We start from the raw sequence: 109,484 nt of genomic DNA on the forward strand, positions 1-109,484 counted from the left end.
TCTGGGTGGTGGCAATGACAGAAAAAGTTTGAGAACCACTGAGCTATGTAAATACTTTAATGTCTGCACATTAAATATAAGGCTACAACCAGCAGTCGATTAGCTTAGCTTATATTAGCACAAAGACTTTAAACAAGTGGAAACAGCCTGCTATTTACAGATTAAACAAACACACTTTGGATAAATTATATTTTTGAATATAAGTGCTGGAATTGAAAATATATTTAAATTATTATGAATTAAAATGTCATAATGTAATCATGTCTATTTCTTTCATTTTGAACACTTTGGGTATCCATTGAAAGGTATATAAATAGACTTATCCTGCCATTGATTATACTACTATATGACTATTTTTGTCTTTCTTTAAATAGGCCTATTTTCTTTACTAATGAGACTGTGCAGCTTTACTCTCCAAAGCCATGTCATTTAAAAATCACTGATTGCATTGATCATTGTTGCATGACCTTGTGATCCTGATGCCCATGGTGTTCACCCCAAGCGCCTCAAACTTTTATTTTGAAATCATACTCCACGTATTTCCGGTGTCATGCTGTCTAACTTTGGGTAGCTTGAGGCAGCTCTCCTCAGTCCAGACGCGCCGTTGCTCTCACCACTCTCCCTTTCCCACTTTTAGTAACTCGGCACTCCCTCTAGAGGTAAAGCCGTGTCTGTGGAGAGCCCGGGCCGGTCAAACACCACCAGCTGTGATCTCCAGAATGAGTCCCAGAAGGAAAACACAGCGATGTGGAGGAACTATTATTAATTCATCATTTTCTATTTCAGAGCTTTTTATACTATTCATATTGTCATTTTGTATATTGTATATACTGTATACCAAATCCACGTACCGCATGTACATAACACCTGTACATAATACTTATTTATTCCAGCATCCTTTGCACTATGCTCCTTCACACTGTGCACAGGCCTACATGTATGCATGTAAGGCAGACTGCTGTCCCAGCCCAGCTCCACCAAACAGATTTAAAAACTCTTTCGTCCCCCTGGCCATCAGACTGTACAACAGCTCCTAGTCATGGCAGGGAGGACTTTAGACTTTGGAGGACTCTATTTGCACTGTTTACTGTTTTGCACTGTTTACTGTGGCTACTGTGTTATAACTTAATTTTATTTTAATTTATTATTTTATTTTAATATAGGTTTAATGTATGTTTAATGTATGTATGTTTCATATGCCACTGGATACTTGAATTTCTACATTTATTTTGTTTATAGTGTGTATGTGTGTTCTCTATACTGTAGCCTGTGTGTGATTTTATTGTTGTATTATTATTATTATTGTATTGTAAGTAAGTACATCGTCAGCATTGTACAATTCTGAGTCAAATTCCTCGGGCATCTGTATATACTATACGTTCATATTTGTTTTCTTCTCCATTGCATTGATCAAAGCAAGTGCAAGGTAGCAGAGCAACAATGAGGAATATCACAAATTGGGGTGTCAACCTGTGAGACAGGTCAGGTGTGAAAACCTGTCTGCTTGGTAGGGCAGCCATGGGACTGACAGGACAGGCCGGACTGCTCAGGAAAGCAGTTTGGGCAATGGAGGCTGGACCAGCAGTGGTCTGCCCAGATGCTGCAGCAACAGGTGGTGTTACAGACACAAGCCACAGAGCCACAACAATCTTGAGGAACATCATCAGTGACATCATACATCAGCAAATGTGTTGATAATGTGGTGATCACTAAACATAAAACCACAACCATAAAGGTGAATGGAGAAGTTAGGACTCTAGCCAGGTCAGGTGATAAGAAAGCATAAAGCACCGCCAGAGCGAGACTGAAAGCTGGTATCAAGGATGCAAATCGGAGACATCAGCAGAGGCTGGAGAGAGGCCTCAACACCAACAACACCAAAGATAGGCAGCAGGCAATCAAAAACCTCACAGGCTGTAAAAGCAGGAGCGCCCTCCCATCATGTGCAAGGCCATGTTACCAGATGAGCTAAATACATTTTATGCTCAGTTTGATCTCCTCAACAAAGAGTCAGCTGCAAAGTCTACTCCACCTCCAGAATGACGGTCACTGTCAGTATCCACAGCAGATGTGAGAAGAGAACTGAATAAATATGAGTAAAGCTGCTGGGCTCGATAACATTCCTGGCCATGTAGTAAAAACATTTCAACATATCACTGTCACAAGAGAGTGTTCCTTCTTGACAGACAGCCAGCATCATCCCTGTGTGCCACACACTGGTAAAGAAAACTCATTAAAAGCTGTATTTCTTAAGGAAATTTTAGAAGGATAAATTCCCATTCAAAGTTCCAACTTGTTACCTTTTACAAAGGAGCAATAAAGCATCCTGACATCACAAATTGGGGATGTTCATGCCACAAGACCAGAAGGCTCTTCAGCAGGTGATAAAAACCACTCAGGAGATCATTGGTACCCATCTACTGAGCATCAGTGATTGAGTTAAGGTGTCTGAACAGAGCCCAAAGGATACTAAAAGTAGGTACCCACCACAGCCACAGCCTGTTCTCTGGAGCCTCTCGAGTCAGTTGTGAAAAATGTTGCACAAACTGCTGAAAAATTATGGACACCTCACATCCTTTGCACAAACTACTGGTCGGACAACAACTCTAACTCTTCAGTCAGAGACTCCTTCAGCTCCGCAGTAATAAGGGGCGCTACAGGAAATCATTCCCGCCCACTGCAATTAAAATACATAATGCCTTCCCTCAGGGCAGGGAGAGGAGACTTATTTCTTCCAAATGACAATTCACAGTGCACATTATACACTCATTTGCACTTTTACTCCATTTATGAGGAACATACAAGCATCAATAAATTAAGAGATCTACATGTGATAATAGATACTAGTAAGAGCAGCAAGAAATACTAGTAAGATTAGCGCATACGGCATCAATGGGATAAATACCTAGGGGAAGAAGTAAGAGTTAACAAATAGTGCAATCAAAAAGTCCCTGCTCTGATGGCATGTGGTAGCTTGTTCCAACATTGTGATGTGACAGATTAGAACAGCCGGGGCTGAGATTGTTTCGTGTGTAGGGATGGCAGAGCCAGGCGGTGTTCGTTGGAGAAGCACAGTGGCCGAGAAGAAATGTAAGCTTGTATTATGGAGTTTAGGAAGATGGGTGCAGGCCCAGTAGTCACTCTGTATGCAAGCATTATTGACTTGAATTTGATTCGGGAGGCCACTGGTAGCCAGTGGAGGTCGCTGAGTAATGGGGTGACATGAGTCCTTCTGGGGTATTTGAAAACTCGACGTCCTGGTGCGTTCTGAACCATTTGAAGGGGTGCTTGGAGGGCACTGCAATAGTCGAGGAGACAGGAGAGATAACCATGGTCTGTAGCAGAAGCTGGGGGGTGTACTGAGTAAGGTAGAGCCTGATTTTTCTTATTTTGTATAGAGCAAAGTGGCACGGCAGAGAGACAGCGGTGACATGGTCATCAATTATGACACCCAAGTTTCTCACCACCCTGGTTGGAGTGATGATCTATATTCATCCTGCTGCTGTCTCGCATGAGATACAGAAGTTTTTACTGTTGTACTACCAGACTTCAGAGATGGTTCCTCCCCCAGGCTGTTGAGACTACTAATTTATCCCCAGCACCTTACCATGAAAATGTTTTATTTCTGTCTTATTTGTTCACCCTTCTACTATACACAATTTTTGTACATAACATGTTTTTGTGAGTAGGATAAAGGGAACTACAACTTAATCTTGTTACAAAACAAGGTACAATACCTTGTACCTTGAAATGGTATAAATGCTGTGGAGGCAAGGCAACATGAATAATCTATCTGGAAATGGATGTTAAGAATTTCTGTATACATATATAGTGGAACGATGTTTTTACATTCATCTACATGAGTGTGGACATGAGTTAGGTCAGGGAGCCTCTCCATTAAAATGGTAAATGAGGACAGTCACAGGAGGAACGTCAGCAAGATTTGTGGCTAAATGTTTATGTATCCATGTCACGTGCCTCTGTCTTATTAAAAACAAAAATCTATAAAAAAAAATATTATGGAACACAATATGATAGTTAGAATTTCAGGTTTAACAAAAGACTGTATAGGCTACAATCTATGGTATTTAAAGAAATGTACAAAATTATGTACAGTGGGTGTCAAGGAATGGTAAATATCATAACAGCACATCCTACACCATGTAACAATTATTAATTACTGTAAAAAGAAATAAAATAGCTGTAAATAAACTAAATTTCTATTTAATGAGGTATCTGTAACTGTATTGGAAGACAAACATTTTTGAATAACGTTAAATGCTGTCTTACCCGCAGTTAAATGACAGTTACAAAACAAATAGTATTAATTTCCTTTATGAAATTGATACTATATAGGTCTGGGACGGGTTTAGCCTAGCTAAATAGTTAGCTAGCATAAATGAATGGCTAGCATATTCAGAATTAGGCTATTTACTACACATTCAAATAACAACAACAACTGTACTTTACACTTGTGCATTTTATAGTTGTTGAAATGAAAAACAAGACATAGTTTGAAGAGCAATTGGTTGCTTACCAGTTGGAGCAATTTCCAGAACACTTACAGCTAGCATAGAATTAAGTTAGGATTAAGTTGCCTAACGTTAGCTAGTAAAAAAAGTGCATAAGATGATTTTGGAGTTGCTGGAAGATGTATTTTTTTAAACTTAGAAAGCCTAACACTATGTAGTCTTACTGTTAAAATAGGCTGAAGGTGAATTAATACATGTTTGGCTGCTATGGGCAGCAGAACTCCATTACGAGCTGACAGACACAGTTCTGACATGTAGCCTTAAAAGTTCTTATGCTAACGTCTTAGCACATAATTGCCTAACTTTACATCCAACAGACACGGAGCAACATTGCAATCATGTTTGTCATGCTCTTGCAGATAATGTTAGGATTACAGTCACTTCTTTGTTAAAAACAGCTGCCTGTGAATGGGGTTGAAAAGAATGAGACCCAACCAACCATATGGTAATCCTGGGCCGTAAAACAAGAACTATAATGACTTTATTCAGTGATACAGAGAGGGACCTTTCACAGAACAGAAATAAACTTTTTAGTGCTCTCTGGTGTACAAACTAGCTATGTTTCTAAACTATCTCAAACACATCTTTGTAATTTTTCTGCGTCAGTTTCTTGTTAACATGTATAGAGGTAATTTTACCCAAAATTAAAATTAAAATGGAAAATGTACTCACACTTGGATATTGAAATGACAGATTGCTAAATCACAATATCAGTTTGTCATTTAAAGATACAATTTTCCAATTCGTTTTTCTTTTTGACATTTAGTTATGACCTGAATAGTTTATTTGCAATTTTCTTTTTTAATTTTAAATTTTCACTTTTAATTTAAATCCTGGGCAAGATTATCCTTCACAGGACATGCCTGCCAATACAATATAATAAATGATAAGTTCATAGGCTACTGGTCAAAATATAATTTGGCCTCCAATTAAAATGCAGATAGTTGCAGGACAAACAGGTTCCTTTAAAGCCCCAAACACCCATAGTCCACTCAGACAGGTATTTTCACTTGTGTTTCCCGATTAGACTTTTCTCAAGACTGTGGGGGTGTATAGACAATTGTACAGAGGCCTCTAAATATGTTTACACAAGAATACATAGCTATTTTTCCAATATTTTAATCTTTGTTTTGGACATGTACAATTATTTATTTAAAAGGGACAGCTTTTCAGCATAGCTTTTCAGCAATGTAGGAGCGCTTGTAGAAGCAGCAGCCGGTAGCTCCTTCAAACTTCACTACACTTTTGTTTTGTCTTGTGTTACCTCTGACATAAGTACAGTCACTGGAAGATGAAGACGGGTTTTTGGATTAAAGAGCAGCAGACCACGATCCACCTGGCCCAAACAACCAGACCAGGCTCCACGGCGGGTGCAGTGAGGAATGACAGCCAGGAGAGGAGCCATGCTGGCCCAGCTTTAATTCTGCTCCTAAAGAGCCAGTTTGGACAAAATGGGACTCATATTGACCAAGCAACGGAAGTCAGAGACTGCTGTGCCCACATCGTTACAGAGACCTGCCCTATCAACATTGGTATGCGTTCCATGTTCCGAGCTGCCAGCCCAAGACTCTGGCAAGATAAGAGGAGGTAGACTCTGTGTTTTACATCGCTGATGCTTGGTGCACAAACACAGTCAAGATGGATTCTGATTCCCAAATGTCAGACTGTTTATTGTGAAGATGAAACTTTCATACTATCATCTGGTTGCTGCTGTTTACATTCACCCCATGCAAATTCAAAAAATGCACTGTGGAATATTCAGGGTGTGTATACAGAAAACATTGTTTAAATTTATTTTATATGTTACCATATTTTAACATAGGCCTACACTTAATTATATGTTGAGTGTGTAGCACGAAGGAACTACAAATTTTGTTTCGTTATGCAGCCTTGTGCTGTATAACGAAATTATACATGTATACAATTATGTATTGGGTTAAATGTATACGATTAACCCAAGGCTATTTTCCATCTGTATTCCCCGGCAGGTCGTCACAAGGTACAAAGTAACGCAGTTAAACATTAAATTATATATATAATACAACACAATTTAAAAGACACCACAGTTTTGTAGACAGGGAGGTGTTGTTTATGCGGTAAAGTGGCATTCTATGAAATTAAGTACAAATTATTTATATTAAAGTGCTATTTAATGCAGTAAAGTGCTGCATCTATTACAATTTACAAACCCATAGGCTACACATACAATACAATGGCTAAAGCTGGGGTAAGTCAGACATTCCCTAACCGCAGGCAATAACTTGTTCCAGATCTATGTTCCCTTAACTGACAATACAAATTGTCCAAATGTTGTACATCTGTCTTCTTAGTGGGGGGTGGAGCAAGTCCTTGTAGGATCTTATTTAAACTTCAAAAAATGTTATGTTTCTGCAGGATTAAGCAGTAATGAAAAGAAAATGGTTTCAGGCTTGTTTGAAAAGTGACTCTATTGGTTTGTGTGCTGTAGCATTTGTAAGTGACCAATAGTATAATAATAACTACATTAAACTTGTTAGGGAACTACATCTACATCTACACAGCCATCCAAACAAAAGCACTCGAGCTGCACTGTAGAGCGTGACAAATGAAACTGAGTGCATTTATTCAAGTACTCTACTTAAGTACAATTAGGAATTATGTGCTTGTACTTGAGTACTTTACATGGCACTGCTTTTGAGACCATTGATCACAACATCATGTTAGACAGACTGAGGCACTGGGTGGAGGTGTCTGGTACTGCCTTACAATGGTTTTCATCCTAATTGTCAAATAGGAAGTTTTGCGTGTCTGTAAATAACTATGTCTCTTTGTTCTGTCCAGTTAAATATGGTGTGCCTCAGGGGTCGGTCTTAGGACCCATTTTGTTTTCCTTGTATCTTCTTCCCCTTGGACATATTATCCATAAACATGGTATTTCTTTTCATATGTATGCTGATGACACACAAATGTACTTGCCCGTCAGATCCACAGACCCTGGAATGCTGAGTTCACTTAACAACTGCCTTTAAGAAGTTAAAAATGGATGTCAAATAATTTCCTCCAGCTGAACTCAGACAAAACAGAAATCCTGGTCATTGGGTCCCAGCACATGACAAAACAAATACTGCCATCGTCTGGTTCCCTAGTAAATCACATTAAGCCTGTTGCATGTCCTTGGTGTTTGGTTTGATAGTAATTTAAATTTTGAGCTGCACACCACAAAGCTTGTTCAATCATGTTTTTATCAACTTAGAAATATAGCAAAAATTCGATCTATGTTAACTTTTAAGGACACCGAGACCATTTTACACACCTTCATCTCATCACGCCTGGATTATTGCAACAGCCTTTTCACCTGTTTAACCCCTGCCTGAGGAAATCAGGTCGGCTGAGTCAGTGACTCAGTCAATGGCATCAATGCTTTCATCATCCAGGAGGAACCCAGGGATCACTGCACCAGCAGGTCTGACAAGGACTCTGAGGATTTCATCCTGGTACCTAACACCCGGTACCGTTGCCAAGCATGTGGAGGTCTGTGCAACCTTTCAAGGATATGCCTCCTCAGACTATCATTGACCCAGCACCAAACCGGTCATGCTTGATAATATTGCATGCAGCATAACGTTCACCACAGCATCTCCAGACTCTTTCACATCTGTCACATGTGCTCAGTTTGAACCTGCTCTCATCTGTGAGGAGAATGGCGCACCATTGACAGACTTGCCAGTTCTGGTGTTCTGTGGTAGTAAATGTCAATTGAGCTGCACAGTGCTGGGCTGTGAGCACAGATCCCACTAGAGGACGTCTGGCCCTCATGCCACCCTCATGGAGTCTGTTTGGTCAGAAACATGCACCAGTAGCCTGCTGGACGTCATTTTGGAGAGCTGTGGCAGTGCCCCTACTGTTCCTCCTCGCTCAAAGGAGCAGATACCAATCTTGCAGCTGGGTTGATACCCTTTTCGGCCCTGTCCAGCTGTTCACTTATAATGGCCTGTCTCCTCTTCTCAATGCTCTTGAGACTGCGCTGGGAGACACAGCAAACCTTCTTGCAACTATACGTATGGATTGACTACCTTTTCAACTTGAATGGGCTGCAAGTGTAACCGTCTGCTCCAGAGAACACTGCACGGTCCTGTCTCAAACCGGTGACCTCAGGTACAGGAGGCTGGACACGCTGACGAGGAGGCAAAAACCCATGGGACCTTTTGGGGGTTGGCTTGCTATTGCCTCTCCAGTGCACCTGTTGTCACTTTCATTTCCGCCAACACAAGTGACACTGATTCACAATCACTTATGCTTAAGTGGACAGATTTATATCCCTAAAGCTTAATTGACATAATGTTATACTGTGATGATTAAGTGTTCCCTTATTTTTTTTAGCATAACATAGACATAGGCAACTCAAGTAAAGTACCTAAAATTAGTCTAATCTACTTAAACCACCCACCACTGATTGACACTGTCACTATCATTATGTGTTACAAATCATTTGATAACTCAACTCATGTAAACTCAACTCAAAATTTCTTCTCAAATATATTAAAAACATACAGAGGTGAGAAATATTGTTCCTCCTTGGCCCATGGTGCTACATGACACAGACAATAACTATTTCTTTAACAAGCGCAAGAGAGAATATATATAGATCCACAGGAAAGTAAATTATATATATATAACTTTTTGTAGTGCAAATGTGATTATGGCAAATGTTCCGTTTCAGATAGTTTGAAGGTCGGTACTGGTGTAAACAAGTGTTTGTACAGGTTTTTGAGTCTTTGTGCCTGTGTGCTTGTATATTAAATTTTTGAAGAAAAGTGTTTTTAATTTTTTCATGATTTATTTTTTTGCATGTCTGTATATGTGTGTCTGTAATCAGTTACCAAATAAAAATCAAAAACAATATGTGCTTTCAAGTGCAGACTAACGTTTCACCTCGATCTCCCCTGTATTGTGAATTCACAGATCCACTCTTTGAACATTCCACATATATTTGACTGTGTTTGAATCCTCATTTCACTTACAAATATTAATTCTTATGCGCATACGGGAAGGAACATAGTGTTTGTATGAAGCAACACACCTCTAAAAAAAACCAAAGATTAAAATTGTATTCCTGTATCCACATATAAATTGATTTTTATGCCAGTTAAGCCACCCTTGACACCCCCGGCAGAGACACACAGTTAGTATGGGCCTTAACGGTTGCTCGAGCGATGACGCTTCATTCTCAATGGTTTATTTTAGCTCCTGTATTTTTCCTGCTCCGCGTTACATTTCCCCCCTCCGTGGCGTTACACACATTTTATTTCACCCCGGGAGCAAACGCTAGCTTTCCTATCAGCTCTGCTTGGATATTAATCGCCTTTTCCGTCATATTATCGCTCCTGCATGCCGCTTCCCCGCTGTTTTTAGTGCATATAGATGTATTTTGTGTCCCTTGTTTCCTCCAGTAACCCATGTCTGTGTGCATCCCGCCTCCCTGCGCTCTCAATAGATGGTGCAAGTCAAAATGTCCAAATCGCCCGTAGACCCACTGTCCGCTGTGGAAACAGCCTCTCAGTCGCACTATTTTCAGGTAAATCCACACACTTTGCTCTGTCGTTCACACACCTTTAACTATTATCACTGCCGAGTTAAAGTGCGGTGGAGGTAACGTTATAACGGTTAGCTAACGTCTTGCTACTTGTTGTTGAAATTGAGGCGTCGCGTTTTGGCAGCGAGCTACTTTTTCTTTCTGTCTTTCTTTAACCTCCGCCACTGAAACTGCAGATTGATGCTTGCGAAATGCCAGTGGATGCGATAATAAAGAAGGCTCAAATATGCTCATTATGCCGCTCATACACAAACAGGATTAAAAAAATAAGATACATTTGCTGTTTGAGATCGGGCCTTTTATGGATTCTGTATTAATGATGTATTATTTATTTCAATCGCATTTCCTGCTGCGCTTTATTTACACCAGTGTAGGAAAAACAGTAACATGATTGGGCTTGTATGCTGAATTTTTCTGGTAAAAAGATACAGACAGACCATGACTCTGACTCACCTGTAGCATGAATCTACAGGGCCTGCCACCTCACACACCCCGCAACATCCATGCTTTCTTATTAATGGACTCAGAGGCCTGAGGAAATCTGTTTCCTGCATTGGACAGACCAGCATGTGCAGCTAGATGAATTCAGTCCTGAAATATTTGCAAAGCTACAGCTGATTGTAGTGGCCACTCTCCTCCACAGCAGCTCTTTTACACCAGTTCTCCCAAATTGGGGCTTATATTTAGTCAAAATTACAGAAAATCCTTAAACCTGTGTATGTGTCTCCCTCTCTCATAACAGCTGCCCAGGAAGTTGCCTAAACGCAAGAGCCGCTTCAAACGCTCAGATGGCAGCACGTCCTCTGACACAACATCCAGCTTCATCAAACGGCAGGTAAAAGCCCTCCAAACATTTGTTGGCTTCTCTTTGCATGTTTATGCATGAATTGTAGTCTACATCATGCCCTGGTACATCACTGTCACAGGTACATTATTACTCTTGGAGGGAAGAACTGTAGACTGCTTCTATGGGAACTGTGGGAAAGTTGTGCTCTTGAGTCTGAATAAAGCTAAATAGATTTAAATTTGCTTTTTAATCAGAACAGATGTTTCTGCATTGTTTTGATGGCATTGGTGAGATGCGTATATTATTTTTCAGTTGGTAGGGAATCAAGGTTCTTCTTCTTTTGGACTCACAGTTGTCACAAAAAGACATTTGTAGTTTTGCATTTATTATCCTTCCATCCAGCATATGACTATTTCTGCTCTTCATCTTCACCCAGAGAGCTCCTCTCCTCAGTTACAGTTGCTGTTTTGCCCAGTAGAGAGCAGCAAAATGCTGAAAAAAGGGGCAGTGTGTTACATCAAAATCCCAACACAGCCCAGTTATTTTAATTAATGTTTTCAGGTCAAGCACGTGCGGTAGACTGATGGAGATTTGGTGTTATTTAAGATGATCTCTAACTGGTAGGGGAGGGGGTGCAAAGGAGGTTTCTAAGCTTTTCTGAGATTCTCCTCATGCTGAATAACCTTGATCAGCGGATTTGAGTGTGTATAATCAAAACAGTTTTGTGTTTTTTCTGACGATGGATTTGATTTGATGTGGGTGTTGGTGTAAAGCAGAGCGGCTTGTAGTTTCACAGAGAGCCCAGCAGAGGGGAGAACTTAATCCTTGCACAAATCAGGTTGTGAGGAGTCAAGAGGTTTCACAGGGCTACAGATGGAAACTGTGAATGCAGAGCTCATCCCAAAACTGCCAGATCCCTGAGGTTCATGAGCCTCATCGAAGAGGGAACGTCAGGAGTTGGGAAGGATTCAAATATTCTTTCTCAAAAGGAGCCCAGTTTACCAATGACAGAAACTACATGGCTCGCTCTGTAGTCCTGCAGGCTTTTACACCATCTGTAGAATATGTTCCAAGTAGCCATTTAGTCCTGATTTATTAACCTCTAGTTGAAACATTGGAGAAGAGGATAGAGTGGATTAGAATCGAATAAAACTATATTGTTCACCAAGGTGGAAAATTGTCTTTGGCTTGTCTAGCAGTTCATTAAAACATACACACACATCACATAACAACACACAGCATGGAGTAGTTGATTAATTGATTGATTGATGGACAGAATATGAATCTACAACTCTTTTGGTAATTGATCAATAATTTAAAGTAATTTTTCAAGTAAAAATACCATTTCTCATGTAGTAAACTGATCGGATTTTGGGTTTTGGACAAGCAATTTAAAGACGTCAGTTCTGACTTAAGTTCTTTACTTAGGTAAAATGCGATTAATATTTTTCCCTGTTGTGTGACTTTTTGTAGACCAACCAATTGAATCGAGAAAATAATCAGCAGATAAATCAATGATGTTAGTGGAACCACTCAAGTGTTTGAACCAGCTTTTGTGTGGATTTGATCAACAAAATCCTAAAATTAAAATTTGAAAGTGTAGATTGATAGGAAAAAAGTTGCAATGCCTCTTCAATAGAATAAAGTAGTGCTGAAGCGATTAGTCGATAGACTGTGTAATGTTTGACAGACTAAATAATAGAAATGAAAAGGTAAACTAATATAGTCAATAAAGCGCCCCCATACTTATTTCAGCACACTCAGATGTTTTACTGCTCCAGCTTTACTTGGTCTGGTATCACCAGTAGCCTATTGTGGCTAATACTAGCTAATGTTAACAAACATAAGAAACACTGTGTAACTGACATTAGTAAGGCTGTTCCATGATGTTTTAGCACTTTACATTGTTCCTTAATTGTGTATAAAATGTCAGAAAATAGTGAAAACGGATAGATTTGCTGTCTAACAAATAGTGCTACACTTCAAATATCAATATCAGAGCTGAAACTTTAAGTTGAATAATCACTGAGTTGATCAAAAGAAAAAGGAATCTGCAACTATTTTAATCATTGATTAATCACTTAAGTAATTTTTCAAGCAAAATAAAAGCCAATCCTTGTTCAAACTTTGCCACTGTGAGGATGTGCTGATTGTTATTTTTTTTTACATATTAAATCATAGTAAACTGAAAATCTCTACATTTTGCAGCAATTTTAGGACGCCTTAAGACTTGGGCTCTGGGAACAAGTGATAGTTGTCTTTCACAATTATCTGCTGATTAGTTGATAATAAAAATAAATGGTCGCAGCCCTATATCAACTGTTGTATTTTTGTATATTTGATATGTTCAATATTCAATTCAATAAAACAATTTTCTACAATTTTCTTGAAACAAATTTCTTTGGTAAATAAACAAGTTTTCAAAAATGCAGCGTTTGTCCACTACAACTAACAATTATTTTCCTAATTATTATTTTCATACATTAATCTGCTGATTACTTTATTGATTACTTGTTTAGTCTATGAAACATCAAACAGAAGTGCTGGAAAAACACTCATCACAACTTCCCAGAGCCAAAATTGATGTCCTTAAATTGCTTGTTTTATCTGACCAACAGTCCCAAACCAAAAAAGAATTCATTTACTATCAGCTATGACACAAACAAGGTGCAAATCCTCATATTTTTGAAGCTGGAACCAGCAAATATTGGACATTCTTGCTTGAAGGGAAAAAAAGACTCAAACAATGAATCATTAATAGTTGAACAGAAAGTAGAAAGTTTAAAAGAAAATCTGGGATTCAAACATGATGAAAAATGCCTGTATTTCATGCAGCGCACCATTACCGTGAGGGTGTATGGAGCAATGTAACAGAGGGATGTTAGTGAGGAGAAGCAGGAAAATGGGGCTGAGCAGACATCTTCTTCAGGAGGGCGACATTAGTTATCCTGATCGGGGGGCTTAATGAAAATCTCCAGATTCCCTGAGAATATTGCACTGCATAAAATATTCATGATTCTCATTTTGAAGGCCTCAGGCGATTTGATGTGTGGGTTCATTGTTCACATGAGCACCTTTTAGTTTCTTTATGATCATTATCTTCTCTCTGCACGCACAACAGGCGCACCCCCCAGCCCCAAATAGGTGATATGACAAAGTGTTTTCTGCAGAAGGAGTAAAATTTACAAACAGAGCAGATAGTTTCTTGTCTGTGATAGGGGTGGGGTGTCTATGGAGGAGCAGTGGAGTATGACTCATTTCTGCAGCAGGATACAATAAGCAGTATGTGTGGATGTATGTGTTATATGTAGGACATGTAAGCTTTGAAACGGGAAGGGAAATCTTGAGCCGTGTGTGTGATTATAACAGCAGTTTCTTCTTTGTTTCCTCTCCACTCTGTGGATGTTGGATTGGACTTTAATGGAAATAAATAAGATTGGGATGTAAATTTAGAGAAGTGGTTTGAAGTGACGCAAAAGCTGCGTTGGTTGTTGTTGTGGGGTGGGTGGGTGTGTGTGTGTGTGTGACAGCTGGGATGGGATGAGGTGGGGTAAGAATAGAAAAGAAGGTGTTGCCGGCTCCAGTGCAGGTCGTCCCCATGTTAGGGGATGGGACGCAGTACAGTCTGTCTGCATTTCATTTTACAGCATGTAGTGTATAGAGGGAGGGAGGGACCGGCAGCAGCAGCAGCAGCATCACCACATTAACTGAGTAAGTACAAATGACTCTCGACACAGTCTTCTTCTGCCTGTCTGAAACTCCTCCTGTCTCCCCCACATTTCTTTGTAGCATTTCCATGGTGTTGTCGCTGCTCCTCTCTGTTTTCCTTTGTCTTCCTCCTTCCCCTTGCCTCCCCTCTTCAACAAATGCTTTTGTTTCTCTCATTCTGTCACCTGCTTTACTTTTTGATTACCCATGTGCGTCTTGTGATTGATCAATTTAACATACAGTGCCTGATCTTGACTTTGATATTGATGCAACCACAGAGTGATTTATTGCATTGTGTATCAGCGAGCTCTGTGCATGTGTAACTTGCTGACATTGAATTACAATTGCATTGTTAATCGAACACTTTTTGAAATTGGATATTTGGCAACTGGATTTCCAAATCGCTGGTGTGCAGCTTCTTTTTTTTTTTGCTTTGAGGGAAATGTGTTTCAGCCTCCTGAATAATATATTCTGTTGTTGTGCAGAATCTCCTTTCTGCAAATAAAGCCCGATACATTTTAGTGTTAGCATTAACCTGCATTCCCTGCATTTTATTTTACATATTTTCAAAGGAGCATACATTGTTTTGGGTTTTTAATCCATTTATTACAAATCGGTATGCAGTTGATTTTTGAGTTGGGTATCTCCTGCTATGCAGGTAGCCTACCCATTGTTTTTTAACCATGCTAGGGTTGTGGCTCTAGGGCTGACATTATCGTTCTGTTAGTCAGTTAAGCACTTTGGTTTAGACTTAAATATCTCAACTGTTTGATGGATTGCCATGAAATTGTGTGCAAACATTCATGGTCCTGAGAGGATGAATTGTGATAACTCTAGTGATCCTATAATTGTTCATTCAGTGACATCATCAGGTCAAACATTCAGTTTCTTCAATACTAAAGTTTATGCCCAAATATCTGTAAAAGACAATGACACTCCCATCAGCCTCAGCTCCAACATGCTGAACTAAGATGATGAACATGATAAACAGTACACCTGCTAAACATCAGCATGTTAGCGTTGTCATTATAAGAAAAAAATTGTTTCCATGGCATGCATGCATTTAGCTCAAAGCACCAGTGTGCCTAAAGGGGCCAGTATGTTTCAACATAAGTGCTCTGTTAGATGGTCGAACGTCTTTGGAACCCAACAACCTTCTGACGTCAGAATTTGGGGGTGCTGCGTCCAACAATGTCCATAGCTTTCTAAAACCGACAATGCGACATTCAAACCTATTTCATGCTGCGATTGGCCAGCTGTGAAGAGGTAGCTCTCTGTTTTCAACTTTCCATGTCAACAAAGAGTGCAAAACTATGAGTGCCTCTTGTATAACGTACCACAAGGATCTGTGTGTAGCTGTATTTTCCTTTCTTTGTACATGTAATCCTAAGCCATATTATGGAAAAGCAGTGTTGTATGACTTTTATGCTGATGACACACAGTTGTACCATTGTTTGAGACCTGGCGGCCCTGATAAGCTGAAATGCTTAAAGAACATCAAGCATTTAAATGGCTATTAACTTACTAAAAGTACACAAGACAAATTGTAATTTTTAGATCCCCAGATATTGAAATAATAGGCTATGTAAAATGTTGTAGCTAGCAACCTAGGACCACTCTGTGGATAAAACAAACCCTATGCTAAGAATCTTCACATTTTATTTGACCCACAATATTGAATTTGATAAACAGATAAATGCTGTTGTTAAATCTTCTTTTAAGGTCAAGCATATGTTTTCTTTTAGACATTTGAGGCTTTTATTACTTCTCACTGGATTATTGCAGCATACTAACCCACAGAGTCAGGCAGACTACTCACACTACTGTCACGCCCTCAGCAGGTGCAAAATGCGACCGAACGTCTGCTAACAAAATAAAAGAAATTGTGCCATATTACTCCAATTTTAACATCATTGCACTGGTTGCCAGTGTAATTTAGAGTTGCCTCCCCCTAGTGTGGATATCGGGCATCGCATATTGGACATTTTTGGTAAGGGCCATGAGGCAGCAGCATTTTATTCCGTGTTACTTCGTAACTCTCAAGACGATCTGCCAGCCCTTAGATCAACATGGGAAGCCGACCTTAATATTGGCCTCTCAGAAGAGAACTGGGGGTCAATTCTTAAAAATTCAAAGAAGGTGTCGAGAGAACTAAAAACAAGGCTCATTCAATTCAAGATATTACATAGAGTTTACTGGACCCTACTCTTTACCTTCGCCTTCTCTTTGGTACCTCCATTTGGGAAAGCTGGCTGCACTGGAATGTCTGTCATTCAGATTAATTGATAGGGTGGGATTTTACCATCAGAAGTGGGGTCGCTACCACTAGCTACCACTATTTGGACGGGAATTGATTAGTTTGTCATAAGGGTTGTGCAGTTGGGCTGGGCTGACACTGTAGAATGTTTCCTCTTCATGTGCTGCGGCTAACTATATACGTTTGACACTCTTTTGTTATGATGTGAAATGTTTTTTTATTTATTTATATATATATATATTTGTTTTTTGTTGTTGTGCGCACAAAGTGTATTTTAGTGCGTTTTAAGGATTATCATTTTACTTTTTTCTCTTCAACAACCAGTTTGTAGTTGCACTGACAGGTTATTCCCTTTTGCTTTTTATCCTAATTAGTTATGTATATTTTTGTTGCCCACCGCTATGACCAGGTTATATGTCAGTTGTTTTGTGTATGTGTGTATTGCAAAGTTCTGGAAAAGTCTAATAAAGTGTGAATCAAAAAAAAACCAAACACATTAGGTTTTTGCTTATGAAACAACAAGTTTCCTACTTTCACATTAGAAGTTGTCTAGAAAGACGTGCCGCTGGTCCTACAAAGTAGAGGATTTAAAAACATGAATCTCTATGTAAAGCTGAAAGTCTACCTGAGGTTTCACAGTGACATTAAATTTAAGTGAGCATAAAGCGAGTGAATGACAAGTCCACCTAGACCTGTCCCTGAGGGAGAGGAAAAACAGTAAACATCAGCCCTTTTTGGTTCAGTAGCACTAATGTTTTCTTTGAATTTCGAATTCAAGTCATTTTTTGACTATAGAGGAGGTATATACATAAATAAATAAAGAGTTAGAAATTAAAAGGTTTACAAACATTATTGATATAAACCAACTTTACTTTAAGTGGCTGTAATCAATACATTTATATTAACAATGGATCCAATTACTACTCTCACTGTGGTGATGAACAGAATCGTCACCTGACTTTGCAGGTTTATGGAGCATTTCAGCCTCTTTCAGCTTATTGTTGTGGTCTCTGATAGACCCACTTCACGCTATCTGCTCAGCACCAAACAGCAAGAGACACAAAGTTAGCAACTAGCTGGGGAACACAGTGGAGCATTTAGAGACAGATATTTCCCTCATGAGTTGGTTGAGACCAAAAACAGAGCTAAAAGGAGAGTGAGTATCTTGACTTGGATTCATCAGGTGGACACAAGCACGGCTCCAAATGAATGCTAACGATGCTCTGTGTCTACTGGCTGTGTAAAAAAAGCAACACTTTGCTAAAACCTTAACCTTATCAACTTTATAAGGTGATAATACTGTTTTGTGTTGTACTCACACAATCATTTAATGCAGGTTTAATAACATCAGAAAACGTTATTAACAGATGTGTTGTCTAGAATTATTCCTTGTCTTAAAAGACCCATTCTAGTGTTGCATTTTGATTTTCATTTGTGGGGTTTTGTTTACATTTTGGTCAATGGTTGTAGCTTTAAAGTTGCTGTTTTGCATACTCCACCATGGCTGACCAGTTAATTAACCTTATTTTATGAACAAAGCCAATGTTGAAAACATCTCTACATGTCTTGCCAAAAGACAATTACAATACATTTGAATATAAATTGCAAAACCACTGAACAATGTCTCAGTAAAATCATGATACAATTAGAATTTTTTTTAAAAAGCTGTAGAAATTCCCTGCTGTTCTGTCCCTAGACTGTAGGATGACTTGAGGCCCTCTTGAGGACTCAACTAGCTGGATGACACTCCCTTCCTGTGGAGTTGAGGCCATCAGTGTTAATAAAGAATAATCACAAAAGCAGAATAGGAATGAACAGAGTTAAATTTAGCCCCCAGATGGGGACATTAGCAGTAAAAAAACAAACAAGACATCCTCTCACCAGACAATAAGATGTACTGACATTGTTATGCTCTGCATTGCAGCTTAGCTTCATCTGCAAAATACACTGATTTCTAGTCAGTTTCATTGGTGGTAAGTTTTTTGGGGTGGCAGGTTTGACCGGTAGCCAGCACACAGAGTGTGCAGCAGAGGTCCACAGCCTCATGTCCAAACATTAATAATGAATAGCAATCACAGCACAGGCAGCTGATTGTGTTCTAACATCATTAAACAGCTCTCTGACATAACACCTTTCCCATGCGCCCACCACCATATTCATTCCACTTTTATGTCTGTGTGTTTGAGTGCGTTCCCAGTGAAGACAGGGAAGCCTTTACAGTGAGAAATATTCAGATTCATGTCTTTATCAGGCTCTAGCGCTGTCCTCCTAATCAGCCAGGTATGCAACTCTCTCTGACCGTCTCTGTCTGTGTGTCTCTGTCTCTCGTGGTCACGGTCATTTTTTCCTTCTTTCCCCCTACTGTGTTTCCCTTCTTCTATCTGCGATGAGGATAGATATCTAGGTCTCACTCCACTCCTTCATGGCATTTTATTATGTTCTAATCTCATCTTCCCCTTGAGATAGCCTCGCTTTATCTTGTCTTATAAATCGTTTATACCTCTCTCGTCTCTCCAACCATCCTTCAGTCACTCTCTGTCCTCGTAAACATCCTTCTGTTTTCAGTATATCTTGTCAACAATATTCAACCCACCCACCTCCCCTCCTTCTGGGTCTCTCTTTCTATCGAGTTCTTCCTCACCCTCCTTTTCTCTCTCGGTGCTGCTCTGGCGCTGGTGCAGTGTTGCCTTGCAGAGCTTGTGAGTGCTAGAAATCAGATCTAGTTATCTAACATAGACACAGACCCCCCCAAAAAAAACTAGGAGAGGTGTTCACTGGCCATTTCTCTGGGGCTTGAAGCGGTACTGTAGAACAAAATCCATTTTGGATTATATGTATGCATTCTGAGATCGCAACGGTGGTGGTTGTTTTTCGTGTCAGGGCACTTTTCTTTGGTGGATTTGGAGCCTGAATTTCCTTTTGTTGTGCTGTTGCTAATTGGTCCTCCAGAGGATTCGTTTGTATATGTTGGCAAGATGGATGACCAGGACTAAGTCACTGCACTCTGGAGGAGACGAAAACCAAAGTGAAAACTGTATTATGTGCTGTTTTCTTAGTTCTTTACATCTTGCTTCATTTGCAAGAGCATGCTTGATTGTGATATGTAATTATGAGCACTGGAGTTACCTGTGGGAGGTTTATCTTGGTGGTTTCTTGTCCGTCTCTTGTCCGTCTCACTCATTACTTCTTTTAGTCTTTTTATTTCTTGCTTGTCTCCTGTCTCGCCTCTCTCTCGCTTGCCTTACTTGGACTTGTTTTTGCTGCAGCGGTTCTCTTTACTGACAGATTCAGGACTGAGTTCCTTCATAGAAGCCAAATAGAGACCAAATATGGGAGCACGCGCACACACACACACACACACACACACAGTACCCAAACTGCATCTAGAGCACCATTTGTCTCCTTTTCAATGTTTTTCTTTTTGGAAATCGGCATCATGGTTACTGTCTGAATTTCATTAAGCAGTAACCTGTTAATTATTTTCCTGGTTCATTGATTATTTGTTTTGGCTATAAAATGTCAAAATAAATTGTGGAAAATGTCATTGTATCGTTGTCAAATGTCTTGGGGGGGTTTTCCCGCGAAAAGTCCAAAACCTAAAGATATTCAGGCTATCATTAAATGTGGAAAAACTTCACTTTTCAGAAGCTGGAACAAGTTAAATTTGGCCATTTTTGCTATAGAAAATATTTAAATGACTGTCAAACTAGTTCCTGATTCAGTTGATCATTTAAACAACTAAACACATGAACCACCTTGAAAATTTTGAGTAAAGCAGCACCTATTAAGTAATTTTTGTAATGTAAAATGCCTCTTTGTGTGCTTTATCTGTGGTTTTCAACATAACGTGCTAATCATCCCTGGGATATGTCCTTAAACCGCTTACAATGAAAAATGCTACCCAGCATATATTGTGCTAATGAGGAGGTGTCCTTGGAGAATAAACAGGGGGATGAAGGATGTATATGTGCTGCACTGTGGGGGATGATGGAATGGATTGGGGCCAAGCAGGAGAGAAGAGGATGCAGTTGCCTCCTTTGTGCTATATTTGGTCCACCAGAAGATGGCTGGTGTGGGAGAGCAAAGCATTGTGTTGGAGGCTCACGCATGAATGTGTTTATGAACACAGACCTGTATTTGCATAATGCACACCTGCGCATAAAGACTACAGAACAGAAAGCCAGATGAAAGTATAGACAGAAACAGTAGCAGTAACATGTCTTGGTAATCTTGGCTTAGCATGACTAGAAGATCTTAATGTAAGTCATGAAGGTATTAATTACAATACCTCAAAGTGAATCCTTATAATGTCTGCCTCTGACTCTCTCCTGACAGGGGTCGGCTGATTCGTACACCAGTAGACCGTCGGATTCAGACCTGTCAGCAGAGGAGGACCGCGAGGCGTATCGGCGTGAAGCCGAGCGCCAGGCACAACTGCAGCTCGACAGAGCTAAGGTACGCCATACCGTGATTTATACTACCACATACTGTATTTTTTTAAATAGTAGTTCAAGTGTGCAATAGATGAAATGTGGAAAATAGTTCCCCCAAATATTGGCTACCGACCACACACATTGTCAGATCCCACAAAAGCTGAAAGAAAACTCCTTCTCTGGACTGTTAAACTGACTCCAAAACGGTCTTGATGCACACTGAAATGTTTCCTGTTGGTGTTCATGTCAACCAGCAAACAGCAGTTGCACTTGCAAATGTTGTTCTGGATCCTCCGCACACCATACGCAAATGATCAGCCAGACGTGCCGATCAGTCGCATGTTTACACAAGTAAAACAGTGTTGCATTCGTTTAAATTCGTCAGTGTAACAGACTGGATGATGATCGAGTTTCACTTGCCTTTTGAAAACTGGTTGTGTAGTTGATTTGTCAATAACTGCATCTGTGTGAACTCTACTCTAAACCTTCTGTCTGTAAAGAATTATAAGCTTTGCCTTTAGTGCAAAGTGGGACAAATTGTTTTTGAGTCAAGCTCCAAGTCTAGACAAACAGGTCCCAAATCATGTCCAAGTCCTAAATTTTGTATTTTTAATCCTAAACAAGTCACCATGAAATTAGGAACAGCAGCAACAGGAGCTTAACTTTACTGTTAGCCACCTATCATTAGCTAACTTTGTTTATTGGTTTTAAAAGGTAACATTTAGGCACCAAATCTTGGATGCAAAGCTAAATACTGAACTCTTACTAGCTTTTACCTAACGTTAGCTTAAGCCATAGCTGGCCAAGGAACATTAACGCTAACCTTAATTTAACCTACCCGTGTAGCCTAAAATAACAAAGAAAGTTGGGTTGAGCGTTTCAGTTTTCAGCCTCATGGTTGGTTAGTTGGTGCCCACAGAAATATGCGTGTATCCGAATGTGATAATCGGACTCATCTGTTTGCTAGTCTGCACTGCCAAACACATCTTTCCCTCCTGCTCGTGCTACACAGTTGGCTGCTGTCAGATTGAATATATGAATCAAGTCATTCAAAGTCCAAGTGAAGGTGTTAAATTCAAATTTGAGTCTAAAGTCAGCAGATTTATGACTTGAGTTTTATGCTGTACCATGGCACTGCAGTTTCCCTCACAAGTGTTTTTTTGTCCTTATTTATTGTTGCTATAGTCCAAACCTGTAGCGTTTGCAGTAAAGACGAATGTGAGTTACTGTGGAGCTCTGGATGAGGACTGTCCCGTCCAAGGAGCTGCAGTCAATTTCGATGCCAAAGACTTCCTGCACATCAAAGAAGTGAGTGATTATCTGTCGCTAATGAAGATGACCCCCTCCATTACATTAAAACAAGACAGACATACATGACAGTTCTATTGTCGTATTGAACTTAACAGAAGTATAATAATGACTGGTGGATCGGTCGGCTAGTAAAAGAGGGAGCGGACATCACCTTCATCCCCAGCCCCCTACGCCTGGAGGCAATGAGACTCAAACAGGAGCAGAAACAAAGGTCAGTTATTAGTATCAAGCTTTTCAGAGGACTCATTTCCACAATATAAGTTTGATAATTTAGTGTCTCGCTTTGCAGGAAAACAGGGGGTAATTCCTCTAGTTTAGGCGACATGGTGACTGGGAGTTGGAGGACCACACCGCCATCTGCAGGGGAATGTAAGTATTACAAATATTTCTCTTAGGCTGGGAAAAAAGAAAACCTCCCTGATATCTTTTTTCTTTCATTAATTGTTATTTTCTTGTTTTCACAAGCCAAACAGAAGCAAAAACAGGTAGGTTTTAGCACTTTGTGATGTCACAGCATGTGCTCATAATATATCATTTTTGTTTTAAGGGACTTTATCAAACAATGCGCAGGTCCTTAAGTCTTTTAAAAGCTTTCAATTCAGTTCCTTCAAAAAATGACCTTGTAAGTTATTAAATTTTATTTTTATATTTTAAACACGCTATATGTATAACAAGATATTATACCTTTTATATTACTTATAAACTACAGTTGAGAACAGTGCGCCAGTGGATTGTGCGTATAGCAATTTTAGTAAAAACTTAAATATTAAATAAATGCATTATTTTTAATTGGTTAATCCAGCCATCAAATTTCTGCCACTCTGTTGGTTTTACATCATTCTTTGACTGTTATGCAACGTGAAATGGGTATTTTAAAAAAGGTCTTGAATTACATTTTACGAGGTATTAAAAAGTCCTCAATTTAATTCAATGAAACCCTCCACAGAAACCCTGATTGTGTGTTGTGTGTTGTGTTTTAGCCTTTCACAACATAACAAACTCAGCTTCCAACATCTCTTACCACTGCTCTCTCTGTTCTTCATCCCTCTCCCCTCGTTGTCCCCTATTTCTGCCAGGAACACATCCCTCCCTACGACGTGGTGCCCTCTATGAGGCCGGTGGTCCTCGTGGGACCATCGCTGAAGGGCTATGAGGTCAGCTTCTCCCTGTTTCACCTCCAGCAAACAGAGAACGACGCACTGCATTCATTTTCTCTGTTAAAACTCCTCCTGCACTACTGCATTTATTGTTTGAATCAGATTCAACTTCATGGGACGATAATATATTATCATAAAAGGTTTTTGTAGACGCTGCTTAAGGCCGAGAGGTTACACAATAACTTCATGGAATGCATACTATTTTCAGCATAAAATGGTAAAGGGTCTCTAATGAGTCTAAGTGAATGTACCATTTTAACATTTTAGGTGGACATCCAAAGTAAAGCAGATATTTTACTTCTGACACCTGCTCAACACATTGTCCTCAAATGTAACTTATGAACTTCTGATGAGGGCCAAGATCTGGAATAAAACAAAAAAAAAAGTTACCAGAAAGTGTGAAGCTACTTTTTCTTAATTTTGAATATTAAATGTAAGTTAAGTAACTCTTTTGAGTTAATTGAACTTGTTGGAGTAGTTGTAATAGTAGTCAAATATATTTTGGAGGACAAACCAATACTTCTACTACGTTACAATTGCATACATCTGATTTGTCACACTACATTTATTAATTTTTTTATACTCATGTAGTCTAAAATGAATGTGGAGATTTTATGATCACAATTATGATTTAAAATTTCATTACAGATTGACATATGTTCACTTCTTCACCTTGTTTTTTTACTAATGAATTTACTTACTACTCATATTTTTTTTAACAGATACTCTTACTTAAGTAACTTCTACTTGAGTACACTTTTTATCTACTTTACCCTCTTCTGTATACATGTTTATATTCAGTAATACAGTCTGCTTAGATTGACCTTTGACAGTAATGGATATTTCACTGTTAATGGGTGATGGTGATAGAATGTGGAAAGAAGCTGTTCTTATTCTGATTGATATGGTATCCTAACATTAAACCAAAGGAGGAGTTTTGTGTCTGTTTCTTTCCTCTTATCGTCCACCTAGGTGACGGATATGATGCAGAAAGCTCTTTTTGACTTCCTGAAACACAGATTTGAGGGAAGGTCAGTAAAACATTACAGAAACATCTTCTTTTAGTTGTGGGAAAGTCAGCACTTTTAATAAATCTGACCAAAAGTTTTCACTGCAATTGTTTTGTTTTTTTCCTAACTGCATTTGCGACTGTCCACAGAATCTCAATCACCCGTGTAACTGCCGACCTGTCTCTAGCCAAGAGATCTGTCCTCAACAAAAGACCCATAATGGAGAGATCCAACACTCGCTCCAGCTTAGGTGCTAATTTCAGCATGAATAGAGTCTTTTGGTATGAAGAAGCGAAGAGTTTAAAAGTATATAATCCAATGTGTCTTGTCTGTGCAGCGGAGGTTCAGAGTGAGATTGAGAGGATATTTGAGCTCGCCAAAACTCTGCAGTTAGTGATTCTGGACGCAGACACCATCAACCATCCCGCACAGCTAGCCAAAACCTCCCTCGCGCCCATTATTGTCTATGTGAAGGTTTCCTCGCCAAAGGTACTTAAGGTTACCTTACTCACGAACGTTTGATTCAGGCTGCGTCATCTACCTTGACCTTTATCTTTACCTTTCTCTCAGGTGCTCCAGAGGCTGGTCAAATCCAGGGGGAAGTCTCAGAGCAAGCACCTGAATGTGCAGATGATGGCTGCAGACAAACTCTCTCAGTGCCCCCCTGTGAGTAGAGGAGGAAGCGGTTGATATAATGTTAAGTTTGGTTGTTCCTAATCAATCTGTACAATATGCATATCTTTTATGAACAGGTCGCATTTATAAGGTGAAGAAGAGTGTGTATATATGTATGTGTATATGTGTATATGTGTGTGTGTGTGTGTGTGTGTATGTATGTATGTATGTATATATGATAGATAGATATAGATGACTTAGCTGGTCAGATGTATAACATTATGATCCTTTACAGACATGACAAGAAAATATTGCTTCTGTAGATACATATATTTAAAATTAACATGGTGTTTGCCAGTTGTACACCTATATAATGAAATTCAACTTTTTTTGGCACTTGTTTTTACAGTTCTGTCAGCTGCTGGAGGAAAAATTATGCCTTTCCACAGGAGCCAATATCTTTGATTTACTTCTGTTCACATGTAGGAGATGTTTGATGTCATTTTGGATGAGAACCAGCTGGAAGATGCTTGCGAGCATTTGGCTGAATACATGGAGGTCTACTGGCGTGCCACTCACCTCCCAGGCAACACTCCTCTCAACCCCTTATTGGAGCAGAGTCTGATGACCCCGCCTTCTGCCATTTCCAGCCTACAGGTAAGCTTGACCTGTAAAAGAATAGGAGAGCATGAAAATACTTTAAATACTGTTTTAAAGACTTGGAAGTAGGAAACCTGTTTTGAACATGTTGTATGTTGTCAATGTCTTTACCAGCTCTTCCCATCTCAGATACTCACTCCTTTGTTTTTATTTGATTGTCTCCAGTTGTCTTGTCTGTCCTCTCATCCATGCTTAACATTTTTGCAGTTTTCTGAAACACAGGAATTAATTGAATGATCGCTTACAAAATGGGGTGAGTAGTAGGGTTTATATATATATATACATACATATACTGTGTATATATATTTATATTTGCACTCTCGACCCCAACAATCCCTCCTTATGCACTTCCCGACTCTTGAACACGACACAGCGGCTGAGACGGTGAATGAACAGCATTTTATTCATTCAGATCTCGCCACAGATAAGATGACGTGTTTTTCTTCATTGCATCCTGCCTCCTTTCCTTTAGTTGATGCTCTCAGGTGAATCGCCTCTCCACAAGCTTTCTGGGAGAAAATTCACAAAGCAGTTTCAATTGAACACCACAACTGAGTACAGTAGTGTTTGAAAATGATAAAACGCTTGCATGAAATGTCAAAATCTGACCAATTGTTCTCTATTTTAAATCTGCGTTAATCCTTTTCCAAGCATGCTGTGTGGCACACAAAATGCTATCTTGCTAATAATGCTAATAAACAGCATATGATTGATGCTTAAATAATGTGTTCACCTGAACTAAATACATCATTTACACAACAAAGACCATAACATCAGTGCAGTAACATTGTATGTCCAAGAGTAACCTCCTAACCATCCATTCAGCTGTTTCACTGTCATTTCTTTTGATCACCGTCTGTTGTTTAATCAGAAAAAAAAAGTACTTTGAAGACACTTTACCAACACTGCTGCATGCCATTTATTAACATCCTCAAACCCCCTTTATATATTGTACAGTTTTGTCGTATTTCTGTTACTTTTGATTGTGATGGCTGCCCCTTACTCTACCTGCAGGTTGTGTTTAGAATAAACCGTTATGATTTCCCACAATGTTCCTTGTGACATTTTAGAAACTTTCTAAAACACAAGTTTAAAGGAACATTTCTTTGAGCTGTGCATTTGTGCTCAGATGATTTAACTTCTTTGTGACTTGTAGCTTTAAACACTGGAAATAGTGACTCAGCACTCATAAAAAGTTGAATATTAACTACCTCTGCAGATATGGACCAAATGTGTTTTCAATCAGCATGCCACCTATGGCTGAAATGATTAGCCGATTGATTATCAGAAAAATTATCAGTCCTTTTTTTAGCCATGCTGCTACTACAGATTGGTACAATCTTTCATACAAACATTCAAGGTCCCAAGAAGATCCTACTGACTTTGGTGCTCTTTAACTAGAGCACCACCATGATGTTGACATTTTTGTTTTTTAGTGAAACGCCTAAAACAACACCCACATGTTTATTTATTTAGTATATATAAAATGGGTCAAATATCCCAATAACCTATCATTAACTAGAACATGTAGTCATCATATTCATTTTTAAATTGCCTTCAAGTCGTGCCTTTTTTCCTTTTTTATTCAACAAAACCTCCGTGGGATAGCAGCTTTATACCAAGCTGTCCCCGCATGCTGAATCATAGCTCCCTTTAATTTTATTAGTGATATTGTTTTGAAACATTTATCAAGTGCTGATTTAAAGCTGAAAAATGCTGCTAACTGGCATCACAATTCTGTTTCAGTGTTTGTAATTAAAGAGTAAAGGATAGATTTTTATCCCACCCCCCCCCACACACGTCTCTCTTAAAACAATACTGACACGCCCACATTTACAGTTATTAACAGTAGTAGTTATTAACAGTTATTGGTCGCTGTGATTGTTCTTCCTGGTTGTGTACTGGCTGTAAAGAGATTCCAGTTTAGGAGACACAGTGATAATTATTTGTGTAAATATCCTACGGCAAGGAAGCACAGTCTATGGAAACCCCAAAAAGAGAAATTCTTACATAAAAGACTATAAGATACCCACTTTATTTTACTCATTAAGTTAGCTTCAGCACTGGTTTTATTCCTGTATCTCTAACATTGCAAACCCTTTAGCAAGGAATCTGTTTGTAGCCAGTGTGGACAGGGGGGGGAAATTGCAGCAACCAGTAACTTCTTTTCAAACTACATATGGGCAGGTGAGTGTTGTTTTGAGATAGATTTGAAACTTTTCCTTCAAATTCCCTCTTGGAATGGAGTGTTCACATTATTCTGTCCATCCTCTGTGTGTTTGCTGTCTGTGAAAACTTGCTGTGGCAGAAAAACTGTCTGTGTTTGTGTCGTTACTAGTGTGAAGTTACTTTTAGATGCTGTCCTGTTTTCAGCGCTGTCTTTTGAATCCTCCAGAACCAGAATAAGAACCAGCCGCAGCCTCGTGAGGAGGGGGGCTTGGAGGGCGACGAGGAGGAGGCAGGCGAGGAGGCCCACTCCCCTTTGGAGCAGGACAGTCTTATGCCGTCTGACGAGGCCAGCGACTCCCTGTCTCGCGGCCGGAGGGGGAGCCCGTGCCACAGGGGGGGTGAGGAGGACGAAGAGGAGGAGGAGGAAGAAGAAGATGAGGGGGAGGAGGATGATGAGTATGCCTCTCCCTGCCATGCTCGCACATACCGGGACATGTACCCCCCTCACCGTGGGCACACAGGCAGTGCCCACAGTGCCAACGGGCACGAGTCACAGGACAGGCTGCTCCAACGCGAAGCTCAGCAAGGTCACAACCAGAGGAACAACCGCCAGCGCAGCCGCCCCTGGCCCCGAGACACCTACTGAGGAACAAGGGCCCCTCCCCAGACATCAGCACCAAGATCACCCCAAGCCCTCCGACTGTCACACGTTCCCAAACAAACGATTTAGAGATGGAAAAAATTTCCCCCATAATCAGCTCCAAACTTAAATCACAAACAGACGCAAAGTTTATTAAGTAGAAAACTATAGGTCTATTTTTAAAGTATTTCCAGTTGCTCTCTTCCAGACTCCCAGTTTATCTAAACCGCGGGGGATGTAATGACCTCTCCAGATTCAGATAAAAGTCAACAGGGCTACTCACCTCTGCAATGGAAAGGTTTCAGGCTACCAGCTCTACGCAAACTCAAACTTTAGCTGCTTTGCCTAAGGTTTCTCTATTGTAGGATGTCTCATATACTGGCCTTAAAATTCCTAAGACTTTTAAACTCTCTTTACTATTGCATGTATGAGTATAATTATTTTAAGACTATTTGCACATCAACGTCAGAACAGGAAATGAATGATCTATACGGATAAACTAATGTAGGAATGTCTACTGTTGAATCCATTTATGGGAAATCGTAATGCATTTGATTCCAATGTATATACTGAATGGGCACCTGGTTTGTTTCATTGCTACTATATTTGTTTGATTCTGTTAATATGGACTTGTTTGTTGTTTCAGAGAAATGTTGCCACCCATGTGTTCAGTCAGTTTGTACTCTGAAGAAGGTGAACGGCACGTGGGAGACACACAGTAAAATAAGCTGGTACAAAGCTGCAGTACAGCGTCAGTGTCACCTACAGTTCAGTACAGTACAGTACGTTCTGGGCATCGCTTCTCTTTGCTGTTGCACAATCACTCTTAACACTTCTAAAAAAAAAAAATCTAAAAATGGGCACAGAGAATGTAAACACAACTAAGAAAGGTAATGTTGTCTTTTTAAAAGGGTAAATTATTTGCCAAACTGCTTGTTTACATTGAATCATTCACATATATCAAGCACATGCTGCAGAGCCGCAGCTCCTCCTCGAATCCAGGCTTCAGAGAATGTAAGCTTGCATGCCTTTTGCACCTCCAAAACACCACCCGGTGTCTCCACAACAACCGATCACCCTGTAATTCGATTGTAGCACGTTATTGATTGTAGCATCCAACTTATCTCCCCCCCCCCCCCCCTCCACTTTGTACGTCTTTGCCAAACATTGTTTGTGTACTGCAGGTTTAACAGTTGACTAGGTTTTTACCAAGGCAGATCCTCAGGTGTATGTCCTACACGCTCATCACGCTCGACTCCATGTAACGAATGTGTCGTGCTCCCGATGGACTCGTAGCACCCGTGACACGACGTCATTCTGTTCCTGCACCGTTACTAGTCCACGAGCAGATGAGTTTTGGACATGATTGCTGATGAGCAGCTGCCAGCTTTAGGTTTACTGCTTCCATGTGTCACAGGTATCTCTCTATCCAGTGTTCTGTATATTTTGAAAAGAGAAAAAAAATTAGCATGATTGAAGGAAAAAAAAAAAAAATCTATGCAAGTGTTGCATGAAAATCTGATTTTCTTTTTACAGTTAAGTATTTTAGTAATGCGTTAATTCTGATTCTCCTCGTTGTCTTGTAGTGATAGTCTTGTCTTTGGGGCTACTCACTCCTCACACCACTAACATCACTAAAATCAGTTTATTTATCCACAAAGCTTAATATTGGGGACATTTTTTCCCCACACACACAATTTATTGGCTGGACCCTGGTTGACACACTTTTAAAAGTCACTCACTAAAAAACTGTCCCAGCCCCAGATCAAGTCTTTTTTTGTGATAAATAAAAAAATGAATGAGTGAATTATTTCAGCCCTGCATGTCTTAGTTCACCAATTAGCTATGTTCATTATATTTTGGAGTATCTTTTTCAAAGCGGACCAATTTAGCAACTGATAAGCAGTTGAGGTTTTTCAATTTATTAAGCACAATTTTTACAAGGGTTATAATTTAGTTTCCTCTGTCTTATTCTGTATGCAATACTAAGCCTAACATTGAAAAACGTTAAAACGCCTTAGACCATCTGGACTTCCTCTTTTTGTGTGAGTAGAAAAAAAAAATAATAATTTGCACTACTTTTTTTTGGGATGGTTGCTTTGTAATGCAATAACTGCACTAAATATAACCATGTATCCACCAGATTACCACAGCGTGCTAGCGTGACCCAACACGCCTCTTCCCTCTATTTATCAAAAGAGACAGCAAATGTGTAAAAAGTGAGACATTTCCTGCCTGATGCTGTATAGAATGCTTTCTATTTGAAAAAAGATTTACAATACTAAATAAAAGATGACCTAAACAAAATAAACATGACATTTTATGTACTTTTAATTGTTCGTGTCCTTTTCTTGTGTTCTACTACAATACACTCAAACTTGCCATGAACTTTGGTACAGACATTCAGCGTCCCCAGAGCCTATAATGCTGACTTTTCCTGTAGCACCACGATGAGGTTGACATTTGTGGGTTTTTTTAATATCTCAACAGCTACTGCATGGGTTGACACAAAATTTGGTACAGATATGTACAGTATGTTCAACCTTCATGATTAATTTTAAGAACTTTCGTGATATTCAAGTTTAAAATTTAAATTTGAACAATACTTTGTTTAGTGACTAAACATTATACCTACTAACCATCAGCATGTTACTGTTATGTGAGAATGTTACCCTCAAAGCCACAAGCTTAGTGGTCGACCCTTAAAGTATTAAAATAGTTAATGTTATCTGTTCAAAATTGTACTCATCATTTTGGGTATCTCCTTCTCCACGTGTGAAAGCGCACTGCATTCACGTCCCCACACATAAGGGTTTCTGGGTTTTCCACTCAAAAACTCATCTAAAGTCATCTAACTAAAGGACTGTGCAAGTGTGGTTTGATTGACAATACTGTCAATGCAAAATACACAACTGTCATGACATTTGGATTTCTATGTGCAAGTGCCTGAATTTTGCTCTTTTGTACATATCTGAAGATCTTTTTCTCCATCCCAACATCTACTCATTGAAGACACCACTATCATTTCAGACTAAAAAGAAAAATGCTTCATGTTACAGATAAATTTGACAAATTTACTGTATTCACTTCATACAAATGTTTATATTTAAAATGATGAATTGCAATTTAGCCAGAGGATGCATCTGAAGCGAAAGAAACAGCCATCGTCTCTTTAACAGTCAGAAAACTATGATAACAGACAAATAATAAAATGCACTTACTACTCATCTATACTCATCCTGGCTGGTATTTATCACATTTGATATGAAGAGTAGCAATCAAACAGTGTATATCAGTTACATCATCTGGGTCCTGCTCACTGATCCTGGCTCTTGTTCACAGAAGCAAAACAAACTTCTACCACTGAGTCCTCATTTACACATTTTCAACTGAGTAAAAATATTCTAATTCACACACATCAATATGTCTTAGCCACATTTGAGCCAGACAATCCCCAAACCAGTGCTTGATGGTTCTGCACCAGTAAACAATGTGTTCTTTTCTACGAACAGACTGGCTGAAAAGACAAGCATGGGGAGGCAAGGTTGAAAAAGAACATAAGAAATTATCTGCAGACCAAATCCAACAGAAATGCATATTGTGTAGAGATACAACATGATACAACAGTTTAAAACACAGTTGTGTGTGTATGTGTGTTCAAATGGATAGAGTTCAGGGTAAATCAGGCAAAGATGGTCTCCTCTCGTCTCTTTTTGGTCAGGATGGTTCCAGGTTTGTGCTGAGCGTCCGGGTGGTTGGTCAGCTCTGGAGGGCAGGTGGACACCGGGCTCTCGAGGATGGCCTGCTTCAGGTCGTAGAACACCGCAGAGTCCTCTTTAGTGAGGAAAGTCATGGCCACACCACTCTTACCAGCACGACCCGTACGACCGATACGATGGATGTAGTCTGCATGGAGAGGAGGAAGAGGAGAAAACAAGACACTTCATTCGAGTGAAACAACACCAGGAGTCTAATTTTCACAAAATAAATATGTTGAAAGCGAAGAAAAACACACGTAATGAGGTTTCTTACCTTCAATGTTCTTAGCCATGTCGTAGTTAAGCACCATAGAGACGTCGTGGATATCGATACCTCGACCAGCAACATCTGTAGCCACCAAGATGTCTTTGGCTCCTGCCTTGAGATTGGACAGCGCAAACTCTCTCTGCTCCTGGCCTTTGCCACCGTGCAGCGTGCAAGCATTGTACTGTGTGAAGAAGAGACAACTGAGGTTAAATTTTGTTTTTATACTTAATATATTAAAAAAATCCAGTTCATTGACAGGCATTTAAAAGATTGTTCCCGAAGTGGCTGAGCTGCAACGATTAAGTCGATACCATTAGTTGTCAACTATTAAATATTTGGCCAACTACTTTGAGAATTGATTAATTGTTTTGAGTCAAGACAAAATGTCCTAATTCTCTGATTTCAGCTTCTCAAATGTGAATATTTTCTTTGGTCCTATATGACCCCATTTACATATAATGCATCTTGTATCCTGATAGTATCTTGATTTTAACCTGATTATACTTACACCTGGTAATAAGACGAGTCTCTCTTCTGTTATTTTAGTAGTTTATATTGAGTCTAACTAAAAAGGCAACGATACATTCAGTTCACCAAAACAAGCATGTTCAATGAACGGCACTCTCTCAGTGCTGTTAGGCACAACACTGCCTGTACGCACACTCAATTTCATTTTATTTGTGGAAGAGTGCGACGAGTTTGTATTTCCGCCCATGTGGTTGTCTGTGGATTGACAACGCAATTGCATTTACACTTGTGTTCAATGCAATCTCAAGCGTGGTTTGGCTGATCACAATTCGTCATTCTTAATGCATCTTACATTTACACCTCTACTTTCACGTGGTCAAGCACTATCCGATGCACTCAGATCACCAAAATCGCATTTTAATGCCAGGTGTAAAGGGGGCCTATGACAGTAAACTGAGTGTCTTTGTTTGGGCTTGTTGGGAAACAGTGATCAACATTTTTTACAATTTTCTGACAATTTATGGACCAAACAACAAATTGACTAATCGAGAAAAAAAGGTCGACAGATTAATAAATTAAAAATAAAATATAATAATATAAGATGATGAAAATAATATTTAGTTGCAGCCCTTGCCGCAAGATTCATTTCCATTTTTGATCAAATTTCACTATACAGGAGTCTACAGCCACACTGAGGGTTAACAAAGATGCAGCGGAGCTTTGAACTTCTAATGTGATTAGTTTGATATTTCAGTAAAGCCAGCCTGGCTAAAAACGTAGCAACATTTACATTAACTACACTTTATTACATTTCCATACTCATGAGAAACTGAAGAAATAAGCAATAAACCGTTATAAAAACACACACAGTTGAATATGCAGTTATCTCACAGCTAAGCTTCCTGACAATATCTCAAGGTGGTCGTGATTAGCTAATTTTTTTAATGATATATTTTTCATGAATAATAAACAAACTTAAACTTTGAGTGTTGCTTATTAAGTCATGAACATTTAATGTTCTAAAGAAAAATTTAAAGTTTTTAGTCGCTTTAAGAAGTTTTGAAACCACTGTTCTCATCTACAGTGACTTACCCCCATCTTCTCCAGAGACTTGGCCAGCACGTCACAACCCTTCTTCTGGTTGACAAAGATGATGATGGGAGGCTCAAAGCCATGCGACAACACCTCCAGCAGCTTCTTCCTGCACCACACATAATCCAAAGCTTCTCAGTGAGACACTCTGGCGGAAATAAACAGGATGTGTCTATGTTTACAGTTATATGTTGGTGTCTGTCTCACCTCTTCTCTCCCTCGGACATAAGCAAGACTTTCTGTTCCACTCTCTCATGAGGTTTGCCAGCAGACCCGATGTACACCACAGCAGGACGCCTCAAGTAGCTCCGGGCCAGTCTCTCCACAGCAGGAGGCATAGTAGCTGTGAACATGACCGTCTGAAAAGGCGCAAACAAAAATAAATAAACACAGTTTGAAACGCAAACAGTGAGAGCATCTGGCACCTACACAACAGTCTTGTTTATAAAATGTCTGCAGACATCTGACAGATAAACATACTTGTCTGTATTTATGTTTTCCAGATTCAAAGTTCATCATCATCTTCTCAGGGTCCTCTGCTTCCTCAGTGTCTGGCTTCTGATTGGTCACTGGGATGTACTCCAGAATCTTTTGGACGTCGGGCTCGAAGCCCATGTCAATCATACGATCGGCCTCATCCAGTACCACGTAGGTACAGCGGCCCAGGACCAGGTACCGGTTCTCCAACACGTCGATCAGACGACCAGGGGTGGCGATCACAATCTGTTAAGACAGGGAAAACGTACAGTCGGTGAATGTGTGTGTTTCGTGCACATAGCATCGTCACCTTATGAATGTACAGGCAGAGTGGGCTTCCTGCCAAGAGAGTACAGTGTTTGAAATAGAGGTGCTCCGATTAGGATTTTTTGGGCCGATCACCGATCGCTGAAAGCAGTATCGGCCGATCACTTGGTCTATTTGGAGCCTTTTATTTATCATGTAGCATTATACAGTATACTGTATATTTATTTAATTGGTCCTAAAAACAATGTATTAAGTGTTAAAGTTAACAGATGATAAAGTATCATGAAATGACAACTGTTTATTTTATTGCCAGGAAACATGGGCAACAAATTCCACTCAATCTGTGTAAGAGACTTAAACGATAGCAGCCTTTGCCTGGTTACTGTGAACATCTTATAGCTTAATAAATATAGCTTTACTGTGGAATAACTACAAAAACAGAAAAAAACAGCATCTTTATAAATTTACTACAACCATAAAAACTGCAACAAAAAAGGCTGTAGCCAAAATATTTAGGAGATGAAGGAGCACAGGCATCATGAGTCGATGATAAACTCTGAAGTAGCTGCTTTTTGTTCTGGAAAGCTCAGGCAGGTTCTGTGGGCTTTAGAGAGGGGAGAGACCTGCAGAGACAGGGAGAAGGGCTACAGAGAGGAGTCATAACTGCCTTCAGTGAGATTTGAAAATAAGGAAAATTTAAATAAATAAAAATAGGCTACAATGTAAATTCCATATTATACAGTCAGTTGTTATTACACAGGCAACTATATTAATTATAATTTCATATGGTTTGCCATTAGTAGGCTATAGGCTTTATATCATTTCAGTGGATTGTTTTCATTTTTAATCCTTGTGCAGGAAGCTCAGTCTACATATCTTACATGCTGCCACCGACTTTACCAGAGGGAGAGTAGCAAACAAGGTTTTTATTTGATTTCATAAAGGTTAAAAATACGGGATATTTACAGGGAAACATTTAACGGATGGATACCGGGTGAGAACGGAAAAATACGGGAGAATCTCGGGGAAAACGGGAGGGTTGACATGAGAGGACTAGAGAGAGGAGTGGGGTAATGTGAGGTTACATCCACACTGCTACATTTTTAAAACAGTTTCATAACAAAACCAATCTTCTCCGTCCAGAGCAGCGTTTTAGCTTCGTATCAGAGTTGATCTCTGTCTATATTAGAACGACTGAAAACACACATCCAGTGGCCGTTCAGGTAGCTACACTGGGCATGCGCGTGCCAGTGTAAACATGAAGCAGATGGTCTACTCCGCAGTAGCAGACGATTTAGTGAAAGAAGAAATTAATACAGACCAAGAACCACACCAGGCTTTTTTCTTCTTTTCTTTTTTGCATTGACCGACAGTGAAGTGGAACTGTTACTGAAAGTAACACGGGAGTACAAGAGACTGCGCCGGAAAACAGACTGGGAGTTGTCGCATAGTAAATACAGCGACATGCACAGTAGGCTAGGCTAACTGTTAAGTGTTATTTACACAGTACTTATATTTTAATAAAAATACCAAAACTAGAACTCTGTAAGTAGCATCGTGTTTTTGCTTTGCATGACTGATAAGACCGACCCACAAAGCCAAATGTGAGTGTGTGTCATCATTTTATAAAGTCCTCTGTTTTGTCCATCGGGTCAGCAGCGTTTTCAAACAAACATCTTCTGATTCACAGTTTTGATCTGGACGATGCACCATTAAAAATATGGTAAAATTAGCTATTAGCAGTAAATGTCTACACTATAAACATGTTCTGATAAACTAGATTATTCTATTACTGAAGAAAACGTCACTATGTGATGATTATTAGGCAACATCTGAGGTTATAAGGAGAGTCTTTTCTCTATAAATTTCTAGGCAGATTTAATTTAATGTTTATCCATGACAATAAACATATTTATGAGTAGACGTCATGCTAAAACTAACTATGTGTATCATGTCTGTGTATTCATATTTAGAGGTTATTGTAATGAGAATTTAAAGAAGAATAACTTATTTACTCAACATATTGTGACTCAACATTATGTTCACAAAGAATAAGAGAAGTCAGTGTAACCAAGTCATTTGAATGTTACTGTGTCAAAATGAGACCGTTACCAATTACACATGAGAAACAGATTTGTGTGGTCATTTGGCATTAGCAGGATGATAACTTTAGACACTTAGATTGATTATCTAGATACTGTTGCAGTTGTTTTTCTACTTGTCCAAGAAACACTCATATAAATGCTGCATGTTTCACCTCACAGCCCATCCTGAGACGGAAGCCCTGGTCCTCTCTGGAGATTCCTCCAATCACGGCCACTGTGCGGATGCCAAGCGGTTTACCGAACTTGATGGTCTCCTCTTCAATCTGCTGCGCCAACTCACGAGTCGGGGCCAGGATCACAGCATACGGACCCTGGTCTGAATCTTCAATCCTGCACAGAGAGCAGATGAATGTAACAGACGCATATCCAAGTAAAGAAATAAATAAAAATGTGCACAGGCAAACATAAAATCTTGGAAAATTTAAGTGGCAAGAGATTATTTAAGTGTTACCTGTCAATCTTTGGCAGGGTAGTAATCCAGACCAGCAGTGGAATAAGGAAAGCAGCTGTTTTACCGCTACCTGTCTCAGCCACACCAATGATGTCACGGTTCTGTAAACCAATGGGAATGGCCTGCCTCTGAATAGGTGTCGGATCCTGGATTTAAAAGAAACACGTCATTATTAGTGATTACACTGACTTAAACAAAGAGAAGATATAGTCTGTGCACATCAAACTAAAACATATCTGATCTTATCCGTTTGTCATAGTTACAAAAATCTAATTCTCCACCACTCTGTATTGCTCTCATGGAAACTTCCACGTCGAGGCTCGAGCGAGCTGACCTTGTAGCCACATTTGTCGATGACCTCCAGGATGTGTGCGGGCAGCGAATACTCCTTCCAGTTCCTGATGGGGTTCGGGATCTTTCCTCCCTTGGTAGTGATGCTATAGTCCTCTCTGAAGATTCGCCAGTCTCTGTCCGTCATCTCGTCCAGCTTCTTCTGAGACCAATGTCTGTCGTCCCAGCGCTGCTTGGCTTCCTTCTTACGCATCTTCTTCAGTCTTACCCTGAGAGGAGCAGAGAATAAACACTGGATGGTGCCTTCCTTCACCTACAACCACCTTCCTGTCTGTTTTAATTTATATATACACTCTGAAGTAGCTTTTGAAAACCACTGGTATGCTCCTTAAAGCCACAAACTAAGCTGACCATTTCTCTGTTTCACTCACTCTTCCTGCTCCTTCTCTTCCAGTGTGCGTCTTTTCTCCATCAGGTCACCATAAAAACGTGACTGGTCTCTTTTCTGCTGCTTCAAGTCGATGCCGGCGATGAAGCCTCGCCCGTACAGCTGTACCTGATGCTTTTCTTTGTAACTAGGAGACAGATTGGGAACATTCACATTGTTGCAGACTGGTACACGTTCTGACAAAACAAAAGACCTGCTTCCATTCGAAAGGTGAAATGTGTTTATGTTCACTCACATTGGGTTGTAGTCAACTGAAGTGTCTTCAGAAGCATCCCACTCAAACACAAACTTCCTGTCATTCAGGTGACGGGTTCTACGGCGTTTCTTGAGCCCACCCAAGTAACGCTCCTGTAAAGATCAGATATTTATATTGTTTTATTGAGACAGGATAGGACATTTAAGGGAAAGAGTTGCTCACTCGACATTTAGATAGGGAGCGGAGGCACTACTGAGAAATTTTGCCATTAAGTCTTACTTTTATGATCATCATGAGAGACGCTTGCCCTGGCTTTTCTTTATAGTAAATACAACTAGTAGGTATTTTCAGATTATTAATGGGGTGGGGATGAAAAAAAATGCGTCAAAGGACTTAAAATAAAACTACGAAGAGTCATAGGGTTACACATCAGGTTAGATACGTTTGTGCGTGGAACACTGCTAATGGCGCGTTCCATTTACCTTGGAAGTCGGAAACGGAGCTGGGAATGATCTCACACCCGAGTTGACCATGTTCCAGCGCACAACAAATTTTAAGTCGGAAAATGAAGATGAAGCCTTTTAGCCATTGTATTTTGCACATACAAGCAACATGTCTACGGATATAAGATATTGGACTGTACAGTGTGTACGACTGACTTAATGAGACACAAGTAAAGAGAGAAGTGTAATAAACATTATATTACTACAGCTTGAGCAGCCATCTTGGATTTTGGGGTTGGTGATGTTCTCTCCTGACTTTCTGGTGTCGGAAATCGGTCTTATGGGGGGGGTTCCAGTCGAAATTTCCAACTGGCGGGTTGGAACTTCTGACTTCCCAGTACAACTGGAACGCGCCATAAGTTACCAACCATAACAACCATGCAATCAACGTTAGATAGTGTAAGAGTTAGAAGTTAAATCAATTCATATATTTAAGGTAATGTACTAAAAATATATTGACAGTGTTTACTCTGTTAACTACTTACATTTTTGTATTACACAGTTGGTATTTAAATATTTACATGTTTAAATCGTTGCATTTGAATCTGTAAATCAGCTACTATATTAAGCTGAATCTACCTGTTTGTTTTCCTTGCATTTACTTCAGTCTAACTTCTGCTAGCTGCTGATTGCTTGATCTGCAGAGAAGGTGATTGCAGCCAATCTTCCATCACTTCAGGACCTGCACGCCTGCTGGACTCTGAGGCGAGCAGGAAAGATTGCCGCTGACGCCTCCCATCCCAGCCACAAACTGTTTCAGACTCTCCCCTCTGGCAAGAGGCTGCGGTCCATCGGGACCAAAACCTCTCTCCACAAACAGCTTCTACCCGTCTGCAGCTAGCCTCATCAACAAGGCCCGGGCCCCCCCACTGACACTCCAACCCCCCCTCAAATAATACAATCGTCTCTGCACATGTAAATCACTTCATGTCAAGTCATGCACGAACCTGGCACATTGCACACATCTGTTGTGAATTTGTTAATTGTTGTTCCATTGTTATTTTTATTTTCTTATATTGTCAGTTGTATTATTTTTCTATAACTTGCATTTGTTTATTACATATTTATATATTTCTACATCTATTTATGTCAGCTGTATGTCTGTCTGCGTGTAGCACCTTAACACCAAACCAAATTCCTTGTATGTGTAAAAAACTACTTGGCAATAAAGCTCCTTCTGAATCTGATTGTTGCTGAGTGTTAGTTCAGTCACGTGAGAGGCTGAACAAGGAAGTGCTGTTGTTGTTATGAAGCTGATGAAGTGTGGAGAAGAGTAAAGTTATCCGTCTCCATCCTGTTGTTTCTTCTCATAAAACCACCACACATCGAACTCCCACGTTACACTAGCATTACAGCGTTAATGACGAATATTGTGCGAGATGAAAGATGTTGTTCGTTGTGCAGTTTCACAAACTTTACAGAACTAAAACAGTAAATGTTACTTTACTGTTTTACTGCAAACTTCTTTACTTAGAAAATGATCTTTAAAAATTGCCAAACATAGTCTCACGCTAATGCCATTTCTCTTGAGACTTACCTTGATGGCGACGAGTTCTTTGCTCTTATCTTTCTCCTCTCTGAGCTTTTGTCGCCCGTCATCTTCTTCATTCCCGTTGTTCTCTCGATCCATTCGCTCTCTTCGCTCTCGTCTCTCCCTCTCCTGTGGGTCCTCTGTAACACACATTCTCAATTACGACCCTGATGCTTCTATAACAGCAAGCAGGTCATTTCACACTGAATGAACCAGAGGCTGATGCGCACCCATCATTTTTCTCCCCATGTCCTGGAACATCCTTCTCTTCTTCCTCTCCTCTTCCAATAACCTCCTCCTTTCCTCTGTCTGTTGCTCCCTCCGTTTCAAAGCCTCAGCTTCTCGCTCCGCCTTGGAGAGGAACTTGGGCTGAAAAGGACAAAGGAAAAAGAAGTAGTAAGGAAAACAAGATCTTGGGTTTAAAAAAAGGAAAAGAAAATGTGAAGCTCAGGAAAATTATCACCTTTGCTTCAGCTTCCTCTTCTGCCTTCTTCTTGGCGAGAAGCTCTTCCAAAGACAAAGGTTGGACCTGAACAGTGGTAACACACGTCAAACACTGAAAATAACAACCTGAGAAACAATGTAACACCATAAAAAGATTTTTACCTTCTCTTTCTTCTTTTTTTTCATCTTCCTCTTCTTCTGTTTTTTATTTCCCTGTCTCTCTTTAATTTGGCATCCTTTGACTTCGGTGAAACACTTCTATACAGGAAAGTGACAGAACAAAATTAAATTTTAATTAATTAATAGTGTGAACAACCTCTTAAAATAACAAGCATTCATTCGTTGTTTTACTGATTTCAGTGTATATAAAAATGTTCATTATAAGCAATCCTATTTATACACATCCAATGACCTAAAAATGAGCAGTAAAGAAGAAGCATCTTATATTAACTGACACTAAGTAACTGTAACTGACACTAAATGCAGATAGTTTCCCAGTTTTTAAGCACATCACAGAAAAAAATGCAGATAATTTAATAAGAGCGTACCGAAGTGCAGAATTACAACACCCAACAGACTTTCCCAGTTATATTAACAACTTACTTCGAGGTTGGCACGAATGTTGTTTACAAGTTGGAAACTGGTAGTTACAGTAACTCTGATATGACATGAACGCAGCATGAATTTGAATGATACATTTATATACAGTTGTCTGAGAGTCTTCAGAGTTCTGAAAAAAAACACCACAACTTGAAGTTGTTGTATAAATCTTGTGTGTTGTGTATTTCTGCATTCACATACCTGGACCTCTTGCTGCGATCTTTATCACGCCGATGGCCATCTCTGTCCTTACGGCCCCGCTCTCTGTCCTTATCTCTGTCACGTTCCTTGTCTCTATCCTTGTCCTTCATGCGTCGTTCTCTGTCATTATGATACAAATCAGACACGATTCATTATTTTTTTCAATTTCAAAATGAGACAAACTGAAACTTAGTTATGTAAAAAAAAAAAAAAAAATCTCTGTCTGTAATCATACAGAAATTATAACATCGTTAAAACTAAAACTAAAAATCTAGTTAAAGAAGAGTTTGTGCCCATCCATTTTAGTTACCTTTCTGCAGATTTAGAGCGATTTCGTTCACGAGAACGATGGCGTTTGTTGCGTGTAGGTGAGGCTTTACGCTCCCGCGAGCGGCTGCGTTTCCTCTCTCTGTCTTTGGATCCTGAGGCCTCAGCATCCTTCTTGTCTGTGGAGTCGGCTGCCATCTGCAAACATAAAGATCGTGTGTAAGTGTATTTATCACAAACTTAATACTTTTAGTGCATTTTTAACACCAGTTTTTAGATAAGGTACTGTACTCTATAAATGAACAGCTATGGCACAGTTAACAGTTAAGTTTTTGGATCTCTCAAGTTCATACAACAAAAGAGGCAGAGCAGAACTGATGGCTAAAAACAATATAAGCAGTACAATAAAAACAAAACTAACAGAATATAAAACATAAATAAATGAAAAATAACAAAGTAGCACAGTTGGTGCATACGTTTCACGTTTCAATAAAACTAAACTTAAAGATGAAACTATTTGAATACGGTCCTGTGCTGTTTTTAGAAACACTACAGTCTTTCAAATAAGGAAAAATCACTTATAGTGAGTGACTGCACGATTTCGGGCACATGTATGTCAGGTTTTATCCATAAGGTCTGTCTTTTAACCATATTATTTGTCTCCGCTTTTATTTGTGCATTAATGACAAAAACTCCTGTGAGTCCCTGAAGGTAATGTGCATTATTTGTCTTACGGTAAAAGATTTCACGCTTTGGTTTCAAGTAAAAGATTCATAAATAAAACATCAATGCTGTAAAAATCTTGTAAGTAACATGCCATATACGACATAAAATTCAGTAACTCACCCTATGTAGAATAAATGCAGTGGATAGTGTGAACAAGCTAACTGACCTAGCTCCTTACGTTAGCTAACAAGTTAGCAAAAGGGCTAATTATCGTCCAGAAACTGCCCATGCATGCAACACTGAAACCTCATTCAAATCAGCCGTTTACACTTTATAAAGAGCGGTGTGCGTGCTTTACAACATTTAAAAACTCACCTTAATCTCTCATCAACAAAACACTTGCGATTTATGTTCGCTTCAAGAAGACGCCATATCGTCCGACACGAGCTAACGTCAGCAAGGCTTTGTGGGAGTCGTAGTACTGAGCGTTTCAAACAGAGTGGAGACAACGGCTTCTTACACTACATTTCCCAGAAAAGTGGATGCATTTTCTCAGGGCCTCACATTGTTTTGCACATGAAGGCCTAAGTGCCTGACTAAAAATAACTTTATCAACTGGACTGTCTGTAAATTATCCCATTTTAGGCACAAGGTGGCAACAGCGTTACACGTTAGCGTGACACAGAATCTGATACCACGACAACGGTAGAATAACCGTCAATTTACACTTCAGGGCCAGATAGTTTAATCTCATTTCAGACAGTTAATTATTGGCTATTGGCCATACATAAATCACTATGATCACTATTATTAATATTAATTAATAATATTACTATTATGTTTTAAACTTGGATGAAGTAACATTATCATATCTATCTACCTACCTACCATAAAACAAGAGGAAGAAAATAATTGATATTACTAATTTAATTGTGAGATGCATTCATAATTAAAAAAAAGACTAAAATATCTGCCCTAGGAGCCAGACTTATCAGTCTATAGTCGATCAACAGACTACAGTGCAGCCATGATGAAATAGGTCTGTCTGCTCAGTACCACTTAAAACACTGCAGCAGATTATTATTCAAGAAGTGTTGTAAGTGCAGAGACCAGACTATGTTTTCCCTGTAATCTAAACTATCCTCTGGTGTGTATGTGTGCATACATGCTCCTGCAGACAGATTTTATTTTATTTTTTTAGATGCTGCTATGTTTGACTACAGGGTGGATTGGCTTGATGCTGATTCATATTCTGGACCTGGCTTTTCATCCATGGGGAGATCAAGAAGGATTTATGAAGCTCTTCTGAAGGTGAAACAGTTTCAGTAGGAACAGATCAAAGTTGATGGGGGGAAAAAAACAACACAAAGGGGAAAGATACAAGGAAGAAACCCATAGACTGGTTAAACAGTAAGAGAACTGAATTGAAGTCTTAGCAATTCTTTGTTTTCTCTGATTATCTTTCATTAAATAATTCTAAACAAGTTTGTATAAGAGTCTGAAATAAATTATGAATTCCCTCTCTCTCTCATGGAGGAACTACTAATGTGCAACGGGCTATTATGTCCTTTAATGGTGGGAATCTGTTTCAGGGTTACTCTTATAGACCCTTGTCATGGCAGGGAAAGCACAGGTGTAACTAACATTAACAATGCCAGGTCATTGAGTCAGCACGCACAATGTCATGCTGCCATGATTAATGTTATTAATTACACCTGTCTGTCTGCCATGAAAATGGTCTATTCTGTGAATCCTTTGTTAATCTTTCTTTCTTAATTTCACTGGATACACTGGGATACACTGACATACACTGACCACCTAACAAATAGATGAAGGTGTGTGCTGCTGTCTCTTACCAGGGTGTGGGCAAAAAAAGGACTAGACTATGATCGGACTGACGGTGTAGAAGAAGCATGGGTGTTAAGTAATAACGTTAATGATGGCTAGCATGCACAATACAAAGAGCCTGAAACAAGCGGCTAAGTGGAATTTATTAATTCATGTGATAATGAGGAGCAGGTGTGCAGGCTGGTAATTAGTCAACTGATGAGTAGATGGGAGAACTCTGTGTGGACAACTGGTGGACAGGTGCAGAATGGCAGGTCTGCAATAACCGGAGAAGTTCCTAAACATTGTAATGCCATGTTTAGATGTAGTTTTTATAATGTGTAAGCTCTTTCCTTGAATATCTGATTTGACCAGTGTTGTCATGTTAAATGAGTGAACCCAAATGCAGTTGTTAGATGATCAGTACAGAACTTTATTGCAAAATGAGGAATGGAGGATGAGGGGGGTACTGGCTGGCGATGGTGAAGGGTAAGGGGGAAATGAAGGCTGGCTGAGCCGAGCTGGGAGTGAAGGCACAGTGGCAGGTGCACAATACAGAAACATTGTCCATTAATAAAGTGTAGACAGTCAATTTAACACATTTCTATTACCATAACTATGCATTATATTTCATCACAACAAAAGAGTGAATCATGAAAGTGTATGATTTATATAATTTCCCCAGCATTGTTAGGTAAAATTGCACTTCATGCACCAGAAATACCAAGTTGGTGTGTTATTTCTATTCAATGCCCGTGACATTTTGTGTCTCTGCAGAGTGCTGACATAAGTCACTCACACACACAAACACGCTGTCTTGATACTTTGGTGCTTCACTGCTGCCATGACTACGCTACGGTTTCACCATTAGCAGGTTGTCTTACATAATACAGTAGCAAGTTCTGCAAAGAATGATGATTTAGTAAACCAGGTGGATCTGAAAAACATGTGGATTATCATTACTCTGTTTTGTTTTGGGTATATTTCTACAGTGAAGATACAGCAGAAGTACAGTGAAGCATGAAGATGAGCAGAGAATGGAATGACAGAGAAAACACATGCAGGCACAATTAATTAAAGATTTTCCATTACAGAAGACCATTATACTACTTTTTGATACATCTTTTAATTAATTAGGTAATTTAATTAATTAGACATTTATTGCTAGAAGTTGGGGAAAATATCTTATAAGGGTAGAAATTTCTGTAAACAGACAAAAGAAAATTTCATGCCAATGCAAATTCTTAATGCATTTTTGTGTTTGTTTTGTTTGCATCATGGCCAGTTAATCATCCCTCAGGTCCAGAAGCTGACCTGTTTTCAACCAGTTGTTGTGTAATAATGAGGATTACCTAATTCTGGTACCTAACAGCTGACTATTGAGAACAGTTAAAGATAGGCTTTGGCTTATTGGAGGACTGGCAAATTGTGTTGTTTAGGGTCAATTGTTGTGCTCAATACACTTTTGATTGAAAGATATTGCCGTGGCCAGCTTTCCCTTGTGTTTCCCTGTGTCTCCTCCTGCTCCACTGTGTGTGTGTGTGTGTGTGTGTGTTTGTACGTGATGTGGCTGCAGCCTGTCCTGGCACCTGGCTCATCTCCACAGCTTCCGTCAGCTCATCAACTCAACTGTTCAAGTACCCCAGCCCTCCTGCCATTATTGACCTTTGATATTTGATGTGACTCTTGGCCGATATAACATTGAAGATTTTTCTAGTGTGGTATGGTTTTTTGTGTGGCCTTGACTAACTTTGTTTTTCTCCTGTGCCTCTCTGCATCTCTGTCCAGCCACCTACCACCACCCGCCTCAGCTCAATCTCCATCCATTCTCCACACTCATCAGCCTACCTACATCAGTTTCTGCTTACCCCCTTCTTCCATCCATTATTATTCATTCAACCTTTTACCAAACATCTCCCTCTGGGTCTGACTGCGCTGATCAGCAAATATTTACCATTTTTGGAGCCCTAGAAACTGACTTTTGCTGTAGTCTTGTGATTGGATGGCCCAAATATGACTGTGTTTAGCTGTTATCCAGATGTGCACATCTCCAACAGTAACCCTCTCCCCCAACCCAGGCACCTCATGTGCCCACCCATCCCCCCATATTCCCCGATGCCAGGCGTGGATGCCTTATTAAACCACTGAAAGAGCACTAGCTCTTGACATACCCTCAGGGTATGCCAAACAGGGCATGTGGGGGAGGGGGGGGGGGTGTATATATGGTCAAGGTGAAGAGTGTGTGTAAATGGGGGTTTCTGGGGGTCTCACAGTATGGAGAATGAGGTGAGTGGGAATGGGATAGTTGTACAGGGGGGAGTCTATTTACCTCTGGCAGGGACACAAGGGGTCTTATCATACCAACAGACCTGCACTCCAGCGTGTGTGTGTGTGTGTGTGTGTGTGTGTGTGTGTGTGTGTGTGTCAACAAGAAGATATGCAGTGCAGACAAGATAAAGTGCTTAGCATACACAGCACGCGCTGACACACATTCATACATCAATTCACATGTACATCGTCACACACCGATGCCCTTAACTGCATATACAATACTCCCAGACACACATGAACAGATAATGGGACGGCACGGGCAGAACTGACAGAGTAAGACATAAATGGGACAAATAAAATTGTCTGAATTGCAGAATTTACAGCAGTGATGAATAGATATGTTGTTTTTTTAATCACTGATGATTTTTAGGACATTACAAATTGCATGCTAATGCTCATACAGCTTAATATGGTTAATATTAATGCACATCAGACCTCAGGGTTCGTGCCAATAGAAAGGCTGTGGTGTATGATGTCTTGTGATGTCTGTGTGCCTCATTAAGTAGCCTAAAGCACACAGACATACACAAGCTGACAGCTGCCCTGCTGCATGAACCTGTCACATCAGAACAGCTTTGGACTGAGCAATCAGACAGGGATGGACAGCTTGATTGAAAGAAACTTCCCTGCAATAAAATAAAATAAAAATTCTGCTTTGATTTGTCTTATTTTTGTGCCATTTGTGGCTGCTGCAAAGTCTTGTCTTTTGTGTAGAAGAGAGATGACAAAGAAATTCAGACACATGCACAAACTTTTTTAGAAATAAACATAATGGTAATATGAATATGAAATAACAAAGCTAAATAGGCCGTTTGAAGTAATAGTTGGGAAATATGCATATTTGTTATCTTCACTCAATATAAGGCTACAGCCAGCAGCAACTTTGGACAGAGGCATCTGTTTCCCTCTCTTTCCACTCTTTAAACTAAGCTAAGTGGCTACTAGCTGCATTAGAGTGGTGTCCATCTTCTCATCTAACACTGCAAGAAAGCAAATAAACATATTCTCCAATATGCAGACATACAGTGGGTGAGAAAATGATACAAAAACAATATGTGGAAAGACATGACAGTGGCCATGTCTGTTGGGCTGAGCCACAGAGAGGCAGATGCCTATATGGGACACTGGAGAATGTCACTCTTCAGCCAGCTGAGCCTTTGACATACAACCCCATTTTCCATCCAGTCACAGGAGTTATGATACTGTCAGAGAGCTGTGGCGCAGCTTACTGTTACAGTGGATTTGTATGTGTGTGTGTGTGTGTGTGTGTGTGTGTGTGTGCACGCTGGCACAAGGGAATGTAACCTATATGTCAGTCTGCAGATAGCTCATCAGTAACCAGGCAGCATAGATTTGCAAACCCCCATCCACTCATCAGCCCGTTGCTTCCTTCTCTGCCGCTGCCATGCTGGAGAGGTTTGATAGGTTGATTGTTTGAATGTGTGTGAGGCTGCATCGTGTGTGTTTTTATGTGTGTCTGCGCTGCCATGTCTGATAGATGATGTGCTTATGTGGTAATGAGCCATGCTGCACCGCAACCATTTTGTCTGACTCCCCTGAGAGGGTTTCAGATGGCAGCACTCTTCCCCTAAATCATCCTCCCTGTGGTTCCTGATCCTCGTCCTCAACAGTCTCACCATCTCTGCTGCAGGCACCTATCCATCCAGGAAGGAAGGGACAAATGTCTAGATTGTACAGATGACTTGCTGCAGACCTGCTCATTAGTTTACATCGTATATGTCAGTGCCATACATGTGGCATTGTTGGCTAGTACAGATCTATTTTTAAGCAAATTTGTCCTGGACAGGAATGTAATTTCATCAATAAATCAGCCTCCTGTTTCTTTTAAATTTGCCTCATGTGAGTAAAAACTATACATTAACAACTAAATAACAATCTAATCACAAAATTATCGAAAATAAAAACAATATATCTATCATCCCTGGTAATGGAAGAAGCAGCTTCCCATTTCTAAGTCTGAGACAATGTAAAGAGGGCTGTGCTAGGTAGGAAATACAAATGAGAAGATTGATTATCTCATATATTTTACAGCGTAATTAAATAAGATAACGCTTGTTAATTTGTGAACTTGATAGGCGCTGGTAGGTGGATTTTGTTACGTTTAGACAAAGCTAGGGTAGTTGTTTTCTCCTGTTTCCAGTCTTTATGCTAAGTTAAGCTAACCAGCTTCTGGGTCTAGCGTCACAGTTACTATACAAACATGAGAGTGGTATTCTTATCTAACACAACATGTCCCAAACATATTGATATGCCAAAAAAGCTTTAAGGGACATGTTCAATATTTTGGGATATACGTATTCACTTTTTCGCAGAAAGCTAGATGAGAAGATAGATTGTCTACTACTCTCATTTCTGTATGGTAACGGTAATACAGCCAGCAGCTGGTTAGCTTAGCTTAAGACTTTAAACGGGAAAATAGCTAGCCTGGCTCTGCTTCCCACCAAGAATGTTTCTTTAAGCTAAATAGCTTCATCCAAAAAGGTGCAGTCTTTGTCAAAGGACCAGAGTCCCACATCCACTCTGTGGTCATGCAGTATAATCATGCCTTGGAGCAACCTGCCATAGATGACAGGCTCAATATGCCTTTGCCAGAGGTTTATCTGATTTACAGAGACATGTAATGTACATGGGCCAATTTTTTGATAAATGTGTGTATGTATCTGTTTGGGAGAGACCGGGAGACAGAGAAACTGTGGGAAAGATAAGAGAGAGCAGCATCGTAGACAGACAGGCTGGCAGCCCTGTTTATCCACAAGATGATCAAATCACTAGTCCAATTCCAGCTGTAGAAAATCAATGCTGGAGCAGACAAGAGATAACGCTAGTCTGAGACTGGTGATGCAGAGTATATTCTCACAATTCCCTTGTCGTCTACTGTACAAAGGTAATGGATAAGGAGGTCATGAGTGACTGGTGTGTCCTGTGTGTGATAGTTCAGGAATGGCAAACATTCAGCTACTTCATCGGTGTCGTATCATTAGTGTGATAGCAGTGCTATCACACTAATGGTAAGAGCCGATATCAGTCAAGTTAAAGACTAAGCAAATATAGTAATGGAGGTCAAGGAGGACAGTTGGTTACACAAGAAAAATAAAGAGAAAAGAAAACGGCAAAGACAGCAGTAAAGAGAAAAGTAAATGCCCAGGTTTTAATATTCATGTTGGTATATTTTGGTCAGACTCTGAAATTACTCGACTGAATTGGTTTTGGCCTCAATCTAAGTGAGCCCTTTACCTATTGCATTACATTATTAAGTCTTTAACTAAGATATTAGCATTATGTGTTACTTTGCTTGAGCTGGTTGCACCAAGTTCAAACTAGCCTAGTCATTATGCAAGTGTTAACTTTCACAAGTCAAAATGGCCCGCACCCTCGAAGCTTTTAAATCCTGTCTGAAAACTGACTTTTTTATGTATAGTCTATGCTTTTAACCCAGCATGAGAGCTGTGTGGTCTTCTTTTTTTGCCTTTCTATTGTTTATGAACCATTTGTTTGTGTGTTGTCTATGTTTTTATGTGCTTTATGTGTTTTAATATGTGTTTTATGTTTTATTCCTTGTGCAGCACTTTGTAACCTGGTTTTTAAAATGTGCTATATAAAAAAAAATGGATTGGATTGTTAACTAAATGGAGACTGACATTACTGAATTAGTTTTACTAGATTAGTTGTTAATGTTAAATATTTACACCCGATAACCCAGGTGTAACTGCTGCATACTGTTAGCTAACTGAACTTGCCAAGTGACAGAACTAACGTTAGCTTGCTGCTTGGCTAACGTTACGTTGCCCATTTAGATTGACGAATAAAATAGGTAAAATATGGTCAACACTTCCTGACACACCAACAAAATGCTGTTTAATAATGATAACTGGGAATTACTTTTTCCATATTTAGCTATGAATAGAGCAAAGTCACCCTTACTGATAGGCAGTTCATTTATAATTCATATATAATTTTCCCTCCTAAAAATGTTATTTTTGGAGCTAGCTTGTGACGCTACAGTGACTTGCTGTTTCTATAACTAAAGGTGCGACAAAGTTTAGTAAATCACTGGTTTGACTACAGGTTAAAGACCGTAAGAAGGACTTTACACATAAACTTAGTGAAGGATTTACAAGTAGCTAATCATGGGCTGCTCAAGTAGGAGAACATTGTATCCAACAACAAACCCCCCTTTTCAATAAAACGGTGGCAAGTTTTCAAAACTAATCCTGTATGTAACATTATGTATGTGACATTGGACATGTGTGTTTGTTTGTTGGGGGAAGGGTTGATCCCCTAAAGGCTGTGTTCATGCTTCAGTGGTATAACATCCACAGGCTTGTTTTGACACTATACTGTGAAGCTGAAATCATCATCTATTTTTTAGTTTCATAGGCCCCACGGTCTTTAGATACTGAATAGAAAAGTTCAGTTTGATGTTCAGAAATCTGTACAAACTTGACTGCACTTGATTTTAAAACTGAGCTAAAGCTGGTGCCATTTATTTTATTTTGTAGAGGTTCAGTTAATAACCACCAGGAATTATACTGTAGGTTAAATCAGTTGGCCTTTCTTTAAGACATACAGTGGAACAAATATCTGTATCGTGCCAACTACTGTGCCCTTGACCTGAGAAAAAAAATATCATTCTCTCTTAAGACTAAATAGACAATGTGCTGCCAAGCTATCAGTCTTTCCTTATCTCAGGGAGCCTTGAATTTTTATATATATTTATTATTTGATACAGTGGCAAAGCGCTGTGTGTGAGATGTGAATAAATATACAGAAATATAAAAAACTAACTTAAATGGACATGAGTATAGATGAAACTGTTCTCCCATGTTATTTATATTGTGTTAAAGTATGCAGCATCTAATATACACAATTTATACTGTTTTTCCACAGTTTCTTTAATCTTATATGACTATTTCTTCATAATAAGTAATCAATAAACTATCAAAGGTCTAAGGTCTCATTTTAATGCAGGGATTTTCAAACATTTTCAGTCCTGCTCCTCTCTGCAGTGGCTCTACGACCGCCTGTAGCACGGGTGGCACGGAAGTAAACACTGACTTGTAAATGAACTTCAGACATATTTATTTAAATAAAGACTTAAAGAAAGTAGCATGACAATAACAAATACAGAATTCAGTCAATAACTTAAGCCATAACAAGCAACTTGACATAAACATTTTGTTTTGCTTCAGTAACATTCTTTTTGGGGATATCAAATAAACAGTTTTATTGGGAAGGGTATGTACAACAAAACAAGTCTGTCTGTCAAAAAACGAGCAAGAGAGAAACTGTGAAATGACGGATGTCTATTGACACCAAATGGAGCTTGTATCGGAAAGCACAATGCACCAGGCAGGAAGAGAAGTGAAATAATGACTGAAGCAGAGCTACAGAGACGTGTTTTAGATGGCATGCTGTCGTTTCCAACAACCCAGTCGTGGCAGCTTTGGGGTCTTTAAAACCAGGTAGAGATCATGACCAGGCCGCTGCTACCTGAAACGTCCAGCCGTCCGTCACCTTTGCAGTGGCTTCTGTCTAATGCTACACATAAAAAAAGGTGAGGTGCCCTCTCGGAGAGCCATCCCTCCCCTCTCTCCGTGAGGAAGAATCCCCGCTCAGGACTGCCCCCTGCTCACACTATTGCTAGGCAAAACGTGCAACTGTTCTGTACATCCAGAGGACTCCGGGCTTCTCGGTGCAGAACCCACAACCATCAATTCCTCCATTAGCTCAGCTGTCAACAGCAGCTAACGCCAGAAGACTCAAGTAAATTCAAGAACATCAACAGCTACAAAAAAAACCTACCAAAAACGGCCACAAGCAAGTAGAAACATCCCCAAAAAAATGTCAAGAATTCTTTTTAGGGAAGCTGAAAATTTTAAATCCAAATATTTTAAAGCATAAAAAGAGGAAAGAAAACAAAATCTCCAGACAGGACCAGCCTGTTTACATGATTCAATTCAACCTTCTCAGGGTGTATCAATGCAGTTGTCCTGGCTGGAAATGGCAGCAGCTGGGCACAAAAATTCAGCTCAACCTGGCTTGTAGAAAGCATGGTGAGCAGGCACAGATAACATGTTCACAGTCCAAAGTTCAAAGTTGAGGACTATTTCTCTTTAAAACCTGCAGCACGGACCTTTTGTCACACTTTGGCTACATCCACAAGTTTTAAAATGAAAACGATCTCCGTTCACACCAACAGTTTTAGCTGCGTTTCAGAGTTATCTCCATCTATATTAAAACAACTGAAAACGTAAATCTAGTGACCATTCACATACCTTTGGGCATGTGCGTGCTGGTGTAAACATGAAGCCAGTTTTCTACTCTGCAGTTGCAGAAGACTTAAGAGAAAGAGGACAGTACTACTACAGATGAAGAACCACACCAGAGATTGTGTTTTTGCTCTGCATGACAAGCCAAACGTGAGTGTGTGCGTCATTGTTTTTAAAGTCTTTTAAGGTCTTCGCTGTTTTAGTCTGAATGGGAGGTGCAAACATAGCAAAAGGTCTGCGTTTTAAAACGAATACATTGTAGTGTGGATGTAGCCTGTGAGACAGAGGATTCAAAAACAAATAGGATTTGTAAGACTCCTTTTGGTACATTAAAGTAAATCCATCCAGTTTGGCTGACATATTTTACATTTTTTGTTTTACCTTTTTAAAGACCATGTATCAAAAACTGTTTCCATTAAGCAGCTCTTAAAGTGGCAGGGAACAGTGAGATGATGCATCATTAATGTTACATCAGCCGTATGGCTAATGACACTGAACAATTAAGACTGCTGTGGTGATGGGTGATGAACGGGGCTCTGACAGAAACATGCTCAGACAGTCTTGGTGGCCATGGCCGAGGCTTTTGTGTTTGTTTTTGTCACACGTTCCACCCTGGACTGCTTTGTGGTTCATGTGAGTGCTGAGTCACATTGCAGCTCCTTCAGATGTTGCTCTCAGTTCGTCCTCCCACTGCCTTTGCAAATGAATGCTCTTGCTTGCCAAATCCCTCCCTTCTCTCTCCTCTTTTCTCCACTGTCAGCTTTAATTTCCAAATGAAATACTGTGATGGGGTCGGCAGGTGAATAATTTCTTCAAGGGGCTGCTATTTTAAATTCCCAGAGCTGCATTTCTGTAGATACCACTGCCTGTCAGTGTCAGATTTTACATTTCATCTCGTCACTCAGCTCGTATCGTGACCTTAAAGAGACATTCAGATAAAGAGATGGATTGGAAAGGGCGCCGCTATCAGAATTTCATATTCTCATCAGGGTAATGCAAATCAAATGCAGTGTTTACAACCACTTTCCCAGTAGAAAAGAGGAGGCACTGACCTTATTTAGGCTGAATCCCTCACAGCAATCTTTATGTGAGGAATCTAACAGTGCCTGTTATGCTCACTTACAGGTGTATTTAAATGATCAGAAATAGTGTAACGTCAAATATTTTTTCACTCCATCTCTGCGCTGTGTGCTGGTGACACCTCATGATCAGAAGTTCAGTGCCAGAGTTGAATATAGAGAGTGTAGCGACCTATTTTTTAAGTGGTTGACAAGGAGATTGGGGGGGTTGCTGCAAAGGAGAGAGACGCTTTGTAGAAATCCACACCATTGCTCTCTTTCCCTTGCACACCCTGGACCCCTGTTGAACCATCTGCAGTCTGCTGGTCCCCTTGCTTACAGGATTCACATGATGGAGCAGCTCTTGGACTTGTCCTTGCTGAAGGTGGAGGAGAGGAGCTCTGTCTTGCTGGGCAGGTGTAGGAGTCTCTTGGAGAGACGGCGGACAGGGCTTGGTTTAGTGGAAGGCTGGAGTTTGTTCATGCAGGCCAGAGCCGCAGTACGGAAAACACTGTGGATGCTCTTCTCTGATGTGAACGCTGAGCACTCCAGGTACGCCTCTGCTCCAAGCTGCTTGGCCAAGGACGAACCCTACAATGTGAAGGGACGAAAAAGCATGTAAAACTGAGTATAAGCTAATGTAGATTAAAACAAAGGAAGATTTCTATGAATACCCAGACTAGACAGGAGACAGAAACCTAAATAGACACAGAGAGGAAGAAAACAGTAGTCATGGAACAAACCTGTTCATGGGAGATGGGAGTCTGTTTCTGATTGGACAGCTCCATGCGCGTGCATACATCTGTGCGCAGGTCTGTCTTGCAGCCTATTAGCAGGATCCGTGTGCTGGGACAGAAGTCCTGGATCTCTGCTTTCCACTGCAAGGGGAAGAGAAACAGGTGTCATGTGTGGTAAATCATAAAGAGTGAACATGGGGGACTGCAGATTATTGTGTGTTGTCAGCCTGTCATGTTAGCACTACAGCAGTTAATCATCTTAATACCTTCTTCAGCGCACTGTCTACTGTGTCTGGTCGGCTGATGTCAAAGCATAAGAGCACGGCATCTGAGTCGCTGTAGCAGAGGGGTCTGACGTTGTCATAGTATGGAGAACCTGAGGAGACAGAGTAAAGTCAGGACACACACACAGGAATGTCTTATATAGACAACAGCATACAACTTTATTAACATGTGGATCAAGAAGGTATGCACGTGCCTTAAACCAACAACTCTGAAAAAGAGAACTTTTAGTAAAGTTTCCTCTTGTCAGCAAACAGAAACAAAGGATCTCTCTCTACGGTGTGAATCCAGCTGACACTATTAAAATGTTCTATCACAATCATCCTCCTCACTTTCACACATTACAAACACAAACAGTCACATACACCCCTGCCAAACTGATAAAAGAGCAAATAATTTCACTAAGCTTGATGTCTTCCCACTGAGAGGAATTCTTCCAGTAAAGTAAACTAACTCAGTGAGTCATAGGCAGTGCAACTCTGCACCCATCTTTCCAATATTAGTCAATAGCAAACTTTACAAAACTTTTATTTGAGTACAAAAACACCAGATGTCCTGTGAAGCTAAATTATCACAACAGAATACTCTTTCCATGATTTCCTGTTTGATTTGCATGTTCAGTATCAGACAAAGTGCCAAAATATATACTATAGGGAACAATGATTTCTGCGATGCGGTAAATGCGTACGTAATAGCGGAATTTGATAATAAAAATGGAATCGGCTGTAAAACCAAACAAACACAAAAGCTATACTGCTATGATTTGGTGTCATTTATGTATCATTCATAAGCACCCAGTTTCCCTACTCTGCTCTCTGTGTTGGTTTCACTGATGGCGGACCCACACACGCCGTCATATCGAAGTCAGAAAGCTAGCAAGAGCTCATCACTTCAACAAACTCTCAAAAGTGCAAAACGCAGGCAGATGCAAGACGGGAGCTCATAAGACTTTGTGGCTGTACTGGGCGGAGTCTGATATTAAAAGAAATGATCAGTAATTAAGTAATACCTATTTAATAGGTATTCACAGTACAAGTATTGCAATAATACATTCATTGTAAATTGTCCCCATAAATTGTTTCACATACATTTGAACATTTCTATATGCACATTTCGTTTGATAGGCTACATCAAATGCTTTGATACTGATCACATTTTTTATATTTTCTTATTGACTTGTTGAAATTTTCTTCATCCACCACATGTTTACTCACTCTTTCTGATCTTTAAGACAAAATGTGCTTAAATTGTAAAACACAGAATTTAGACAAATTAAAATGGAAAACACGTAATTTTGAAAAAAAAAAAAAAATGGATTTCATAGGGCCTTAATAATATGTCTGAGCAAAATAAGGCAATTTTAATCTATGTCTGTTAAATTAAGTTTGTATCAACAAAAGATAAATCATTGAAGAAATGAAAAGTATTGCTCGAAAGCTAATGTTTGACCTTTTGGGAAACGCTCATTTGCGTTAGATTAGGGGATTAGCTGGTCAGCCTGTCTTAGCACAAAGACTGGAAAAAGGAGGAAACATAGATAGAGTTAACAAAATCTGCCATTTTACGGTAGGTTAGAAGCTGTATCTTCAGACTATTTCTTGACCAGGCACAACAACTTCCTGGAGTCTCGGCGGGTTGCCTGCCAACTGCCCAATCAATATGTGCTGAACCCTGATCGGCTGATTATAGTCATAATTTCTGGTCAATATGTAAATTATGTTGGAGAATATTACAGAATTGTGCAAGGATGACATGTACAAAATGTGAAGTAAATCAGTGTAATGACCATGGAACTGCAGTCATATAAAGTTATATTAATTATTAATTTTCCTTTCCAACATTTTCAACCACTTACTCTACTGAGCCACTAAGAAACCAGCCCTCAAAATGATAACATACATTATTCATCACCTCACTCAGACAGTCTGATTGTTGTCTCATAAATACGACACCTTGGTTATGAGAATATGAATTATGGTGTGAAGGAAACATATTTTCCTTACATTTCCATAAACAGCACAGCTGTATGTTTTTTTAACCCTCAGGAAGGCTCCTGTGCTAAAAACAGACAGGATGTCCGCTCTCTATTGTCTTCCCTCTGCCAGCTAATCACTCACCCCCACAGCAACACTAAGATTTAATTTCCTACTCCTGTCCTCAGGGGCCAAGCGTGCACCAAGATTTCCTTCCAAATATGAGAGGGTATAATTATATCTGGAATTGATACTTTTAATAAGCTTCTACCGGAACTAACAATCGTGTTATGTTGATGAATTTGACAGTCTCCTGACAAAAAGCACTGCCATGCAAGCCCCTTCTGGTTTACTCAGACAGCCTGCATCTTCAACTTAAATCTGCAAAGTAGGACAACTTATACAACTAAAATCTATCAATAACATTTTTTTTTTGTGGGAATCAAAGCGCCCGTCACATAACTATCTAGGGTGATGTAAGGCTTGAGAAAGAGGAGGCAGAGATATCTAAAGAGGATACAACTTCTAGCACCCACCACCTCCCACACATTAGCAGCCCCCTGCCTGGACACACAAACACGCACATACACATACAAACAACCCTTCCAGTTGAGCAAACATATGTTGACTCATTGAAACTGACCTCTATGCTCTCCAAGAAAGAAAGAAAGCAACTGGAAGGACTCTTCCTCCAAAAGATGAGATAACACTGTGTATGTCTAATTAAATGATGCAACATGAATTGGGATTTTATTTTTTTACTGTGAGAAACCTTGTCCCCGCGATCCCGGATAAGCGGATGAAGATGGATGGATGGATGGAGAAACCTTGTGGTACATAGAAGTGAGGTGAAACATCTGTTTTGTATGTTGCCTTAGAATAAGACACCTGGAGCAACGTTATTACAGCTGAAACGGTCGATTATTCAAGTAGTCGATCGCCGGGAAATGCATTTTAATTACCGATCGATCATTTTAAGTAATTTTTTAAGGAAAAAAACATTCTCTAGTTTCAGCTTCTAAATTGTAAATATTTTCTTCTATTCTTTATCTTGTGTGATTTTAAACAGAATATCTTTGAGTTTCAGGCTGTTGGAAAGACAAAACAAGACATTTAAAGATGCCAGCTCGGCTTCAAGAAACTCTCTTACAAGCAATAAGAACAATTGCAAATTAATCAGTAATAAAAATAATCTTTAGCTGAAGCTCACATTGTTTTATATAAAGATAAGAATGGAAAGAAACATAATGAGTGACAAGAATTGTTTGTTTGTGTGTGTTGCAAATGTAAAAAGGTCTTATGCAATGTTTCCTCTGGAAAGGGTGACTGTCCAGAAAGTTTTTACTCCGTGGGAGATAAACACACAAACCTACATTAGTTCAGAGCTGGTTTTAGTTACATAAGGCCTTCTTTTTTTTTTAGGCAGCACACACCATAAGGCAGTGAGGAGGTCATGCATATCTTTTCTCTCAGTATCCCTCGCTTGTGCCTTCTGTTCACAGCGACTGTACGCCATACACACAGTTGCACACATAGTAAGACAGGACACACACATACACACATACACACACACTCTTGCCCACTCTCTCAGAGACTTCCACCCCCTGCATGGACGAGGCATCCCCCTCTCCCCTGCGAAACAACCCCTCTGCAGGCCAACTGGCACTGCTCAACTTCCTCTGAACACAATGCCTCAGCCAATGTTGTTATGTAATGAATCTATATACTGGAGCGGGTGGCTTTTTCTTATTGATCATATTTACATACTTTTTCTATAGGTTTATGGTAATTATGTCAGTAGGCCCACGGGTCACAAGATATTATCATAACATTCACTGAAAATGGTCTCAAACATTTCAGACATTTTAGATCCAAAACCAAGAGGAGTTACACTAATGGTTCTCTGAACTTTATGTATTAGAGCTGCAACTAACAATTTTATTTTTTCGAATAATCTGCTGATTATTGCTCAATTAATCAATGAATTGTTTGAAATTTGTGTAAAATGTCCATCTTCAGTTTCCCGAGAGGTCATGGTACCGTCTTAAATGTCTTATTTAGTTCACCCAACAGTCCAAAACCCAAAGATATGCAGTTTAAATAAAACAGAGAAAAGCATCAAATTCTCATGTTTAAAGAGCTGGAACCAGAAACACATTTTTTTGTCGATCAACTAATTGATTAATCGACTAATCGTTGCAACTCTGGCTTTTATTTATGATAAAGGTGACTGAAAAATGTGTCTCATTTTGGGAGTCCCAAATTATTCCCCTACTTTTGTTTTAACCTTTGTTATAATTTTTTTTTATAAAGTATTAAAACAAACTTTACTGGATAGAAAATGTTTACTTTTACTTTGTTTACTTGAATTCGTCGACAGGTTGGAGGTCAGAGGCATAGAGTATCAGGGGCATGAACTTCCAAAAGTAGTACCAGGGGCACAAAGCGTTGGCAAGTGTGGTTATAAGTGTGTTATAAGATGGCAATTTAGGCTTTAGAAAATGATAATCTGCTTTTTCACAACTTTCTTACATTTTTTAGACAAAATGATGAATCGATGATACAAAAATGATCCTGGTAGACCAATCGATAATGAAAATAATTATTAGTTGCAGCCCTAGTTGAACTAACGATAACATTAACAGCTCAAAGCTCCAATAATACTGTAGTAAAAGTTGTATTTTCAAAATTGTACATATTACACTAAAGTTTAGGATCAAACCAAACTTGGTAGCCGTAGGGATTTTATATTCCTGGTAATAGCATGGTTGAGTTTCTCACTGTTTGTCTGTCTGTTTGTCTTTGATTGGGTCTTTTTTAAATTTTAGCATATGACTTTCAGTGCAAAACTGTCGTTTTGGGGGCCCAGTTGTTCAGGCAGACTAGTTGCCCAGGCCTATCGATCATTGCCGGCACCAACCCACCAAGGAAGCTCTTGCAACAGATTTCACACTTGTGAAAGGTCAAAACAGGATAGTCAGTGATGTCTGGGTAAACAGAAACAACACTATTTGTACAACAATGAAAAAAATGGAGCTTCATTTACAGTTCTTACCCGACTCCAGTCTGGCTGTGTTGTTGGGAAGGTAAACAAGTTCCACAGATCACCCCATGAATACAGGAATGAAACTACTTAACTCATTGCTAAAGCACAAACATGGACCGTGAAAGCCTTGGGAGTTTCAGTAAGTCAAGGGAGGGGACGTCACAGCCTTGTCCTTTGAGTAATAGTCAGTTTTATTAAACTGTGGGCAAAAAAAGAAAAGAAAGAAATAGCATCCTCACCCGATGTGTCCCAAAGGCTGAGCTCAACACGCTGGTCTTCAAGCTCCAGACAGGCAGTGTAGTTCTCAAACACAGTGGGGACGTAAGTCTAGAAATGGACAATAAAGGAAAAGGTTTAGGGAGCATCATGCAAAACAAGAACAAATGTCCATCACATGTTAACAGCAACGGACTTACAGTCTGACCAACAAGTAGACCTATTAAATATATGATTATAAAAAATGAAAGACAATCACAAGCATTGTATTTTTCCTAATACAATAAATTAGTACACATTAGCAGTAATTGAGTCAATCAATTAGGCTTAGCAGAGCTCAAACATTACAATGCTCATCGACTAGTATTATTCCCAAACTGGAAGGATTTTGTATAATACAGTCTGTCTAAATTACTAAAGAAACTAATACAATACTAAAAATAATATAATATCCTTTACAACACATGTAATGCAATGCTATAGTTTTACAATAAGGCACCATGGGAGTTTTAAAAATATATATATAATATAAAATATAACAAATGATACTTTCCAATTAAATTGAATATAACTGGCATAAGTTGCTGTAGGTCTCTAACACGTTGTCTGGTCTTGTAGTCCTTAACAAGACTACAATTAAAGACTTAATTAAAGTCATATTTATTCTCCCTCGAGGGGAAAACTGAATTGCACAAACATGAGCCCCCCCTAATCAGAATACATTAGAATTATAGCTGTAGACAGTAAGACGTTGTCCAGAAATGCTGGTACCTCTGGATAGCAGTCCTTGGCCAAGACTTGTAACATCGCTGTTTTACCGCATTGGACGTCCCCGACCAACACGAGTTTACACCTCGCTACAAACGGCTGCGTGAGTCTCCTTTCCTTCATGGTGAGGAAGAGTAGAGGACTAAAAAAGAAATCAGAGTGGAAATAGTATCGATGAAGTTTCGTAAATCCTCTCGGTGACAGGCTGTGTTCTCCCTCCTGCTCAGTCAGTCTGTCAACGTGTGAAGCAGCAAAGGAGTCGATGAAGAAAATCACTGCGGAACTTTATATTGTCGCGCCAACCAATGAGCGCTGTGCAGTGCGCGAGCTGGAGGAGGAGGGCAGTGCACGAGGTCTCCTCCTGATATATATATATATTTGGTGGTAGGTAATGGTGGATGGTGAACTGCTGGGCAACAGCCCGGATTTTAGCAGGTGGAATGTAACAAATACATTTACTCAAGAGCTGTACTTTCTGTATATTACGCTTACTTATATTTGATAGTATTTCCATTCTATGTTACTTTATACTTCTACTTTGCTTAATTTCAGAGGGAAATGCTGTAGGCCTACTTTTTAATCCACTAGATTTATTTTACAGCTGTAGTTATTTGATTTGCATATTTGCATTTTTGCACACAAAGCATATGCAGAGCTTAAAAAATATGATGTTTTGCTATAAATTAAACCCAACAGTATAGGCTATAGCATACAAGCTGAAAAAGCAGAACATTTAATCAATTGAATATTAATTGGCAACTATTTTGATAATAATTTAAATTTCATTAGGTGTGAATGTGAGTGTGACTGGTTGTTGGTGCTGGTGTACCCCGCCTTTCGCCCCGATGTCAGCTGGGATTGGCTCTAGACCCATACGCAGGATAAGCGGTTGATGATGGATGGATGGATGGATAGTTCCAGCTTCTCAAATGTAAGGATTTGATGCCTTTACCTTCTAATGATCATTGTGATATCATTTATTAAATATTAGGCTACAGTAAATTAAAGAATAGCTTTTGGGTTTGGACTGTTTTTTAAGCATTGTTAAGGTGTCACTTCAGGTTCTCAGACATTAGGACGCCTTTTCTCAATATTTTCTCAAGTTTTACAAATCAATCTATTGATTAGGCTTAAAATAACCAGCAGGTTAATCCATAATAAAAATAGTTAAAAAATTTGCTCCACCTCTGCAACTACAACAGTAAAATGGTACTTACACATTAATGCATGAGTAATAATTATAATTATAATAATATAATTATATGGAGACATTTTTCTGCAATGAATACTTTTACTTTTAATACTTTAAGTACATTTTCCTGATTATACTTACATACTTTGACTGAAGTAACATTTTTCAATGCAGGACTTTTACTTGTAACAGAGTATTTTTGTATTGTATAAGTCATTTTACTTAAAGTAAAGGCTCTTAATACTTCTTCAAATATCTTATGGCTCTGGGATGTCAGTCTGGTCCAGACTGAAATATTTTAACAATTAGTGGATTGTTAGCTTAGCTTAGCATAAAGACTGCGAGCAAGGGAAAACAGTTAGGTTGGATTTGTTTAACTGTATAAAAACTCTCTACTAGCACATTTAAAGCTTACTAAATAACATTTAAACATTATATCTGTTTAATCTCGTTAAAGTCATAGGTTATGAGGCAACCAGTGGTGACTCCAGGAAGTTAGTTCTTCTCATTGAACTCTCGGAAAAGAAAGCAAAAATGCGTATTTCACAAAATGTTGAACTATTCCTTTAAGTAAACACTAAGGACCTGTTGACTATGTGAGTGCAGAAGTTAAAGGGGATTTTTATGCTCTCATGGAAAGGAAAACCTAATGTGTCTCTGGGCGCTAATCTAATTTTGTTCACAGCTGCAACAGAAACTAATACTCAAATATTTCTACAACCTCACTGGAGAATCTGGTTAATGTAAATGTTAATAGCAATGTTGTTTCTTATGTGAGCATTATCTGTGCAGGTGTGTGCATATAGTATATATAGTTACATGGCCAGACGTTATCAGAAAGTACCTCATGTTATCTGTCTTGACTGTCAATAGTACAACTGGTTGTCTGTGCTTGTAGTATCTCAGTTGAAAGGTCATGTCTTTCTCCAGCTTCAGTGATTTTTAGGTCATATGATGAAATGACAGTGTCTATGAGATGGTTCAGAGGAGGACACAGAAATCCAGCTCATCAGACTTTGCTCTAAAAGTTGTCTAACGTCTTTCTAATATCTTTGTTAGTGTGTGTGTGTGCGTGTGTATTCTTCCTACCAACTGTGGGAAAAAGGCATGATGATTATTTTTAAATGAAACATATGACTGACTTTGTGTCTACATGTGTGTATGCAACACGCAGGGCTGAGCACTGCCTCCCAAACCCAAATAGATGACAGATGGCTTCATCAATCTGAAGTGTAACAGAATTCAAGAGTGTCAGCCATTTGCAGAGTAAGTAGAGCGTGGCTATTTCTGCAGAACATATACGTAAACAACTGCTCAACTGTCACAGATGGCTCTTTGATGCCATTAATGTATAGCATGAAGCTCTCACCGGGGACGTCAATTGCACCTGCTGCCTGTTGCAAAGAGAAACAAGGTAAATGGTAAACCTCTCTGTTTTGCTTCATTGAGATTTCTATCTTTGTGCTGTGTTTGCTCCGCTCACACGCATGTACACCATACACTAATAACATGCAAACACTTACACCCACCTACCTGCACTTCGTGCTTCACTCCCTCATGCTCCCTTTCAGCTCTATGTGTGTCACAAACAGTATGTAAAACAGTCAGACATGAGAGTAGAAAGACAGCAAATCTTGCAAAATATCCAACTATTCCTAAAAGGACACTCTGTATTGACATTCCTGATGGGACTGAAAAAGAGTGGAAAGGTTAACATGTCTTGGGCCTTTTGAATCACGAGATCAGCATCTCTGCAGAGGATTTCTACTAACATATGTGTCACAACTGTTTTACTGATGGAAGGTGACAAGTGGCACATCTGAAAATGCTGTGACTTTTACATCATCCCCAAACTATGACTCCTTGTGTACAGCTAACATGATGACCTATGGTGCTGGCCAACATGCTCCATGGGCACCTGACGACTGTCTGACCTAGATTTATCATACACACTACTGAAAGTATCTGCTATACTAGTGTGTGATGTCTGGTTACATATCTATATGCACAATGGAGGAAAAGCAAACATTTTAGAAATGGCAAGTAATGCTTTAGGTTATGAGCATTAATGTGCATAAATTTGCACCAAAATTTCAATCCGAAGTCCATTTCAAATTATTACTAAGACAGCTCTCCTAAAAAAACATCACATCCCTATGGCTTGCAGCAAGAGAATTTACATAATTCAAGTAAGATGTAGTTGAGAGCTTTTACATTATGTAAATCAGGGTATGATTAAAGAATATTACCATAAACACAAGTGCAATCATCAAGTGGAAATGTATTGGAATTGCTTGTCAATTAATTGCACCTTGAATGTGGCACAGTTCAGTGATGATGCAAAGGAGAAACTAGTTCATTACCATTAATCTAGTGCACACGGATCTTACATCATTTAGCATATTATGCTAACAGCTGGGTAATTGCAGTGGTGGATGGCAGTGCTCACTCTCAGCATCCACCTGTCTGACAATTGTGAAACAACTAAATGGATTAAATGGGTTGCTAATAATAATAATATATTGTGTATCTTAAAAGCTTCAAACCTACATTACACATGCTGTATGTTAAGGTTACTCTTTTGATTTGACTTTTGATTTAATACATCTGATGGCTGTGGCACTGAATTTAAAAAGGATTAAATGTCTTGACATTTACATTCTGTCAAATTTCCATTTTGTGTGAATAGAAGACGGAATGAAAATGCATGGAAATAAATTATAGAGAAAGGTTCTAATGACAACAATGGACAAGTCAGGAGAGGAGACAGAATAAATATTCCTTATTTAATGTACAGCCACAGTGCAAAAGGTGCCTGATATTTTATATCAGAAGTACAATAACTGGGAAGAGCTCTTATTGTTGCACAGCCCTCAACCTTTTATGTGAACAGCACCACTTCAGTCAGGTGCCGTTTGAGACTCCGGATTGAAATACAACAGTAAAACCACATTTCCACTAAGCAATCAAAGTTTCCACTAGACTGTGTGAATCATCCAGACTAGTGGGTAGGACAAAAGGGGGTACCTCCCCTGTCCCTTTTTGTCTTAAAAGGGTCAAGTTTTCAAATGTCAGACCAAAGGCTGTCCTTGCAAATTACATGTACCTAAAACTGTATCTGACTGAAGAGGGGATAGCATAAATTAGACCAATTGAGCCAAAAAGGACCCTGCATCCCAGGCCATCTGATGAGGGAAGTGTCCTTTCCTGAGTGTATCTGTGTGCTATTGACCTCATGTGAGATTTTTACTTTTAATTTGGCTGTTTTCATGTTCTTACTGTAGCCTTACGAAATGAAGAGTAGGCTACCATTTAACTGCAATAATGACCATTACCATCACGTTTCCTGAGCTGAGGTTGCCTGAGCATAGCAACCCTGTCAATTTTCTCATGTGACGGGACTGCCCTCTAAAGGTGGACAAAAAAAATTACAATCCAAACAGAGCCATGAAATCAAACGCAGTTAACAGGATCCAGTAATATTTTTGTTGCTGGAGTTGAAGAGAATACTTCTCTCAAACATTTTTATTTGTGCTGATTCTACTTAGCAGGAAAAGTACTGTAAGATTTCGGGAACTCATTTACAAGTCATTTACAACATAAAGCTAGAGTCTTGAAGATTTCCCCCAAATACACAGCCGATCTATGAGTTTAAATGATATATGGAAATGTATTCACTAAATTTTATTATTGTAAAAAAGTTTATATTATAGTCATTCTCCTTAGTTGTGTTTCATTCATGTATTTCTTTTATTATTATCATCATTATATTTATTTTGAATCTCTAAGCAAAGAAAACCCCTATCTCCATTTCACGTAAACTATATTATTTTATGTATTAGCTCTTTATTTATTTATCTATCATTTTTAACTTCACTGATTGAAGTTAAATGTACTACACGTAATATACTACACCTCCCATGATCCTCTCACCTCCCGGCGACACTTCTGCCTTCTCTCTGGTGCTAGGACGATTATTACAAGGTTGAGTCAATGAACGTCAGCAAAGCCTTCGCGCAGTAATCTGCAGCAATTTCTCGTAGCTATGTTGCTTTACTTCTAGTTGCTGCTAGTTGATGTAACAGATAAGCTAATTTGGGAAAAATATACTGTATATTCACGGACACAGTTCCGCGTTTTGATGACGTCATTGTCTCAACCTTGTCTCATTGGTTCGCTCCCTTTCCTTAAGCGTTTTCCCGCGCTGCTCTCGGTGTAAGACAACACACTAAACTATCAGCTTGTAGCGGTATCAAGCTAGCGTCTTGGTGACAAGTTAACATACTTTTACAACGGTACCGGAGCTGTTAGTAAACTGTCAGGTGATGCCGTCCTCAGATTATGACTCGTCTTGTCTGCCGGACCTATTACCGCTGTACTACCGACGTCTGTTCCCCTTCTCCCAGTATTATCGCTGGCTAAACTATGGAGGAGGTGAGTATCCTGATTGACTTAGTCAGGCCAGGAAAGATAGCCAAAACGAGTGTTAGCATGCTAAATAACTGGAGTCTTGTTTGTTCAGTCTTTTTCAACATGGTGTCCAGAATTCCCCTATAAGTGAAAGAGCCGACAACAGTAATGCGTGTGACTAATGTGTTATTTCTTCAACCTCAGTGCAGAAGAACTACTTTCAGAATCGAGAGTTCTCCTTCACACTCAAAGATGACATCTACGTCCGCTACCAGTCGTTCAGCACACAGAGCGAGCTGGAGAAGGAAATGCAGAAGATGAACCCTTACAAGATTGACATTGGAGCAGTATACAGTCATAGGGTGAGACTGAATGAATCCACTTTGCTGTCAGGGATTTTTTTGTGTCCCCCTGCAGACATGGATAAAGTTTGGTATAAGGTGATGGGGTCAGTTTGAAGCTGTAATCTGTTTTATTCCCCACAGCCCAATCAACACAACACAGTGAAGTCAGGGACCTTCCAGGCCCTGGAGAAGGAGCTGGTGTTTGATATTGATATGACCGATTATGATGATGTCAGAAGTTGTTGCAGGTAAATTAATTTAGTGATTCAGCATATCCTAACAGTCTAACTTCACTGATATAACACAAACTCTAATTTTAGTGCTGCAGACATTTGCTCCAAGTGCTGGACCCTGATGACCATCGCCGTTCGCATCCTGGACAGAGCTCTTAGAGGTTTGTTTGTCATCGATTTTGTGTCAAGCATCTGCTGATTTTGTTTTCGATTTATTTATTTTTTATTATTTTCAGCAAAAGTATCATCACACAAACAGTCTTTGTGATTTATGTGATATTCTAGATGACTTTGGTTTCCAGCACCTTCTGTGGGTTTATTCTGGCAGAAGAGGAGTACATTGCTGGGTGTGTGATGAAGCTGCCAGGAAGCTGTCTGTAGCAGCACGCTCTGCAGTTGCAGAATACCTCAGCCTGGTTAAGGTAACAGTATTTTAGATTTTGGTAGACGACTGGGACAGCTGTATTTATTAGCAGCAGATTTCTGTGAATCAGTGTGTTTCTGTTAAGTAGTACAGACTAGTGCCTGACCAATTAATTGGCCGTCTTATCTCAGAATTAGTATCTGCGTGTGATGGCTGATAAATAACACAAAATTACAGTACAAAAAAAGCAAATGGTAATTGTAAAACTGTCTCCATAACCTAACTTATCAATCAGAGAGTACTGACAGGTTTTAAAACTCTAAATTCTTTTGTACCTAAATGTCAGGGATCCTTATTGTTTATGTTTAATATCAGATATTTCATTATCATAACTCACAAATGTTTATATTGGTATCAGACTTAAAAATCAAGTATCAGTCAAACTATAGTCAAAACTGTTATTAGTCAACTTTATTAGTTTGATATATATTTAACAGGTATTGGATGTGAGTGTAGTGCTTAGTATGACAGGAAGTTGCAACAATTATACCATTAATAGTCAATCAACAGAAAATTAATTGGCAGCCATTCTGATAATTATTTGTTTCACGTCATTTTTCAAGCAAAAATGTCAAACCAATTCCCTGGTTCCAGTTTCAGAAATCTGAACAAGAATTTTTGTGTGTTATTTTAAAGATCAAGCTATTAATTGATTGAATAAATAATAAAATAAGTCGTTTGTTGCAGGCCTACACCAGAATAATCATGCATTTTCTTTCCTTCCAACAGGATATATTTTCAGAAGGATAAATACTTTATCCAATACTTTATTTATTGGCTATAATTTGAACATTTAAAAAAAAACTGGGTACATTAGTAGTCTGACTTGTATGTAGAAAACCAATAAGAACAATGTTATTTATTTTGATGTTGTATTCACTGCTGTTTTTATAGGGAGGTGAAGAGACGTTGAAAAAAGTTGTGTTGACAGATCCAATTCATCCTTTCATTAGGTAAGATGATTTTCTTAGTGAAGGTCAGTTTGAAGCTGTAACTGTTGTTCTGTTGATGTTTGTTTAAGAGTCTGTACTTCTAATCATCAGGGAGTCTTTGGCAGCGGTGGAGCGATACTTTCCCCGCTACGCACTGCAGGACCAGGACATACTGGGCCGCAAGGAATCTGTAGACAAAGTGCTGGGACTCATGCCGGAAGATATCCTTTTCACAAAATACTACATGAACACATGCAGTAGAACTTGTAGCCAATGGAAAACAACAATTTCTTTGTCTTAGATGTGATTCAAAGGAGAATATTATAAATTTTTCTTTTAAAGGTAATAAAAATTTTTCACTATGCAGAAACCTCTGTGAAACTACCTGGTCTTGACCTTAACGCTGTGCTCACATGTAAGAAAAGAATTGCAGCAGGACTTCCAGAATGAGAAGAAACCCGAGACCCGCTGGAAACTGATCAAGGAACAAGCCATTAGGAAACAGGTTCGTAATTCTGCTCGCATTACATAACATGGCATATGTTTAACCATTTTAATAGATTTTTAAAACATTACAGCAAGATGGCTTATGATAAACACACATGATATAATCATTCTTTCTACAGGGCACTGCCAAAAAGGGCCAACACTTTGAGAAAGAAATCATGCTGCAGTATTGTTACCCACGTCTCGATGTGAATGTCAGTAAAGGTGTGAACCATTTGCTGAAGAGCCCCTTCAGTGTCCACCCCAAAACAGGTGAGCATAGACCTTATGAGATGTAATGATGATGGCATGGTGAATACTACACCACTGACAGAGTTTCAGTGTGACTTATCTCTTTTGAACTTTGGCCAGGGCGCATTTCGGTTCCCATGGACCTCAAAGAATTAGATACGTTTGATCCTTTTGCTGTGCCCACAATCAGGTAAGCGATAATTTTAATGTCTCTGTTGTGTGCAGTGTTTGATACTGGTCAGAGCTAAGGTTATTTAACTATTTACTTTTTAGTCTGATTTGTGAGGAGCTGGATCGGCCCAGGACAGGCGAAGAGGAAGAGAAGTCAGAGGACATCAAGGAAAAGGAAAACGAGAAGGATGCAGCAGAGAGACGAAAGATCAGAGGTGAAATCTGAATTTCAGGGTTATTGTATCACACCCAAGTCTTGGAAATTATAAGTAGGCCAACACGAAGTAATCTGGCAAGTTTTTTGATGTCTCAAAATAAGGCTAATGTGGTACATTGACCATGAAATGACACCAATTTAAACATGTGGCAGGTGCTGAGCACATGTGAGGCCTCCTGTCTACTCTTCATAAGAGTGAATAGGATAAGAATCACCGAATTCTTGTTCCCGTAGTAGCAGTGTCATGAGATGAGACACGATATTGGATTCATGAGATCGAGACAAGATTTTAACACTATTTCTTGTGAAATCTCCAATGCTGAATTATATGAACATTTTGAGCGTCAAACACTTAATTTCCTGCATTCTGGTGAAAATTTCTGCACCAATTTATGGCGGAAATGTTTTTGTTTCCCTACAAATCCACACACTAACTTCAGCACCTCCAAAAAAGTACAGCTCACAGTCCCCAAACAGAGCAGGTTTGCGCTTCAGTTTTTTGATCATATTGCAAAAGTCTCCCAGCTACGTCACCTCTCTATCCCAAACTGGCTGCAACTCGCTATCATGGCATATGCCGGTGTCGCATCAGCTTCGCAAGTTGACGTTATCAGTTATACATTTGTTTTTTTAATTGCATGAGAAAATTAATGTATGGCGTGAGAACGTGTGGAAAAATGTAAATTGCATGAGCTTTTAACCTAATGCGAAATCACATTTAATCTTGCGTCACTTTAAACCCTTGATAAAAAGAAACCCTAACCACCAGTGAAAACCCATGGACTTTTATTTTATTCTAAATCATCTGTTTCAGCTCACAGAATATTTTTCTTCCCAGATTACAAAAGAACCAGCCTGGCAAAGTACGTGAAATACTTTGATCAGTTTCTGGATGGAATGGCTCGTGCATGGAAAGGCGAAATTCTCAGAAAAAGTGGTACGTTTTATTCTTACTAGATGAAATGAAGGCAGAGTGACTTTTAACAAGTCTCTTATTTCATGTAATCAATTTTCTTTTCTCCTTTCAGATCTTCAGAAAGATTTCTAAACTGGATAAACTATCAGAATGTGATACAGAAGAGGCATTGTTATTAGCTCCCTGTCACTTAATGTGGGAGACAGAGCAGACTGTCCTGTTTTAGCGTCTTCATGTTGAGGTGGAATATTGCTATTTTTATGGTGAACAAGTTTTATTATACTCTAATTAGATTCAGTTATAATACATTCTAAATTATCTCTAACTGTAGGATTTTCCTAGTACAATGCCAATTTTTGTCTGCTTGTTGCCTACATTTTGTTTTTGTACAGTAATTTGTGAAAATAAATTTTGTATTTCTACTCTTTCAAAATGTTCTATTGCAATCACTTTTAATAAGAACAGATGAAGTTTTGCAGATGAAGTTTTTAACTTAAGTTATCTGGAATAGCAAGCAGTTAGGTGTAGCCAGTGGCAGTGAAGGGTTACATGTTAACTCTCAAGGACAATAAAGACAATGAGAAATTGTAACAAATACTCAAGCACAATACTGAATGAAGATGTCTTATTTGACTTGGTTTTTACAAATGTACTTATGTTTTTCCCAGATGCATACTGTTATGGAGCTCTTGCAGTTGTACAATTATTACATAAATTAAATAGAACAGGATAGAATAGCCTACATTATTGTATTACCTGCTTGTGCTTTTAATTTGAACAGTAAGTATTAAAGTAGTATTCAGTATCCCCTCTATTATGACAACCTTTGTATTCATGTCCTCCAGTGCTGGCATGTAACTAAGCATTTAAGCAATGTACTTGGGGCCAATTTGCTTAATAGTGGTTGACCAAAGAGGGTAGCAATATGACAAGCAAAAGTCCTGCAAAATGTTTTCCTATGAAATTTAGTGGAGTAAAAATGTGTTTATATATTTATAATTTGCAATCTGTAGCAAGTCATTTGTTGAGTAAAAGCATAGACTGTATATAAAAAGTACAAGTTGAGTATTGGATGATTACACTTACTTGATGTAACAGGTGATGGTTATTTTGACTGACACTAGTGAAAATAGGAGTAAAGTAGCCTAAAATGAAAATGCACAAGTACAAATACTCAATATTGTACTAAGTGTTTTACTTTAGTAAAATGCAGTTTTTCCTAGTAACAGGTGAAAGTTATTGACTGGCATTTGTAAAAGTAGATGTACAAAGTAGCATAAAATGGAAATACGCAAGTACAAATACTCAATATTGTACTAAGTGTTGTACTTTTTATAGTAACAGGTGACAGTTATTTTGACTGACATTGGTACAAGTAGAAGTATAAAAGGACATACAAGTACAAATACTCACTTGTACTGAAGCACTTTGGTAATATGTTATTTCCAGAAGTCAAAATGAAAAAACTATGTAGGTAGCTGTATGTGATGTGGATGTGCCTTTAAATAACCCGGAAGAAGAAATCCCTTCTCTAAACCGGATATTACCGTGACAGCGGGGTCAGAAGTTCTCTCTTACAGCCATCTTGGATATAGCGTCCCGAGTCGGTGAGTGTCTCCGCTAATAATCCAATGTCATCCAGCCATTTTTCACACTTCCCCGTCTATATTAACAGAATCATGTGTTAAAGTAAAGTAGGGTCATCAGATTCATAGTTCATTTTTCCTCTTACGACCCTCTGGTCAGTGATAAACGTGCCGTTGTACCTCTGATTACCTGATCAAAATGGGGGAACATCATGACTACCAGTTTCCTAGCAGCCTTGTCAGGGCCGCAGTTTGACAAGAGATATGATTTGCTGATTTGTGTGACAACTAGCTGGTCACTTTATCACTTCATATTGGGGGAGAAACTCATGGTAGACTTAACTGCTTGTCGTTGAAGTCCGCTTTTGAGGTTGACAGAACCAGTTAGCAAACCGACGCTAACGTTAGCTAAATGCCATTTCAATGGAGAGTACGTTAAGTTGCATACTGAGCCTACAAGTTAAAGCATGGGCTCAGACACTTTTTCAACCAATGTATTAACTCTACAAGTCAAGTGTTTGAACTGGCTAACTAGTCCGCGCCAACGTTACAGATCCGCTAAGCTATCTGTAGTTCCTTACATACACGTTTTAAACCAGTAAGTTTAGACGTTATTAAAAGACTTTGTTTAAGCTAACAAACCTTCTCTTTCCTCACCAGCAACCATGCCTGGTGAAGCCACAGAAACGGTCCCAGTCACCGAGCAGGAGATGCAGCCGCCTCAAGTGGAGACTGGTTCGTATACTTTAGCTTCTCTAAACATGCATGTAATACTGCATACTTAACAACGGGGTCCTGGAACTCAAAGACCATGTGACATGATGAACAAATAGCCGTCTGTGCGAGGTTGTTTTGCTGAGTAGAGGAACAATTTTGCATGAAGGGATGATTATTTGGTTCAGCGAGTTAACTTAACTCAGCTGGCTGGACACTGAGTTGATGTAACAGGTGATCGTTACTGTCACCAGCCATGTGTTGGGACATTTGTAAGGGTCGTTGAGAGGATTAACAGTGGTGATATTTCTTGGCTTGGCCTGAAAAGAGTAATCCAGGACCTCTGTTTTTTTTACACAAACTCACAATGGTGTGTGGCTACTTGCACTGACAACTGGATTCAGCACACAATGCATGGTGTTCAGTGTGGTTTTGTGCACATGAAATGCCTTAAACTCACTTTGTGTAGCTTGAAAGCAGCCTTGCTAGTGATGGCACAGATCATTGTTGCATATTTATTTTAGCCTGACCTTAAGTCTTATTGTTGAATCGTTGTTTCTTTTTTAGCTATTCATTTTAAGGCTAATAAATGTGTTCAACACTTGTAAGTTTCATAAGAATTGATATGCTGGCACCAAAATATAGTTTTAATAATAATGGACATTTTGAAAGTCAGCACATATTGTGCATGGTGATCTTAGGTCCCAAAACACGATAATTGGTTAATAAAGTAATTGTCTGGTGTCCATATTAGTTGATTATCCTGGATGTATGTGTTACTGTGTTGTATCAGCAAGGGTTATGGAGGAAAAACAGTGTGTAATTCTACAATTGCGTATTACACATGCTTTTATTCATTTTTGTGCTTCATTTTTCACCAGTTTGCCCCTCCAGTGTTTTCCTCTTGAAAATGTCTACAAGTGGGTGGTGGTGTTTGCTCAGGGGTGAGGCAGGAATTTTTAAACCAACTGATCAAACACAGCCAGCACCAGAGAAAGAGCTAACAGGCTAATTCATCAGTCAGTAGTAGCTATCCATCTGCAACTAAATGTAAAATACCAAGGTGATTTAGTGACATGTACTGCATAGAACATGTTGTTAGAAGCTGTCATCAAATTACAGTATATTTGTTTTGAATTTGTTTTCTGACGATAGTGTGTACCACATGAAGGAGACTCCAATAAAGCCACCTGTAGTCCATAACTTTGTACATTCAACTCACAAAAGGAGTTTTGACTGTTCTGTAGTACTTACAAAAAAGGATGAAGAGCAATCCTTAAGTCTGTTTACATCAGTTGGGCTTGTTAGCATAATATGTAGTGAGTACCACATAGCTGCAGTTATAAGATGAGCTCGTAACAGTCCTCACCACTTAAGAAGTTTTAACTAATTGCTTCAAAATCTAGTTGCCTCAAAATGTGGTCCTCAGTTCTCATTTGGCATTTTGACAGTCCACTTTATTAATTTGCAGCTGACATATTTGTAAAATCTGTTTGACAACTTCATTGACACAGATCTATTTACACTGGAACTGTAGTTTAGCTATCTTGAGCAGTACAGAAATTTGATTGTGGTTTGATTTGTACAGCCAGAGTAGAGGTTGATTGTGCTTGTCAAAATACGCAGAGGCTGATATTATACATTCTGTTCAGCCATGTAAAGTCATGGTGCTAGCAGTGGTAATTTTGTACACTTTTTTTAAATTTAACATTATTTGTGCAAAGACAACAAAAGACTCAACAGAGCAGTTCAAATGACATTTGAGAGGGAAGGATGCCTCGCTAAGCTAAATGTGTTTGCTTAATGACAATGGAAGGGGTGAATGTTGATGGCAGCTTCGACTCAAGATGGGTCAGTACCGAACACTACTAAAAATAAGAGAAAGCGTTGGGTCATTAAGGCATTTAGAAAGGTAATGTAAAATGATTTTGGATGTTTAACTACTTGTACACATACTGAGCTGTCTAATTAATTCAGGGTTTTAGTTAGTTAATTGAGTTAAAAGGTTATTTTCATGCATTGTCTGCTTTTCATGGCGTAAAGGAGGTCTTCTGGCACATACCGGTATCTAACACTCACTGCATGGAGTTTGGAACACGGGACTTTTTTAATTTTTTTAAATGTACTCAGCAACCCCCCTCTTTTTATGTTGGCAAACAAGAGCCAGATCCACGTCGCCGAGCTTTTCACGAAGTCATCATTTCTGTTGATGTGTGCCGCCCAATTTCTTTTTCACTTCACAGCATATTCACGAAGCTCTTAGCATTTGTGTTGAAGTAAATTGCTCCCCGAACAACTACCGTGATTTTCCTTCCCCCCCTCTTTTACTCCTGTTGATTTTCCTTTATCAGCTGCAGGAGTATATCATTCCTCTGCCCCTCCTGTTCCTACAGTGAGCAAGGCAGTCCCTCTGGAGAATCCTCCAGAAACCTCTGATCCTGGTGATCAACCAAATGGTGTAGCTGCAACTCAAGAAGTTACCAAGCAAACGGAAGAGATTGGGTCGGTAGCAACACCTGTCTCACAGCAAGAGGCGACTGCTGACCAAGCAGTGGCTTCAGCTGATTTGCCAGTTCATGAAGAGTCTGTGCCTTGTGCTGAGACTACCATTGCTTCCTCAGAAGGGCCACTCGTGGATAAATCTCCAGCTAAAGAGGCACAAAGTCAGGAGGCAGTTGTTACTGAAGAAGCCAGCAAAGAGGTTGAGCAGATTCCCGTGGAAGCAAAAGCATCTAGAGATGAGCCCGGTGCAGTTGCAGAAAACATTCCACAAGATCCAAAGCCATGTGCTCCTGAAGATGTCTGTGTAAACGGTAAAGATGAGAAGGCAAAGGCTGTGGTAGAAGACCAGGGGGTTCTTTGCCTGGAGGCAGCTCAAGATGTAGTATTGCCTGGTGATACGAATGTTGACGTGGCTACCCAAAATGAAAATCCTGACAAGGAAGAACCTGTAAAGCTTCTCTCAAAGGCCATTCAGTCTAAGGGGACCTCCAAATGTGAAGGCCCACCTCTTTCCACTCGCCACCTGTCAGGTTGGTTTATCCATTGTGAAAAGCAGGTGCTATCCAACTCCCTACATGTCCCAATCTTTTGAATACACCATGTTGATTTGGTTCGGCATATTTCCTTGCAGCATGAGTGGTACAAGTTCAAATGAACAAAGGTTTAATGTTTTCCTTAAAGTATGCAGTATAGGCCCAGTGATATTTTTCAGTGTGAGAAAGTTGGCTAAAGGCCACTCTCCTCCCTCCTGTTAATTAGTGGTTACTTAGTTTGTCAGGGTGGGTTATGACTTGTTATTTCTCTTCCATTACATATGGCCGGGAACTGCTTTGTTTGGATTCATTATCATACATTTTGATTTAGAAATGTCAGAGGAAATACCTAATTGTACCTGCATTTAAATTGCAAGTGTCGGTCATCTCTGCTTTGAAGGCCCAGCTCAGTGGTGTAGTAGTGGGTGCATTTATGCACTTGCTATTAGGTAGCATTTATTCATGTTATTGTCTAACAAGTATAATAATATCAAGCATAGCCCTTGCTATCTGCAAGTGCGGTCATGTGCATTGCAAAAAAATTATTTTCAGTTTTGTCCTAAGTGCATCTTGACTAAATATAGAATGCGGTTTTCTGTGTGGAAGTAGTATGTACTGTGCATTTGAGTGGAAATTGGCATCAAACTCAAACAAACTTAGACAGGTGTGTCCTTTTCCTAACCATAAGCAAGGAGATTGCGTCTTCTAACCTGCATGAGTAAGACATTCCCTTCTCGTCCAAAAATGTTAAAGAATGTTTTTCTATTCAGCTACCCCTCCTGCCCCAGCTCAGGCAGCTTCTGGCCCTGCAAAGCCCAAAGACAAAGATGCCAAGAGTGCGCAGGGTTCCTCTGCCCCAAAGGCTGTCCCTGGCAGAAGGAAACGCTCTTCTATGTCTGCCTCTTCCTCTTCTCCCACCTCACCGAAATCTACTTCCTCCTCTACCCACCTGTCACCTGCGCTGTCTCCCCTCGCATCCTCACCTGGCAGCTCTTCTGCTAGTCAGGCTAACCGCTTCACCCCAAAAGTTGTCAAGGCTGGGAAACAAGGAAAAGCTAAGAAAGGAGAGGCATTTGTGCCTGTTCCTGCCCCTGTGGAATGCAAGGTCACAGCAGCAAATGAAAAACCAGTGGAGGCTAACCCCAAGCAAACTATAGTTGAAGCTAAACCTGCCCAGCCTGCCCCGGTTGAGCCAAACAAACCCTCGCCAGCTGCTGCAAAGCCTGTTGAAGCCCCAGCTGCTTTCAAAGTTACTTCAAAGCCTGCTGTGGCAGCTCCAGTTTCATTTTCAAATACTCTTGCTTCTGGCTCAGTTGAGGTTAAGACCAGTTCATCAAAAGCTGCGCCTGTTACTGTAGCTGATGATGATCTTCCTCCACTTATCCCACCTGAGAAGCCAGTCAAAATGCCAGTAAGTGTACCCCCTGCTGGACATGCAGAGATTGCCCCTGTTGAGGTTCCTAAGGCAGCACCCAAATCTGAGATGGATATTAAGCCCAAGTCTGTGCCTGTTAAGGTTGCCAAAGCAGCAGCCACAGTAAAATCTGCTCCTGCTGAAAGTGCTAAAGTAGCCTCAGCTGTAGCTGTTGAGGCTGCCAAACCAACTCGCATTGAAACTGCTAAACCAGCAGCCTCAGCCAAAGTTGAAGGTGCTATGGTGGCACCCCCAAGCAAACCTGCTCCTGTTGAGCCTGCTAAGCCATCTGTCAAGGACAAACCTGCCCCTGTTGGTGTTCCTAAATCAATTGCTAAGGGCAAACCTGCTCCATGTGAGGCTGCTGAGCCCAAACCTGCACTCATTAAGGCTGCTAAGCCAGCTGCTGAGGCCAGTGAGGCTGCTAAGCCAGCTGCTGAGCCCAAACCTGCCCCAGGTGAGGCTGCTAAGCCAGCTGCTGAGCCCAAACCTGCCCCCATTAAGGCTGCTAAGCCAGCTGCTGAGCCCAAACCTGCCCCCATTAAGGCTGCTAAGCCAGCTGCTGAGCCCAAACCTGCCCCCATTAAGGCTGCTAAGCCAGCTGCTGAGCCCAAACCTGCTGCTGAGGTTGTTAAACAAGTTGAAGAAACTAAAGCTGCTCCTCCTCAGGTTGCAAAGTCAGATGCAGCGGTTAAGGCTGCTCCTGTTAAGGTTGTCAAGCCAGCTGCTGAACTTAAACCAGCTCCCACTGAGTTGACCAAGCTGGTCCCTGTGAAGGTTGCTGAGCCAGTTACTGAGGCCAAATTGGTTGAGGTCAAGGCAGAACCTGCTGAGGCTGCCAAGCTTGTCAAAGCAGCAGTTGAGCCTTCACCTGTGCCCTTAAAACCTGCTCCAGTTGAGCCTGCTGTTCTTGCCCCAGCTCCCCGTAAACTCACATTTGCTGAGGCAGTTGCAGCGCCTGCCCCTGTAAAACCCGCGGTTGAGGTAATCGGTACAACTCCTTCTGAACCCATCTCACCCAAACCTGCCCCCACACCTGCTAAAACCCCAGCCAAAGTGGAGCCTGTGATCAAGAACGACAAGGGTATTTTCTTCTTTCTCTTTGTGCTTTGTTTTTCCAAATATCACTGCATTCTGGGAACTGCTCAGATGCTTAGATACATTGTTCTCTTAAAAAGCCAAGGTTGTGAAATATATATTAGCCTTGCTTTAAATTTTAAACTGTCCTTGTTCAAAGAGGCTACCTAGTTGTTCTGGAGGCTCCTGCGAGTTCTGCTGTTGACTGTCAGCCATGTTGTGCTGTTTCAATTGTGCGACCGTGTGATGTCTAATGGCTGGTTTTTATTTAGTTTGTCTAGTGACATTCTGTAAATGTGGTATTGGATAGGAGGGTATTGTTTTCAGCATACTTGAAATATGCAGTAGTTTTAGATTTGATAAATAGCTCTAATCACAGATCTTAAGACATTAACTAAGTTAATGGTTATTACAGTTCTTGTTAAGCTACATGTTTACATGAAACTTTACATGTTAGGTGGGTGTTTCATCTGAGGTAACAACGAACATACTGTTTTGGATCACTACTAACCCACCCATTTTCATTCCACAGGTTTTATGCAGAATATTTACATATTAACTTGCAAGATAACATAAATGCAATAGGCATGTACTAACAGAACTTTTCTGTTGGTGGTTTCTATAGGATCTGGCACGGAGTCGGACAGTGATGACTCAGTCCCTGAGCTGGAAGAACAGGACTCTGCACAGTCACAGACACAGCAGGCTCAGGTGAGGGTTCAGTCTGGGCTTGAATGTTGTGTCCACTGACGTGAACCTAAACGAACATTTGTAGCGGTTGTTTGTCCCTCACTCTTCTATGATGATTAACACAGTGACTTTCGTTCTTCTGAGTCTACTGAAGCCAGCCTTTCTGTCCTGAGAAGAGAAAGTATTTACACAGTGACTAGCATTACAATTTTGTATCGGTTTATATTCAAACACTAATTATTCCTTGGTGTACATTGTCTTGTTGACATAAAATGTGGATGACTATTCTGTCTCCAATAGCTTGCAGCAGCTGCTGAAATAGATGAAGAACCTGTCAGCAAAGCCAAACAGAGCCGCAGTGAAAAGAAAGCACGAAAGGTAATGATCGGAAAGTCTTTCATTAAGGTATTTGCCACTTTTCTGCTTTTATTGTAATGGTCAAACATTGTAAAATGACTTGTTTCTTGCAGGCGATGTCAAAGCTGGGTCTCAGGCAGGTAACTGGGGTCACCAGGGTCACCATTCGCAAGTCAAAGAACATCCTGTTTGTCATTACCAAACCAGACGTCTACAAGAGCCCCGCATCAGACACATACATCGTCTTCGGTGAAGCTAAGGTATGTAGCCAGCAACTTTACTAGTGTCCTTACTTTTTCGTTTTCTCGTTTCAGCTTTTTATAAAGCTGCAGAATTCTCCCATTTGAAGACTCAGCTAATGATAGCATGGGGGTGGTCAAAATATTCCCAGATGAAAATTTTCTGCCCAAATGATAATTTATTGATTGCTTTTTTAACTCTTTGTGCCCCAGATCGAAGATCTTTCCCAGCAAGCCCAGCTGGCTGCTGCAGAAAAATTCAAGGTACAGGGAGAAGCTGTATCAAACATCCAGGAAAACACACAGACGCCAACAGTACAGGAGGAGAGCGAAGAAGAAGAGGTAAGATGCGGTTTTATTCCACAGTCTGAAGGAACCTTACAAATATACACACATTGTTTACTTATATGAGACATAAATCCCCCTGTTATTTTTATAGGTTGACGAGACCGGAGTTGAGGTCAAGGACATTGAACTCGTCATGTCACAAGCCAACGTGTCACGGGCGAAGGCTGTACGCGCCCTGAAAAACAACAACAATGACATTGTCAATGCTATTATGGTAAGATTTCCAAAACCTTTTTTCTAATAGCAGTATATTCCATTCAGCAGACCATTTTAAATGGTTTCTGTAGATAAATGTGAACGGAGAGCTCTTCAGTGATGATTAACACAGTGACTTTCGTTCTTCTGAGTATACTGAAGCCAACATTTCTGTCCTGAGAAGAGAGGAATTCTTTAAATTGTGGGATAAACTTGTTAACACATTTACTAACAAACCTTTTTTTGTGTCCTTGGCAGGAGTTGACAATGTAATGGGACCCTGGAAACAAAGGGTTGAAGAAAGGTTGCTGATTTAATCTAAGCTCGTTTATACAATTTATACCCAAGATGGAAATAAAGTTGTGGCTTGATAAAATGAAGTTGATGTTTTTGCACTTTATTGGGAAATTGGGGGCTTGTTGTTGTTGTTGCAATCCCAACTACAAATTACTAGAAATATAATTTTTTTTTTTTAAATACATAAATTGCACAGGTCTTGATGATTGTGAGGTATGAAAGAAGATGGATTGTTTTCTTTGTTTTGCGTGCAATATTATATTTTGACCTCTTTGGACTTTGTTGGTACTGGTACAAGTCACAGTGATCTGAACTGTGACAAAAGGGCCCCAACTAGACTTTTTTTCTATCCATCTATCAAGCCAAAAAAGGTTTGGAATGAAAACCACTGCTTTATTTCTGAATGTGTTGTATTTTGTAATAGGTTTGGTAAATCCTAATATGAAAAGTTGGCAAGGTAACTTTTTTTGTATAGCAAAATTCATGGATAGCACAGTTCAGTGTGTGTTACAGGGTATAAAAACAAAGTGCATGTATGGCAGTGGTTAAATGTTTAGTTTTTAAAAAGTGCAAATGTATATTTCTAGTAATTCCAGAGTTGGGATTCAGTGCAAAAGTACAGGCAGGTGTTGCAAGAGATTAAAATAATGAATGAATAAATGGAGCACAGCTACCCACACTCTCACATTTATGCACAATTTAATAACAACTATAAACATTAAGGCTATCAAAAAACTAAGAAATTTTACTTATGGGGTCAGCGTCAATATCTAGTAGTAATTATAGCTGTTGATACATGTAGTGGAGTAAAAAGAATATTTAACTGAGATGAATGTAACTTTTGTTTATGAAAGAACTCCATAGGTCCCCTTTTTAAGTAGTATTTGAGTAAATGTATGTTTTTACTTTGCACCTGAAGTAGCTTGTTCAAAAGTTAATTCTTTTTAATGATGACCTGCTGCACTGACTCCCAATTTGTCAAGACTCAAATATGCCAAGGCTCAGAAATAAGGGACATTGCGTGGACATCCATTATAATGTTTAACTGCATCATAAGCAGACAACCTCTAAAGGTCCATCTGACAGTCACACAAGTAATATAACATGTTTAGGCCAGTTACTGCTTCATGTGTTGTTGCAGTTGTTGGGACGGGCCAGCTTGTATGTGATTCTTACAACTATCAGAAAATGGAGTGTAGTGACTTCCATCAAAGTCCCACCACGGCACCATTTAACTTCTACCCAATCAGAATAACTGAAAACACCTATGGGTGTGCCAGGACCGCTTCAAAACCTGCCCTCTCTGGAGAAGGTACAGGTTTGCAAGATTGATCTGTAGGGTTTTCACAGTATGTCCTTGTTTGCGTCTGGACACATGTTGGCAATAAATAACTTAAATAAGAAAAAAAACCGTGGTTTTAAAGAGATGAAGGATGGAGTTTAAACAGGAACATTTTAATTAGAAATAGGTACATAATAAAAATGTTACCAGATTGAGCAGTGAGAGGACAAGATTAAGGCTTCACATTAAACTGCTGAAAGGGGAAAGTCTCTCACAGCTAGTTTGGAAGCCAATCCAGTGCACATACACTGAGAATGAACTCTTCAATGAAGTAAGAGACATTTTAGGTCTGATGGAGAAGGAATAGATATAAATGTAAGGATTTATAAGTAGGTTATTGAACTTTTTTGTGGACCTCCCCCACATGAGACTCAAATTTTTGTATTAAAAGATGTCTAGAGAGATGTTTAACAACTTAAAGGGAACACTTATTCACCAAAGACAAATAGAGGGAAAGCTGTTAAATTCCCATTCATGAACCAGTACATTTCTATTCTCATTGGATCTCACTTCACAAAAAATCACTATAGTACTGTTTTTTTTTGTTTGTTTGTTTTTTTGCTGCTACAGGTAGCTCAATTGAGCTGAAATTATTTGTTTTTATCAACTGACCGGTTCATCTGCAGGTATTTTATAAATATTGCTGATATTTATATGATTTTATTTTCTTAGGCTTGTGTACTATTAGTTGGACAAAACAACGCATTTGAATATGTCAGTTTGGGTTTTGGGGAATTGTGAGGAAGCGTTTTCACTATTTTCACAAATGATTAATCGAGAAAAAAACAGATTACTGTAGAGATTAACCGATGATGAAATAAGCTTAGTTTATTTTCATGATTATTGATAAGTGGCATGTACCATCATGATTATTTTTCTCTTCTATTTTTGTAATTATTTAAAATATGTTTTGTTTGTAACGCCCTTCTTAATGCACTTTGACAAAAAAGTACAAAAAATATTATGGAACAGTATTTTTATTATTATTAATGCGTTATTATTATTAGTAGTAGTAGTAAATATGTATATTTTCTTCCAACCGTACTAACCTGAAATCCTAACAGTTTCATCTGTAAATCGGATGAGGTGACTTGTGATCATACTGGGTGGTAGAGGAGACCATAGCAAATCACATTAAAGTTTGTCCACAGCAGATTAGCCTACACGCCGCCTGCTCCACCCGCAGCTAAAAGCTCTAGAAACGTCTAGTACGCTCCAACTGCGTCACTACTGTGTCATTCTCATCCCGGGATACGCAAGAGTATCTGGAGTGTAGTCCGCAGGCTAGAGGCGTTTGCAGCGGTTGTGTGCGGACAGTATTCGTTTTTTTGCAGGCTTTACCATCCTTTTCACCGGGCTGTTTTATCTGCAAAAAATAAGCTCACTTAACGCCAAGACATGTAAGTTGTGGGAAGGGTACAACGGAGGGAAAGTGCGATAGACCAACATGCTTAGCTAGCTAGCTAACGTTAGCCGTGTGACAACATGCTTTTTCAAAGGCGGGAGGTTGGCCTTGCCTCAGTGAACTGTGAGCTAACGCCAACTTGCTGCCTAGCTGGAATCTTACAGACAGGGTAAAAGAACACATTGTACCATCGCAGTTAATACAGCAGACCCGGTGTCCCAGTATTTTCTGAAAACACGGCTACCTTTGGCCATGGTATGGGTCAGACGCACCGCATGGCTTAACTAACGTAGCGGCTAACGTCAGCGTTGTTAGCTTGGCTAGCAGGGTGTTCATTGAACGGCTGCTATCATTGAATTAGCATCAGGTCTGAGCCAGAAGTCATGATTTCATTATTATAAATAAAACCCGAGGCCTGTATGTTAAATGCAAAGCCAAACCAAGCAATAGGCAGTGGCTTGATTGCAAAGTTTAAAACGTTTAGCTAGTCAACATTTGTATTTAACGCTAGCTATCATAACGTTACACACTGCCTTGGTTGTTCCACGATGATTTGTAAGAGGATTTTGATAATAAGGCCATCGGTTCAAAGCAATACGAGTAGCGTCAGTAAACATGCTGATGAAGAAATCGCCACCACTCTTGTAGGTTACTTAAAAAAAATTAATCAATAAACGGAGGCCAATGAGTTGTTATAGATTAGTTGAAACTACTGAAATCTGTCTGCACTGGAAGTCAAGTTTGTATTAATCTCATAATTTAACATATAACATGGACTCTCCTCATCTCTTCTAATCAAGTTCAGCCTGTAAAGTTAGGCTGATCTCCGAATTTACCATATTAGTGGGTAACATTTGAATTTAACATCACTAATTATTTGATGGAGCACTAATAATAAAAAAATGTGATGGTGGAGCATTTGATTTAAAAAAAAAAAAAAAAAAGTGAATTGAGCATGATAATAACCTTTGCAGCTACAAGGTAAAAGTATTGCAGCAATATTCAGCATTTACAAGGAAAGCTGAGCTGAACCCATCCAAAACATCGTGTTAATTTAACTTTTCTTGTTTTGAGTATGTTTCACTTTTGAGGCTTCTTGTTAAGGGGCGCACTGTGTAACTGGATACTGCGTAGCAACCTGATACACAGGCTTTTTGATGACAGGCTGTTGTGCCTGAAGACATCTGTCACCAGCACTGGTGACCTGTATTATGTATTTAGTATGCAAGTTGTAGGTTTGATGAGCTGTGCGGTTATACAACAGAGGAAAGGTTAGGAATTGTCATAATTTTTGTTTTTAACTGGATCTTAACATTTTGTTTAAAGCTCTGTCTAAAGCTACCAAGAGTTGTACTTTGATGGTGAATTACAACTGGCTCCTCATTTGTCTAGAAAACTAATTACACCTTTAGTTCTATAACAGACTGTTTACATGTGTTGATATTTTGATGTCCTCCGTTTCTTCACAGGCATCCAGCAACTGCCAAGTGGTACGACAGGAGGGACTCCGTATTTATAGAGTTCTGTGTAGCAGACAGCAAAGATGTTAAAATCAATTTTGACAAAACAAAGTGTGGTTTCAGGTATGTTTTAGTATAGAAAGACCCCAAGTTGTATTTAATCATCAATTTGATGTTAAATTTATTGTTGTCGGTTCCACTCTTATTGTGAATTTTTGGTGAGTAACTTGTCTGTTGTCCCCCCCCCACAGTTGTGTTGGAGGAACTGACAATGTCAAACATGAGAATGAAATAGACCTTTTTGAAGCCATTGATGAAAATGTAAGTTACGTTGCTTTAGAACATTTAGACCACATTTCATCGTACAAAATGCAGACTGAAATTGACCACATATTTCTTTATTTTCTTTCTGTCTCAATGCAGGAATCCAAACATAAACGTACAGATCGTTCAGTGTTGTTGTATTTACGAAAAGCGCAGCCAGGGAAGCCGTGGCCGAGGCTAACAAAAGAAAAGGCTAAGGTCAGTTGAACACAAACGCAGTCGAACATAAAGGCCAGTGTGTATCACACCTTTGACATATTTACATTTAATGGTTTGATACAGTTAATTGTTGCATGTTAGAATGTCATAATTGAGATTGTTAAAATGCATCAGATCACTAAAAGAAACCTTGATTTTGTGTTTTCACAGCTGAGTTGGCTCAGCGTTGATTTCAACAACTGGAAAGACTGGGAGGAGGACTCTGATGAGGAGATGGGCAACTTTGATCAATTCTCAGATGTAAGCGCTGTGCATTTATTAGGATGGGTGAAGTAATTTATAATTGCTTTCAGCAGCATTTTTCCCATTAATTAATGAGACCATGGCGGCCCGCCATAGTCTTAAAATGAACCATAGTCTTAAAATGAACATGGCATCCGACTCAAGACAACCACTTTTCTTTTGAGGTAACGTTAACTACGGTAACGTTTACGGGCTGTTTCTGTCACTCGTTTGTGTGACGGCGGTTGAGCTCGCTGCGCCTACATTTGGAGTGCACACGTATTCAAGTCTTTATGCTAAATCCACTGTAACGGCCCAGAGCGAGCTGACAGGCAGGTTAGCAGGTCAACATTATTTATCAAACTGGGTCAGACTTGATGACTTTAGCGCAAAGACACATGTGACAACGTTTGGTTTTCAAAATAAAGTGTCTATACAGTAGGCTATGGAAATAAGATTAATTGGATCATATTCACAGAAAGTATAAAACATATTACGTGTCCATTAAAAGCAAAACAACAATAAAATGTTAGGGAAGTTACTTAGATTTTTATTCTTTGATTTAGGGTTTTTTGGGGGGAAAAAATGAATTTGTTGACTTTTGTTGCCGTTTAATCACTATTTATAGCAATACAATAGGTTTATGGTTAAATAATTTATTAGAGCACAACATTGTTTACAAGTGTACATTTAATTTTGCACCAAATTAATGCATTTAACTTTAAAATTTAGAAACATTTTCTTCCGACCCCCCAACAGCGTCTGAGGCACACCCACCATAGTTTCTTCAGATCCTGTGGGAAACACTGATCACTCATTTAATAAAATCTAATGATAAAGAGACCCAATTTTTTTTTATATATAGAATATAAAAAGGAAATAAAATATTGCACACTTACCCTGTATACAATATTTGCCAGTTATTATACTTATTAAATGCTGTGGAAAAATTTAACTATACAGTTCTATAAAGAGAGAAACTGACCAACATAGCCAGCTTCTCAAAGGCACCGACCTGCCTCGTCATTCTACCTATAATTGAATCATTCTGTCTACAATCTGGACTTATTGGATTGGTATATGAACCAAACTTAAACTGAGATAAATTCAAAAGATTTGTCACCACGGTCCTGCTTTTGAGTGCTCAGATTTGTTGTCTTCTCGTCGTAATAACGAGTACTTTGGTTTAATTTTACAGATGATGAACAACATGGGAGGCGAGGACGACCTACCTGATCTAGACGGTGCAGATGATGTAAGAATCCTTTTTTTTTTTGTTTGTTTCTTTCACTTTTTTTCTAATCTTTAAGCTTAAATTAAAAAATGACAGATGGACAGATCAGTGTCAGAAGGGGTTATGGCTGTCGTCTAATTGTAGTGAACTCTTGTTGAACCAATAACGCAGATGATGTTATGTCAACATTTTTCAACCTTATCTCCCTTTCTTGTCTTTTTAGGATGAGTCTGCAGATAGTGATGATGAGAGTAAGTAGTTATGACCCTTGACTGTATTATAACGGCCACAATTTTTGATCACAAGCTTGTTCTGATGTGGGGTTTAATATTATTTCTGTCCACTTTCACTTTCAGAAATGCCAGATTTGGAATAGAAGACTGTAAGACTCTGGAAAGAAAAATGGAAGAACAGAGGGCAAGAGGAATCATAACAAATGTATATCTTGAAATTGAAGGCAGTGACAAACATGTACATATGAGTCAGTAGCCATATTTAAATCCATAGCCTCAGCTCCAAACTCTTGACCGATCAGTCCATGAAGGTTGATATGCATGGTATTGTACAGAGCAGCTATCTCCACTTCCATTTGCTGTACTGCACCTTTTGGGTATCTTGTTTTACTGTTAAATATTACAAGTAAGCACACATTTGTTGGAAAAGCTGTATCATTGTCCTCAACTGAGCAATACATGTTATGAGATTTACAATTTGTTTTCAGAGGAATTGTGGTTTAAAATGATTTGGCCCCGCCCATTCCCAATGTTGTGGTTTAAAGTTAGTCGACCAGTGTAGTTGATCTCATGATTTAAGAAGACAAAGAATTATGTGCATTTATTCATTGGGTTCCTCTAAAGCCTTCCATGTGCCGTGAATTAGATATCCAGGAAGCCAGTCTTCTGTTTCTGTAGCTTAACCTTCCAGCTTACACGTTTCCCCTTCACTTTTTGTTTAATGTTTGTAAGATTGGAATATTCTGAAAGCATTGCAGAAGTATTTGCATCTTCACAATTCATCACCTACCTTAATAATCTGAATGAATTAGTATCTTTTCATTGCCTACCATAGTAATATGAGTGAATTCAACATATTTAGTATCTTAACAGCTATTCTCTCCATACCCACCTAACATGTACACTTGTGTTAGACTGCAGAAGCAAGGTGAAATGTTTTACAACAGATATTGAGGCTTGAAGCTTGTTTGGGCCTCAGCATTATGTGGTTTATTGCTATCCTCCGGGTTCTTTCCGTTTGTTCATCTAGAATGATCCTCCCTTGTTGGTGAGGAAGTGTCGGAACGTTAGGCGCCGTGTAATGACCAAATTATATTTGCACTGTCAATAAAATGTAAGGGGAGACAAATGTTGAATTACAGTGGAAATTCTTTTTTTATTGTCTACATCTTTCTAATAAACTGTTCAAGAATCATTTAAATGCCTTTTTTCTTAAATGACATTTGATTTGTGTTTTTATTTTTTTACCCTTACAAAGTGCCTTTTTTTTTTTTTTTTCTTCCAAAAAGAGGGTGGGTGGTTGATTGGTTGAACATCCAAATATCACTGGGAAAGCGATTATTTTTGACAGACTTGGGGGAGTTATCAGAGCAAATTGGACTTCTAACCTGGTTACAGATGTAACTTATGTACTAAAATATATTTTGGATAAAGTATTTTTTTCTATGACAAAGACAACTGTAGCAGCCTGCAGTCATGATGTAATGACACTTCAGTTTTAACCTTGTTTTCTTGTAATTCTTGAGAAAATTCACAACCAAAAGATTAGTCACCTTAGTAGAAATGTCACTGGATTGGAAAGGGATTCTTTGGTGTGCCATGTTCATAGTGTCGAGTGTTCAAGATATACTTTTATTGCAGTATTTCACGATTTCACTCCTGCTGTGTTCGGCGCTAGGACCCAGACGCCTGCAGGCTCTTTGGCCCAGAATATTAGCACATTTCCACTTCAAGCCTGATTTCCTCGCTGTCATTTCCGATAAGATGACTGTAATGTGCAATATTAGTTTCCTGTTATCACCCTGAAATATTAAAATAAAAGCGTGGATTTGGTTTTCTACCTGTCCAGGGATGACTGGCTTGCATCACTACATGCTTTAAGAAAGCTTTTATTTAAAAGCTGCTTCCTTAACGAGAATATAACCTGGTCAAACAATAACAAAAATCCCTCACACATGGGACTAAATATTAATTAAAATGTAGACTAACTTTAAACTTAGTTTACTAGCTTTGTTAGAATTTAACACTGGTGGAAAGTATAAGTAAGTTTATTTACACTTACACAAGTAGCCTACTTAACTACTGTTCTGAGGTATTCAATGACTGATCAATCAATCAAAACTTTATTACAGACTCAGGGTCCAAATCTTACCCACAAAAATACACATGCATACACACATTCGTACAGTATAAAAAAATCATGGTTAGAAGAATTTAAAAAATAAAAATTATTTTTCAAAGACAATCAGTGTTCTACTATTTGACAGTAGCTGCATATTTAGATTAAAAAAGAAATAAAATAAAATAAAAATATATATAGATCTATATATAAGCATAATAAAATACGATGCATTACTATAAATTAAACGTGTATATATAAAAACAAGTACCACATGTAAATGCGTACATGTTAATGCATCAGTATAATGTGCAGTAATAAAAACTGCCTTTTTGCGTAATTAGCGTAGACTATATAAAAATAATAGTAATTGTAATGAGTCCTTTACTTTGGATATTTTAATAACATTTTGCTTAGGGTACATTTATTACTAATATCAGATAGTGATGTGGGGTCATTATTATTTATTTTTAAAAATCAACAATAATAATGGTACATGATTCTAGCTACTGTTATTATTATTGTGAAGTTTCATTAATAAATGTTACCGGATGTGTGTGTGTGAGTGTGGTTATCGTTGGGACGTTTACACTGCTACTGTTCGCTCTGTTCTGTGATCATGGCCGCACTGGACCGCACCAGCCATGTTTGCTAATTTAAAACCCAAAGGTTAGGGGAATAGTTGTTTATTGTTTGCCGGTGTGCCATCCTCACCCGCATATCCGTTTAGACGAAGGTTTAGAGGCGTCTGCGCCTTCGAAATCCAAAGGACTGAAAGGTTGGATAGCTTTAACTGTAATATCAGCGAAACTTTTGATGGTGGCAGTGTGGGAGGAAGATGCTCTGCGAAAAAGATGTCTGTGTGCGTGCAGCGTAAACAATGTAACTTCATCTGGCTGCTAGCTAACGTTAGCCCGTGAACAAAAGAGAGCACGCCTCCATATGTTAACTAGCTAGTCTTGGTGACTTAACGTTGGTCATTATCAACAAGACCGGCTGGTATTTATTTTCATCCGCGGCGCTCTGTATTGCTGATGGGCACCATGGATCCACACCAGCGTGGTTGCGGTACCTGCTACCTGGCTATCGGCTAACATCGCAGCTTAAGAACCGTACTGGGTAAACGTTAAGGATGCTAACGTTATATCAGTTAGCTAGCGTGTGTAAGCTAGGTTCTATTGTGATGATTGAGCTAAATAACCTTGGAGCTGGAGCGAGGAATATTTTCGGACGATGTTTCACGCTAAAGTAAACTGTATGTCTAAATTCTTGGGTTCATTTCATATCGTAACGTTCAGTATACGTTGTTAGCTCAGTTGACTAGCGGCGCTTTAAACGGAATTGTTCCGTTTGAATACGCAGCTAGCGCGACTTAGCTAACGCTTTTGCAACGGCCTTGCTGAATTAGGAAATCAAGTATTCATAGAGAGGCTACTTTGTATTACGAATGTATGGGGCTGCTAACCAGCGAGTGGCGTGGTGACAGCCATTCAGGCCTTTGGGGGTGACTGTAAAATATTATCGCTAATCCGTCCATTGTTAGTTGGCCGAGGCCGCCGGGTCTTGAGGACAGTTTGTGTTGCTAAATGTCTGTCTGCCTGGGCCGTAGCGTTGCATTTACCACGGTATGGTTGAGGAGGATGTGCTCATGCTAGCGGCGCCTCATCAGCCGTAATGATGAGCTTCTATCGTCATATCCCGATTGTCCATTACGGCTCGCTAGGGCCTGGCATCTGCTGTTTGTTGGCTGCGACATTTTGACGGTTGTTGTTGGAGCGAAATGGTGCTGTCACAAGCTGCAGTTGCCAAAATCATTTGAGATAGCTGTTTCGCGGAGGAAATTGTACACATTACATAGCGCCTTTTAACTGTATCATATACATAAATGAAAAATAATTAAATAATACTTGTTTTCTATCATGCACATGCATCTTAGGCCCGTAAGGCTACTGCGTGGCTTCTATACGTTTTACTGGAGAGGAATACTGAGTGTAAATATGTTTATTAATTTTTATCTATTTTCTCTTCAGATGGAGTCAAATAATCATTTCAACTATGGCACCCACTCCTCAGCAAACTCAGGACTGAAACTCTCCTCAGGGGATTCTCTTTATACTAACGGCTCCTCCATGAGTTTTCCTCAGCAGGGGAAGAGTGAGTATTTTCAGCCCTAAGCACCACACTAGAATACAAATAAAATTAGCCTCATTGTAAAAAATAAGTGTCAGTTCATGAACTTCATAGAGCCAGACCTCACTTTTCCTCTCTACACCAGACTTCTTAATTTGATAGTTCTATCTCTGTGTTAAAGTCAACAAGCACAATGCTTAACTAATGCAAACTGTAACATTTTTTTTACTCGACAAACTTTCTTGTGTCTAACAGATATGAATGGCGAAATGAATGTGAATGGCATCACTACTGTACTTGGGTCCGGTGTGCCTGGTTCCCACCCACCAACAGCTCCTTACCCACACATGAGCAACCACCACCAGAGCAGCGTGGGCTATGACTACCTGTGGGGAGGACACCCTCAGTATAGTCCAGCCATGGGCACCTCTCCTGGGCATGGGATGCACCAGAAGCAGCCTACATCTGGAATGGTGCAGCCTCAGTCACAGCACCACTTCCAGGGTCATGGACAGTACCAACTGAATGGGGGTATTGAAAGCTCCCACCAGCCCCCTGTGGCAGGCCCACCGAACATGCCTCTTACTGGGAGTCAGTACTGGAACAGGAGTAACCCTGGCCCACAGCAGATAAGTTATAATTCCCACAATATGTATGGGACCTACCAGAGTCAGGCACATCCTGGAATTACACCATCACAGCATCACCAGCAGCAGTCCTTACAACCACCCCAGCATCAACCGTCACAGCAGCACCTCCACTCCCACCGTAACCCACACCACCACCACCAGCAGCACCAGCAACCACCACAGCATTATGGCATGATGCCTAATGGGATGCCCTATTACCAGCATCAACCCCAGCACCCGTCCCTGCCATCTCCCCAGCAGCAGCAGCAGCAGCAGCCACCACAGCAGTCTCAGCCCCAAGGCCAGGCTCAGATGATGCCCCCAGCTGCCCAGAGTTTTACTCCGCCACGTGGCAGCCCACAGCATCACAGTTTAGGCAGAGGAAGCACTGGCAGCCCTCTCCCTGTACCAATGCCCTCAGCACCAGTGATGTCACCCTCAACGGTGCATGATAGTGGATCACCTAAGGGCCACAACAGGGAACGGAGCCCCCATGCTAGCAATGTGGGACTATCTACTGTCATGCAAGGTGACCACTTTATACTTAAACCTTTTGTGTTTCTCCAGTTTCCATAAAAACTAATTCCTATTACATTTGTGTATGGAATTGATTAGTGCTACATTTTGAAAGTACTGTAATTCTGGTGCTTTTAGTTCCCCATAAATTAAACTGTTCTCTTCTACTTTACATTTCCTCCTTTTTAATGCCACTACAACCAGTTGAGTGATACTCATGTAGTCCTATGGTCTTATTCCTCTTTGGCTATACTTAGCCTTGCCACTCCCAACTGCTGATCATATTAAAACACAGCAATCCCTGGTTGTATTACAGTTTCCCATGGCACCTGTATTCTGCAAGACATTTGAATGGGTCACTCTCGGCTATGGGAAATTGTGATGGTCATTTTTCACTGTTTTTATATACAAAACCATTCATTAAAAAAAAAAGGCAAATTAATTGATACCGAAAGAAATGTTTAGTTGCCGCCCTGCTAGTTACTTCTTGCACATGAATGCCTGATAACCGGTTAATCTCATTGCAAATGTTCAGGGATGATTCAACCAGCAGATGCCACTGTTTGACCATGTGTAACTTTCACTTAGTGGTTTGTTGGTGATAGTTTATGCCCTGTCTCTGATCTATCTATTTTATAGAAAGATATTACTCTTATCAAAGTGACCATCAGATGATTCAATGGATTATACCCTGAAATCTTTTGTTGTTGATTCTCTTCTCTTTCAGGACATACAAGTGAAGGTGTCAAGGAGGGAGACACAAGCTATAATGGTATGGAAAGGGCACCTGATGCCCACAGGCTAACCAAAAGTGACAATTACCAACCCAAACCTGTGGGTCCTACGAGTGATTATCGTCAGCATTCTGAACAGCCAGCAGCTCAGCATCCAGAAATGACTTCCCCTGTCAGAGAGCCAGCCATGAATACACCTCCCCAGTCTGTGTCATCTCAGCTCTCTGCATCTACATCGCCTGCAGCAATGTCAACGTCTCTTACTAAGGCTTCAACACCTCCTTGGGTCCCTGCAGCTACTGCTTCCTCTGAGTCTCCCACATCTGCCCCTGGACCCCCTATAGTTTCACCCCCTGGTGTAGAATCTACTCCACCACAAATCTCAACACCTCCCAATGTGTCCCCTGCTTCATGTCCAGCGGCTCCTCCCAGACTTTCCTCACCTCATCTAATGATGCAAGGCCTCAGGCCTCCCACTTCTGCTGTGACTGAAGTATCCCCTGCTGAATCCAAGCATCTGTCAGTGAGATCTTCTTCTTCCTCCTCCCTGCCTGCATCTCCTCCAGTGACGTCTACACCTCTTGCTTCAACTGACAGTGTATCTAGACCTGTAGGATTTTCTTCAGTCTCTTCTCTATCGGAGACTGTGGTCCATCAAACCAAGTCTTCATTGCCTCCTACAGCTTCTGGGCCTAGTTCCACTGTCTCCCCTCCTGCCAATGTGTCCACGTCTTCTTACTCAGTGTCTGCGCCCATCTCGTCTCTTCAACAGATGGTCCAAGGGTCCACGTCACCTCTGACATCTTGCTTTCCTGATACATCTGGAGTTCGGCATGATAGACCTGGACCCCCAAAATTAATATCTTCTACTTCATCTGTGGGTACAAAATCCTTATTTGCTGGTGTACCTCCACCTCTACTGTCAAAAATGTGCAGTAAGACTAGTGACCCAGTGCCCACACCCCAGCGTCAGACATATACTCCTCCAGCGGCTGATTCTGACATACCTTCCCTAGCACCCCATGAAAGTCCTACAGTCCGAACTCTGTCTACCCTACCTCTTCTAACCACTCAAGCCTCCAGGACTGCACCTGTGTCTGCCCCTCCTGCCTTGGTGTCTGTGCCTCCTGCATTGGGTATGTCTTCTGGAGTGGTCTGTAGTTCTGATTCTGAGCAGCATCCTCCTAACACCACTCCTCCTCATGCACTAAAGCAGTTGTCGCCCAAGCCAGAGCACTATGGTCATAGTGGGGATAGGAAAGCATTGGCTACTAAAAGAAACGGAAAACCAGAGGAACACCCCTCTCAGCTTGATTCGTGCATGAAAAGGACATCACAGAAGGTAGAAGCTAATGAGACTAATAAATCTGAAATTCGCTCACCCAGATCCCTCACTGATCTTCCTGGGAAATCCTTGCAGACCGCAGTCGCTCCTGATCAAAAGCCCAAGAATAAACAGACAGATTCTGAAAGGCACCACATGCAAAGCAGTGTCATCTGTGAGGCAGAGGACTCCACGGTGGAGCATACTCCGCTCAGAAAGTCCTCACATCTCCACAGCGCAAGGGTAGAACATCTGACCGATGAAGAAAGTTTTGATGATACTTCACATACAGCTTCTCTGTTTGATGGCAATTCAATGTTTGACACCCCCTCTAGAATTGATGTGAGCTCTATCTTGGGAAAGACCCCTCTTTTAGATGGCAATAGCTCATGCGGAGATGACTCCCCTCACTTTGACGACAGCTTTCACCTGAGAGAGGACACTTCTCGGTTTGACAGCACTTCCCAAGAAGAAGAACAGCAATGTGCGGCGTTTGAGACGACCCTAGATAGCAGTTCCTCTGTGGAAGACTCCAGAGATGACAAGTTGGACTCCACCAGGGAAGGGGAAACGTCTGAGGCAGAAGAGACCAAGGACAGCTTCCAAATCACAGGAAAGTCTTCCCTGAACAACACCTCTCAGATAGAAGAGTCCTCTGTCGACTCAAGTGACGTGTCCAACTCCCGCTTCTTTGTGCCGTCTCAGCCAGCTTGTCAAGGTATATTCTTAAAGTTCATCATCATGGAAACTAGGATCACATGGGTTGACAAGCAGTGGTTATTTGTATAGATATATATAATGTATTATCCTAAATGGAATTTTATATTTCTCCGTTGCAAAAAGTAATTTTCTTTTGACATTGCTTGCATCCTATATTCCTGGATTCTTCTAATGCTATTTAATGTTTCATCTCAGGACCTGAAGCAGAGTGGGAGTCCAGAGGACAGGATACACCAGACTCGGCTGGACGCATCAGCATTAAGGCCACTGTTAATGAGACAATGACTCCCCCCAGCTTCAAGATGAGAGATGAGAATTTCATCGCCTTCAGTACACCAGCAGAGGGCCCTGCTGTACACCCACTCCAACCAGTAACTGATCTGATTGTGTCAGCTACTGGAGAACAGAAATCCCCAGTGAAACCACGCAAACCTCGAGCTCCAAAGGCAATATGGATTAAAACCCCAGGTATTCAACATTCTGAGTTCAAGTGTTACATTAAAAAATTATTTTATTTTATTAAACGGTTTTTTTTTTTTTGTCTTTTTCCCCTTTTTATTTTAAGCTCCTGAGGAGGCCCAGCGGAAGCCTCGAGTTCGAACCCCTAAAGTGGATAAGACAAAGACTGATGAAGAGGGAGGCCTTACAGGAGAGGTGGCCAAGGGCAGAAAGAGGAAGGCGTCTGTCAAGGTGGATGTTAAAGAAACGTCAGCTGTATGTGGAGAGGCTGAGCACACAGGAGAGGTTGATCCAATCACAGCGACAATTGAAGCTGTTCTAGCCAATGCTTCATCTGTTAACACAGCAGTTGAGAAACCCAAGAAGGTGAAAAGGGCCAAGAAACAGGACCAAGATGGAAACTTGGCAAAGACGCCTAAACAAGATGCCGAAAAAACAGCTGATGATGAAAATGATGACGACAGCTCCACTGCAGGTAATGAAGAGTTTTGTGAGGGCGGTCCACATCATGTCACGGCGTTTTGTTGCTAAATGATATTACAGTTTAACAGTCTAATGCCAAGCATGGTCGTGTGCATTTTCTTGAACAGGTGAATCTAACAGACGGAGGGTTGCAACTGAGGAGCAGGTCCAGTTCCCACTGCGACATGGGTATGGTTCCCTTTTGGACTTTTAGTTCATCTTATGATCATTTCATCATTTGGTTGACAACACTTTCTATGCTATTACACATATTTTTTTGAAAACCATAATATTAATATATTCAGTAAAATTAATCAAAACATGCTCAACAAGCATGATTTATGAGTGATCTGGATAACTGGCCTAACTAAACCAGTTTTACTTAAGTTATACAGATTTCAGTTTTGCATTAAGTTTTCTGCCTCATAGTCTTGGCGTGCTGTCCGTGTTCATCTTTCAGCTGATGGAAAAAATCTTGTTAATGCTATGTCTCATTTCTCAAAAATCTGTTTTTATTTAGTTTTGAAAAGTGTTCAAATGTGTGCAGTGTTTATATATTGTAACGATACACCTGTGTCTAAAGATGCTGGATGACAGGAATATTATGATGAACTCTCTTTGTTGTAGTTGGAAGAGGGAGATTCGTGTGAAGAAAATGGAGAGCCGCATGAAGGGCGAAACCTGGTATTACACACCTTGTGGAAGGAGGATGAAGCAGTTCCCGGAAATAATCAAGGTACATTTTCCTGGCTATAAGACAAAACCATAAACATCTTTTAAAGTTATAGTCAAGGCAAATACAACCGATGATATACAGATGTAAAGACACTGACCATTATTTATTTTTTTTCTTCTGTTGCCTGTTTTCCTAATTGCTTCAACCCAGTACTTGAAGAGACACACGGACAGTGTGGTCACCAGAGAACACTTCAGTTTCAGCCCACGCATGCCTGTTGGAGATTTTTATGAAGAAAGAGAAAGTTCTGAGGTCTGTATATTTGAGTATTGCTCAGTTTATTTTTTTCTATTTAAAAAGAAAGTAAAATCCTTCAGTCAAGGATTTGGATCAATACTACTGCATAGCCCAACCCATGGTGTTACAAACATGTCAAACATTTTGAGGACTCATCATTCTCTACAATATCTTTCAGGGTATGAAGTGGGTCCTCTTGGCTAACGAGGAGGTTCCCTCCATGATCATGGCCATTACTGGCCGGCGAGGTCGACCTCCAAACCCTGATAAAGAGAAACCTCGCAGAGTTCGTAGCCTGAAGGGAGGGCAGGCCCGCCGCCCCGGTCGACCTCCCAAACCCAAGATGATAGACCTCCTTAGCAAAGTTGACGCTAAGCTTTTGAAGCGACTTGAGGCCAAGGGTGAGTGAGTAAATGTAGACAGGAGGAGTGTGAGCTTGTGCTTATACCTATTGGTTAGCAATTTGCATACAGGACTCTAGGTCAGATGACTTGCTGAGCACATAACCTCATGAAGTTTGTACTGTAGCTAATAGTTTTATTCCCTTTTTATAGAAGCTCTCACAGAGGAGGAAAAGGAGAAACTAGCAAAAATCAAAAAGAAAATGAAGAGAAAGGTATGTTTAGAATGTTTGTAATGTGGAGTTTTTTATGCTGTCCATCAACCATTCATCTCATCCTGATATTGTTTCCTCTGTTTATTAATTAGGCAAGAATGAAGAGAAGGGAGGATGTGAAGGCTAAGAAGATGAAAGAGGCGAAAAAGAAAGCCAAGGTACACACAAGCACTCAACACAAAATGATTTTTCAGCATTTTCCTCTACACTACCTTTTCTTCACCTACACTTGTTCTTTCTTTTCTTTTGTGGGTTCAGCTTGAGCAAGAAGCCAAGGACCTAGAGCTGAAGGCTGAACCAACCGACCCGACAGCCCCACAGGTCGCACAGCCAGCGTCAGGGTCTGCTGCAGAGCCCAAGAAGCCTGGCCGCAGGAGGTCAGTCAAGGTTGAGGCTCCTCCGCCAATACAGCAGACTGATGAGGAGAGGATAGCCCAGGGTAAGCGGGTGCTGGGTGCTCGGAGTAAAGCCAAGGCTCTGGCTAAAGCCCAGGCTGAGGCAGAGGCAGCAGCTCAGGCTGCTATGGCAGCAAAGAGGGCAGCAGAGAGGAGGGCGCAGGCCCAGAGGCGCCTGGAGGAGCGGAAGAGGCAGCAGTTGATCGCAGAAGAACTGAAGAAGCCCACAGAGGACATGTGTCTTACTGACCACAAAGTAAGTTTTGTAGTTGAAACCCAATTTCTTTTAGCTCTGTGTTTGCAGAGGATTTTTTAAGATAATCATGACCTTTGAACTTTGTTTCCATCAGCCCCTGCCAGAGCTGTCCCGTATCCCTGGTGTGGTTCTTTCTGGCACGGCGTTTGCACACTGCCTGGCTGTGGTTGAGTTCTTACATGGCTATGGAAAATTGATTGGTCTCAATGTACCCAAGGACATCCCCAGCCTCGCTACCCTGCAGGAGGGCCTCCTGGGCCTGGGCGACAGCCAAGGAGAGGTCCAGGACCTAGTGATAAAGTTGGTGGAGGCTGCACTCCATGATCCAGGCCTGCCATCATTTTATCAGGTGTGTGATGCAGTTTGAGCATTTTCTCCATTAATGCAATAAACCTTTTTATCTACATTTTCCTCTTCATCTCCTTATCCATTCCTTCAGTCAATAAAGATTCTGGGGGAAAAGCTGGTTGAGATAGAGCTGACCCGCAGCACAGTCTCGGAAGTGCTTCGCATCTTTTTGGAATCTCATGCTTATGATACAGAAGTGTGCAATACAATGAGGACCAAAACGTTCCACGCCCTGCCTCCTGACACCAAGGCAGCCATTCTGGGTTTCCTGGTGCAAGAGCTCAATAGCAGCAACATTGTGACAAGGTTGGAACAAGAACTCATTATTTGTTAGTTTAAAGTTTGTTACCGCCACATTTCTTTTACTTTATTAATGTATGCATTTTATATTTCAGTGACATTGACAACACATTGGAAAACATGGCAACTTACAGGAAGAACAAGTGGATCATTGAGGGGAAGTTACGCAAGTAAGGTCATGGTTTCCTTTATTCAGTACAGAAAATTCAGATTACTCCTTCCCCCCCTTTTAAGATCTTAGATTAGATCTTTTTTGTAATGAAAGCACATTTTGATCCTGATTGTTTTCTCCTTTGCAGACTGAAGGCGGCACTAGCGCGTCGTACAGGACGCTCAGAGGAAGAGCTGTGTTTTGAGGAGAGGCGGCGCAGTGCCAGAGTGGCTGAGGAAGAGAACCTCAGTATGGAGGAGAATGGCCTACCTGTGGAGAGAGGCAACCGCCGCGCACGCAAAGAAGAGCCCAAACTCAGTGACGTACGTATCTGCTCTTGTGGTTTTTCACTTTTGTATTAGAAATGGTTCGTTCCTACATTTCATTTGATCTTTTGTTACAGAGTGAGAGCCCATCCACTGCTAGCATTCCAGAGCTTGAAAGGCAGATAGATAAGCTAACCAAGGTAAGCCTGACGCTACAAAGATGCAGTGCTTTATACATTTATGTTGATTTATATTATATATTCCTCTGCTTTTGGATCTCCACAGAGGCAAGCATTTTTCCGTAAAAAGCTGCTACAGTCGTCTCATTCAATGCGGGCCACATTGCTAGGCCAGGACCGTTACCGGCGCAGATACCTGGCTCTACCTCACCTCGGAGGAATTCTGGTCGAGGGACCAGAAGAGCTGTTGAGTAAGTTTTAGAATACATTTTAAAGAAGTGTCATCACTCTGATTTTTAAACTTTACTAACCCCCTGGCTTGTCCATCGTCATGTAAACTTCCCTTACATTTCTATCATGCAGCTTCTGGAGATGTCCATGTAGCTGAGGTTCCTGTCACCTTCCTCAAAAAGGAGCCCAAAGTTGAGGAGACCCCCATGCCTACCACTCCCACTCTACCTTCCTCTCCTTCCTCTGCTAACCCTGCCCAGGCCCAGACCTCGTCTCCAGAGGAGGATCCCCTCCCTGGCACTGCGTCCCTCATGAGCATGCCAAGAGGACGAGGACGCCCCCGAAAAATCAAACCAGAAGTGGAGCTTCACCTCCGCACAGCAAAGATTCGCCGTCGGCGTCGAAGTAGCGTCAGATCTGGGGGTGACGAAGGGCCGGGATCACCCAACAGTGCCACACAAGACCTCACACAGGCTGCTTTCCAGAGCTGGCTCAGCCAGTCACAGGAAACCATGACCAACGGTGCGTGCTCTGCAGCAGGGGACGCTCCAGATGGTAATCGACCAGAGGAGAGTGTGAAGGAAATGGCAGAGAAACAGGGACAGTGGTTTAACCTGCTCCCCAAACAACCGTGTGACGATAACTCTCTGACAGAGGCCCAGATACCCACCCCACCTCCTAAACTCCTCCCTCAGATCCCGAGTGCTCTGCCCGCGCTCGCTGCTCCACTCCTGCAGGTTTGCCACCACAATCAACTACAAATACATTTAGTTTTACTTTAATAATGCACATTGAGTTTTCTTTGTGTTGTATAAATAAATAATCTCTACCCAACCCTCAGCCGGACCCGCTCTTTCCTGGCCTGGCTACTGCTGACCCTGTAACCTCTGCAACACCACAGGACATTCCCCCTTCTGATAATGCCCCACCAGCACCCCCCCCGCTTCTCCCTGCTCCCATTCTTGCTGCCACTCCTGCTCCGGCTACCCCCGCCAGGCCAGGTCGCCGGCGGAGGAGAGGTAGCAGAGGCAGCAGTCCTGCCCGCAGAGGGCCAAGGGGGGCTGCAGCCAAGCGCCGTGGCCGACCTCCCAATGCTGTGTTTCAAGAGCTCGAGCAGCAGTACTTCACACAACTGGTGGTGAAGCCCATACCAGCATGTAAGTAGTATCCGGTTACCGGTTAAAAAGGGCATTATGATTTTGAGCCTGTTGTCTCAGAAGTTTGTTTATATTCTTTTGACTGCTACCACCAAACTATAATACAGTTGAGAGCTGATCTTGGGATCATGATCATTTATTGTGTTCTTGGTGGAAAAACACAAGTAAAAGTCTGTGCCCTGTGTGTTGTATTGGTTTTGTTTCCAGCAATGGTGCGTGGCTGGTGGTGGATCAAGAGTCCAGATGAACTGTATAGCACCTTACAGGCCCTCCATCCAAGGGGCATCAGGGAGAAGGTGCTCCATAAGCATTTGGCCAAACACATGGAGAGCTTAGCTGAGATGTGCACGAAACCTGTCGATGGTGAGTTGTGTAGTCGAATTTGAAGCTCAGCAATATAACTCTATCCAATTAATGTTTTTGACTTGACATCATCGTGCATTATCCTTTTTTCCTCCTGCATGTTTCCCTGGTTGCCACGTGTTCTCCTTAGAACTGTTCTTGTGTTCTTTCCGGCTAGACCCAATATTTGAGTTGAAGGTAGAAGAGAAGGATGTGCTAATGGAGGCTCTGCAGCAGCCCTGGCAAGTGCAGGAGAAAGCAATGGAGACTGACATCAACTCCCTGAAGTGGGTGGAGGACCTGGAGCAGCGGGTGATTGCCGCTGACCTCCATCTCAAGGTGAAAAAGCACCTTACTTCTTATGAGTCACTATTATGCATCCATCTGATTTATCTAATTGTAAAACAACAGCTACAGCTCAAGTTGAGAGAAATTAAAATTTAAAGTGATTTAAGTTGATTTTCTTTAACTATAGTAACAAGATAAATTATATTTTTTTAGTGTGATTCTATGAGACGAGAGCAGCACAGATAATATTGGGCATGTAGCAAATTTTGACAGTCATTGTAACAAGTAGGAAATCGTTGCCAAATAGACCTTTTTCTCATGTCGTTCCCCATTTCTCTCATTTGCGGTCATCTCTCTACGGACCAAATAAATAAATAAAAATGCCCCAGAAAAATACGTTTTTACAAATACAAATTTTTAAGTACTGACATTCATAACAATATGAATAATATTGAAATACATATTGTAAATATTCATATTGTAATACAATATGAAGTAGTCAAAATACTCAGATGAGAAGTAGTAAAAACTCTCCTATATAATTTTTTATATAAACAAATTATATCGGCTTTGTTTTTTAAAGGCACTTCCTCAGATTGCAATGAATGATGCTGAATCAAACACAGAGACATCTGTGGCGGAATTTCAGGTAACCAACACTAAAACTATTTCTCACAATTCTTCTTGGATTAATTAAGTTGTGCTTAACCACTGTTTAGTCATATCCCTCACTGATACTTAAACTCTTCCTGTCTCGCCCCCTTATCAAGCCCTACACAATCCCAGATCCAGACTCCACACGTGATGACCTTCAATACTACGAACATGACGCAGACCCTCAAGATGACTGGATTGTGCGAACTAAGAAGGAGTGGTCTGGCCTGCCACGTATCGCCACACACCCGGTGGACTTGGCTGTGCTGCGCTTGGCCAACCTTGAGCGAAACATTGAAAGGCGATATCTAAAGGAGCCGCTCTGGAACCCAGCCGAAGTGATGCGCCTCGCTCCTCTCACCCCTACTCCAGGAGAAGAGCATCCCATGGATGTCTTCAGGTGAGAAGGACAGGCTTTTCTTTGGAGTGCAGAGGATGAGTTTGTTTTGCTTTAGCCTTAATTTCTTATAATTCTTTTCATTTCTAGTTTGGAAAGTGAGATCACGTCTCGACTGCGAACGTGGCGGCAGGCTCTGGATCGCTGCCGCAGTGCTCCCCAGGTCTGTCTGTGTTTACTTCAGCTGGAGAAGGCCATTGCCTGGGAGAGATCTGTGACTAAAGTGGTATGTAACTTTATCTCGCAAGACTATTCTTGGACCCTGATGTACTAACTTTTTTTGGGAGCACACTGCACAAAGTTATGGTAAAAACCCACCAAATTCAAAGTTGTTAAGGATTTCTTCTGCGATCGCTTTTTATCTAGACTTGCCAGGTTTGCAGGAAGGGAGACAATGATGATTGCCTGTTGCTATGTGACAGCTGTGATCGTGGCTGCCACATGTACTGCCTAAGGCCCAAAATCACCCAGGTGCCAGAGGGAGACTGGTTTTGTCCCACCTGCGTTGCCCAGGTCAGAACCTGTCCTGTGATTAAAACAACTTCATACTGATCAAAACTTGCAGGGAAAATTGGGGCCATTTTGAATCTAAGCGCATTTTGTAGCAATATTTTCCTACCAAGTAATTTGTCATGGGTTACATTTGTTCCTCGTCAGCACAATCTGTTCCCTTATTGGCTGTGTCTCTCAGGAGAAAGGTGATTCACCGCGCTCGTGCAAAAAGAGGACCAGGGTGAAGAAGAGAAGATATGAAGACGATAGCTCTGAAGATGAGACGACAACGCGACGTAGTGGCGGCATGGCAACACGGTACAAGGAGATTGTTTCGCCCTCTTCATCTTCCCGTAACTCTGGAGACGGAGGCGCCACTAAACGTCGTCGCATGACAACCCGCAACCAGCCGGACCTCACCTTCTGCGAGTGAGACCTGCCTTCTTACCCAACAGGATTATAAATAAATTCTTAAGTCTACAGGGTGACATTTGTTTTGACATGTGATGGATTTGTGGTCATTTCATTTCCTGCCAGGATCATTCTAATGGAGATGGAAGCGCATGCCGATGCCTGGCCATTCCTTGAACCCGTCAACCCCCGATTGGTTCCAGGCTACCGCCGCATCATCAAGAACCCCATGGACTTCCTCACCATGAGAGAAAGACTGCTTCAGGGAGGGTAAGTGCGGATCATGCTACATGTTTCATTACTATATTTATTAGCTCTCATGCACAATAGTTCAAGGTTACATGTTACCTAATCTTCCTCTCGGGTACTTTTTTGACTTATCGTTTTTATTTTGAAATACAACATCAGTACTTTAAATCACAAAAATGGATACAGCCCATTTAGTTGAGTAGAACTTCCCCAATTGTCCATTCACATCCCACTCAAACACATAAAAATAAGCTGCCAACCAAAATACAAAGTGGCTTTCTTAGAAAGAAAGATCCAAAGGAAGAGAGACGATACAAAAACATTGGGAAACCAATGTTGCTGCCACCTTCATCCTTTCACTTATACATTTATGCAGAAAAGATGTATTTTCTCACCTGTGTACAGACGGTGGATTCAAAAACTCCTGCACACTGTCAACACTTGCAGTGAATTTATTCAGTAGCTACATTAAGGTCAAGCAACCTCCGTCAACCATTTCATACAACAAATGACTTTAAGCTGCACGTGTGTATATACACACGTGCAGCATACACAGAACAATCAGCCAATCCTAAGTCTAAACCTTTCCAGTAGTAGTAGTAGGAGGAGGAGGAGTAGTAGGAGTAGTATTAAGATGAATTCCCCTTAACTTAACCAATAAAAAATTTAAAACACTTAACAGTGGGTAATAGGAAAAAGTAGGGCTAACTAAAACAAACATTCACTTCAGAGACAAGAGGTTAATGCATCATAAATATGCCCTGCCCCTTCCAATGTGTGTTTGCTTCTGAGTTTGTTGATCCCTCGGATTGGCTGATTGTTCTTTACAAACACATTTATAAAAAAATATAAAGTACATTCCCCAGTTGAGGGAATATTCTTTTTCTGTCCTGTTACCTCCTGTATGACATTTTCTTCCCATGCAGTCTCTGTGTCCCTCCCTGGTGCTTTTAACATCAGTCTTTTCTCCCTGCTGTTTCCTTGTCTCAGGTACTGCAGCTGTGAGGAGTTTGCAGCAGATGCTCACCTCGTCTTCAACAACTGCGAGCTGTTCAATGAAGACACGTCGGAGGTGGGAGTGGCTGGACACTCCATGAGGCGTTTCTTTGAGAGCCGCTGGGCGGAGTTCTACTCGAATAAGGACAAATAGGAGCATGCGGCGTTCCCCCTGATGGTGGGGCTGTATACTGTTGGTGCTTCCACCGTCCCAGTCACACACTCTCCATTACCGCTAAGACTGTCTGGAGGTTCTTCCAGCTATGTGTATTCTCATGTATAGATATATATGTATAGATTTTGGCTATTTGTCTGTTATCGTTTCCTCCACCGGCCTAATCTTTTCCAGGCCCACAGCTGAACTGGCTTGACCTTGTACCCATTCCCCGTAACAGAGTGAGAACATGTCTCTCTTCACTTTTCCTTCCCCCACTCGTGTCTCCTCATCATCACCTCGGCACATCAGCTCCTGTTTGCGTTCTGCTGTCACATCCTCTCACAAGCCCCATGTCGTAGCGAGGCCTTTGGTCAAGCCCTGCTGTGGGGCGACACAGCCTCAGGCTCACAATGAAGGTCAGGGACTGATCACACTATTGCAGCTTAAGTGCTGCACACTGGACCTGATTAGCACCGCTAAATGACAAAATGGATCTCAACAAACTCTTCACTGAGCTTGGGCCATTTCTTACCTGTTCAATGGAAACGTAATGTAACGTGGTCTTATGCCTAGAAGTAATTTTTTTGCTCAATATATTTTTATTATATATTCTATATATAAATATATATAAAGATTACAATAGCTGGGATTATTTAATAGCAATAGCTTGTAGTGAACGTGTACAGATTACCTTATAGAGATGTCTAGACGATTTATGAAAAGGCCAGTTAAACTAAAAGGAATCTGTCCTTGGACTGTCACGAGTAGACGTTTGTATAACCTCCACTTAAAGTCTTGGACGCACACATTCACACTTTTCACCAACACACACACAAACATGCACACGATTTCACACACATACCCACCTTCTGCTGCTGTGTGAAAGACACTGGTTTCTGAAACTGGAGGATAGGGGTTTTTTTTTTTTTTTTTTTATATATATAAAGTGTGTCAGTCGGACTGAGCTCAGACTCTTATATTTCACTGTCCCTTTTGTTGAGAGTAAATAATCCAGTAGTTACACCGCATCTGTGTCACAGACTATACAAGTGAAAGGATGCTCCTACAACACACAGCTCGCATTGAAATGTTGCTCTTGTATAGTACAAAATTGCCCCAGGTGAAGATTGTGTTTGCAGCTTCAAAACTGCAACTGACGCATGTTAATCTGTGAATCTGGAAGTGGTTATGTGCGAGGCTAAAATCCCCTCCATTTTAAAGGCTAGAATTGCAAAGGAGCTTTGATAATAAGGTACTAGGCACATTCCTGCCTGGTTTTGTCTTACATTCCTTTTTATTGATTTATGTGCTGTACAAGGGCCCATGTACGATGTTGCGCGGCATGACTGGCGTGCTCTGAAGGCGACGGGATGATTCCACTGTCCGGGTTTTATTTAAACATGTTTCTTACACTGAACTCAAATCTGTTGATAGGAAGTAAACTTTGATGTTCCTTATTACACTTGAGGGACAGATGTTTTTTCAAAAAAAAGAAGAAAAAAAAACACACGAAAACCAAATGTGGTGTTAAGTGAATTTTTAATAATGTACAGTTTTGGTGACTTTAAATTTGTTCCTTTATATTTTTAGGACCAATTCATCATTTTTAAGAGGAGGTATTACAAGATGTTGTATTAAGGTGATGTAACACGTGTGCATCTGTAGAATGTACTGTGAGTTGAATAAAAACCACATCTAGTAGAGAGCATTATTTCTCTTCCTGTGAGTGTGTTCTCCATGTTTCAAACTGGGGGAGGTTCCCAAATCATGTACAGTGGAATCTTTTATTAATCACGTCTGTGCAACTCAAATTGAACCCTATAACCAAATTGTTTTCATTAATTCTCATTCAGATTATCATTTAATTGACACTTGTATATTTATTACATGAATATAAAGTAAAGAAATGGACAGCTTCACTTTTTCTGAATTTTATTGACAGTTTCAAAACAGTGCTGCTGTTTCAAATGCTTTTCAAATTACTGTAGAAATTAAATTACTGTACTGGGTATCATTCAAATACATTATACAATACAACACAGTACTGTATATAAAATTACACGATAGATCACCATGATCATGAACCATGATCACTACAAACTGTTTTCACTGTATTCCCGTTTCCTCCTCCAGTTCAAAGGAGGTTCAGTTTTGGTAATTTGTTGATTCTAAATTGCCCATAACTGGAAATTCTGTCGGTCTGTGTGTGTAAGACCTGTGTTAGACTGGTGGCCTGTTTGGGGTGTACCCAGCCTACTTGCCCAGTGCATGCTGGGAGAGGTTTCTGCCCCTCCTGACTGAACAGGATTTGAGAAATAGATGGATATAATGCGCTCAGCTAACAAACTATTAGGAGCAGATCTACTGCCATTAAGAGTTTTGGTATTAATATTTTGTTAACTTGTATTAATTTGCTGTAAAATGCCCACAACTATTGCTCTTTGATATATAGTATGGACAGAGCTGCTATGATTTGTCGATTAATCAATTTGACATCAATCAACAATTTTGATAATTGATCAATAGTTTTTAGTAATTTTCCAAACGAAACATTACTTGGTTGGTCAGACAAAAGAAAGCATCACTATGGGCTTTAAGAAATGGTGATTTTTCACTACTTTCTGATCTTTTACAAACTAAAAATAATCAGAAGAATAGTCAATACTAACAATAATACTTTGTTGTAGCCCTAGAAATGGGTATACAGGTGCTGGTCATATAATTAGAATATCATCAGTAATTCCATTCAAAATGTGAAACTTGTATAATGTTCATTCCACACAGATATGATATATTTCAAGTGTTGATTGCTTTTAATTTTGATGATTATAACTGACAACTAATGAAAACCCCCAAATCAGTATCTCAGAAAATTAGAATATTGTGAAAAGGTTCAATATTGAAGACACCTGGTGCCACACTCTAATCAACTAATTAACTCAAAACACCTGCAAAGGCCTTTAAATGGCCTCTCAGTCTAGTTCTGCAGGCTACACAATCATGGGGAAGACTGCTGACTTGACAGCTGTCCAAAAGACGACCATTGACACCTTCCACAAGGAGGGCAAGACACAAAAGGTCATTGCTGGCTGGCTGTTCACAGAGCTCTGTGTCCAAGCACATTAATAGAGATGCGAAGGGAAGGAAAAGATGTGGTAGGAAAAAGTGTTCAAGCAATAGGGATAACCGCACCCGGAGAGGATTGTGAAACAAAACCCATTCAAAAATGTGGGGGAGATTCACAAAGAGTGGACTGCAGCTAGAGTCAGTGCTTCAAGAACCACCACGCACAGACGTATGCAAGACATGGGTTTCAGCTGTCGCATTCCTTGTGTCAAGCCACTCTTGAACAAGACACAGCGTCAGAAGCGTCTCGCCTGGGATAAAGACAAAAAGGACTGGACTGCTGCTGAGTGGTCCAAAGTTATGTTCTCTGATGAAAGTAAATTTTGCATTTCCTTTGGAAATCAAGGTCCCAGAGTCTGGAGGAAGAGAGGAGAGGCACAGAATCCACGTTACTTGAAGTCCAGTGTAAAGTTTCCACAGTCAGTGATGGTTTGGGTGCCATGTCATCTGCTGGTGTTGGTCCACTGTGTTTTCTGAGGTCCAAGGTCAACGCAGCCGTCTACCAGGAAGTTTTAGAGCACTTCATGCTTCCTGCTGCTGATCAACTACTGGTATCCCTGTTCTTAATTGGCCAGCAAGCTCGCCTGACCTTAACCCTATAGAAAATCTATGGGGTATTGTGAAGAGAAAGATGCGATACGTCAGACCCAACAATGCAGAAGAGCTGAAGGCCACTATCAGAGCAACCTGGGCTCTTATAACACCTGAGCAGTGCCACAGACTGATCGACTCCATGCCACGCCGCATTGCTGCAGTAATTCAGGCAGACCCCAACTAAGTATTGAGTGCCGTACATGCTCATACTTTTCATGTTCCAACTTTTTAGTTGGCCAACATTTCTAAAAATCCTTTTTTGTATTGGTCTTAAGTAATATTCTAATTTTCAGAGATACTGAATTTGGGATTTTCATTAGTTGTCAGTTTTAATCATCACAATTAAATGAAATAAACACTTGAAATGTATCAGTCTGTGTGGAATGAATGAATATAATATCCAAGTTTCACTTTTTGAATGGAATTACTGAAA

General features: G+C 40.2%; 8 protein-coding genes and 2 non-coding genes across 13 annotated transcripts; 8 read left to right on the plus strand and 2 right to left on the minus strand.

The window, feature by feature from the left end:
- The first annotated feature begins 9,727 nt into the window (after nt 1–9,727).
- LOC119905280 (voltage-dependent L-type calcium channel subunit beta-4-like) lies at nt 9,728–31,185 on the plus strand. Of its 2 annotated transcripts, XM_038722145.1 has the most exons (15): nt 9,730–10,086; nt 10,847–10,939; nt 21,192–21,311; nt 22,475–22,597; nt 22,696–22,811; nt 22,890–22,969; nt 23,066–23,085; nt 23,677–23,754; nt 24,730–24,788; nt 24,917–25,017; nt 25,105–25,256; nt 25,338–25,433; nt 25,869–26,039; nt 26,250–26,295; nt 28,438–28,548. In XM_038722145.1, the coding sequence occupies exons 1-14, from the start codon at nt 10,006–10,008 to the stop codon at nt 26,277–26,279; spliced, it is 1,320 nt and encodes a 439-aa protein (XP_038578073.1). In that variant the 5' UTR covers nt 9,730–10,005; the 3' UTR covers nt 26,280–26,295; nt 28,438–28,548. The 2 variants fall into 2 exon arrangements, with proteins under 2 accessions (XP_038578072.1, XP_038578073.1); XM_038722144.1 differs by lacking the exon at nt 26,250–26,295 and having other exon boundaries at nt 9,728–10,086; nt 28,438–31,185.
- A 722-nt stretch (nt 31,186–31,907) lies between these two features.
- Nucleotides 31,908–43,394, minus strand: ddx23 (DEAD (Asp-Glu-Ala-Asp) box polypeptide 23). Its single transcript, XM_038722136.1, is given in 18 exon segments — nt 31,908–32,757; nt 32,884–33,058; nt 34,438–34,546; nt 34,645–34,796; nt 34,918–35,160; nt 37,439–37,616; nt 37,738–37,883; nt 38,072–38,297; nt 38,460–38,603; nt 38,712–38,824; nt 40,713–40,846; nt 40,937–41,075; nt 41,170–41,235; nt 41,313–41,357; nt 41,360–41,408; nt 41,952–42,071; nt 42,262–42,416; nt 43,260–43,394. Coding segments are annotated over 17 exon segments (2,418 nt in total). The 5' UTR covers nt 43,260–43,394; the 3' UTR covers nt 31,908–32,533.
- An 8,730-nt stretch (nt 43,395–52,124) lies between these two features.
- Nucleotides 52,125–61,704, minus strand: LOC119905291 (rho-related GTP-binding protein Rho6-like). The gene is made up of 5 exons (XM_038722159.1): nt 61,416–61,704; nt 60,668–60,755; nt 55,394–55,503; nt 55,134–55,268; nt 52,125–54,981 (listed from the first exon to the last, which is right to left on the minus strand). Exons 1-5 carry the CDS (start codon nt 61,533–61,535, stop codon nt 54,736–54,738), a joined length of 699 nt encoding a protein of 232 aa, XP_038578087.1. The 5' UTR covers nt 61,536–61,704; the 3' UTR covers nt 52,125–54,735.
- A 5,106-nt stretch (nt 61,705–66,810) lies between these two features.
- prim1 (DNA primase subunit 1) lies at nt 66,811–71,422 on the plus strand. The gene is made up of 13 exons (XM_038722154.1): nt 66,811–67,038; nt 67,219–67,376; nt 67,500–67,606; nt 67,679–67,752; nt 67,877–68,013; nt 68,910–68,968; nt 69,059–69,168; nt 69,361–69,452; nt 69,574–69,706; nt 69,806–69,875; nt 69,959–70,071; nt 70,912–71,010; nt 71,102–71,422. Exons 1-13 carry the CDS (start codon nt 66,930–66,932, stop codon nt 71,119–71,121), a joined length of 1,281 nt encoding a protein of 426 aa, XP_038578082.1. The 5' UTR covers nt 66,811–66,929; the 3' UTR covers nt 71,122–71,422.
- Nucleotides 71,423–72,508: 1,086 nt separating this feature from the next.
- On the plus strand, nt 72,509–81,024 carry LOC119905294 (nascent polypeptide-associated complex subunit alpha). The gene is made up of 8 exons (XM_038722161.1): nt 72,509–72,596; nt 73,236–73,310; nt 79,441–79,526; nt 79,806–79,883; nt 79,976–80,122; nt 80,315–80,443; nt 80,541–80,663; nt 80,903–81,024. Exons 2-8 carry the CDS (start codon nt 73,241–73,243, stop codon nt 80,915–80,917), a joined length of 648 nt encoding a protein of 215 aa, XP_038578089.1. The 5' UTR covers nt 72,509–72,596; nt 73,236–73,240; the 3' UTR covers nt 80,918–81,024.
- LOC119905277 (proteoglycan 4-like) lies at nt 76,328–79,434 on the plus strand. The gene has a single exon (XM_038722138.1). It carries the CDS (start codon nt 77,079–77,081, stop codon nt 78,984–78,986), a length of 1,908 nt encoding a protein of 635 aa, XP_038578066.1. The 5' UTR covers nt 76,328–77,078; the 3' UTR covers nt 78,987–79,434.
- On the plus strand, nt 79,609–79,682 carry LOC119906301. The gene has a single exon (XR_005444968.1). It is a non-coding gene; the product is annotated as a small nucleolar RNA SNORD59 (small nucleolar RNA).
- Nucleotides 80,756–80,829, plus strand: LOC119906300. Its single transcript, XR_005444967.1, has one exon. It is a non-coding gene; the product is annotated as a small nucleolar RNA SNORD59 (small nucleolar RNA).
- A 2,490-nt stretch (nt 81,025–83,514) lies between the features above and the next one.
- Nucleotides 83,515–88,575, plus strand: LOC119905295 (prostaglandin E synthase 3-like). Its single transcript, XM_038722163.1, has 8 exons — nt 83,515–83,683; nt 85,158–85,271; nt 85,400–85,469; nt 85,572–85,670; nt 85,842–85,931; nt 87,112–87,168; nt 87,371–87,398; nt 87,504–88,575. Coding segments are annotated over exons 1-8 (480 nt in total). The 5' UTR covers nt 83,515–83,681; the 3' UTR covers nt 87,524–88,575.
- A 1,478-nt stretch (nt 88,576–90,053) lies between these two features.
- Nucleotides 90,054–107,042, plus strand: baz2a (bromodomain adjacent to zinc finger domain, 2A). 3 transcript variants are annotated; one of them, XM_038722119.1, is made up of 30 exons: nt 90,054–90,168; nt 91,530–91,653; nt 91,885–92,787; nt 93,502–95,550; nt 95,748–96,020; nt 96,118–96,486; nt 96,602–96,662; nt 97,101–97,209; nt 97,360–97,461; nt 97,625–97,847; nt 98,001–98,062; nt 98,155–98,220; nt 98,321–98,713; nt 98,808–99,062; nt 99,153–99,367; nt 99,457–99,531; nt 99,661–99,835; nt 99,916–99,978; nt 100,064–100,208; nt 100,321–100,925; nt 101,030–101,345; nt 101,553–101,708; nt 101,866–102,026; nt 102,559–102,624; nt 102,746–103,029; nt 103,117–103,252; nt 103,393–103,539; nt 103,718–103,947; nt 104,056–104,199; nt 105,169–107,042. In XM_038722119.1, exons 2-30 carry the CDS (start codon nt 91,530–91,532, stop codon nt 105,326–105,328), a joined length of 8,067 nt encoding a protein of 2,688 aa, XP_038578047.1. In that variant the 5' UTR covers nt 90,054–90,168; the 3' UTR covers nt 105,329–107,042. The 3 variants fall into 3 exon arrangements, with proteins under 3 accessions (XP_038578047.1, XP_038578046.1, XP_038578048.1); XM_038722118.1 differs by having other exon boundaries at nt 90,096–90,277; XM_038722120.1 differs by lacking the exon at nt 90,054–90,168 and adding an exon at nt 90,290–90,618.
- The last annotated feature ends 2,442 nt before the right edge of the window (nt 107,043–109,484 follow it).

This window comes from Micropterus salmoides, unplaced genomic scaffold (genome assembly GCF_014851395.1).
Source record: "Micropterus salmoides isolate LMB-PRFRI ecotype aquatic unplaced genomic scaffold, ASM1485139v1 Ms_hic_scaffold_16, whole genome shotgun sequence".
Taxonomy (NCBI): domain Eukaryota; kingdom Metazoa; phylum Chordata; class Actinopteri; order Centrarchiformes; family Centrarchidae; genus Micropterus; species Micropterus salmoides.

What these genes read in the sequence shown, in the direction of transcription:
- LOC119905280 (XM_038722144.1), top strand. Translation starts at nt 10,006, where the DNA reads ATGGTGCAAGTCAAAATGTCCAAATCGCCCGTAGACCCACTGTCCGCT. An exon ending in CCAGCTTCATCAAACGGCAG is followed by an intron (nt 10,940 to 21,191) that starts GTAAAAGCCCTC and finishes CTCTCCTGACAG; the next exon opens with GGGTCGGCTGATTCGTACAC. An exon ending in TGCAGCTCGACAGAGCTAAG is followed by an intron (nt 21,312 to 22,474) that starts GTACGCCATACC and finishes TTGTTGCTATAG; the next exon opens with TCCAAACCTGTAGCGTTTGC.
- LOC119905291 (XM_038722159.1), bottom strand. Translation starts at nt 61,535, where the DNA reads ATGAAGGAAAGGAGACTCACGCAGCCGTTTGTAGCGAGGTGTAAACTC. An exon ending in CCAAGGACTGCTATCCAGAG is followed by an intron (nt 60,756 to 61,415) that starts GTACCAGCATTT and finishes GTCCATTTCTAG; the next exon opens with ACTTACGTCCCCACTGTGTT. An exon ending in CTCCCATCTCCCATGAACAG is followed by an intron (nt 54,982 to 55,133) that starts GTTTGTTCCATG and finishes TTCACATTGTAG; the next exon opens with GGTTCGTCCTTGGCCAAGCA.
- prim1 (XM_038722154.1), top strand. Translation starts at nt 66,930, where the DNA reads ATGCCGTCCTCAGATTATGACTCGTCTTGTCTGCCGGACCTATTACCG. An exon ending in GCTGGGACTCATGCCGGAAG is followed by an intron (nt 69,169 to 69,360) that starts ATATCCTTTTCA and finishes CGCTGTGCTCAC; the next exon opens with ATGTAAGAAAAGAATTGCAG. An exon ending in AGAGAGACGAAAGATCAGAG is followed by an intron (nt 70,072 to 70,911) that starts GTGAAATCTGAA and finishes TTTTCTTCCCAG; the next exon opens with ATTACAAAAGAACCAGCCTG.
- LOC119905294 (XM_038722161.1), top strand. Translation starts at nt 73,241, where the DNA reads ATGCCTGGTGAAGCCACAGAAACGGTCCCAGTCACCGAGCAGGAGATG. An exon ending in GTGAAAAGAAAGCACGAAAG is followed by an intron (nt 79,884 to 79,975) that starts GTAATGATCGGA and finishes TGTTTCTTGCAG; the next exon opens with GCGATGTCAAAGCTGGGTCT. An exon ending in AGGAGAGCGAAGAAGAAGAG is followed by an intron (nt 80,444 to 80,540) that starts GTAAGATGCGGT and finishes TTATTTTTATAG; the next exon opens with GTTGACGAGACCGGAGTTGA.
- LOC119905277 (XM_038722138.1), top strand. Translation starts at nt 77,079, where the DNA reads ATGTTTTTCTATTCAGCTACCCCTCCTGCCCCAGCTCAGGCAGCTTCT.
- LOC119905295 (XM_038722163.1), top strand. An exon ending in AAAACAAAGTGTGGTTTCAG is followed by an intron (nt 85,272 to 85,399) that starts GTATGTTTTAGT and finishes CCCCCCCCACAG; the next exon opens with TTGTGTTGGAGGAACTGACA. An exon ending in ATCTAGACGGTGCAGATGAT is followed by an intron (nt 87,169 to 87,370) that starts GTAAGAATCCTT and finishes TTGTCTTTTTAG; the next exon opens with GATGAGTCTGCAGATAGTGA.
- baz2a (XM_038722119.1), top strand. Translation starts at nt 91,530, where the DNA reads ATGGAGTCAAATAATCATTTCAACTATGGCACCCACTCCTCAGCAAAC. An exon ending in CATCTGTGGCGGAATTTCAG is followed by an intron (nt 102,625 to 102,745) that starts GTAACCAACACT and finishes CCCCTTATCAAG; the next exon opens with CCCTACACAATCCCAGATCC. An exon ending in GAAAGACTGCTTCAGGGAGG is followed by an intron (nt 104,200 to 105,168) that starts GTAAGTGCGGAT and finishes TCCTTGTCTCAG; the next exon opens with GTACTGCAGCTGTGAGGAGT.